At 43.8% G+C, this 142150-nt stretch overlaps 5 protein-coding genes and 1 non-coding gene across 11 annotated transcripts in view; 3 read left to right on the top strand and 3 right to left on the bottom strand.

Moving 5' to 3' along the window:
• Positions 1-2511: 2511 nt before the first annotated feature.
• SAMD7 (sterile alpha motif domain containing 7) lies at positions 2512-12113 on the bottom strand. Its single transcript, XM_064721193.1, has 8 exons — positions 12011-12113; positions 11180-11306; positions 10911-11047; positions 9791-9869; positions 6751-7430; positions 6020-6141; positions 5639-5749; positions 2512-5009 (listed from the first exon to the last, which is right to left on the bottom strand). Exons 1-8 carry the CDS (start codon positions 12111-12113, stop codon positions 4737-4739), a joined length of 1632 nt encoding a protein of 543 aa, XP_064577263.1. The 3' UTR covers positions 2512-4736.
• Positions 11224-40179, top strand: LRRC31 (leucine rich repeat containing 31). The gene is given in 11 exon segments (XM_064721198.1): positions 11224-11339; positions 24672-26462; positions 26831-27085; positions 27910-28059; positions 28438-28605; positions 31065-31232; positions 32089-32256; positions 33001-33168; positions 34264-34431; positions 35537-35722; positions 36664-40179. Coding segments are annotated over 10 exon segments (1764 nt in total). The 5' UTR covers positions 11224-11339; positions 24672-26449; the 3' UTR covers positions 36984-40179.
• Positions 11322-49574, top strand: LRRC34 (leucine rich repeat containing 34). 3 transcript variants are annotated; one of them, XM_064721194.1, is made up of 11 exons: positions 11322-11339; positions 42147-42268; positions 43133-43254; positions 43413-43477; positions 44192-44275; positions 45269-45397; positions 46564-46659; positions 47273-47427; positions 47514-47669; positions 48726-48852; positions 49095-49574. In XM_064721194.1, the coding sequence occupies exons 2-11, from the start codon at positions 42153-42155 to the stop codon at positions 49296-49298; spliced, it is 1254 nt and encodes a 417-aa protein (XP_064577264.1). In that variant the 5' UTR covers positions 11322-11339; positions 42147-42152; the 3' UTR covers positions 49299-49574. The 3 variants fall into 3 exon arrangements, with proteins under 3 accessions (XP_064577264.1, XP_064577265.1, XP_064577267.1); XM_064721195.1 differs by lacking the exon at positions 11322-11339 and adding an exon at positions 40773-40861 and having other exon boundaries at positions 42150-42268; XM_064721197.1 differs by lacking the exons at positions 11322-11339; positions 42147-42268 and adding an exon at positions 42760-42820.
• A 2231-nt stretch (positions 49575-51805) lies between these two features.
• Positions 51806-63766, bottom strand: MYNN (myoneurin). 2 transcript variants are annotated; one of them, XM_064721297.1, is made up of 8 exons: positions 63689-63766; positions 62824-63119; positions 60548-61353; positions 58807-58966; positions 57568-57746; positions 57157-57240; positions 56654-56740; positions 51806-55504 (listed from the first exon to the last, which is right to left on the bottom strand). In XM_064721297.1, exons 2-8 carry the CDS (start codon positions 63087-63089, stop codon positions 55236-55238), a joined length of 1851 nt encoding a protein of 616 aa, XP_064577367.1. In that variant the 5' UTR covers positions 63090-63119; positions 63689-63766; the 3' UTR covers positions 51806-55235. The 2 variants fall into 2 exon arrangements, with proteins under 2 accessions (XP_064577367.1, XP_064577368.1); XM_064721298.1 differs by lacking the exon at positions 63689-63766 and adding an exon at positions 63219-63334.
• Positions 63767-63933: 167 nt separating this feature from the next.
• TRNAV-AAC (transfer RNA valine (anticodon AAC)) lies at positions 63934-64006 on the bottom strand. Its single transcript has one exon. It is a non-coding gene; the product is annotated as a tRNA-Val (tRNA).
• A 23470-nt stretch (positions 64007-87476) lies between these two features.
• The window catches only part of MECOM (MDS1 and EVI1 complex locus), a 323830-nt gene continuing 269156 nt past the window's right edge, over positions 87477-142150 (top strand). For 2 of the 3 annotated variants that reach the window (XM_064721122.1, XM_064721123.1), the window contains exon 1: positions 87477-87643. In XM_064721122.1, the coding sequence (XP_064577192.1) occupies positions 87607-87643 (37 nt within the window). In that variant the 5' untranslated portion in view covers positions 87477-87606. Of the gene's footprint in view, positions 87644-101794; positions 101916-142150 lie in introns of those variants that run through there. The other variant, XM_064721124.1, reaches the window with a different exon arrangement.

Below are 142150 nucleotides of genomic sequence, written 5' to 3' on the forward strand. Positions count from 1 at the left end.
CTCTGGTTCTTCTGTAGTTTGCACATATTTCTAATATCAGCTTTGTTCACTGTAAGAATATAATTTCATTTAAGCAGTAACTGGTGAGTAACTGGATACGTCTCTCCTGATATGGGCTGGCACATCAGCTCTTTCTAAAGACCACTGTCCATCAGACCCTGCTGGAGTCAGTGAGGATGTACACGGACACATAAATGAAAAATACATCAATACATTTTCTGGAAGAACCAGCTGAGGTTTTGCTTGTATTGCTGTTTTTGCCAGTGGCAGGAGGAGGGGATAAAAGTTACAATATTTAAGGTGTAGCCTTAAAAAACCCCTACCTGTTATTGTCTTATAAAATCATACATTTGTTGTTATCATTACAAGTGCTTGAGTTAAAAATATTTTTTTTATGAAAGGACGCAAGTCTTGAGTTTACATCCCTCCATTTAACAGGTTGAACTGGAAGCCAGGGAGTGTTTTACAGACCACCTTCCACTGCAGAGTGCCCAGGGACTGCTGGAGTGCCAGGAATCCCAGCTGCACAGTGCTCCTCCAGCAGAGCTGTTGGAACCTTGGAGCAGAAAGATAATCAGCAAAGATTGGCTGATGAGCCAAGGCTGCAGCAAAGAACCAGGTTGGTTTGGTGCTTTCTTTTTTTTTCCATGGTCAGCAGTGCTTTTTCTGTTTTGCCATTTTGGTTGGTTGATCTGTATGTCACTAATTCACACGCACTGATGCTGTATGTGTCTTTAAATTTTGAGAAATCAAAATGTCTATTCAAGCCTTTGCTGTGCTAGAGGAAAAAATACTGCATGGTTTTCCGTATAACATAGACAACAGGTTCTTCTTTACTCTGGACTGAATTAAAGATTTGCATCCTTATCCACAGGGAAATTAGTGGTTCAGGAAGAGTCTGGGAATGGTAGCAGAACTAATGTCTGTCTGGAAAAAACCAGACTTGGGTAAACTTGGGAATGGACAAAGGAAAGAACAGCATAAGGGCCAAATCAACAGAGTCATTGTTGTGGCCTCAGTACAGGTGATAGGAGGAGCAAACCCTTCCCAAAGAAAGAGGAGCCTGGCAACTGCAATAACCCCCCAAAGCCTAAACAAATGAGAAAGGAGAGGTGAGCTTTCTCTCAATATAGCATTTATTATTATACTGAAATTGCCATAGCAATAAAGCTACAGCTATTTATTATAGCATGAAGAGCTAATCAAAACCAACCAGCAGAGGCAGCTGAACCCTGATGAACACTGGAGTTTGGAACTGGATGATCTTTAAGGTCCCTTTCAACTCAAACCATTCTGTAATTCTAAGAACACTCAGCCTCATAAAGTAGACTTGTTATTTTCCAGTGAATAATAAAGGGCTTAGGTAGAACATTACCATGGCAAGGTACCCAAACAAGAGCTGTATCTAGTTTTGGATGATTTCCTGTAAAATTTCTGATGTTGAAGGTGACCCAAAACACTGCACAACCAATCAACATTGTATGAGGGTAATTGGAAAGTTGAAAAGATGAGAAATTTCTAGAGAGTTTAAAAACTAGAGGTGATTTTAAAAAACAGAGTGGGTTATTTTTCTGTTTCACACTCAAAGGATAATTTAACATTCTGAAAACTTTTCTGTGGCAGAGTCACAATTGTATAAAGTCTTAGAATATAAAACTTTATAAAGTGGTTGGTGGCATGGGTATGGGTCAGTTTGAAATACCATCACCTTGTGAAACTATGTGCCTGTTCTTTTGTTTGTGTGCTGGATTAAAGTGACTGCCTGACTTGGACCTGGTGAGAATTCTGCACCACTTTTGTAATATTATAGAATTTTTTAGAGATTCTTCACCTGGGAAATTGATCAAAGAATTATCTTGTATTCCACATCATCACCATCGTCTGCAACATACATGAGACCAGAAACCCAGGTTGTTGTAGGAAAGACAATCCATTTCTTCCTCTTCAGGACTTTCCTAAATCTGTTATTTATGATACAGGTCCATTTTGCAATATGCTTGTTATACCTTTTTATTAATCTTGTCTTTACTTTGGCACTATTAAAAAACATAAACTTAAATGAAAGTCTCTATCCCTAGGAGCCCAGACATTTACTGTAGATACAGATAAAAGCAGGAACTTCTACAACACCTCTTAAAAACATCCTCTTTGTTAACTGCATCACTGCTATGGACTAATACAGCAATAGATGATAAATGAAACATTTCTAATGATGCAACATTAAAACACATCATCTGCATCCCATTGTGATTTTAGCTGGATTGCAGAAAAAAATAATGCAATGGTGGCACAGGCACCAGAAAGTTATTAGGAAGCAGAGTTCTGCTGGTTTTTTTAGGTACTTGTGTTTGCTACCTGAACCCTCTTGTAGCTGGAATAAACAATAATTGTCCAAAACCAACATGAGAATCAGTAAGGCCTCAATCTTTACATATAAACACAATTCCTGAAAACACATCAAGCTCTGGAAATATTGGTCTATCTACTGATTCTGTGTACTTTTAAATTAATTTTACCTTTTATTTTCATTTTCTCTGAAGTGTTTGTAGGGGACGAAACATTCCTTACCAGTGGTATTTCCTCCATTAGACATAGAATTATGTCTGTTTAGGTAAATCCCTTTCCTGCCTATTCACAGCTGTTTACCGTTCAGGGCTTGTTGCATCTTGGCTGCTGCAGCACTTGTCCCCCAGTACAGGAAGCTATGAAGCAATTCCTTTTGTCATTTTGGGCAGTATGTGCAAGGGATTGTATGTTTGGTGTTGTTTTTTGGGTTTTTTTAATTGCAGAAGTAATGCAAGACTGCCAACTTTGCATCCCAACTTGCTCAGCTTTTGACGTTGTTCATGTCTGACCCATTTACAAAAATAATCACACCCTTCAGAACCACATTTCAATCCTTCCTCCCTGGCATATGGGACTTGAAGTCAAATTTTTCTGCTGTTACTTTAGAAAAGCAAGTAAAGTTTCTTCATAATGTTGCCCTTAACAAGTCCTCGGTGTTTCAGGTGTGCTGCGTTTCCCCTCGGAGGGACAGCGGGTGACCGAGTGGCTTTGCAGCGACATCTCCTGGCCTGATTCCCCTGAGCAGTGTCAGAGATTCCTCTGCCAGGGTGGAGAAGGTCTCATGTGGATTGAGTCGAATATTTCACACAGAGAGAGGAGGTAGGAAAATCAAGTCATTACCTCTGTTTAATCAGGTAAGTGACATTGTCAACATGATTGTCAATTGTACAAAAGATAAGTTAGAAGTTGTTTTCATATCCTGAAAAGACTATAGATATTTGCCATTTCTCCAAAGGCTGCAAAGTTTGGACAGCATGGTAAGATGGACATCTAAGGTTGCTGTTGCAAACATCTAATCACACATTATCTACTGCACAAATATTACAAAGACATAAAACAAATTATCTCTGGCTAAAGTAAAAAAATAGAATATGGAAATAATTCCCCTCCTGGTGTTTAGTCACTCACCACCTAAACAGCTTCATTCATACCTCTTGGTGTTTCAGTATTTGAGGCCACACAAACTAAACTAAGGGGAGAGAATCTAAAGTAGCAACATACAGCAGGTCCACAATATACCAAGCTTCAATTTCAGAACTAGATTTTGTCTATATTTGTGTGTCCTCTGGAGTAAAGAAGAGTTCTTGAGGGAAGAGAGTGGAAGTGTACCAACTTCCAAAGTCTGCATGGAAAACCAGTGTAGGACCAAACCCCTAAAAAGGGAGCAAGGATAGTTCCCACAGGAATCACAATAAATGCTGGGGATTTGTCCTTAGCTAAAAGCTCTATTTCATGTCCTTGTTTGCTGTGAGATAATGACTCATCAGTAGCAGAAGTGAGGGGAAACCATATTCTTCCAGAGAACAGGGAGCTCTCAGGCTAAACTGATGGCCTTTTCCAAAGAGGAGAGCACTGAAGGTGCTGCAGAGGGAAGGGCTCTCCATGCTCACCCAGGGGAGCCCATGGGAAGGGTGCTCTGGCAGAGGCTGGCAGGAGCCTGGTGGCTCTGAGGCTGCTGCCAGCAGGCAGTGTCACTGTCCCAGTGACTGGCCTTGGTGGCTGAGCCTGGTGACTCATCTCAGCTTGCAGTCACGAAAAGCAAATTCCAGCCCTGGTGACAAGAGTGCTTTGGAATAATTAAAATTGCTGTCACACATGGTATTTTCATGTTCAATCTGTGTATATTTATAAGCTGTATACCCTTGCCAGGCACTTCAAAAGGCTTGGTTCTGGAGCAGCAATGGATTAACTCAAACTGCTGAGTCTGGGATATATTTGTCTGTATTCTGTAGGCAGTTCCATACTGTCCCAATGAATTCCATATGAATGTTCTGCATAAGTTTTGTTCAACAGAAGCAGAAGTCAGCTATGTTTGGAAGCTGTGACCTTTCTATACAGTTTCTCAGTTGCCCACTGGAACACACAGTACAACATACAGTGCACTCTGAGTCTCTGACAGCTCTCAGTGATAACCCCGGACTTCAATGAAAAATTCAATTTACCTGTTAACTCTACTGGTATTCTTTTCAATGAATTGCACTTGAAAGTAATTGCACTAACCTATAGCTGCACTTCTGAATGCCTTTCATATACAGCACTTGCATGCTGCATTGGCAACTTATTTCCTTCAGCCCCAGCCTTACAGAGGTTTCAGGCTGTAGCTTCTTCTCAAACACTTTGTAACTAGAGGTTCCTGGATTATTAAAAACACGTTATGTCCTGGATTTAGCTCAACTTTTCTGGAAAGCAATCATCTGGAAGTCAGCCTGGGATCCAGCTGTGTCACATGGATTTTCCCTGCTTTCTGAAACCATCTGTTCCACTGCTTGGGAGGTTTCTGGGTCCTGGGAGCAGGGGCTGTCCAGGGTGTCACCGCTGCTGTTGCAGTGCAGGGGGGAGGCCATGTCAGAGGGCTGCTCTGAGGGTTTCCCTGCAGCAGGAGGCAGGGGCATGGACAGAGGGACATTCATCATGTAGAACACATTGCCCAGACGTCGGGACACCTTTAAAGACAAAGGCACAATTGCAGCAATTACTTCTTGCTGTTAGAGCCATTAAACATCAGGCCTGACTCATCCCAGGCATCCCGAAGGGTTATTAAACTCTTGTGAAAACAAATCTTTTCCATTTTATATTTTTCTAGGCCCAGGTTGTGGAAGGAGCTTGTCAATACCCAGCTTAGGACCTCGGTATTGACAGCAGGATCCTCCTGCTCCCAAGGTGCTGCAGCACCCAGGGACAGAGGGGAGGCAAATGCCAGCCAGGAGTGGGGCAGGTGGTTGGAATGAGAGAAGAGTGAGAGAGTAGAAGGGGTTAAAGAAAAGGAAAAGAACCAGCAACAACAGAAACATAGAGAATTGATATTAGTGGATGAAATGAAGGGCAGAAAACTGCAAACTGAGAGGGAGAGTCTGTTACTGAAAAATGTCATGTTCCTTACTGTCTCTCTGTGTGCCATGGTAACATGCAGGGAAGCAAAAGAAAACTTTGCTGGAGTGATTTATTTTCTCCCAATATTGTGGCAGTTACCAGTGAAAAAAAAGTGCTTTAGTTTGGAAAAATTCCCTCCTGTCATCTTCTGGCACTTCCATGTCTCTGACTCACCATCTTGGCATACATTTAATGATCATACCTGAGAGCGGATTTTTAATGCTGGTCCGAGTTTTAATCCCATTGTATCCAGGAGATGCTCCTCTGTTAGCAGTGGAAGGGTTTCTCCATCAATAGCATGGTCTTTAAATATCTGATGAAAGGATAAAACACATCATAGTGTGCTAAAACAGACATTGGTTGTTATTTTTCATGCTTAACCCTGATGCATAAACAATAAAAAGAAGAAATAATAATTTTCCTGGCTTATCTTTGTATCTATCTTCTAACTGCACAAAGAAAATTACTATTATACTTGTAATTTTGGGACAATCAACTATCCTTCCACATTTACATTTGCTTGCTGACATTTAAATCTAGATGGTCCTAAAGACCTGAAAAAGTGGTGAATGTTTATAATCACCTGGGCATAGTCTGAGCAGCCTGGGAGGCTGCCAATGAAGTTGTGCACATCATCAACTGTCCACTTGCGAATGTCTTCGACAGAAGAAATGTCTTCTCCATTCAGGATCAGGCCATGGGCTCCTTTGAGGAGGAAACACAGAAGTTATCTTGGTAGAATTTTGCTGGCAAATCAGAGGAAATCATTGTTATCATGAGAATTTTTACACCTTTTCAGAACCTAATCTATTAACAGCAGGGTGTAGCCACTTGCAGATACAGGAGTCCTAGACATGAAATCACCAGGTCCAGAGCAGAATCTGGTTCTGAAGGGGTTTTTTATGTGGCTTCTTTTGTTTACTGCTGGCACTGTACCTACCAGTAATGAGTGCATTATCCAGTGCTTTTTCTTCTTTGGACTTTACTGTTACTTTAATTTGACTAATATTTCAGTAGAACAGATCCAAGTCTTTGCTAGTCCATGGTGCCTACTGTGAGTTAGGACATAGAGAATAGTTGTGGGCTGAAGAGACAGGCTAACTCACAACTTCATTCAGCAATTTTTTTTAAATTGAAATTCCTTTTAAAGACATGAACTGAATACAGATATTACTGTTTGCAGCATTAGTATTCTACTTTTAGTTGCAATGACTCTACCAAAACTTCACTTAAAACAGAGGGAAGAGTTGAGAGACCAAATCAATAAAACCAGATTGTATCAACATATCACTCTAATCTGGAGATCTGACAAACCTGAGGGTAGCAATGGGTTGTTGGGCACTGGAAATCCATATGGTAATGCTGAGAATGGGATTGCAGAAGGGTACAGGTACTTGTCATCAAAAGCAGCACAGGAGCTGTTGGCTTCCTTCTCATTTGTGTTGCTGCAGCTGGTGGTTTCAGTTGGAATTTCATGAGTAGCACAGTTTTTTCTCAAGCCTTGTTCAAACTCTTTGCAGTTCTTGGCAACCACAGCCGGCTCAGTCTGGTTTTTGCTCTGCTCGTGTTTGTTTGGTGTCTCCACCTCTACTTCCTTTTTATCCTCTTTCTCCTCATCCACTGCAGCTGAGGCAGAGTCGGTGGATTTGTCATCTGCCTGGTTCTTTGCGCCGTTGGCGCTGCCCTCGGCACTTTTGTGATTTGCAGCTCTCCTCCCTGGGCGGCGCCCCCTCTCCCTCTGCAGGCTGGTGACTGGCGGGTAGGGGCTGCCTGCCATGAGCATGCTGTTGCCATGGATCTCGTCCAGGGTGGTCCTGTGCACGTACAGGTCGTTGGCAAGGTGCCCTTCAGGGAGTCTGTGCCTGCCCCGGAAAGCGATGGGACTCGCTGGCATCCCGTGGTAAAGGAAAGGGGCTTCCAGGCCCAGGAGTCCTTTCCGATGGGCTTTCTCCATTTCCTTTTGCTGGAAAATAGCACTCATCTCCATTTCCATTCTAAAAGACACACAGAGCACGAGCAGTTAGGGCAGCTTGGTTCCTTCGTCACCTTTTTTTATTCAGCAGCAGAACAAAACTCAGATAAATGAATAGGCAAAGAGTAATGCTTGTTTTGTCTCTCCCCTATATTGCTGTGTGAGAGAGGGTACAAACTGCAGATGGAATGGCAAACCTGGCTGTATTTAATGTGCTGCCATTACAGATAGTAAGCTAAAAGAAAGGGAAAACACGTCTTACATGTCATGGTTCTGGAAAACATTTCAGACAAAAATTGTTATTTGCATATTGGCAATCCAGACATGAGGATTATATTCACATTTGGAAAATAGTCTCCAGAGTCTAGGGGTTGAAGACTAAAGAAAATAATTGATTTATATTGTCACTCAGAAATTTGTACCAAAACCTGCAGAATTCCAGTGATATTGTAAATTATAAAGAACAAGAATGACATTATCTATGGAACCTGTGCATGCATTCAGAGTAAGCTAATGCTAAGTCTCTTGAGTAACCCTCTACAGTGCCTGGCACCTGAGCATGGTCCTGAGAGTGTGAAAGGGTGAGATCCTGGTGGGAAGTGTTCAACTGATCTCCTTCCTTCTGGATGAATGCTCCAGAGTCTGTGCCAGCTTCCTGCTCCTGTCATAGTGGATGGGAGGGATTGCCAGTGGGATACAGAGAATACAAGTATTTGTATTGTATTTGTAATAGTAGTATTTGTCTCTGCTGTAGCAACCTTTGCTGGCAGCACCTTTCTCTGGAGGCAGGCCAGTGATCAAACAGAAAGGTGAAGCTCCTAGAGGAGCTTTGAGGAGCTTTCAGTGGGATTTCTGCATCTTTGGAAAAGAGCCTGTGAGGTAAAGCACTTTAAAGTGCATCAAAATAGGTTTCTTAACACTGCAATGAGTATAACAGGTCACAGAGAGTCTGATCTTCAGGAGAGTGTAAAATTGTCAGAAAACAGTTTGGGCAAAAGCTATCTATACAGATTTTTGGTATGAGGAGGAATTATTTGATCACACCATTCAGGGCTTTTTCTCTGCCTTCTTTTAATCTTTGAGACAACCTCCAACTTGTTGACTTTCTGCTTTCAGAGACACAAAGGAAGTGTTTTGTCTGTGTACTGTGTCCTTGTACGTTTTGCCTGATTGTCATTACTCCCACCCAGCTCTTGAGGTGACAATAAACAGCAGAAAGCATTACATTCCTGCCTCCTCCTCCAGCTGAGATAGTGTGTTCCTGTCAGGAGCAGCAAACAGAGCTTTGGGATGAGGCAGAGTCCCTTGGAGAACAAGGATTTGAACCCAGGTGCTCAGCAGCACAGTGCAGGAGATTGCAACCAAGTGCAGGAGGTTGTCAGCACCTGGTTTCTGGAACAGCTGAAAGGAGCAATTGCTACCCTAAAGGGGACCTGTGTGAACACAGTGGAAATTGTCAGGGTGGCAGAAAGCTGGGGTAAAAAGTTTCTAAGATGTTGGTGAGCTGTTTCATGTTGGATTTTTGCTGTTTGGGGGGCTGAGGGAAGAGCCTGAACAGGTAGGACCAGCTCTGATGTGGCTGTGGGTGTATGACATGGCCATCTTTGCTGCTTGTTGTTTCACTTGTTTTTCTCAGGGTTTTTGCCGTGTGGCAAGAGCTATAGGAAATGCATTGCTGGTACAAATCTTGTGCTTGGAGGAGTTCAGTAATCAAGCTTTGCTGACTTAAGAGCTCAAAACACTTCCGTCATAATTTTTTTCAGATGATTGTACAGAACTTGTCTGTTCTTTGCTCTTACTCTCACTGTGAGAGGGGCACTCCCACTGAGTAGTGTAGCTCAGAGCAGGAGTGGTTGGGGTTAGGATTCCTCTGTGGAAATGGTGTGGCCATGAGGGAGGGCACTGCTGGTCTTTTAACCAGCTACAGACTACATTGAAACTGATACAAATAACTGGATTTCCTACAGTCACTCTGCTATTCCAACTCTTAGGTCAAACTAGGAAATCTGCCCACCCTGCTAGGGTGGAGGCACAGCTGCCTGTCCCAAGGGCACAGCTACAGGCCTGAAGTGTTGTGTGTGATATCACACAGCTGCAAAGTTGGAATTTGTTTCTGAACCTTTGTAACTTCAGGGTGTTTGGATCTGCAGTTCAAGGGCTGTGGCTGTAGCTTGTTCTTTTCCTTAACCAAGCTAAGGGGTTTGTTTATTTTTGTTACATCATTTTAAGAATAAAAGCAAAATAATATGAGCAGAAAGTAGTAGCTTCAGGCCTTAATTGATAAGGGCCCTCTGCTTCTTTGTGTGACTTGAAAAACAATCTCCATCACTTTGCTGCTTTAATCCTGGCATGCACCTCAGAGCAAAGCTTGCTATTGATTACCTGGCAATATTTTGCTTTTGAACCAGTTCTTGTCTTCTGGCCACAGCTTCCATGGATTCTGGTTGCAGAAAGCTGTATCCTTAGAGGGAAGGAGAATAAAAAAAATCTTTAAAATTCTCTGGTTTTCTCATGCAAATGCACAACCCCCAAAGCAGTGCAGAGACACTTTTAAAAACTTTGTAAGTCTTCAACTGTGGGCTTCACTAGGAAAGTGAAGGGTTTCAAGCTAAATCCTATTTGTTGTCATTGTTTTGGTGGCAATATGTAGAAAGAACATGAAGTCCATGATCAGGTGTTTTCAGGATCAGATCTGTAGATAGGAATACCTGCCATTAACCACAAAGGGTGGTTTTATTTGGTGACATATGCCTTTGAAGCACATATCACTGCTCAGAAAATAATAGCCCTCAGCTGAGCAAAGCAAACCTGCTCCTTCACGACTGCTTTCAGCCTGCAGGCTGTGTAATTTTAAATTACATTTCCTCTTGAGATCCATGTTAAGGCAGGGAAAGAAGCCAAAATCAGAAATTTTTCTTGGTGTATTGATGTGACATTGAAAATACATTCACTCATCTCAAAAAAACCTCTTTGAGCTCATTTTGTATAAAGTAATATGTAAATTTTTGTGCAGCATGACATGAATTCCATAGTGGTGTCCAGCCTTCCCCTTGGAGCTGTGCCCTCTAATTTTCAGCTTTAATTTAAAAGGACTTGTATTTGCCTTACATGAATTCAGTGGCATGTAGTATTATCATTAGAGATTATGATATGTATAAAGCAGCCAACACTCATTTAAGAACAAGAGTAAATTGTTGTGTAAAAGTGTTGATGAGGAGCTATTTTTTAGCTGTAGCCTTTTGTTTGGATGTTAAAGGGCCTAGAAAATACAAAAAGAAAAGGAGGGGAAAAGACATGCAAAAGCCTGAGAACTGTATTTAACAAAGGATAAAATGGACTTGCTTAGATCTAAACTGGCACAGGCTGCCTCCTTTTAGTGAGACTGTTTTTCTAAATAAAATAAACTGTTATTGACACTACCTATAAACTTATGGAAAACTAGCAGGTGCAGCTGGCTTTCTGGTCCATCCCACTTTTGAGGATGCAGAGGGTGCTTTGTTACCTGGGCCTGGGTAGACACGGTTGGACAGCAGGTTGGGCATGTTGGGGTGCTGTGGGACTGCGGGTCCCAGGTGGGATGCTATGTGGATTTGCCTGGGGTCAGCTGAGGCCATCATTTCAGTTGAAGGCAGCAGATCTCTGAGAAGAAGAAAACCCATTCAGATATGCAGAGGATATTTATTAGTTAAGAATAACCAAAGGTCTTTATAACCTCGGGGACAGCACACAGTGATGAACTGCAGTGCTGGGACAGGAACTGGTGCCCGGTACCTCTCCACCAGTCGCGGCTCGAACTGGGCGGGGATCGCCTGCATCCTCTGCTGGCCCGGCCCCATCAGCTGCGGGTTTACTGCCATCAGCTGGTTCCTCATCAGCATCTCCTGCCGCTGCCGCAGCTCTGCAAGGCACACACAGTTCTGCTCTCAGAGGGGTAAGTTAGGAAGTGATTCTGGCTGCGGTATAACCTTAGCAGAAAAAAATGTTTTGTTTTGTTTCCTCTAGAGCAATTCACACCTTTTTTTTAATAGCAGCAACTGAAAACATGTTTTCACTGACACCTGAACTACTTCGTTTAAATAATGTAGATTTATTCAATCAAACTGCAGCAAAAATAAATAGGATGTGCTCAGTCAAGTGTATCAAAGGACAAATTACAATGAATAATAATTTACATAATACTGTGAAACAGAAGATAGCCATGGATGTTCAGTTCTCTGCTTGAGAGGGTTTTAATTTCTAATACAGATTCATTTTAAGAAAAATCTTACTAGGTGGAACCTGCATTGTCATGAGAAAGCAGCTCTAGAAAAAAAACCCCACAATGGTGAACCAGAACATCGTAATGTCCAGCTGTGGCTTTTGTTCTGAGTTCTTGTGTGCCATTTACTTGTCTTCCAGATGTTCAGCATCTCTTAATCAAATACTGAATTCCAAGAGCCCTCTGTGTTAATTTTTAATTACTTTAAGCAAAATACTTCTGCAGTTACTCCTAAGATAAATCTGAAATAACCTTTTAAAGACATCAAACCTGCTACTGGCTGTTCCTTGTAGGTGGTAGAAAAACCACAAAAGCACAGTGCAGGGGGGCTCCTTGCTGCTCACCTCCTGCTGCCATGCCGCCTGCCAGCCGGTACAGGTGCTTTTCCTCCAGGGCTCCCTGTTCCCCCAGGATGGACATCTTCCTCATGTGCTCCCGGGGAGTCATGCTGCAGGGGGACAGCAACAGCTCTGCTGCTCTAAAGAACCAAAGCAGCAGCGCCAAGGAGAGGAACGAGACATTCAACAATGAGAAACAGAGAAGGTTATGCAGGTTGTTTCCCAGCTAAGCAGGTCACAGCTGGACCCTTCCATGCCTGTGTGTTGTAGTGTTTTCAGGACAATGCAAATATTGCCCTTGCTTACACTGACTTCTTGGATCCTACAATGCAAGGAAAATCAAGGTGCTGGAAAATCACACCTGCTCAAAAAGAGGTAATTAAGCCCAAGCCTTTTCCTTCAGCCCCTGGTGTGTCTGAGAGCAGTGATGTATTCATACTTAGGAAGGCAGGTGTCTTTGGTTTAATTTCAGAATTGTAGCAGTTTGGAGCCCTGTCTACTGTAAACTAAGTGAAGCAGATGGAAATAAATTATAGAAATTATCTGTTCCAAATGACATCAGCCCCTTAAGGCTGCCAAATTGAAGTAAAAAAGGTAAAAGAACATGCTTTGTAGTGATGAAAACAGTGATAAAACTGGTAACATTCAGATCAATTATATATTTATATTAATTAATATATGCAATTAATATATACATAATTAATAATTTTAAAGGAAGCAAGTCCTATAACCCAGAGCCAAGATGTTAAAAAGCTATCCTGTATGGAATGCTTTGAGTTGAGGAGTTGGCAGAAGGAGCAGGCTGGCTCTGAAGGCAGCATCAGGAACATCTGTACATTCATCTCACACTAGACTTGCACAACAAATTATTAGATTTAAAATTTTTCTTTAAGTAAGGAGTTGAATTTCCATCCCCATTTAGCTCTGATGAAGTGGATTCTTTCTGTCTCCTGAAAGAAGGAAAATGTACTGCTGAAGTGTTCTCATCCTGCAGATAGAGAATTACAGCTCCAGGAGTTCAGCCAGCATTTGGTAGAGGTAACAGTGAGGGAAATGCAAAGACAGGAACAATGCTCCTTATCCAAAAATGAGATAAAAGTGAGGTCTTGTGTTTCACTACCCAAGCCATTCATAAATTAGATGTATAACTTTGTTTATTGCTTTTGATCTACTGATGAGTTTAAAATAATTTAAGTGATAGATATCAATCGAATTCATGTGCCTAAGAAATTTACCATTTCTGTGGTATGAGGGAGATGTTTGGTCTCAAAATGAGTTTACCAAAAGGCAAAAAGTGAGTAATTTCAGCCATTTACACTGAAAGTAGAGGCTGAACTTAGACCATACCTCTGGTGCTCCCTCTAAAGAAGTGCTTTACATTTGTAAGAGTAGATGTTGGATTCTGTGTTGGCCAAGACTCAGGTCTTCCTGGCAACAGACAAATCTGTCAAATCCCAGACCAGCACCACGGCCTTTGTTCTGGATATTTGTATCTGAACATGTTTCCATTGGCTTTTTTTTAGGATACTTTAGACTTAAAGCGATTTAGGCTGCTGGGTGCCTCGTGAAGAGCATTTGAGCTGCCAAAGTGCTTCTGAGCTGCTAAAGCATTTTAAAGCTCAGGACTAAAGCGATTTAGTGCTGGACTAAACTTTTCAACAGCTCAAAAAATAGGTAGTAACTGGGATGATGCTATTTGCCATACCATATTGTTCAGTGAGCCATTTAGGTGTTTTTCTTTTTTGGAGAGAGACTCTGTCTGGAATACTCTACAAAACAAACTGAAATGTTAAACTTCATGCTGCCCTTCTTAGAGCCTGGCCTTTGGCCTTTATCTGGCTCTTTTTTTCTGGAGAAACCTGGTCTACCCAAAGATGTCAGTGCTTATTGCAGGGGCATTGGACTGGATGGCCTTAAAGGTCCCTTCCATTCCAAACTGTTCTGAGATTCTGTGAAGGTGCATTAGAGGTTCAGATAGCATAATGGAAAAAAGACTCAGGAAATTTTAACCTCTTTATTCTAGTAAATCAGGGAAAAAATAAAATTAATAGTGAGTTTTAATACTGACACATTTTTGTCTCTCCGATGACTGACACGTTGCACCACTTTTGCATTTTAGGAACTGCTAGAATGTGTCAGTCTCCTGCTTAAATCAAAGTTGTAAATGTGATTCTGGAGAAATGTCCCTTTGTGGGAAAAAGACACACAAGTAAAAGACACTTTCTTTATCAGGCCTTCCTAGAACTTCTATGCTTGACTGAAATTGTATGATGCATCTTTAAATTGTAGAATCCTGGAAAACCTGGTGGGAAAAGAGCCATCTGTTCTGGCCCCAATCCCTCCTGTGGGATCCCAGATACCCTGCCTGTTCTGACAGACATCCATCCAAAAGCAAGCAGCAGTAAGTGGTTAGAAACCAGTAGCACCAGTATCACTGGGGTGTGCTCTGTGTAGTCTGTTGTTCCCAAAATAAGTCTGGATTTTGTGTTGGATATGAAGGATGATACAGTGGCTGTTGACAGGCAGTCTCACTGCCTCCTTTCAGGGATTAAGCAGAAACTATGTAAGAACTTTCTTTAAAACTTCTATTTAAATATGAGGTTTTCTTTTAAATGTTGGCATTTTCCCTACAATGTAAGGTACTGATTATAGCAGCATCCCCAGCAAAGTGATCCATATTTACTGATAATTATTGTCCACCAGATGATAAAGATTCACAGATCACCATTTCAGACAATGAGCATCAGATTAAAAAAACATCCTGCAAAGGCAGACAATGTGGTCTTTTGGTTTCACATGGAAAAGATCTAGTATTGAAAAATCATGGAATAATATGATTTAAAAGTTCTTTGGTATCTTCTTCCACTAAAGCTGTAGCTTACTGCTTCCACTGACCCACTTTTTGAATCATCATAAGCCAAAAGGAAGGTTTGATTCCTTTGTGAGGTTTTCACTGGAGTTGCATCATGAAATCATTCTGGTTTTTTCATTAGTGTGCAAACAGTCCTAGCTAACATATCCTGAATTTCTTCTCAGATACATAAAAATAACTGGTATTTGTGATATAAATTTGAGCTGTTATTTCTACCGTAATTCTAATCTCTTGCTGCAAGTTGAATGGCAAAATATCCATATGGTTCAAACTTAGTTTAAAGGACATGTTTTGTATGTGTGTGTGTGTTATCTGTATTAAATTACTTCTTTATTTCTCTGAATTTCCTGTTAGTGAAATATTGAAAAGATCAGGTGGGATAAATATCTTAATAACCTAATATAAAGATTTGTTTGCAACTCTGTGTCAGGAGGAAGTACTGAACCTGACTAATCCATGTTAGTCCATTTGGTAAAACATCTTTTTCAGTTACTTAGCTGGGGTTCTGACCTGCAGGTCAAATTTAGGGTAGTTTAGGTTCATACTATTTTCATAACAAGTCACATATTAGAAACCACAGCAGCTGAGGAGGATCTGTGAGGGAACAGGGAAAGTACACTTCTGATACATTTATTAGCTGGGATTTGAGAGGAGCTCAAAATCTGGCATCAGGGTTCATATAAATTCATACACACCAGCTGTCCAGCGTTAGATTCATATATGGCTCTGCTCTGATCCTATTGCACAAATCCTGGCTGTACAGCACATTACAGGGATGAAGACAAGTTAATCTCTGCCTTTAGAGTCTTACCCTTAGCAAACCCTTCTTGGCAGCAGGCAGAACCACTCACCCAGGACTAATTCTGTCTCAATTTATTAGATGAGAAGTGGCAAGACACGAACTTTATGAACCAGGAGCCTTTGCAAATCTAATAATGCAACAATTAAAAAATGTCTATAGCAGTCAATGTGTTAATGTTATCAATTGTATTGGCAAAATATTGTTTAGTCATATGTAATATAGAATTGTTGGAAGACTTGTTTTTTTAGTTAAATGCATTGAGATTTCATTTACAAATATGCATTTATATACATCAAACACATGGAATTAGCATTCTTGTAAGTCCATGTTTAGTGAACTACAACAAGTGTCTCCACAGACTGGAAGCTGAATATTGTTTAAAATGCTCAGGTAAATTTGTGTCAGCTGAATCAGTCAAATACATATTGTGTAAGAGGAAAATGTATTCATGCTTATGAGAGAAACCTCTGAATGAAGACATACACAATCCTATTTGCATTTCCATTGGCTTCCCTTTTAGAAAAAGCTGACCTGATTGCTTGAGAAATCAGGTACTTTTTAAAAAAATAGCTAAATATTCCAATATTATTAATAGTCTTAATGTTATTAGTTATTGGATCAAGGGTTCTTGATCTGAATCTATGCTGAGGGTCGTAAAACTAGAGTTGTAATTGTTCCAAAATCCACAGTCAGCAAAATAAATAACTTTTGGAAAGGAAAAAAGCAATTATGTTAGCATTACGTCATACAGGAGCATGAAATATGTCTTCTTAATTGGAGCAAGGTGCCACTGGGGAGGCTGTGGGGCTGAATTCTAATCCTAGATATGTGGGCACAGACTGCTCAGAGACTGAGATTAAAGTGTAATCCTAAAACTGGATTGAGAACGATACATTCCCTAAAGAAAGGAAAATAACTCTATTTATGCAGTGTGTGTCAGCCAGCAGAGTTTGTGTTGCATGCCTTCACACTGGCTGGGAGACACAGACCTGCCCGTTCTTGAGCCAGCTGATTGGGAAAATTGTGAGCAGCAAGTCACTCTTCTTTTTAAACATGCTGTTCTCAGGCAGTAGTCAAGGCTTAGTGCTGGCAAACTCAATCCTTCAGGAACTAAGCTGGGTTCATAACAAAAGCTCATCTTGTTCCCCTTGGAATGGCTGTGGGCAAGGGGAGGCTTATTCCTGTGTGCCACTAAGGCAGCGCTCAGGCTGGGCACGGGCTGAACCCAGAGGTGGAGATGCTTTGTGCTGAGCACAAACACACAGGGAGGGCCTGCAAAGCCTGTGAGGGGACAGAGACAGATGGTGGAGGAAAAGGGAGCTGAATTCCTGCTCTTTGATGGGGCACTGGAGGCACAGAGATCCAGGACAGTCCACAGCTGAGGTGGGAACTGTGCTGGATGCTTCTCCCTCTCAGCTCAGCGTTGTGACCACAGGGCTGGTCACTGCACAGCGCAGGGCTGAGATTTATTTGTGTTTGTGGCAGCACCCAAAGGCTCCTCTGGGATCACTCTGAGGGCTTTAACAACTCCTATTAAAAAACTAAGTAAAATAGCTAAGAAAGAGCTAATGAAAATAGTGGAGAAAGTGTGTGCATGCACTCAGAACGCTGTGCACGCACCCTGGGTCCTGGCAAACTGGCACAGGGAGATGTTTACAAGGGATGGGTCTTCCTATTACATCAGTTATATACACAGAGATAAAAGCATGATGTCATTTGTTTTCCTTGTGGATTTATTTCATAATTAGGGATGACACTTGAAACATTATCCTCTTTCTTAGACTCTTTCAGAAGCCTAGAGATTGCAAAATATGGCAAAAGAGGGGTCAGTTAAAAGGAAACTAAACTCTGTGGTTTTTACTTTTTGATAATTATTCCTTTTAAAGCATTAAAATTAAATGTGTTGCTTTTTAATTTTATTTTTGAATACTGGAAATGGAAACTGTGGGACAGAAAGCTTTCTGATTATTGGAGGGCCAGGCTGGTATTCCCGAATGAAACACAGTTGGATTTTAGTGGGATTTGTGTCTCACTTTTACATGAAATGTCAGTGCAAATGACAACTCTCTCAGTGCCAAAAGTAACCAGGTAGTGGGAAGAGGAACGAGTTTTAGTTAGACTATTTAAAACTATTTTAATTTAGCAATTCTTTAACTTAACTGGCTAACTAAGAGTTTGAATCTAGAAATTTTGTACTGAATTGTTGGTACCTGCCCTTTTCAGTTAGGATATTAAATACTGCAGCAGTATCCCTTGAATTTTCCAAAACTTTACATTTGATGAGTCTTCCCATTAAGGTAAATCAAGATGATGTGAGTTTCCATCATTAATCATTTCAGGTCAGGTTCCTTTATTAAAAAGCAAAATACAGCACATGCACATCTTAAAAAATATTTGCCGGTATGTTAGAATATACATATGTAACAGGTGTCAGATACTAAACCCACTGTTATTATCCAAATTCATGTATGAAGTCACAGGTTTTAATACAAACTTCTTCCCCTTGTGAGATTAGCATGTAAAATTGCACACCTGACCCTGTGAACAGGCTCAGAAATCAGCATCTCAATCAGACTGAGCATCTTCAGCTCCAGCCTGAAGTATCAGACCATGAGAGAATTATTTGAGTTGGCATTGCCTCCCTCTCTTACTCTTTCCATGTTCTGCTGCACTGTGGAGATCTGGCAATCCACATGTTCTCTAACTAAAGAACTTGAATTTTTTACTCCATACACATTGCAGTAGTGCCCAAGCTTTTCTCAGTCTACAGCTAATTCTGCCCACAAAGTCAGATAATTAAAAAATCTAAGGAGGCATTATAACCTTAAGATATTTTTAAAAATTTGACGTTGGTATTCCACAAAGCTGCCAGCACTGAAGTTTGTTATGATGTCCACACACATACAACCAAAATTTTCACTGGTTAAATCTAATATTGTTACATCAGACTAAAGCAGCCAAATATGTGATGATGGCCTTGATTACTTCTGATTGCATGCTAATTTGGAAAATCCACTGCACCAGGAAATATCTATAAAATATTGAGATTTTTCTGTTTCACTTTAAAAGATAAGTTAGCACAAAGATTAAGATAAATATATTAACAACCACTTAGCTTTTAAGTATATTTTGTTATGGACAGACAAGACAGGGAAATATTTGTACATATATAACAAGCAATGCAATCTGAATCCAGAGTCTTCTAGAAAAATACTGAGTATGCAGACAAGCCTTCCCAAAGTAAGATCCTGTTTGCAAAACAAATCTTAAAATATTTCTAAAATGATCAAGTTATGTTGTAAGAAATACGGTATTTGCACCTGAATATGCAGAATTATTTACCTATAAGAATACCTATAGCAGATTGCTGAGAAATAAGAATAGACTTAATCACATACTTTACTTCTTCTATACCACCCTGCCTATTCCTAACTTTACTCTGTGCACTCAAGTGCTGCTCTTAAATTAAGTAATCACAGACAAGTTTGCTTTGATCTGCTCCATTTCTGCTGCAAGAAATCTTTCCTATTTAATCTGAAAAATCATGCACCTTTTAGTATTACTTAACAGGTGTTCCATCACCATTTACATTAAAAACCCAGCACTTTTTATTTCATGTATACTCACGTCTATCGTGCAGATGTTAGTTTTGGGCACAGTGAAGCCACCATGAACATCCAAGGGTGTCCCCTCTCTATGAGCCTTCCTTCCAGCTGCCTCACTAATGTGTTTGGCAGCTTTTAAAACACATCAAGATTAACATGTCAAAAACTGCCTTAACTAACGCTGACTTTACTTTAAATACAAACTGAACTTGTCTTGATTAGCTCTCATCCCTGCTCCTAAGCCCTCCCCACTCTGACATCACAAGCTCTTCTCCAATACCATCCCCTAACCAGGCTGTAAAAACATAATTACACGAAGAGCACTACACTGAGCTGATAAACCTATTTCACATTTAACCTGCTAAGCCGTTGTTAGCTTTTAAGATGCTTGATGCATTCACTTAAAATCTCCCCGTTCCAACAAGAAATACAAGACAATGTTTGGAATTGCTTGGCTCTCCCCTGTTGTGTTACCTTTTTATGCTGATTTTTAGAAAGAGTGCACTTCTGACTTGGCAAGGAGTCATCCCAGAAGTGTGATACCCCAGAGCTGTGTGCCTGATGGGATTGGGGGGAGCTGCAAGGTGGAAATCCTGTTAAGCATATTGTGAGGCTAACACAGGGATCAGTTGGTTATACTGCTCAAGCCGGCAATTTACTCTTTAATTCTCACTGGCCACCAGTTGGCTCTCAGAACCAATGCCTGGAAATGGCAAGTTTGGAAATGTCAGGGAGTGCTTAGTTTCTTCCAATATCTGTGTCAATTGGTGGGGTGTTTGTTCATTCTTAATCACCTGTCTAAAATTCATCAGGTGCTCACTGCAACAACAAAATATTGCCCCTTGTTCTCTCTAAAACACTAACACAGTGCCTGAACCTGGGGCAAATGGGGCATTCCTATTGGAAATCACTCTCAGGGAGGTGTTAGCATTGGCAAAGAGGTGTAATTCTGCTCTACCTCTGCACAACCTCACAGAAAACAAATTCTTTTTTATAACACAAAATATATTGGTTTTAATGTGGGATTATTTAACTTTTTTAAAGTGACTGTAACTCTAAATATTTTTGTTTTAAGTCCCATTGTGGCTGTTTTGTTGCTGCCTGGACTTTCTTTATACAGAAAAAAATCACACCCAGAAATATTGCTTTAAAAATCCACTACTGGGTTTGAAAAAAAGAATTTTAGGTCTGCTTTTAAAAAAATAAATTATTAGAGACCAGTTAAAATTAACTGAGAATAGTTTTCATGTGATTATCCAAATCTTTGCATGTGGAGGCAGACAAGGAAGCAAAGGAGCATTCTAGGTTTAAAGACCATTTTCATCTTGTGTTCAGTCCACTCAATTCGTAGCTCCCTGTGACTTGAAATGTAATGAGCAGATAGTCTTGAAAAAAGTTTTTTTACTGGAATTTTTTCAAGATTGTCTGAGTGAGGCTGAAGCAAATTCTGTGTAAGATGTGGGGTTGGCCAAATAAATAAAAATAAAAACTTACATCAGCACCCATTTTTCATCAGATATTTTAGTCCACGTGAATCCCATTTCAGGAAAACCACAAAAAGTTCATTATCAGAAAAAATTACTTCCTGAGGTAGAACAAACTCAGCAATATAATAAGATTATATATTTATTTTTCCCGTTTTACCTAGTGAGGGAATTTGGAGAGAGAAACACTGCTTCACAAGAACTCTGGCATGTAGCCCTTGGGTTCTGGCACAGAAGCAGGATTGCTGCGTGCTGTAGTGAACTGGGACAAACACAGTTCATGAAGATGCTTCAGTGGTTCCTCTCCAGAGAAAAGCAAATTGTTCTTGCCTGGATGTTGCAGGCATCAGAGCATTTCTGTATCACACTGGTCTGTGTGTCCCTCAGCATTCCTGTTCCTGTCTTCACCTGAGGAAAAATGGCACAGCACCAAAGGAGGGGCAGAGAGACATGTAGGAAATTAGTTATGAACAGAAATTAATGAGTTTTGGGCAGTTTGGGTATTACTCTAAACCTGAATTAAGAACTAAGAGATTCTCTCAATTAATTTCCAAAGAAATGTCAACTGCTACCCATCTTTCTCAATTCCTGAAGTACCAGGATTGTGCCCTTTTGTTGCCTTTTGACAAAATCTCTGGCAGACATAGCTCAGCTGATGGGATTTATGGTCTTCAAAAATGGAAGGTAAAAATGTATTAGACAATTTTATTGTCAAATAATTAATAGTTCAAGAATTATGTTGGTTACCAAACTGCAGTGCTGAAATGGATTTGTAAAAGTAGAGAACCTGCTAAACTAGAGCCTAAGCAGGTTTTAATCCATTCTTTCTGAATGCTGTCTGTCCGAAGTGAGGAATCTGTGAAAGAGTGATAATCCCTGTTTCTCCTTATCAAATTTACTGGAGCAAGATAAAAATCTGCTTATCTCCACTTTAATGGAGATACACCATGAAATGGACAGAGACAGAACTTGATAAATGGCTTATTTATCACAGGTCAGCCTTTTTCCAACATAAAATCTGTGTTCAGACATATCAGATTCTTTAGCTAAACCTCACTTCCTCCCATGTTTTCCCCAGAAAGGTCTAATCTAGAAGAGCACAGTTGTCACAAGCAAAGTAAAGAGAGGGTGGTTAGTTTTTAAATTGGAGTAATAATTAGGGAAGCAAATCACAGTACACATAATACCTTTAATGAAAGATTTTTATGGTAGACATATGTTCGTATTTTCTTGTTTAGTGATTTTTTTCATTACCTTTTGTATGGATTTAGGGTATTTTTTGGCTGTGGAAAGGCAAGTTATGATAGCATTGGTGTCACATTCAAAAAGAAAAGTGTTGAACAAATACTTTTTTGGAAGTAACTTTTGAAACAGCAACCAGAATACAGGGATTGGATGCTGTCATTAAGGATGGCCCTAAAAATGCTTTATAACCAGCTCTTATATCTGTATAAATTTGCTCTCTCTGGCAACACACATTCAGGTTGAGTTCCACAGAATGGAATGGGGAGTTTTGCTGAACTATCCAGCTCCATTGTACCAGATGGTACCGTATGGAGGTAACACTGATCCTATGACTCTGTTGATTTGTAATTAGGTTTCTAGTAATTAATATAGTTTGCAGGCCTTGCATGAACTCTGCAGATTGTCCATTCATGTAAATGATTAACTGAAAGGGGATTAATCCTGGCAGAAGTTCAACCAAAAAAGAATTTTCCAGACTGAAAATCTTCTCTACCAGTCTAGTCTCTTGTAATAGAGACTGCAAGTTAAGTTTGCATTTGTGTAGCTCCATTTTAAAAGGAGTAACTTGATATCTGAGTGTTAAAAGTATCTGCACTGTGTGTATAAATGTACATTTTGTGCAATAGGTCTATAAGTCTTGCTTTTTATGGAATTCAAAATGCATATCCAATATGACTTAGTAGTTGGAAAAATCTACTTGTTGTCACTGCTATTTAATAGGAGGTAATGTAAATTCTGGCTTTGAAAAAAAGAATATGGTTTAGAATTCTACAGTTTGTGTTTAGCTGCTCATGCTGGAATATGCAAAGGTTGGAATTTTTACAGCTGCAATAAATCAGTGACAGGGGCTGTCACACAGCTCTGCACACAACCAGCTCATCCAGCACTAGCCCTTGCAAGACTATCACAGAATCCCAGAGTGATTATTGGGTTCAAAGGGACTTTAAAGCTCATCCAGTTCTAACCCCCTGCCATGGACAGGGACACCTTCCCCTCTCCCAGGCTGCTCCAAGCCCTGTCCAGCCTGGCCTTGAACCTGGCCTTGTCCTGCCAAGTGTGCAGCCCCTCCAGATCAGGCAGGCATTCCCTGAGGAATGGTCCTTCCAGCCCATTGTGTGTGCACTCTCTTCTGAAGGAATTTATCTGGCCCTAAAGCCAATCCCTGTGGCTCTGGGGATCACCTGGCTATAAGGAAAGTCAACATCAAATTAGTGGGTGACACAGATGTTTGGCACAGCATCAGTGCCAGCTGAGGCATTCCCAGCTGTGTGGGCAAGGCTGAATTCCCCTGCATCAGTTATGAGGTGTCAGAGTCAGAGGGTGGATGGAAGGGACAGAGCAGGAGAGAGAGGATGGAGAGAGCTGTGGAGAGCATGGTTTGATGCATGTGGCTGGGAAAGATGAGGGCAGCAAACCTGGTGCTGGACCAGGCCACTCTTCCCTTACCTTCCCTTGGCAGCAGCTCCTGGCCCATGTGTCCAAGAGTGTGATACCTGGCACTGCCAAAGTCAGCCATGGGTCAATGAACACTTTTCCAGCCCCACCAATTTCCTTGCTCCATGCAATTTCCCCCAACAAATCAGGCCAGGCAAGAGAATCCTGCAGAGAGGCAAAGCTGGGGAAGGGAACTGCCATGGAAGCAAACAAGGCTCACAGTGTTGTTATGTGCTGCTGCAGCACTCAGACTATCAATAATCTCTAACAGATAAATATCCCACGTCATTACATTCTATATAAATATTGGGCTGAGTGCCTCCCTGATGTAACTGTGATTGTATGACAGCAAGAATGGGTTTAGTTCAGTGTGTTTAGACTCTCCATTATTTTAACCAGATGCTTGGGGCTTTGTTTTCCTTTAGTGGATAATAAGGGCCATCCAAAACAGAGTTGCTGATTTGCTTGGGTTTCATTGAAAGAGACACTACTAAAGGGAGAGGAAATCCCCAAAATGATACTCAGTGATTAAGCACATAGAATATAGGATTTCAGTGTTTGCAAATCCTTTTTTTCAAATGAACTTGTGGCACTAATCCTCTAATGGCATTATTTCTTTGGAATATATGCCGGATTAAGGAGTCACAATGAGGCAAAGTACAAAAATCCACATTAATCTCTCCCCGATGGATGCTGTGTGGGATGCAACTTAAACTATTTTGTTCCAAAATTGGTTCTGTTCCTAACCTTGCCCCAGGTCTAGACAGAGGGAAGAGTAGATATAAACAAGTGTGACACTGAGCGCTTGGCAGATGGTCACAGGCCTTTTAACTGGATAGAAAGGGGAAGGCGTCTATTATTTTTAAACTCCAAAAGCTAAGCCTGCCCTGTGCTGTCCGTGACATGCTGCAGGAAGCAGACACAGGGCTCTGAGAGGAGCAGGACACCTGCTCAGAAGTGTGGCAGGGAGGAGAGGGGCAGAGCAGCAAATGGGGCATGGCTGGGCCTGGCTGTTGTGATGTTCACATGTTCACAGCACAGCCTGGGCTCATTGCAAAGTGCTGCTCATGTTTGCAGTCTAGTGCAGCCACCTCGCTCTCCTCAGCCTGCTTTTTGGGGGGATAATCCTGTTAGCACCTCTTCTGTCATAGCTGATGTAAAAAAAGATAAGGATTTGCTTTTTAGGAAGAGGAATCACTGTGTTTCCCTTCTGACTGAATTACAGGGATGCTGTCAGAGTGCCCTGGAGTATTGTCACTGTCACTCAACAGCCTCAATGGTGAAAGAACCTCTGAATTGGCAGCACATCACCTGAAATACTGATGTCAGAGCATGTGAGCTAGCCCGGCCTAACCACTGTAATCAGTGCTTAACATGCTTAAAGGTTTCCCCAGTTTCACAGGACAGAGATTATCAAATATTCCCATTCCTTGTTCTCATTGAACTGCAGGGGGCATTGAGAAGTCTTGGGCCAGGAGAACCCAGGACATGCTCACAAACACAGGTTGCTTGGTCTCTGCTTCATTCCCAGTCACTCTGCTGTTAAGCACAAGCAAAGAACTGTCAAATTAATTTCTTCACCAACAGAAATACTGGGATTTTCCATTGTCTGTATAGCTGAGATGCCTGGACACCTGAATTAGCACAAATTCCTGATGTGGATACAGCTCTGTAGTGAGATGCTGATTCCAGAAACAGAGACAGGACAGCCACTCCTGGTGTCAGAAAACCCTAAAGTCAACTTGGACATCCTTTCTGTTTGGGAATAGAAATGTGCCCTCCTTTTCTACAGAGAAAGATGGTTGATCACAATGGTTTTGTGCATTTCTAGCTGCTGTAAATGTTTCCCAGCACGGTACCTCCCATGGGCAAGAGGATTTTCCTGATATTCACTTTTTCTTCTCATCTTACCCTGTTGACTTCTTGCAGCACCCTGTGCCTCATTCCACTCTGCCTGAATCCTTTGTCTAGTTTCATTCTGAGTCAAGCTTTTCCTCAGGCTGGTGTCTGCTCAGCTGCTTGCAAAGGAATTGTTGGTTTTGTTTACCAGCTTTATCATTCCCCACCAAAATCACTCCAGTTTGCATCTGTCTTTAGTGTATACAGACAGTGGATGGTCCCTTGTGTTTAAGGAAGTAGAAATTATATTGCACCAGGTGAGCAGGAAATGATAAGGGAAACGGAGAGTTTGCCACAGGAGGGGAGAAGGGTTTGGCTGGTTTAGCCTGCAAAAGACAAGACCTCATAGACTGAAAAATATTATCAAAGCTAAAGAGATTCAGCATAAATGGCCATGAGTAGGGTAAAGACAGAAATTGTGATGTTCACCATTGAGGAAATCGGACTTTAGGACAGACAGACAAAAAAAAAAAAGGTGCAGTGGAGTTTGAAGTATGCATAAGGTGTGTCTAATGATTGCATTGTAATGTTGTACCATGGTGTTGTCCAGAAGATGATTGTGACTTCTCTTGTGTCTCCTAAAGTGATCGAGAGTGTCAGTCCTCCCTTTTCTGACTGAGCTGTGCCTCCAGCACTATTGCTGAGCAGTATGGACAAAAGGGGTGGGAAAACAAAGAGCTTTTCTCCAGGTACTCCTGTAATCTGATCTCTGCGGTGACTCAGCCTCTCCCAACAACAGCTGTCTCGGGGCATGCAGTGGTTTGTGAGCAGTAGCGAAGATTTTGCTGCCACTTCCTGATTTCTGCCTTCAGAGCCATCGAAGCTGGGACATGATCGGAGCATTTAAATGGACTTCTCAGCCCCAGGACCGGCAGACTTTGGGACACAGTACAGAGGAATAGAGGCATCAGGAAAGAGCCCACAAACCACTTGTGCAGAGCTGTCAAACGGATGAAGACAGAAACTTGTGAGAGAAAACTGCATGGAAAGTTCCTATTAAGGAAAGGAGTGAGGTTTTGTTTGCGTTCCATGGCTCACCTATCACACAAAGCCTGAAAGCACTGTAAAAACTGAAAAGTGTGAAAGGGAACCTCAGGTGCACCCATGGAAAAGACAGGTATGTTCTTTGTTTAAAATAATGCCTCTCTACAGCAGGAAATCACAGCCAGGGAAAGCAGCACTGCTCTAGAGCTCAGTAACTGTGCATGTACATCAAGGTACATTTGTTTGTACCATTTTTGTATTTCTAAGGAATACAACTGTGATAACGCATTAATGCCAGATTTTAAACATTGGCTCAGCTTTTTGTGATTGTAAATGCTCTGCTCTTGAGCACTTGTATCATGACTATCATACATGGTTGGATGGAGGCAACGGTGGCAAATTCTCAGTGTATCTGCCATTATGAAAACAGGTAAGCAAGAGTAAACATTACTAAATTCTAATTCTAATTCACACTTATTCTGTCTGCTGATGTCCTAAAAGATGACCAGAACTGCCAGGATAAACATGAAGAGGACAACGCAAAGAGTTCCCCATTTGACTTTGTTATAAAACAATTCCAAGGAAAGAAGTGTGCTCCTGAAAAAAGGAAAGAGCAGCCTTCAGCCATCAAACAATTCTTCAAAGGCTTTGACTTTGGGAAATCTGAAGGCAAGGACAGAAGGGAAATTGAAGAAATAGAAATAAGCAATGATGAAGCTGATGATCAGAGTGAAAAGCAAGATCTCTCTGTAGAAGGTAATGCTGGTACAATAATGAAACACGTGTATGTGTAAATATTTTAATTTCATAGAAATCCTGTATTTGCTGCCTACAGTTTATCCTCTAGCCAGGATTTACTTCTGATTGGAACATTATCAAGGATGTACCCTCTGATTTGATAGGTGCTAAGCAAGGAGTTAGATCCACATTGCTGAGGAAGAGTAAAGTTTTTGGGTGACCTCTCTTGATCTGCAATGTGAGAGTAAGTGCTAAAGTCAGCTCTGAGCAGTAGCTTGGCCTGTTGTGTTTAAGATGGGTCTCTGTCCTGCTAAAGCAGTCTGAAGACAGCAGGAGCAGATGTTTCCTATCACTTGGCACTGGGCAGGGAAAGGGAATGGGAATCCCTCACTGATGTTATTTTGCACACACAAGGATTCTCTTTACATACACTCCAGAGAAAATTGAACTATTTTTCAAAAGAAGATGGAAGGTGAAGCTTAGAACCCCATCCTTTGTCCTAAGGGGTCTGGGTCAGTTTGGGGAATGATAAGAGGGCAGCTACTGAGAGTGGATTGCTATTTTCTGGGTTTTTTTGTTTGTTTTTTTTTCTTTGCAAAGCTCAGAAAAGCAGGAACTACCTTACACAGATGTTGTATGAAAATGCGGGAGGACTTTTGTATTAATTTGATCTATAGTCATCCTATCAGTCAGGTTGTTGGTCCACATAGATGAAAAATAGAGCCTGCTTCATTGTCAGATTTAATTCATTTCCTAAAGTCTTCTCCTGGCAGCCTCAGGCAGGTTTTACACCTTGTGTTTATCAGCAGAGGTAACCAGGGCCCTATTTCTTTGTTGCTCAGATGGACTTTCACATCTCACTTCTGAAGCAGAGTCACCATCTGGTGAGCAGAGATTTAACCAGTTCATGGAGAAACTGGGAAAGGAACCCAGCAGCAAGAATCTGGATCTAAATAATTGTGCACTGAGTGCAGAAGATATAACAGAGTTGGGTAAATGCACATTTTGTTCAACTAATCACTTCATGTATTTCTTTAATTTTTATTTGCCTGTTCTATTATTGCCTGTCCTCTTTTGCCTTCCCTTTCTTTTATACAGGCCATTTTAACATTTCATCTAATGGTCCCAGGTCTCTGAGAAATATTAATTAATAAATGATGTCAATTATGTAATATATATAAATATAGAAATCACCCAGGTCTGTGAAGCAGATTATTGTCCTTACACTCGAGCTACAGATAAGAAAAGTGAGGTACAAATTGTCATTGGCTTTATAATTCTGTATTGGTTGTAGAAAACATCTCAATACTAAGACATAGTGTGTGCAGAAACATGAAGACAGAAAAGCTTTTTCTTTTCTTTCCTTACAGCTTCTTTACTGCCATTTCTCCCAGAGCTGGAAGAGCTCAGCCTGTCCTGGAATGGTTGTGTTGGAGGCTCTTTGAAAGCTCTCACTGTCCATCTTCACCACGTGAGCCTGTTAAAAGTCCTCCGACTTAACAACTGCCGGCTGACAGCTGAGGATGTCATCTCCTTAGGTACAGGATTGCATTTGCATTTACTTCCAGACAGCTTGGGGCTGATGTAATCCATCTCATCTCTTCCTACATCCTACTCCTGCTGCTTCCACACTGGGCAAAGTAAACTCCTGCTGTGAAACAGTAGAAACTTGGGCTTATGGGTGACCTTACACCTTTAGGTAGCTCTGCAGAGTTCATTCCTCAGGGAGTGAAGCTTTCATACTCAGAAGGGAAGAGAATCCAGTCCTATTTGCAAGAAAGAATATTTTTAATTTGGATTGCTTTTTTTTTTGCCTAGAAGCAGAGTAAATCACAATAGGGTCAGCTTAGGCCTTGGAGCTGCAGGACAGGTGAGTGCTCATCATGAAAACCCCAATGGTCTTTTGGGAGAAGGCTTGAAACCAGACGTGCTGCCTCAGAGCTTTATGATTTGGTGTTTTTTCAACTCTGGGAGAAATTTATTTCTCTGCTTACTTCTGTGATTGGAGTGCCTGCACCCTGCTTTCTGCAAAGTGAGAGAGGGAAAGGTTTTTCAGGTGGTGTTGCACACTCAGGTTCTGGCATGGAGTCACCTCTGGGCCTGGAGTTTACTCTGGAGTGGATCTGTGGTTTGTATTTAAAAGAAGGGCAAACACAATCAATTAGAAATTATAAAAGTCATTGCTTATTTTGAAAGTTCTAAAATGGGTCTGAGTTATAGAGCTGGGCTTTGTTTATGTCATTCATATCCAAGCCTTTTCCAGGAAAGGTTCAGAAATAAAATGACATATATGGTGGTAGATCAAAAGTGAGTCATGCAATCTCTTGGGGAGGAAATAAGCATCTCTACAAAAGCTGGTGAAAATAACTGCTCTGTTTCTGATGAGTGTGAAATCTGTATTTAATTTTCTATTATTTTTTCAAATTTATTTCATTTTTTTCCAAACCCTTCTCATAGATTTGGTTTTTGTTGTTGGTGTTCTTTTACTCCTTCTGAATTTTATTGGTTACTTTTGCAATTGATTCTTTCTGCCAGGTTCTTCAATGGCTGTTTCCTTCCCAGTTCAGTTTAGCTTCTGCTGGGACAGACAAAATTGATCACAGAACTTGAATTTCCAGACAAAATGTGATGCCCTTGACACGTGGGATAGCAACAGTCAGTTTGCATCGATTTTGCCTGTGATTTTGAAAACAACTTGTGTATTTAGGCCAATCCTGGCTGTGTGACCTTGTCCACATCTCTCTGCAGAAATGTGGCCTCTTGTGGACTCAGCACATCCTGCTTAGAAATCAATGTCTGAAATATAACCATAATATCAACCTATTCTATGTAGTTGCTCAGAGCTTGACTGTGAAAGGTGATTGGAAACCATTCCTGGAGTTATATTCCTTTATTTATCTTCTGGGAGGAAAATGTGCTTGGAAATCTATAGTCCTCATGTCAAACAGAAACAGGCTATGCTGCACTTCTCAACTGTAGCGCATTGCTCAGTATTCAACACCGAGGCAATAATTTAAAATAAGTGCAAAAATAAGAATTAAAACGTGGCCTTTGCTCTCAAACCTGGATATTCACTTATGGAAGTAATTATTTTTCTATTATAAATCTTTTGTGAAAAATTAATTATGAAAACCACACAGACATGAAAGGATGTTACTATTAAAATACAATTCTCAATTATTAGACTTTAGATCAAAAAAATGTGTATGACACTTTGAAATTGCGTTTGCATATGGTCTGATTAATTGATCTTTCTTGGGAATGAGTTTATGCAAATATGCTCTGCCTCTCTCCTCTACAAAGGAAATTAGGAAGCTGGATTTTATAGTGGGATGTTAGTATTTCACATAAGCACTAACACAGTTCACATTGACAGGTGTGTCAAGCCTTGAAAATGCTGATTTTTCTGAGTGTAGTAAAAGTCAGTTCTGTCTGCCTTGAAATCATGGGAAAGTTAGTCTGAGTCAAAACAGTGCTCATCTTGGTTTCTTATGAAGTGATTCAGAGATTCCTGTCAGAAATGAAACTTTCATGTTTCAGAAACAGTTGTGAGAGGAATTCTTTCATTCCCTCCAAAATGACCTGTAGATGCAGTACAGAGGATGCTGGAAATTTTCCAAATAAAACAGAGCAGAACTCTACAGGACAGTAAATTCAGACTTGTCACTTGTATTGATTTCCCTCTAGACTGGACTTTCTGGTCCCAGCACAGGCCTAACATCCTGATGGGAGCTTGGGAACCTGAATAAATTTCAGGTTTGTGTGCACTGTGACAATGACTTGTGATCTATGTTGCTCCTTCGACAATGTGAGATTTTATACAACATTGCTGCATAAGCAATAATTCATTTATTTAACAATTTTCCTGGCAAGACATTCATCATAAAGTAATTTGAGTATTAAGTAGCTAACCTTCCTCTTTAATATATTCCAAACCTGTATTTTGTTTGCACTGAAATTGATACATGGAATGACTCATTCTAGAATTCTGTTGCAGGAGAGGCATTTGAAATTGTTTCTCAGCTTGAAGAACTGGATTTATCATGGAACAGTAACATTGGTGGTAAACTATCACTGCTGACAAAAAAGCTTCAGGAAGGATGCAAATTAAAATGTCTGAAAATGACAGACTGTAACCTGACAGCAAAGGATGGAGAATCCCTTGGTATGTGTGTCCATGGAGCTGGGCTGAGGCTAGCTTCACAAAAATGAACTTATTTGACTTAGACAATGGCTGTATTGAGCTCAATATCAGTGAAAAGTTAATTGATTTCAAGCTCTGCATTATAACAGTATTTATGGTGTGGGGATTTAGTGCACTTGCTTCCAAAGAAGAAAGTTCTCTCTAATCATATGAGGGAGGGTTGAGAAGACCTAAACCACAGCCTCAGTGGTCTGGGGTTTCTGGATCTTTTGAGACCTTCAGCAAAAAATGTGTGCCAGAATTTCCAACACTAATTGCTCAAAATTAAGCAGCTGAATATGTAATTAGCCATGGGATTGGAAAGAAGGTCTGAGGATTGGGAATTTAGGCTGAGTTGGCAACCACTGACCATCCTTCCCTTCTGTCCTCTCACCATAGCAGCTTAATCCTGTGTGGTCTTTTTATCTCATTGTGTGTTTTAAAAGGTGTTTACTCAGTAAAGAGAAGCCCCATGGCTGTAATCTCCTCTGCAGGAGGAGCCCCACATGTAACAGACATTCCTTTGTATTTTCATTAGAAAATTTTATTTCTGTTTGTATTTCTGCTTTTTATTCCTCTGTATTTTTCTAACAGTCCTTGTATTTTTTCCACTTTTATTTTAAGAAATGTTTTTTACAGATTTTCATGATTCCTACCAAGTCTTTATTTACTTTGTTGTTTAGGTAGAACAGGAACTTAGCAAGTCTAAACCACAGACAGGCAAACCCTGGCCATGTCTTCCTGTTTATCATGGTGCTGTATTTTTTTTAGGGTTCATCTGTATGTATTCTAGACAATTACCAATTCTGGTTTTCTTTTCTCTTTTATTTTTCCCCAGCTGAATTTCTAAATGTGATCCCAGACCTCGAAGTATTAGATATCTCTATCAACAAAAACATTGGCTGCAGCATGAAGGTTATTGCTCAGGATCTGAAAAATGTGCCAGGCTTGAAAGAGTTAAACTTGCACATGTGTGGATTAAAGCAAGACAGCCTCCAGGGCTTAGGTTAGACTTTATGTTCAGAAAACTTTCATTCTGAATATATTGTACATCTGAAAACCATTTAAGAAAGGCAATGAGGTGGGATTTTGCTGATGGTTTGGCAGTATTAATGGGCAATCATGATTTGCTGTTTGAGGATTGGTAAAAGACTCCAAGGCCTTTCAGCGGGAGCTGAATTTATCTCCCCTCAGCTCAAGCTTGTGAAAGTCAGTGGGGAGAGTCACCCTCCACACCATTTATCTGAGACACATCTCAGGCTGTGGCTCCCTGGATGTGCTTCCTCTTTCCCCAGACAGGACATAGACAAGGACACACACAGGCCAGCTAACTTCTAACAAGGTAATGCTGCTTTCCAAAGGAAATCCAAATTCACCATTACCACTTAAAGTGTTCAGTGAAGCTGCATGAAATGGTCTTGCTATCTCTCTCCCTAGTGGATGTGGCAAAACACCTGGCATTAATGAGCACATCCAGCAGTAATTTCTGCAAAAGGCTGAGGATTGACAGGATGTGGGGGATGAGCTGGCCTCACCTTCACCTGCTCTGCCAGAGAAGAATGGAGCTGCATGGACAGGGAGGCTTTGCTGCATTACTGAGTGTCTGCTGTGATTATGCACTGCAGCTTAGCCCAGGAGCTTTGCCTGCAATACCTTGTGCAAAGTTTGACGTTGAAGTAAATAAATGGCAAAGCCCTGACCTGGGCTGTTGTGGCAGCCAGTGACCAGCCTGTTCCCTTTTGCATTTCAGACACTGCTTTACAGCACCTTGCAGAGCTAAGGAAATTAGACATCTCGTGTAACAGAGAGATTGGTGGTGGCTTTAAAGCCTCAACAGCTCATTTGGCCAGCTTGAAAAATCTGGAAGTCCTTGATCTTCACCAGTGCTGTGTCACAGAAGAGGACATGACTGTTTTGTGTAAGGACATGTTGAGGAAATTTATTAAGAATCTTGGTTTTGTCTTCTGAAAATATCTCAAAGACATAAAAGATTCTGCCTGGCAGAAGAGCTGAACTCAGTATTTTTTTTCATCAGGCAGCTCTGAAAATGCAGTGTGGGAGAGGGCTTTCTTGATCAATATGGAATGGGTTTTTGGTGAACAAAAGGAAATTTCAGAGTGTCTGATCCCATGTGGAACTAAAGAGCTGAATCTGCCATGATTCAGACCCACAATGTGGGTCTGCCACCAAATGTGGGAACTGCCACCAAACACTATTAATTTTTTGATAATCAGTAATTTAAGAAACATCCAGGGGCAGTTCCCCCAGGGGTATAAGTTGGATGGATCCATGGGGGTGATGTGCATGGAAATAAAACAGCCTAAATCCCCCTTGGTGAGCTGCACACCAAGAAGAGGGTGATTTTAGGAGATCTTGCATTGCTGCTGCTGCTGTGTGCTTTCTTCAGATTGAATTGATGCAACTATAAACACTACTATGAAGAAAAAGGCATTTCCCAATGAATTTGTGAAAGTTTATTTCTCTCTCCATCATCATAACTTTGTTTCTACTCTTAACAACAAAAAATCCCATGACTCAAAGCCTATATTGCCCACATCCTATTTTCTATGACAAAGAAGATAATTTGGAGATTTGATCATGATGATGAAGCTTTAGGAAATAATCAGAATTAGTAATATCAATCCTGATTTGTTTTTAATTTATTTTATAATAGAGAAAAATAACATTAAAACAAAGAAGTTTCACTTAGCAATGAAGACATTTGGAAATTCCCTACTTCACCCAGAAAATTTCCAGGAAGCCATGTTCTGACAACCTTCCATATAGTATGGAATACTTCTGAAACAGGGTTACTGAAAATGACAAGGCTATTTATGGTCTAAAATATTACTCACCAAGAACCTGGGTGTAAAAACTTGGCTGGCCTTGACTTTTGGATTGATTTATAAGGAAAAGGAATTATGTCAGGCTATACAACAATTATGTCAGGTTATGCAACTATACATTTGTTATGGATCAGTGACATTCTAATAAATATTTCATGTTTTTGTAGCCCAGGTGATACCTTTACTCTCCAATCTTCAAGAGCTGAATTTATCCTCGAATAAAAATGTAGGACTCTCATCAGATCCTCTTCTGGGCAGGCTCAGGTTTTTACCAAAGCTGAGATCTGTGACCATCAGCAATTGTGGCTTAGGTGAAGAGTCCCTTTCATCACTAGGTAGGAATTTTTCTTTAAAGTGTGCCCATTCTCTGTGTATCCCTGTAGGACAAAGCATTCCCTTCTCCTCTGGCTGAACTCCAAGGATCATGGTTACATTATACCTCAGGTCCTGAGTGAAAAGCCTGTGATGAAACCAGTGCTTTGTGGGACCAGGTTGCAAGGGAAGAGAATTGTGTGACTTCCTCTACTGTACCTGAGGGGATGAAGTTCTTTTAGTGCTTTGTCTGATAGAGAGCTTTTATATACCCCTTAATTTTGGGGGAAAAAAGAAAAACATTATTTTAATTAAGCTGAAATCATAGTCTGGATGTAACACTTCACTCAGTGGGGTAAAGCTTTGACTGAGGGTATTTAACCTCACTGTAGGTGAAAATTTCAGTAGAAACTTTCTGGGGCAGAGTTCAGCATGGGGCAGTGGAGGAAATGACTGCAGGGGTGGAAAAGACATTGCACAGCTGTGAAGAAAAGTCCAATCTAACACAGGATATGTAAATTCAGCCTCTTTTACCTACTTATTGCAAATCTCTGGATTAGTGGCCTTTGATAGGTGTTCCATATGGCACATGAAATCTTAGTACAGAGGGATCTCTCAGTTACTGTGTCTTGTGCACTTGTATTTCATACTGTGTACTCATGATATTAAACCTGGAGTAAGACTTGACTGCCTCCAGCAGAAGCAGTAGCAAGCTAAGCTGGTCAGAGGTCCTTGCAGAAAGAGTATTATGTTTATATCACTACAGTTATGTAAGAGTGACACCATGGAAATCAGAGCTGTCAAAACATACAAAGCATCTCACCTTAAATAGTGGGTTCACAGCAAAAAAAATGTCTTTAAATTGATATGAAATGGTTTAAAAGCAAGCTGTTAAATTAAATTAAGTCAGTGCAACAAGGCCAAGGCAATAATGTGAATAGAAAGACAAAAACCCCCTCTCTATAGAGTCCTGACAGATTCTGTAGGCAGAGCCTTCTTATTTTCTTTTGTCTGACTCTTTTGGGATGAAACAATTCATTTTAAGCACAATCAGGCTGTTAGGATCTTACTTACGGGTGAATTGCAGGTGAGGTGTCCGTTGAGGCCATGTTGTTTTCTCTTAGTAAGCAGAAGTTGCTGATCTTAATCTTTTCAGCTGAGGCTGCCCTTCACTGGAGATATTAGACCTTTCTTGGAATAAGTGCGTTGGTGGCAACCTAAAGCTGCTTTTGGGAGCACTAAAGCTTGCAACAGAGATTCAAGTGTTAAGACTGAGCAGCTGTAACCTGGTGGCTGAAGATTTGGCACTTCTAAGTAAGTATAACATGGTATTTACTAGCACTAAAGGAACTAGGGTGTTTAGACCACAATTCAGAAGGGGCTTGTTCCATGGGCTGAGCACGTTTTTGCATAAATCAAATGAAAACGTGGAAAATACAGGAGTATTTCTCCCACAAAGGGCTTTCATTTTTCTGTCTGTCCTGGACATGCCCAGTGGAAAAGCTGAAAAGGCTAAAATGCAAAGAATATTTAAGCACTTTTATCTATTAAAAAAAAAAAAAAAGGCAGCATAATTTAGAAAAGGTAGAGTACTGGAAAATGGGAACCTATAAAGGAAGAAATTCTAGGATCCTTTTAAACACTTGCTAATTTTTTACTCATCCTTCTGAGTCTGTGGGCCTGACTCAGGGGTTTGTGTCTGACATTGGCAATAGCTGTGTGACATCTGTAAGGCCCTGGAATGTAAAATCTGGTGAGGTGAAGCCCAAATACTTTTGACTTCAAAAACCATCACCCTTGATGGGTGTCTCCTTTGCCAATCATATGTTAAGGACCCCTTTAGGGAATATTTGGCCCTCCCACAGTGAGAGGTGGCTGTTGTAGTCAGTCATGCAGCCTCACCTAGTTTTGCTTTCCTCTTTCTAAATCTCCCTGAAAAGCCTGTCTGCCTCTTACAATTGGCACTTGATGTGACCTCCTTCCAACTGACTCCAAGGTTTTCAGGTTGCCACACACTTTTAACTCAGTACTTTGTTCCTTTTGAACTGCCTGTGCTTTAAATGTTGTAAACTCCTTCAGCTGTTATAAAACTGTCTTTCTGAGATCAGCAGCAAGTGATTTTATGTTGCTGAGGAGTTAAATCTTGCTGTTTGACTGCTGGAATGAGGTATTGAAATACCATTCCCTTTTCTGAGAAGCTTTGAAAGCAGTTACCAGGATTTATTAATTGTGTTTGTGTCTGTCATCTCTCACAGCATCCCTGAGGCAAGATGGCCACTTGGCCAGATTGCAGAAGCTGGATTTGAGTTACAACAACACCATCTCTGATGAAGGCTGGGCTGTTTTCTGCCAAGGTTTAGGAGCATTCAAGGAACTCTCAGAGCTGGATGTGAGCCTCAGTCCATCGTCCTGCCGGGACTGTGGGCCGTGGTTTGGGGAGCTGTTGGCAGCACTGACACAGCTGCCAGCCTTGGCAGAGCTGGCCATGCAAAGATGGGCCCTTTCAGAGTCCCAGAGGAAGAAAATGGAAGGCTTTAATCAAGACAACAAAAGAAACATTCGTTTTGACTGTTGATGAAGGTTGGAGGTGTGTGGAAGGCCTTTTGGGAGCAGCACATGAACCAAGCATTATGTGTCTCAGAAGATGCAGTTTTTAATAATCTCTTGAAATAGTTTCATAGTTATAGAAAACTGTTATTTGACATTCTGCAACATAGATCATTCAAATTCAGATTCTCTGGGCCATGCTTACACTATTCAATCTTCATGTTGTGAATATTTCCAAGGCCACAGAGCTGTGCTGGGTCAGAGGGACCTGCTGCAGGTTTGGCCATGGAGGGAAGGGCTGGGGTTTGTGTTGATGCAGGTGGGTGGGCAGTGTCAATGTGGCCTCAGAAAATACTTGAAACCTCCATGTTTTATATGTTAGTTTCTTCTCCCCTCAAACTTTTCCCTCTTTGTGAATTAATTAAATCGTAAGTGGGAGATTTGGCCTCCATTCCAACAACACAACATTATAGATTAGCTCAGGAAGGAGAATACAGAAGGAGCTGGTCTGCCTCTGCTCTGGCCCTTGATGCCATCTCATAGTGTAGATGAGTCCTGTGTAGAGAATCAGCATAAAATCAAGGTAAGAAACACTTATTTGGTGTCTGTGCAAGTCTCAGGGGCAAGGAAAAACCTATGGTACACTAAATCAGAGATATGTCCTGCTACTTTAACAAGAATTTTGGATACAGAGCAATCAATAAGTGCCAAATTCTGGCACAATCACTTGTGTCATGGAGCATGTTAACCCACACGTGAGCTCCAGGACTGCAGTGGGATTATTCATCGGTAAGGTATTTTAGGAAGTAAAGATATTAGATCTGCCCACTGAGTGAGGAGTCTTAGAGAAATCCTGAGGCAGCTTGAGGGATAAAGTACTGCTCAATTAGCTCTGAGCATCTCTACATGCTGCAGCAATCTCCTGGAGGAGAGGCACAACAGGATCATTCAGTGGCACCTTCCTAATTTGCTAAGGCCGCCCTCAGCAAGTTCTCCCCTGCAGATGCTGATCAATATTCAGCTTTCAGTCCATGCAACCCTTCCAACATCAACTTTTCCCTGTTCAGGGCTATAACCAGCAGCTGAATGCTGATACCCATTGATCATTTAATCCATAATTTCATGTCAGAGTCACCCTGGACTTCCTGGTTCCACTTTCAGTTCCACTTGAAAAGTGCACTTGGTTCCCCCAGCTTTGAGAAATGTGAGTTGAACTGGAGTCTCTTGGCCAGGGGCAGCAGGGAATTGCTGTGTGGGATCCCAAACCTCTGAAATAAAGCAAAGAGCCCCTGCTTCATTTAGGGCTAACAAGAGAGATTTTCAAGCAGTGAGTTAAGCAAGGACAGTTGTTGTAATGAAGAAAAACCATCATGTCTGTTTAACAGCATCTCATCAAGCTGTTCTATTTATCCCTTGCCTTCATGTGACTTTCCTCCTCAAATCCACCTTTGATCCAACTGGAAATTTTATCTTTTATCTGTTCTGTGAGAATTTCTCTGAATTAATCCTTTCCCTCTTGAACCTCTCTCTCCAGTTTACCTTTAATGTCCTCTTTCCGTTGAAATCTTCCTAACTGAACTCAAGTTTAGTGTTGGGGTTTCCTGTTCTTTCATAGCTGGATTCCTCACTCTCAGCTCCAGAGCCCAGGACAGACCCACTGCTGGCAAACTCTCCCCTGCCCCTGATCCCCCTGCTCAGTCTTTGCCCTCTAATTATTCTGTCATGCCAATTGTGCCACTAAAAAGCTTTTGTTGCTTTTATCACCACTACTAAAAATCTTCTAAATCTGCCCAGAAATCTCTCTTCCATTGATTTCCTCCTTGGCAGTTTCTGATTCATCCTTCTCTCTGTCCCTCTTTGCCTTCTCTTAGAGTGAAAAAATTTCACTAGACATTTCCAAACAATCAAAACAGCCTCAGTTACCCAGTGAAATGGAAAATCAGAGCAGAGCCGTCCCACTTTGCTGCAGTCCCAGCTCTCTCCTGCCAGTGAGCATATTAATGAGATTTCAGTATCAATCAAGAGCCAAACAGAGACGAGTGCCATGCCCTGGATGCAGATTCAGAGAGCACTACCTGCAGATGGAACTCTGGTTCTGATCAACTCCCTCAGGATGCACCACCTTCCCTGAGGCAAGGGGAGGGAGAGCAGCACTGCAACTCTGACCAGCCAGCTGAACTGAACAAAGGGTTCTGCTCCCACTCTGCATTTTGAACCTGCACAGTCTAGCTCGATGCTCTGTGTGCACTGCAGATGAAACTCAGGGGCTTAAAGGGTAGCTGAGCAGTACAGAATAAAAACTAGACAAGGACATCTCGTGTCTAGGACAAACAGCTGTCTGCCTGTCAAGTGCTGTGGAAAGACATGGTTGCACATAGATTTGGCATGCAAGAATTGTAGCAATATTATGTTTGTCATGGATCTTTTTAATAACAAAGGAGTTATGATGTGTCGGGACAAGAATCATGGCAGAAATTGCATCCTGCAGACCCACTGCTTTCAAATAAGCCTGCCATAGACAGACACATCCCAAATGTCACCAAGCCATGTCAGAGATGAGCAGTACCACTAAGGCAGTGACAGCTTGCAGTCATTCAAAGTGCTGTAACTGCAGATTGTCAAAACATCAGTGAACAGTTTTTGCCAAAGTGTGGAGATACTTTCAAACAGCTTTATACAGCTCTGTAAGACAGGATAGTAATGCAGGTCCTGGTGTGGCCTGTCTGGAATCCTGCTCCATATTTCCAAACATATTTCCAAGGTACTGGTCGTTTCTGGAGGTAAAGTGCATAAGTGAGGTTTATAAACTGTGATGTTGTTGGGATCATTACTAAACACAGAGACAACAGGAGTTTTAAATGCTGAGCTTTGATATTATTCCTGTTCTGACAGTTCTGGCCTGATGTTGCACCAGGTACCTAAAGAGATTAAGAGTGCCTTCAGTCCTGCATTTGGGAGCAGCTGAAGTCCATGGAATTTCCATGCAGCAGCTGAACAAGATCTTGCCCCTTCTATTGTTCCTCCCTGCAATTTGCTTATGTCTTCTGGCAGACATTTAATTCCTTTATCTTGTCCCAGCTATAATCTTTCTGATGACTCCAGGAGAAAGATCTCCTTTGGAAAGATACTGAATTTATTTTCAGAAAGGTTAAGGCATTTAAAATTTTCAGTTCCTTCACCTCCACAGGTATCTAGACACAGTCATTAAAAAGATATATTACGTCAATTAAATAGTAATCCTTGGAATTTTGTTTTTAGGGAAGAAATCTCCTAAGAAAATTCTGTGGAGCTGCATTACTGTTGATAGATGAACACAGAATATTCTGCTCATTAATGTCACATTATACTTCACAGTATGGTGGAAATTTTGGCAAAGACATCTATGTTGTTTCCTGTGCTGGAAAGATTTCTTATGGGTTTAATTTTATTTCTTAGCAGAAACATTAGTCTGCTTCTTCATTTCCTTTGTATGCACAGTGCAGCAGAGAGCAATTTAAATTAATGAAATCTGAAAGTGAGTCTTTTGCATAAATTGCTACTTCTGTAAATGTAACCTTCAAGGAGAAAACTGCATCAGTGAAAAAAAATCCTTGAGAAAAAAGCATTGCATTAAATAAAAAGGAAAGTGTATTCTGAGGCCAAAATAAGGATGTCTATGAATACTCTTACACTCACCATAGCCCAGGGGTGCATAATTGTTCATTATCAAATGAACAGCTAATGTTCATGGAGTTAAAGACATGAACAATATCATATCCATTTTTAAATTGCCCTGTGCTCACTCTGTGACATATTGATTCTGTGCAAATGCAGCTCTTATTTTCCCAGTGTACACAGAAAAAAAAGATGCAAAAAACTGCAGCAGTCCCTCCAGTCAGGATTCCATCTTTATGATTCAACACAAAGGTCAGTGTTTCCATGTTCTTGCTTTTTTCTGCCTGAATTCTGAGATGCCAGCAATAATGAGGAACCCAGGCTTGGGGTGTACCAGTGCAATGTCCCTTCTCATTGTGTTGGGGAAAAGCGACACTTGGTTGTAATGGAGAACTTGGATTGTGCAAAAGGGAGGTATCAATAAAATATAAAGTAAAACAAAGGAACAAATACATTTTTCATAGTGCACATTCCTTTAGGAATAGCAGCAAAGCGTTTTTCATTCAGATCTGGCATCCTGACACGGATTAACCTGGTGGAGGATGCAGGTACAATGTGTAAGGTGGTGCAATGTGTAACGTGGTGCTCCCCACACAAACACTGGAAAGGGAGGCCCAGCAGCAGGGCTGCTGTGGGATCTCCTCCAGGCTGTCCAGACAGTCTGAGTGCCCTATGTCAGGGAGATTCTTCAAACCTGGGGGAAGTTTGTGCAGGAGATTACGAGACAGACCCAGCACAGACAGCTCCTGGCGGTGCTGCAATGCAGGAAAATGGAGCCCACCCCCTCCTGCCAGGGAGGGCAGCGGTGAAATCACCAGAGGGATTTATTTGCTGGAAAGGGCCAGCACAGGAATCTTTGAAGGAGCAGCTGATCCGTGTAACCATGGACAGCTTTGCAAAGGCTCCTCAGAGATCAACTCCGTGCCCAGGGTCTGAGCTCAGCCCCGCACAGGGGAGGGACACTGGGGGCTCCTGGCAACCCCTGCCCGCTGCCTCCTGCTGCCGGCCCGGGACACCCGCCCTGGGAACGGGCTGGGGGCACCCTCCCTGGGAACGGGCTCCGGGAGACCCTCGCTGGGTACGGGCTCGGGACACCCGCCCTGAGAACGGGCTCCGTTACCGAGCTCAGCTCGGAGCAGCCCGGTTACCGAACTCACCGCGGGTGAGCTGGGGACAAGGGAGAGGTGGGCATAGCTCAGGTAAGGCCTGCGGGGCTCAGCTGCCACAGGGATGGCTTCTCTATCGTCTCAGATACTTTTATCTCTGAGTTTATTACAGAATATGCTGAGCTGGAAGGAGAACAATCAAGTTAAACTCTGAAGTGAATGGCCTGCCTTGGTGCTCTAGCACGGTGCTCTAACCAACTACAGCACATCGAAAACACACCCAGCGTTTTTCTCATGCTTTTCCTGTATCTGTTACTCCAAACCACAAGCTGTAACCCTTTCCAGACCGAGCCCACTTGTATTGCTATGCAGGTCTCTTCTGGTTGCTAGGCTGCCAAAACGATACAATAACACTTGGTTTTGTTTTCCAGCAGGTCATGGCGGTTGCTCCAGATCTTCACCTGCATTATATGGAGGCCTGTCAAAATTTGAGCCAGCCTGAAAACCCCTTCATTGCTCGTGTGCTTCAAGAGGCTGATAAAAATGATGAAATGTAAGAAAATAACAAACGGGGTGTTTCAGATGCTTCTGAAAGCCTTAAACGGGGTAGCAGGATGAGGAATTGAAATATGACAAAGTTCATGCAGTTTCAGGCTTAAACACAAATCAAATTTAACATTTACTGCTGAAGTTCTGGTTTGACTCATCTTGACATCATCTTGGCAGAAGTTTGTAGCTATATATCCTTTCTGGGCAGCTTTACAAGCAGTGAAATAAAAAAAAGTGAAAAATGTACAGGAAGGTGCCTTTCTGTCCCCTAAAGAAGCCAAACCCTGTGTTTAGTCATCCTAACTCCCTTCTTTGTGTCTCACTCCTGTTTTAAAAGCCTCAGCTGCATTCAGTTACCTTCCAGCTGGTCATGCTTCCCTGAGTTGTCTCTGAATCCTGCCAAGTTATTAACCACCTAAATTCTCTCTCTTTAAGGGTCTGGGTACTGCTTCTTCTCATGGATGGTGCTGGGATCAAAGTTAATTGTCCTTTTTGGGGAAAAAACTGAGAAAATGAAATTGTTTGTGTCATGTTTTGATCTTGAGGGCTGGATAAAGTAAGTAAAGGAAAGAGGGCAAGTAAAAAGAAGATGATGAGGTAACCTCTGAGATAATCTTTATTTCCATCTCCCTCCCCTCATCTTGGTTATTCCTGCTTTCAGTGCTGAGCAGTGCCTTCAGCAAGGGCAGTGCTGAGGCACTGCCTGGATCACATCACCTGGGGTGGTGTTACCACAGCAGAGGCAGCAGATAACCCTGTGCAAGAGCTCCAGGGAGGGCAGGCATGGGCACACCTCTGATCTGGAGAGGGAATTCATTTCTCTCTATAATTTTACTTCTCATATTCTTCCATTTTTATGTTATTGCAGAACTACAAAAGGAATCACATTAAAATTAGCTGGAAATAATCATCTGGTGCCTGTGCCAAGAGTTACAGATAATGATCTTGCAGTTCTTGTCTCTGTCTTAGGCCAAGCTCCCTTTGTCACAGGTAAGGTTTTTCCCTGTGTGTTTGGCATTGCTGTGCTAATACAAGAAAACAAGATCAGTCTTGATTTCAGCCTTAGTTCATCTTTGTTTCTTTTTGTTCAGAGATCAGTTCAATGCAGATATGCATCTGTGATGTTCCCTATTCTTCATCTTTTTCAGGTTTGGATCTTGCCTATAATTTATTGACTGATGTCGGAGCAGAGATCATGGCAGTATTCCTCCAGGTGCCAAGAGATGTTTACCTTTCAGCAACTTGTAATTTATTTGTCTATAGTAATATTTATATTGGGGACAAGAATTAGCTGGTTTGGCAAAATTCTAATAACTTTTACTATCACTAGAACCTCAGATTGTATTCTCTGTGGAGATTTTTAATTTCTGGTAGAAGGCCTTTGGATATTTGCCTGTGGTGTCCTGAGAAAAAAATGATGGAATAAACTATGAGGCTTTTAGGCTCACAGTTCAATTCAACAAAGGGGGTAATGGTTGTGTCAAGTGTGCCAGTGCCTTTGTTTCAGCTATTTTATAATCTTTGTTAGCTTTTTCATAGACCTAAACAGAGGGAATTTTAATGCCACTTTTTTATCACAGTAAGCACTGGGATACAGGTGGAAAACAGTGAGTTGTCACCCTCTACCTGTGTTCGTAGAATTTGAGGTTAGGTTAGGTTCACAAAATGCCTGAATTTGTGCATCTGAACTTGGCCACCTGCTTCCTGCACAGGGTTCCTGGGTGGTTCCTCAGGCCCCATGACAGGTTTTATGCCTTGCCCTCATCACCTGACATAATTTGGGATTCTTTAACTACTTCTCCAACTCATGAACAGCCTGAAATGCTGCAAAGGGCAGAGTTTTGTATGTGTATCTCCTTTTTGGAAAATACAGCTGTGTTTTGGGAAAAACACCCTCTCATTGCTTCCTGCTTTGTTTGCTCCCAAGGAAAACTCCACTCTGCAGTATCTGAACCTGATGTTCAATGACATTGGCACAAGTGGGGCAGAGCTGATAGCAGGAGCACTCCATGTGAGTATTTGCCTGGGAGATTTAGGCAATGGCATCTCCTTTAATCTTTTTGCTTTTGATGACCAGTACTGGCTGTGCTGCCAACATCAGAGCTGGCTGAAAGGAGCCTCTGTCTTTGCTCCATTCAGCATGTTGCTGTGTCACAGGGATTGCCTGGTTTCCCAAGGCACACTACAGAAATCAGATTTCACACAAGAGAAAGTTGCACTGTGCTGCCATTAACAATTCATTATCTAAAAAAGACATAATTGTCTATAAAAAGCACAACTATTGCAGCTGGGTTTTTCTGTGTGAAAAATGCTATGCTACAGGATGTATACTGCCATCATTTTTTCCTTTTTTTTCTCCAGAAATTAAATTAAATTAGCCTGTACTTTGACATCAATATTTGTCTGGATTCAAGATGTCTGAGACATGTTTTCAAAACTTTGCCTTACAGCAGCACCGCAAACCCAAGTTTGTTATTTTTAATGTGGTTTCCCAAGGAAATGAGGCTTGTGTGGAAGATTTGTTGTGTTTGTGAAAGAAGGCTCACATGAGCTCTTTCTTCCTCCTTCACAGTCTTTGAACCCTGAACTGATTTCAACTCAATTTGACAGGCTTCCAAAACACTAAGGCTGTGCAGTAGATGTACAATGTTGGGCTCATACAAGGCTTACCAGATTTAAATTAGTATTAAGGCAATTTGCATTTCAGATGCCAATTTAGGAAGAAATATTTGCCTGGATTATTTTCATGAGTGTGATGAAATTCATGAACTTGGGGGAAACGGAAGTTTTCAAAAAGAAGAGTTTGGCTTGCAGGCTCTCATATTTGGTGCCCCTGAGGGGAGCCTGAGCCAAGAGCTGAGCCAGTGTTATCACTTGGACACAATTCTTCTGAAAGTTTGTTTTGTCTCTGTGTGATAACCAGCAGAATTCACATTAAAAACAGGATAGAGTGGTTTTGCAGGCTATCTTAAAGGAATATATATATATTTTTAATTTTGTCTAGAACAATCAAAGTCTTGTGCACCTGAGAATGACTGGAAACAAAATAGGAAACCAAGGTGGCATGTTTTTTGCTTCAATGCTAGAAATTAACTCAACCTTAAAGAAGTTGGATCTTGGAGACTGTGATGTGGTGAGTAACACAGTAAAATTATCAGCAATAAGACATAAGTCTTTCAAGGTTATTACAAGGGTCCTGCAGTGCTTAATTAGGGGGAAATGCCATCTGTTGTCATTGATTTTGTGACAGCCAGAGGTAACAGAATGTACAATATTGCAATGTGTGCTGGGAAAGGCACATTGCATAAAGCACCTGTGAAGTCAGAACTGGGGATGTTTTAGAGCCACTGTGTCTCTCTAGGAATTCAAGTGCTTGGCTTGCACATTTTCTGAGGTTTTTTTCTGATGCTCCTTTCTGTTGAGCTAAGTCCTGTATAATTCATTTTGAAGAATGGACTTCTCATTCCCTGGAGAATCTTTTCCTTCTAAAGTGAGCAGTGCTGCAACCCCTGAAAGTCACTCATCCCATAGCTCTGCTGCTCCTCTCAGAGCTTGCCCATAAAGGACATAAGCAAAGCAGAGCTGAATTGAGTAGAAAAGCACCCAATTTACTCTTGGACAATGTGGTGCCTCTTGGAGCTGGGCACTGAGACTTCCTAGACTGTGCACAGTGAGACTCAGGAGGTTGTGGATTGCTTTTTTAAACATTTGTGTCCTGGAAATTCAGGATTTGCTTCTGAGCCAGAAGGGGGAATAGCCCTCAGAAAGTGTGAAAGTGTTATGAATACATGAATGAGGGAAGTGTAGGATTTATTCAAAAGCTTGGTAGGGAATTGATAGAGCTGGTTTAAAATGAGATGGCTTGAAAAGTAGCATAAACATAAAATTGAGGGCAAAGTAGAAGGACATTAAAAAAAAAAATCTTAATTTGCCCAATTCATACTAAATATGAATTTACCTGGTGGATAAATATTAGGGTAACACACATAAGCTGATTTTGCTTCATAAGTCAGGGAAATCAAAATATGGGATCAATTGAATGGACAAGTATTTTTCAGATCCATTATTCTTGGTTTTTATTCTCTGAGTTGCTGAGTCATTTGTACTGCTTAGTCTAATTTCAGTCTGCTATTCCATAGGCAGTTGGCATTGGTATTATCAGAAAATCTGTTATGTGTCTGTGAGCAGTTGCCTGCAGTAATCCCATCTCTCTACCTCCAGAGTAGATCAAGGCAGAAATAATAGTAATGGCAATTTGGTAGCTTGATCTATACACTGAACATTTATTTTCATTTCCAGGGCCTGCGGTGTCTGATAGCAACAGCCATAGCCCTGACTCAGAACAAATCACTCAAAGCCATAAACCTCAATCGTCCTTTGCTATCCACCCAACAGGTATGTGAGTGACTGTGGAGTCAGCTCAGACAGAGGAGCATAAGTCAAGTCAGTACTGATGTATTTATGGACATTTTTTCTGAACTAAACAGGACAATTTTGAACAAACTTCCTTTGTCTTAGAGTGGCAGGACATATTTTTTCCCATAGAAGTCCTGTTTCTTTTGCATGCAATTAACAGAACCTTTAAGGTTGGAAAAGATCTCCAAGATCAAGTAAAAACTGTGACCAATTCATTCTTGTATGAAATAATTACCATCATTACAAAATAATTTTAAATGTTAGCAAAGATTGACTCAGTCTTTTAAGAGGAATAGCAGGGAGGGAAACTGATTAGACATAATTAAATGTTGATGCTTCACTGATATTTGCAGGGATGTAGACAGTACTGTAAAACTGCAAATATCTCTATAGTATTTTTCTTTTTTTAATTTTATTTTTAGCTTTATAATAACATGTTGTTTTGTGGTTATTTTTATACAATATACAGAATAGAATGATCAACACTACTGATGACCAGATCTTGCAGTTAGTTGCATAACTCCCTTTTACTGAGGCACAACTGTATCTTACCCTAAAGTCCAGATTAATAAAATTGGGTGTATGTTTCTAGGAAGAGACCACAGTTCATATAGCTCTGATGCTGAGGAGTAATTCTTCTCTTGTGGAACTACATTTGGGCAAGCATGAAATGAAAAACTTTGGTGTAGAGCGACTGTGTGATGCCCTGTATGAAAACTCCACCCTGAGATACCTTGACCTTAGCTGGTGAGAGTGATTAAATGTGGCACATCAGAAACTCATTTTCTCAGCAACTTGGAAAAAAAAAATTAAAATGTGCATCTCTCTTTCAGTAATAACATCATCTGTGATGGTGCTAAATTTTTGGCAGAGCTACTAAAAAAGAACCATACCCTGGAGATCCTGGATCTTGATGCAAACCGAATAGAGGATGCTGGAATCATTTACCTGAGTGAGACCTTGGTCACGCGGAACAGGACTCTGAAGGCGTAAGTACTGGCACAGCTCCCCCAGAGACTGCAGGTGAGAAACCTGCACTCTGCACTGCCTGAAATGCACCACAGCTCTGTGTCTTCATCTTGATCAAAATAGGAAAGTCAGGGAGTTCCAAATGTTTTAGACAATTTTTCCTTCTTGGGGAAAAAAAAACTGTGAGTGACTGGGTGGGATTTCTTTACTAAGCATTGTCTCTGCTGCCGTGTGAGCTGCTCCAAGACCTGTGAGACAGCCTGGGGTGCTGGAGGTGAGCCCCAGGTGTGCTCAGAGCTCTCACAGCTTTCACAGTCACCCTGAGAGGGTGAGGCCATTGACCTGCTCATTCTTTCTGCGTCTTTGAAGCACAGGTCCCTGTGGTGCGCAAACGAAAACAAGAGCTGCAGGCCTCCAGAATTTTGAGATAATCAGATTCCACGCTGGGATAAGGCACTATATTTGTTAGTTCTGATCTTCCAACACTTAAGAAAATCCTCTGTTTAAGTTCGCTTCCGGGTGAACCCAGAAGAGCTGTAATCTCTCCATCAGGGTGTCTTTTGCAGCCGCGTTAAACCCCCGCCGGCAGGACATAAAAGCTGATCAAAGGTGTTACCTGAAGCCATTAGTTTTAAGTAGCAGACTGAGGAGGTGGCGGCTGCGAGGTGCCTCGGAAAGCCTCGCAGGTTCACTAATATAAAAATAACTGCCACTCCACAAAGATCAAAGCTTAGCCTGGATAAATGCCAAGGCTTGGGCTTCAAAGCAGACTAGAGATGAGACCTGGCCACCATGCAGCAAAGTCACTGACACTGAAGAACTCAGTAGTGAACAACCTGGCTGCAAGAGTCAGGAAAGTGCTTTGAGAAATAGAAGTCCAGAGGCCAGATGCCTTTGGCAACTTGGAAAGGATATTCGAGTAGGACTGGCTTTGATACAAATAAATTATTATATTATAAATAAAATTTTTCTCTATATATTTTATATAACAATAAGACTAATTCATGGTTAAATTCTTATTTTTAACCCAGACATGGGAATTCTATTGTTTGGCACACATTTTCTCTCTTTTCTAGGTTGTCTGTTGTAAGCAACAATATAACTGGCAGAGGACTTGTAGCTCTTGCACAGGCAATGCATTCCAACATGACACTTTCCCATATTTACATCTGGGGGAACAAAATTGACAGAAGCACCTGTGCAGTAAGTGTTTGGCTCTGAACTCACCTGAGAAGGCTGGGGTTCGATTGCTCTAATTTGTTCTTCTATTGTTGGGAAGAGTCCAGCAATTAGTGAACAAGACACTTGATTTATCTGGGCTTTTTAATGTGGTTACAATATGGTGGTGCTGGGATGAGCCTCCCTGGACGAAGTGCCATGTGAGAGCCTTCACTGCAATCCAAAGGGAGCACCGCTTGTTAAATCCCCGCTTTCCTTCACTGCAGGCATTCGCGGAGCTGATGGCGGTGGAGCGCCTGCAGCCGGACTGCACGGACGTGGCTCCCTACAAGGTGGACGGGGAGATTTTCCTGGCAGAGCTGTCCCACGGGCTGGCCAAGCACCGCTACTGGAGCCCGCGCTGCGCCGCCGTGGCCCCCGGCGCCGCCAACGCCAGCCTGGAAATCGTCCCTGTCTCGGAGTATTTGTGAGGATTCTGCACCCGGGCACCCCCGGAACCCGCCCCGAGCCTGAGCTTTCCCCACCCGGTTTCTAGTAAAATAGGTTGTTTTATCAGTATCACACTTGCTGCACATTATTTCTTTAGGGTTTGAGTCTAGGAGGATTCTACACCTGCTTGAAATGGCAACAGAGAGAAAGTATCAACAAAATGACCTCAAAATTTGTTACTAAGCCATGCTCAGTCTATTAAACGTCTGTAACTATGAAAAGGTTTGTACCCAGGCAGAGCAGACTGACAAAAGCAACACCCAGGACCCAGCAGATCAGGTATCCTGCAGAGTCAGATTCCTGCTGAAGCTGAGAGCTTTGGGTAAATCCATTTGTTAGCACTGTTCTCCATGAACTCTTTCCTTTTGCTTAGCAATTGCATCCTTTTGATCTTCCAGTAGTGAGATCTTCCATTTTCAAAACCAAGGTAAGTGAACTTAAGCACTAAGCCACAGCCATGCTAGAACTTGAGCTGGTGAACCCAGTTTGCTGGGATACACATGGAATTTTGATTAAATTGGAGCACGTACTTGTTTCTTATACAACAAATAGAAACCACCACCAAATCTGATGCCATAATTTCTTCTCATCTCATGAAAACTGCCTAAAAACATTTGTATCAATGTAGCTCTGTGGCAATTCCTACACGAGTAAGACAACACATGCATGTAATGGTAAACCTTGTGTAATGGTTTGGACAGACTTTGTGTAAGCTTGGGAATCACTCTGCTGGTTTCCTTTTTCCATTCACTCTGCTCATTCCTGTAGAAGTGACTTAATTTATATTCCTATACAGAAAAATTCACCAAACAGGACAGCAGAGGTTTGCTCCAAGCCTTTCATGAATGCAACTCTCTGCCCCTCTAACTGTGCCTGTTAAATATTGGCATAAAGTGCCAGAATGATCTGTGAGTGTAGGTACAAGAGCAAAGCATGAGGGAAAAAATTTAATAAAGTAATTTCAGTACAAATAGCTGGGAAACTGCTGCTGTTCTGACTCTGCATTATCACTGTGATAGTGTAGGAACAGGAAGACATTTGGACACCTCTTCCCCAGCTGAAATGACCAGGGCAGTTGTGAGAGCTGGTGTAGGTGGAGGTTTGTTGTTGTTGGGTTGGTTTGTTGTTTGGTTTTTTTTTTCACTGCCCCCACCCCCAAACACAAATTACTCAGGCTCTTGCTCCAAGAGCCCCTGGTATGGTCAGGGATAAGCCCAGAGCAGGAATGTTTGTTCTGCACACCTGCACAGGGCCCTCCCAGCCTGCAGCACAAAGTTCATACATCACCCTGTGAACAGCCAGCTCTAGAGAGGAGCTGCTATTTTAACTCTTGTTCAGCAGGAAGGATGCAACAAGAACTAAAGTTGGGGATACACCAAACATGGTGGTTTGAGAAGAAACTGCTATGAGAATTTTCCTAAATTCCTAAAATAATTCCAAATTCCTAAATTTTGAAATAATTAGATAAGCCTGTGTTGGTACTTTTCTGAGTGCTGCTGCTCTGGATCATTGCAGGTGACACTCTGACAGTGTCAGTACTGACACACTGGTGACAGAATTTCTTGCTCAAAACACCACTACAAGACTCAGACTGGTATTTTTTTCCATGTGTCTTTCTTTCCCTTGTCAGGTATATGAAGTTCAGTCTAATTTCACTGCTCAAATTAAGTCTGAATTTACTTGTATAAATGACATCTGTTAATCTGAGGTGGTAACAGGTACCCAACTCAATCAACAGCAGTATTTTGGTTTTAGTGATGTGGTAAGATGGCAACAATATCACAGTCAAAATATATCGGGTAAAATGGCATCTCAAAGTGCTGGTGTATGTGTTTGCAGTATTTGCACTCTATCTGAACCCTTGTTTAACAGCAGCTTGTTCAGCCCATAAAGCCCTCTTCATTACTGACAATATCCATAAAAACAGCTCATGTGTTACGGTTTTCTTTGATATTCTTTTGTAAGAAAGGGCTGCAGAGTAATTCCTACCAAATTCTGTATAAACAGCTTCCTGCATACTAAAACAATTATTTGTGCAAAACCCTGTATTGCTTAAAGAGGTCTGTGCCAGAGACTTTTATTTCTTCCTTCCTCTGACCTTGAAATTCCTAGAAGATATATCTTGTGTTCTTTGGAATGATTGAATTTACTTGGGCTAGATTCTTTTTGTCATGTTCTTCTGAGTTATTCAAAGGCTAAAGCAAGCATAATCCTGCTCTGAAAACCATTTTTTCAGCTTCTAGACCTCACTGTACCGTGCTGAAAGGCAGCATTTCCCCCCAGTTTTAGAGGAGACGCAAATGAAGGCAAGTGACTGATCCAGCAGGGCAGGGGTGCAGCAGAGGTCCCCCAAATTCTAATGTGGGCTCCAGGGTCCTCGTGCCAGGGTGGTGACAGGGATTGTGTCTGACTGGTTCCCTCCTGCTTTTGTTGCTGCCCTTTGCAGTTATAAACAGGAGACACAAGGTGAGGGAAAATTATAAAACAAGTTTATTAAAGTCTGACATAAAACACTTCAGGCTAAATATGTACAACTCCCTCCCTTCCCAGGGAATTATAAAATTGAGAGTTGAGGTATATACAAATAACAGAGGAAAAATTGTATATACATGGCAGATACTTTAAAAATAATTTAACCAAAAAAATCAGTTATTACTCCTTGTCTGAACTTAGCTCTGCAAGGCTTATTGAGCCTCTCTGGGATCACAGCCCTGAAATCCTTCATGTGGGACTTGTCTGTACTTGAAAATTGTTTTGTAGCACATGATTTCAAAAAGTTTGTTATTTGTGCCCACTTAGAGGCACTAATTTAGAAGTAGATGTCATATAAGGAGCTATTCTCACCTAAGTACTTCCAAACAGTCAATTTAGAGACTTAGAGATGCAGATAAGCTATTCAGGCAAAACTTGCACCAACTTCAGTGCAAAACTGACTGAAACAGCAGTGTGACAAAACATGTCATATTCTTTGTATTACTCTTCATAGAATTATTGAAGTTCCTTCTTTTCTTTTGCAAGGACACATGCCTAAAAAGATTCCATGCTCTCCCATATTAATCCCTTACAGAAATTATCAATACTGTTGTAAGCCTTGCACTTCAAAATGAACCCAGAACCCTTAAGCCTAGGACTTACATGTGCAGCTGATTTCCATGCATCTATTGGCAAAAGTACAGGTGTAGGTTCAGACCTACAGCCTGAACACACCTACAAATATATATATATATATATATATTTATATATATTTATTTATTTAAAATCTATATTCTAGTAAATGAATACAGTTGGTAGAGATCATACCTCAGCAGCTGAGATATCTTCATGAAAGATGAGGATAAAAATCAAGATTTTCAGATGGGGACTCAAGAGTGCAGGTCACTAAATTATTGCTCCAAGACAAAACTACAAGCCTGTGTATTCTATTAAGAAAGGTTAAAATTGTTGTCTTGTAAAAAATAATGAATATCTTCTTGTCTATAAAGAAAACTAAATGACTAATAAAGCAACTGTTACTGTTATAAGTATCTAAACAAATCCTGTATAAATCTAAGCACTGTATTTTTTAAAAAAGTCTGAAATCTAAGAATACAGTAATAAGCTATAATTTTAGAAATATAAAACCAGTCCAAACAAACACTGTTATGGAATGCATTTTCTATGTAGGAATGTAGTTATTGTTTAGGTTTCTCTCCAGAGCTGTTCTCTCTCCTGGTCATTTCTCCTGGATGTTTATCCTGAGCTGCTTTTCCTCAGGTACCAGCAGCATATCATTAATTTGTCTTCCAAAGCTGTTTAAATATGCAAGTTATCAGTTGTACAGCATTTACTTTCTCAGTTTTCATGACTAAACCTATATCTGTGCCAAGATTTCTGCTCTACTTTCAGAGAGAGACAGCAAGGAGGAAGCTTAGTACAAGCTACACACAGTCAAGATCCCAATTTTGTGGTTCTTCGGTCTTAAAAGGCTGAGGAATCCCCCAGGGGCTACACCAACAACAGAACTGAAAGAGACAAGAGGGCAGACAAAGGGAAATGCCAAAAATAAAACACCAGAGAACTTTCTCCTTTGTCTTTTGCCAGCATTATGAACTTCAGCTGTTCATAAGCTCTGTGGGACAGACAAGCAGGGAAATGAAAGGCCCTGCAATAACGATCTCCAATGGGGACAATGTGAGAGATTCCTGCATTAGGGGTGCTCCTGTTGAACATGGCTGTACTCCTGCTGCCCATGGTAGGCTTCATCAGCAAATCTACCATCTATTAAAGCATAAAATGTGACCAAGCAGCAGGTTATAGACATGCCCCATACTAAAATGATCAACACAAAGCAGCAAAAGGTCTATTAGTTTACAAATACAGACATGGAGGAAGAGAAAAAAAATTACAGTCACACTCAGGAGTCAAGGGGCAATTTTCAGACTCTTTAAATGAAATCCTTCAAGAAATTTTTCACAAGTCTGTTTAGTTAAGGTGCAGATTAATTATTACTCCACGTAGAATGGAATCAGTTAAGAGGTATCTTCTACGCTCTTCTATTTCTCAGCATCTGGACAAAGGCATCGGTGGAAATAAATGCTAGCACCAAGTAAAGAACCAACAAAGGACAGCTTTAAATGCATTGTTGGTACAGTATCATGACTGTTTCATTACTGTTTGATGATTACATAAATAATGCTTACAACTGTTAGTGGCACAAACTGGCAAAATGGAGTAGAAAAGTGCTTCTACTGTCACCTAGTCTTTTATGACCCTACCAAGACATTAAAATGTTGATTTTTAAATATGTCTGTTGCTAGTAATAAAGTCTTTAGCTGGGCCTTGCTAGGTACCAGTTTTGTGCAGTTACTGTGGGCAAGTGACATGAGAGAAAAGCAATACAAAAAACTTTAATTAAAACAAATCAGTCAAACTCTAACAAAATCTTTCCTGGAAGAATATCAATCTGCTCTGTTGTATTATTCTTCAATGCCTCCTCATGTAGTGTTCACTTATTATTTTCACAGTGAAGGGCGGGATTTATCTCCTCTTTTGTACCTCCTGTCTAGCACAAGAAGCAGCACTACAGCAAAAAAAAAAAGGATTATCAGCCTCTGATTCATGCCTCACTAATGAACTCACTGCATCTTTTCGCCTCATCTACAACATGCATGTCTCAGTTCTCCTTTTGTTGCTATTTGTGCCAAACCCACAGTGTTTTAAGGATGTGAAAAACAAATCTGGGACAAGATACAACAATGTTGGATTCACTTCAAACAAACAAAGGCAATTTGTTGGAAAGAAGACCCAGGAATATCTATGCCATCAGGACCCTCCCACTCGCCACACTTCAGACAAAAATTAACCCTCCTTTACTTTTCTTGTCAGGAAAATAACACCCAAACCTTTCCCTCTGGTCAGGCTCCACCTGAAGATGGCACTTCTGGCAGCCAGCAGCAAATCCATGCAAGCACTTCAGCAGAGCACTGACCTGCCTTCACCATGGGCCATTCTAGCACCTTGCAGTGCAGGCTTACTAATACATCCAAATTATGATTTCTCCCTACACCTCTGGGTTAATCTTCCTAAACTATCAACTATGGCTTAAAATATCTGTTCTCAAATGACACTGTGACACATCAAATCAGCAGGAACATGGGAAGAGAGCTCCAAAGTACATTAACATATGTAACAGAGAATTCTTAAGGCAGGTGTGTTGCCGGAATCATCTCCTGGAAATCAGTGTTAATCACAAATAGAAATGTGATTGTAGATTAGCACAATCCAGCACTGCACAATGGAAATGCCTTACAGGTGTCTTTACACAGAGGAAAACAAAAGAACATGTCCAATTCAGAAAGCATGACTGGTTGTTTGTGTTCATCTTACCAAACATTTCCAAGTTCACTACCAAACTACCTGGATGGCTCTGCACTGCTCTGTCAGTACAACTGCTGCAGGAAAATGAACTGAGGTTCTGAATATCCTGTCACAGCAGATCTCAGTAAAGTTTCTGATGAAGGGGACTGGCTCCCTGTCACAGGGAGCAGCATCTGATGGTCTTCAGTCCCAATGGGGAGAGGAAGTGCTAAAGACATCTCAGAGGGTTTCACATCTATGGACTCTGATAAAGGACTTTTCTGACTCTGAATGGATTCTTGTTCGTGGAAAGAATTATCAAGTGCAGCAGAATCAGGAGAAGTTTCAGGTCCTGTGGAAACAACAACAAAAAAAAAAGCCCAGAAAGAAATGTTCAAATGCTTGTGCAGAGATTCTGTGAATTCCCTTTCCAATGACTGTCAGAGCCAACACCTGGTGTGTCACAGGCTGCCTGGGCAGCTGGGACATTGGTGCTTCCATGTGCTGCCAAGCCAGGCCAGCTGTAAGTACAGTGTAAGCACTGGGAATCACATCTGCTGCTGCTTGTAGCGTGACAACTGAAGCATGATGCATTCCAACCTGATCTCTACTTGGCATGATACAGAAGATAACAAACCCTTAACACCACAGTGAACAAAGTATCTTTGGAAAAAATGTACTCGTGGAAGTTTCCTTGACATTTCCACCCCAGAAAGTCTCAGAACCAGAGCCACATCCAAGCATTCTCCTTTAACTGAAACAGCAGTGTAAAAAATATCATTTGTCTGTAGGCTTTTTTGGAACACAACATTTCTTAACTCCATGCCAGCTGGATACATTACAGATTTTATGCAGTCACTTAAAAAATTACCTTTTACTCCTAATTGAAACCCTTTTAGTGGGTTCCTTGCTGCCTTCCTGCTGGAATGCAGCCAGCCACTGCTCCTGGATGGCTCTGTGACTAAGCCACATCAGATATCTGACCCTTCCTCTGCCATAGCATGCTCCAAAGTCTGGTACTCCAGGGCTGAGGCACTCCTGGCTGCCTGCTGCCTCTCTACAGGAGCTGGCCTGCCTTGGCAGCTCTCCCAGATCACCCTCCAGCTCTGCCAGGCCCTCTCCACACTCAGCGCTCCCTGCCCTCAGCACTGGCTTCCTGCTGCACTGGGGCTTTCCTAAATTCCAAGCTGTCTCTGCACACGGATCATTTTCTCACTCTCCCCCTCCCAGTCCAGATGTACACAGACACCATTTATTCCCCCTTCCATATGCCACAGGCAAGGCATTTATGGTCAATCCACAAGGATGCACAGAGAACAAGGAGTGTGGAGCCAGGGCTGAACAAGGCTGGATATAGATGCTTTTGGCCCGAAAAACAACTACTAGCCAAAACTCCTCTGTTTTCCAATTTTAGCCCTGGATGAGCAAAAATATTTATTCAGCATGGAAGGAAAAAGAGCTGATGTGGTTTCTTAAATCTTTCTTTGCACAAGGAACTCACCTGTGTGAACTTTTGTTTTGTGCTTCTTAAGATTTTTAATGTCTGTGTAGGAATTTCCACACATTTCACAGATAAATGGTCTTTCACCTGGAAAAAATGGTTTGGCAGTGAGAACAATCTTGATGTCGGAAAAAAAATACAGTTAGAGACGTAGGGTGACAGATTTCAATGTTCTACTTTGAAATACAACTTTGTAACTCTTATTTTGTTTGTGTCTCTATTAAAATAAAATTATTTCCAGAATAATAGTTTAAAACAAAGCAAGAGGACACAAACATTTCAAGTAAAGCCTCGACCATACTTCAACACCTACGCTGTAGCACAGATACTACTCTGAAGGCAATTAAAAAAATGAATAAATATTTTTTTTACATTATGTTAACACAGAGATACATAAATTAAGAAACTGTTCAAGTACAGACCAATACAGTGTATTTTAAAGGCAAAAGTGTAAAAGTGGATTATAATTTATGGTGCAGGAAGCAGCTTGTCTGAAAACTGACCTGTATGGGACCGAAAATGTTTATTGAGCTCTCCAGAGGAAATAAAACTCTTTTCACAAATGCCACAGATATATGGCTTCTCTCCTAAAGGAAACACAAGCACATTGTTATTTCAATACTGTCATGGTTTGACCACCTGTGTTCTCAGAGGCGTATCCATGTCTTCAGTGGCCATATTTAAATCTGAGCACTGATTAGTTTGACCACAACCTCCCAAAAAACTCTCTTCCTTATCAACCTAGCACAAATACATAAACCAGAATACACATCAAGAACAGAATGAAACGAAACAGAGATAACGTCCAATGGGACAAAAACTGGAATCGGAGGAAAAACAACATGAGGAAGGAGCTGGGTGACAACGCCAAGGTGGATTTGTGGCTCGTGCCCCTCCCCAGCAGCCCGTGGTACCTGTGTGCTTGCGGGAGTGGGTGATGAGCGAGCTGGACACGGCGAAGGCTTTGCCACAGCTGTCACACACGTAGGGCTTCTCGCCGGTGTGGCGCCGCACGTGGTACGTCAGCGTGCTGGCCTGCGCAAAGCGCTGCCCGCAGCGGTCACACACGTACGGCTTCTCCCCGCTGTGCTTCCTGCAACAACACGGCCCCGAGTCAAAATGTGCGAGTGACAGTGGTGGGGGCTGCTGCCTGTCCCCAGCAAGCCTCTGCTGTCAAACCTCCACTCAACACTCACTGCAGCTGGCTCAGCCATAGAGGCAAGAAAGGCTCTTGTGCAAGGTTTAATTCCAGCAGGGTAACACTGTCACTGAAGGACAAACCCAGAGAAAGGAAAATCACGTGGAGCAGGTGGCTTATAAAGGGGGAACAGGGTTAAGGGCTGGGCAGAGGGGCCTGGTCTCCAGGGGTACGGGGTGGCAACCAGGGGAAGCAAGCAGTGACAGGGGAAGGAGAAACCCGAGGAAATTGCAACACAAAGTCCATGGAGAGACTGCTTTTCCCTTTGGGAGGGATGACTCTGTGGTGAGGAGTTAATGTTTCCAGGGCTCAGGGCTTGTGGATTGATCAAGGGGGAAGAGTTCATGGGATGCTACACATGAGCAGCACCCAGCCTGAGGGACAGTCACAGGGAGGGCTCTGTCCCCTGCTCCTCCTGCCACCACTCTGAGGTACAGCAAACAGGTGACAACTGAGCGTGGTGTGAGAGCGCCAGGTCCTGGGAGCAGAACTCACGGCACATCCATGGTTCCCATGGCAGCTGGACTGAACCAAGGCCCTGCTCAGGTGACATGCACCACGGGAACTCAGCATGCTCTGCACTTAAGGCTACTGAAGTACAAGATGATTCCTAACATGGGAATATCATTCCTGCTCCTGCCAAAACTGCCAAAAGCCCCACGCAGACGGCAGTGAGAACTTCTCTCACTTCCCACCACAGAACTCTCTCCTCTCTGGTGCTACAAGTAGTTTAAAAGAAGGATACCAGACCCAGGCTGTACATTCATCCAGCACAAATCTCCTCCTTAATGAGCAAGTACACCCATATAATTATTCTGTTTGGCATTGTGAGAGAAGTCCCACGAGAAAAGAAGCAGAAATCACATTCATTTGTAATTCTTACTCACATTGGAGTAAATGCTTCTGTTTAAATAAACCCAAGGATAAGCACTTGCAGGATCTCACTTGTGCCTACCTGGCATGGATCTTCAGGTTGCTCGAGGTTGCAAACTGCAGGTTGCAGACATCACATTTGTAAGGCTTCTCCTCTCCATGGTGCATCCGGCTGTGGAACACCAGCTGGCACTTCTGGGCAAAGCCTTTGTCACACAGTTCACACTTGTATGGCTTCTCCCCTGGTGAAAAACAACACCCTCGTGCTCTCTGTATTTACATAAGAAAGCTTTGCAATCCATGACCTGACCAAAGCTCAGGTGTCTGTTCTAATACTTCTTACAAATAACATCTTGGAAAATCCTGTAATCACTCCACTGAAGTGGAACGTGCTAGAACACACAGGATAACAGGACTATTTTTTAACACATTATGTTGGGAGAAAAAGTAATAATGTTTTTAATAGTGCCAGCTTCTCCACATTATTTTAAGAATGCTGCCCACTTCAGTTTCAGAGGTTTTGCTGGTTATGTCTGTTCAACATTCTGAATATTTAAAATGAACAAATCATCTGCTTTTTCTTGCTTGACCAACAGCAACAGGTCTTCAACATACAGTCTAGTGCTCCCTAATTTCTCATTAGTGTCTGGTGCAGAATGTTACTTCTTAATTTATGTCCTCTTAGTGGTGAATTGTCTCCTGTAAGGGCTTATGCAACTCTGCAGTCCTGGAAAGTATAAAAATGCCTTTCTCTGCCACTCTGTGCAGTGCCCAACCAAATCTCATTGAATAAATAGGGTACATAAAAACTTCAAAAGTAAAATTGAAAGACATCTAGCATGCCATTGAGCAACTAACAGCATGGAATTCTCTCCCCACTCTTGCAAAAGTTCCTAGGACAATACCCTCAGAGGTACAAAGTACAGCCAGCATTCCTACCAGCCCTGTGCCTGAATCCTGCAGTCAAGCTCCACTTAGTGTGTGAATCTTCACTTAGACCCTGGCTGACAGAATTTGAAACTCTCCCTAGGTGAACAGGAAGAGCAGGATGTTCTCCTGCAGCTGTCCCTCAACATCTCCTACATTTTCACAACTTCCTGGAAAAACTGTGACCTCTGCTCACAGCTTTCCAACATACAGAACATATGAAAGACAAGCACAGGACTTCGCCCCTGCATCTTCCCAATTAGTTGTTCATCACCTTTTTATGTCAGGCATGCTGGATTAAAATGTTTAAGTGCTCCTAAGTGACTTCTCTTGGATGCTTGATATGACACAAGCTCCTGGTAATGCTACTGAATGCAGGGATTATAACACCATCACACATTTCAGCTGCACATCTATGAAATAAAATCCCAAATGTTGTAGTAATTCAGCCAACCTCCCACCTTTTCTGAAGACCCTATGGGACAAGGTATAAGACTGGATTTTTTCCCCACTCTTGTTCTCAAACATATATTAAGTTTTCAAGTTAAAAAAAAAGCAACAGAAATTCTTGTATCAAGTACAGCTCGCTTTTCATGCTCTACTGAAGTGGTTTTTGGCAACGCCACCACTCTACAGAGCTAAAGGCCAGCCAACTCTCCTAAGTCTTTCCAGAAATCAAGATGTTCAGACTAATAAAGTCCTCTCTAGCTATTGAAACTATGATTTAGTACTGAAAAATGCTGAAACATTTCATGTTATTTGGATCTACCCCTACATGCACAGCCATAGCAGACAAGATTTCAGGAGGAAGACGTCAGAATCTTTCTAGTCCTGCATTCTCAGGCTGTGTGTGATCCCAGGCCTCCACAACCCATGAGACACAGCCAGTGGCTTACCTGTGTGAGTTCTTACATGTGTTTTCAACTGGTTGCACTGGGTGAAGGCCTTCCCACAGAGCTGGCACACGTAGGGCTTCACCCCTTTGTGTATCCTCATGTGCCGCCGGAGGCTGCTGGCTTCGGAGAACACCTTCCCACACGTGTTGCACACCGGCTTGGCCTTGGAGAACTTCTGCTCCAGCTCCTCCCCCGAGCTCTCCAGCTGGTAAGTGCCCTTGTCAGTGGCTATGTTGGACATGCAGTGCTCCTTCAGGGCACAGCTCTGCTGAGGCTTGCCCCGTTTCTGTTTGGCTGCCATGCTCTGGGCCAGGATATCCTGCGCCGCCAGCGTTTCGCTCTCCACCACCGCTGCCAGCTGCAGCTCCGAGTTATCGCTGCCCTGGGCAGCCTGCTCTGTTATGTGGGTGGCCAGCTTATTTGCATCTAAAAACATCTCAAAGGATGTGTTCTCAGCCACCTCGTTCTGATAGTGCAGGGATTTATTCTCCGTGCTTTTGGGGGGGCTGAAATTCTTCTTTCGCTTTTTGGCTTGAGGAGATTTCTTTTCTAAAGCTGCTTTCTGTGCCTGGGGTGGAACCAGCTCTGCAGCAGCAGCATCCTCCTTCTCCTCCCGATTGTTGTAGTCTCGGAGAGTCAGGAGGCAGGTCTGCTGGTTCATTTCAACATTGCCAGTGATGCTGGATGTCTCTGTGGAAGAGGGATTAGCAATAAAAGCAAAGTCCTCCATCTTGATCTTGCATTTAGTGACCACTTCTTCTACTTTGAGATAGTCGGCAGCCTGGTGAATCTCTTTCACATTCCAGCTGCAAGGAAACAAGACCAGGGTGAAACATTCTGGACAAAGTAAACATTTGTTCTGCACCAACTGTACCACAAACAGACACAGAGCTGCAGAAGAGTTGTACTGTCAAAAAATGTAACTTTGAGAACACGCAGCAACACTTAATTTCTCAGTGCTGTAGTGCCACAAGGCTCTAAAATGCCACTTATTCCTGAACTGCAGGTCCATGTCTAGCAGGGTCTGCAGACCCTCAGACTGGGGACTTTATTTTAGTTACAGGTCTCTTGTAGAATTTTAAGTTAAAAGTCAACTTGTAAGGTGCTGAGGCCAGACATGGGCTTGTTGGTCCAAACAGCTCTGAAATAACAGCACAAAGGGATAAAGCACTGGAAAATAAGATACATAAAACACCATTTCATAAACTTCCTGGCCAAGGGCTCAGGTAATTCACTGGCAGTGCATTCACCTCAGCACTTCCATGGCAGGTATTTATCTTGTTTTATAAAATGATTTGCAAACAGCCTTAATTCTGTATCAGCTGCACACAGAAACCAGTAATACCAAGGAAATCCTCATTTAAACCACCACACTCTATTTTTCAGTTCCTGCCACACATGCCTTGATGGTTTAGGAAAAAATGATCTGGAAAAGGTGGCGACATGTACCATGAGTGCATTTATGGATTTACAGCACTTAAAAAGAGACATTTGTGGTAAACAACCTCATTCTAACAATAAACAACTTGCCACAATTACTCCCCATATGAGTACAACTGTTTCAGTATCTTGTACTATATGAGCACAAGATGGACAGATGGACATCAAGTACCCTGCATTAGGTCTGCATTTGACATCAGACATTGAGAAAGAAGTAAAAATCCTGGACTACGTACTTCTAAATATTCACACCTCCCTCATGAGAGATAAATCTCTTGCTAAGAAAAAGACACTGCAAAGAAAAAAGCATCCTCACTCTACGTGAAGCAGCAGAACAGGCACAAAGTCAATGCAGTCATGAGGGCAAACACTTTTTGTGTGAGTCTTCTTGGGCAATGTAATATAAAATTTTAAGTAACAGATCATGCAAATTTTAACAAATGTGACTCTTAAAACTGTGCCTATCCTCATCCATCCCTCAGACTTAGGTCTCTAACACTTTTACAGTTCCTGTGTGTTTTAGGAAAAAAAGGACTACTGTAATTCACCCTCAGATACATACCTCTCCTAGTAATCATGCAGGATGTTTAATCCCCCCCAAAGCAGACAGAAACAGCAGGAGACTGAAACTATCAGTCGGTGAAATATCAAACAACACACCTTTATTTTGGCACTCACATGTCATGGGGTATTTTAAAGCATACAAACAGATGAAATTCAAGTTGTCAATATTCATCACATCCACTGCTATTTCTTTCTCCAGACCTCATTACAAAAAATCCAGTTCTGCCTTATCACAAAGTTTATTTCCCTATTCCCCTTTAAGAGCATGTTACCTGTCAAGGTTTAAGTTTCCTGTGTAAATAAATTCCAGGAGCTTTTGGAATCCATCAGCTTTCACTTGAGTCTGATCCAAGACAACGTTGTTGTCAGATGCGTCTCTGTAAAAGGCCCCGAAATACTCGCTGAAGGAGGCAAGCACATTCCTGTGAGCTTTGAACTGGAATTCCCCGATGACCACGGTGCAGTCGCAGAGGAATCCGGCCTCTCGCTGCTTGTTCAGCCTCTCCAGCAGGTGCTCACAGTGATGGGAATACTGCATCTTGACAACGCGCTGCAGACACTTCCTAGCCTGCGAAAGCAAAAGATTTAAAAAAAAATCAATTTATATGCAAGATTTCACCTTTTTTACCCCGTAACAGAGTCAGTGTCCGGACGTGCCGGTGCTCACTCAGGACAGCCGGGCAGCAGCAGGGACAGCGCGATGGTGGCTGCTGCTCGAGCCGGGGCGCTGCAGTTCCAGCGGGGAGCGCGGGGGCGCGGGCAGGGCCCGTGTGCTCCCGGCCCCCCGGGATTAGCCCGGCTCAGCCCGGTTCTTGTCACACTGTGTCACACCCGGCCCCGGGGAGCGGCCCGCGGCTCGGACGGGCCAGCGCTCAGCGCACGGGGCGGCCGCTCCCGGGCAGAGGCGCCGGGGCTGCGGAGCGCTGCCCGCTCGGTGCCGGCGCGGCCCCGGGCCGGGGTTTGGCCGCCTCGGCAGCGGACGGGGAGCGGGACCCGCAACCCCGCGGCGCCCCCGGCCCGGCCCCGCTGCCGGACGGGATGGAGCCCGCGGCGCCCTCCCCGGCTCGCCCAGCCCGGCCCCGCTGTCGCCCCGCGCCCCCCGACCCGGCCGGGCCCGAGGCCGCGGCCCCCGCGCACCTGCGGAGCGGAGAGAGGCTGAGCGCTGCGCTCAGGCCGCCATGTCCCGCTGACGCCGCCTCCGCTTCCGGGACGCGAGTTCCGGCCTGCGTGCCGGGGGCGGCTGGCGAAATTGCGGAATGAAACGGGTTTAATATTCCTGCCAGGCCACAGCAGGAATAAAACAACTCTGGCACTGAGGTTGGGAAACCGAGAGCAGTGCTGCGGTCCGGTAGGAAGGGAAAAAAAGGAGCCACCCCGGCTGGTGTTTCCGCCCGGTTTCGAACCGGGGACCTTTCGCGTGTTAGGCGAACGTGATAACCACTACACTACGGAAACGCCGCTGGTTAAGTGCTTTCCGGTTACACCTCTAATACTACTGTACCCCGCCCGTCCCTGCTGTCCCCTTCTGTCTGTCCCTGCTGTCCTGTCCTGTCCCGCTGTCCCGTCCCGTCTGTCCCCGCTGTCCCCTCCCCTCCTGCCCCGCGCTCAGCCGGGCTCCGCACCCCACGGACCCCGCCACACGTCCCCGGACCCGCAGCCTCCCCCTGCCTCCTGTCCGTTCCCAGCGCCGGCAGCTCACCCCAGTGCGGGGCTCTCCAGTTGTGCAGGCACTCCCCACGCACACCAGGAGTGACAGCAGCGGTGGGAACCAGACATTTCAAGGAGAAGGGAATGTTTGGCATTGCTGGGGGGCAGGGCGGTGATGAACCAGCGGACGGGAGAGCTGGGAGCTGGGCATGGGGTGTGTGACATCTGGCAGCATCTGCACTCGCCACAGCTGGATCTGGAGAATGGGGAAGTGACTAATCCTCCTGGATTTTCTACTGCACCAGGAACTGAAATAACAGCAGAAGCTACAGAAGGGAATGTGGTTTTGCCACTTTTTGCAGAGGTTAACATAAGTCAAACTCTGACTGGTGGAAAGATGCATCCTATAACCTTCTCTGAGGAGCTGAAGTAGTGGACTAGATTGTGAACTGGTCAAATGCATTCCCAGCATTTTTTTCAAAACAAAACATATAATTGAAGTGTACACATTCCCAAAGTCATTTACTTGGGACATCCCCAATATGGCTTAACCAAAGATGTTGGTGAGAGGCCAGAGATGCTGGTGTTGCCATGGAGACTGGGCTGGAACAGTGCTTGCCCAATACCACTGCATTTTGTTTGATTCCTGTACTTATCCAGAAAAGCATGGGATTGTCACATCCTGGGGAAATGGGAGGCTGTGGGGAAGAAATGGCAAAGCTGTCCCCTGAGCAGGCTGCCGTGCCAGCTCTGTGTCAGCCCAGCTGTGCCCCCACTCTGCCTCCAGTCTCAGCACAGGCTGTGTGACAGACTCCAGCCACGGCGTCACTCACTGTGACAATCAGTGACACAAATCCCTCTGGTATTTTCCAGTTTTTGGACTGGAGCTGTGAGCTCTCAGATCGTGTAACATGGATTGTGAAAGTGGCACTTCACAAGTCACAGGAACTGGGGAGCTGCTTGTACAAGGCAGTAAAGAAAAATTATGTTATGTGTGCCTCAGGCTTAAAGAAAGGATGACTAAGAATCCCAGCAATGTGGAAAAAAATTTCCACCTTCCATGACATTATGGCCCAGAATCAAAGGTTTAATTGTCCTGAAAGCCTCTTCCACCCTCCTGATTTTGGCACAGAGTTGCCAGGGGTTGGCAAGTTCTGCTCCAAATCTATCATGAATGAATCATCATCATGTTGGCATAAAGACTTCCACTCCTGTCCTTTCTTGTATTTTCTGGTGGCCTCTCCCCTGGAATTTAGCTGAATACATGGCCCCAGGTGTTGAGGTGAAAGTAAGAGTTCCTCCTAGGAAGATTTCAGTTTGGACTTCAGAAGGATTGGATTTCAGTTTGGATTTCAGAAGGCTCCTTGCTGAGTCTAACACGGTGCACAGAAAAGGTTTCTAAAATAGATGTACTTTTATAACAGATTTTCCTTAACACTCCCTGGAAAAGAATCCAAGATTACAGCTACCTGGGAGCAAGCAGGGAGAACCAGTAAAAATCATAGCATCTAGCACAATTTATTCATTCTTAGTCAGTGAATACGTCTTTCTGAATAAATATAAAATACTTTTTTTAAGAGGCTCTTTACCAGACCAATCCTGCACAGCATATGTACGAGAGCTCTACACTATTATTTCACGCTCCTTTGCACTTGCAAAACTCTTTGCTTTTCCATGGAAATCTCAGGGTGGAAAAGTAAACACACAAAAGCCTCTCAGAGGAACAGGAGGCAGCAGAGGGGTCCGAGGCGAATGCTCCAGGGAGCACCGCAGGGAGCATCCGCCCTGCACAAAGAGAGGTCAGGCGGGGATGAATAAAGATGAATAAAGATGAGTAAAACCCATCATCCAACACAGCATGGGACGGGGAGGAGGGGGGTGCTGGGGCTGGCACAGCCCTGCTTTGGGGAACGGTGAGAGAGGACTGGCCTGGCTCCTCATTCAGGGATGCTCGTGTGGGATGGCATGAACCCGAACGCAGGCTCAGGTCCCTAAATTCAGCTCACAAGCACCAGGCACCAGTCTCCAAATCCTGGTACCAGCCCCCAAATAATGATACCAGCCCCCAAATCCCGACATCCGCCCCCAAATCCTGCTGCAAGCTCCGGGCCCGGGTCGCCGGTCCTGTCCCATCCCAGCCCGCGTCTCCCGGGTCCCGACCCGCGGCAGGGAATGCGCGCTCCCTCCCAGGCGCGCTCCCGCGAGCACGCGGCGCGTTCCAAACTCCCGCCACCCGCCGCGCCCCGCCCCTTAATCCCATCATAGCCAATGGCAGCGGAGGAGGGCACCCCTCTAACCAATGGGAGCGCGGAAGGCGTGGCCGCGGGGTATAAGAATGCTAGCGCGGCCCTTTACGGCCTGTGCCGGGGTGGGCAGGCCCTATGGCCGACTAACCCTAATGGCGGCCGCGCCCCTCACGCTCGCCCGCTGTTTTACTCGCTGACTTTCAGCGGGCCAAGGAAGCGGCTCAGGGGAAAGGGGGTGGGGGAAAAGAGTTCCGGCCTCAAAAAAAGCCAGCGAGGGGGTTCCACACCCCGGCCCACCCTGGGGTCCCTGTCCCTTCTCCGAAACCGGGGATGCTCCCGCCCTCGCCCCTCGTGGAGGCCGCGGTCGGCGGGCTCAGCGCCGCTGCCGCCGCGAAGAGTTCGGCTCTGTCAGCCTCGGCGGCGGCCAGGAGCCGAGGGCCGGCGCGCCCACCCTGGGCAGCCGGGGGACCCCAGCAGAACAAAACGGGCGCGGCGCCGCTGGGCGCTGAGCAGCCGCCGCCCCCCGAGACGTGGGGTGCGCGGCCGGCGCCGCCCCGACACCCCCAAACCCCTCCGGCCCCCGGTCGGGGCATCCGGGCGGCTCCCGGCTCTGCTGGGCCGGCCGGGGATCCAAAGGGAGCCCCCGAAGCGTCGGTGCCGCCGAGATTTGCCGTGCGCTGCCCTCGGAGTGAGGGCGGCGGGAGGGATGCGCTCACCGCAGCCCAGATCTTATCTAGGAGAGCCCTGCGGTGATGGAAGCTCAGGAATGCTGAATTTCATTCAACGAGTTCAAGAAATGTTGGGTTTTACTCGTCGATTTCGGTGTCGTGGAGCTGAATTTGTGAAAACTGAAAGACAGCGTGGAGAGCTAGGGACAAATACTTCGCTGCAGTGAGGAGCAAGGATTGTGAGGGGAAGGTGCTGTGGCTTGTCCTGCCTTAGCAATTCCTCTCCCTGCGCTCAGGCTTTGGCACTGCCGTGAGGAAACACTGCAATGTGTGCCAGGGGCACAGCACCGAACCTGCCTCTTTAGTGCCAGGGGCACAGCACCGATCTTGCCTTTTTAATGCCAGGGGCACAGCACCGAACCTGCCTGCTTTGTGTCAGGGGCACAGCACCAAACTTGCCTTTTTAGTGCCAGGGGCACAGCACCAAACTTGCCTTTTTAGTGCCGGGGGCACGGCACGAGACCTGCCTGCAGAGTGCTGAGCCCCAGCACTGCCTGCCTGCTGGAGTAATGCCCAGAGCCCATCCTGTGCCATCACCATCACAGGAACTGGCTGCTCAGTTACCTCTGCTGTTAGTTTTGACCACAGCTAAACATGTTCGGTAATTTCTGGCTTCAAGCACTTACAGAAGGTTCACCAGACATGCGGGCACACGTGTGGGATGCAGACACAGCCCTACGAACTGGGCTTGGGCATCATCAGTGCTCATTTACCACTGCTCCGTTAATATCCTGAGCGTTTGACCAGTGCCATCTTGTGGCCTTCTGTTTTTTTTTCTTTGCACAGAGGATGGAAGTGAACTTGGGTACTTTTTTTTTTTTTTTTTAAATTCTGTTTGAAAGAAACCTTCTGCGGCCAGAATAAACAGAAACAGGAGAGGCCGACCCCACACACTTGAAGATATGTAGGGCCTTTCTAGTACTGGAATCTGAATTTGCTTAATAAATCTGATCCAGGGAAAACTAGTGTTGGCTCTGCTGATGGTAATGTTCTTTCTTAGTTCAAACAATTGTGTTTTCACTGTTTTATCTTGTTTCCAAGCAACAGCTTTCACTTAGCATCAAATACTTCATTTCAGACTCTCAACTAAACATGCAGAGCCAAAATATTTAGTGTGCTTAGGACACGGTTTTTCAAATGAAACTCCACTTACAATTGTCTCTCTGAAAAAAAAAGTCTTGTCTTCTAAATATACCTAGTTTAGTGGTATTTTTAAATGATTTTTTTTAGCTGCCCTTTCTGAAGGGGGTGGTAAGCTGAAACTCCAAATTTCTGTAGTCACAATAAACTATGTGCTCTGCAGATCCACATGTCGGAGAGGAAATGCTAATGAACTCAGAACACGGCATACTTTTGTTTCCATTTATTTAAGGTAGCAAGGAAAACTGCAACATGACATTGTTGCAAAGAGGAGCTCTAGGCACAGCTTGCTACTGCTTCTGAACAGCCTTACCTACCGGCCCCAGTGAAACAGGCAAAAAAAGCCAAAAAACAACGTGCTAATGTGGCATTTTAGGAATGCAAACAGAAGCTCTCAGCTCTTTCACTCCTGAAGTATTTCAAACCATTTGCAAGTGTGTCAAAGGAATTGTATTCAATGTCTCTCCTCGGAGCAGATAGGAACAAAAGTCGCTTGGCAGCTAGCAGGAATTACCTCCCCCAGCAGAGGACAGGATTACCTGTCCTCCATCATCCGGCATTGAGTCAATTTTCTTCCCTCGGGATGCAAGTGCTCATCTTAATATCTCCGGCTTTGTTAAATTTCAAAATATATTTTTAAATCCTGTTTATGTTTGGTAGAAGAGGCTCTCTCATGCTCAGTAGAGTTCTGAAAGGGCATTACTGAGGTTCACATGCCGTCAGTTTGGGGTTTAGGGTCACACATCCTGACTTGTGGAGTGCCAGATGCTCAGGAATCAGCACCGAGAGTTCAGGAGGTTCCGTAGCAGATGTTCAGGCTGAACTTTGAAGCACAGCTGGCTCAGGTGTGTTTAAGGTGGCATTGCTGCCGTTCGAGGTCAGTCACACGACATTTGCTCTGTCAGTCTGGTACAGGGACCGTGCTCCGGCCAAATGTGACCAGCCCTGAGTGTCCTCCCAGCAGGATGAAGTGGCTGCACTCCTGTGTGCCTGGGGCTGCCTTCCTTTTGCATGGTCATCCTCTGCCGTGCTGTTTCTGAACACCCCAGAGCTTGCTGTCCCTGTGGGAAAGCTGATCCTCTTCTGTGGAGAGCCTAGGAAAAAACTCAGCCGAGCACGGATGCAATCCTTTAGGGGATCCCTAGGACTGGTGGGAGAGCAGGAGGGGCAGCATCACAGTGCTGTGCAAGCAGCTCTGGGGGCGTCTGGGGAGCTGACAGACCCGGGGCCCCCGAGGGGACGGCACAGCTTCCCCATGAGCGCATTTCCAGCATTTCCAAGGCTCATTTCCCAGATGAGCTCTCAGCCCGGCTGATTCCAGTGTGGGGCTGTGGCAGGCGCGGTCCTGAGCTGTGCTCTGCTCCTGCCTCCATCCTGACCTCTGCTTTCAGCCACTCTCAATGCCTTGCCCTTTTTCACTCTCTGTACATTAAAGCAGCAGGATTTTATCTTACACCGCTTTCATTCATCTGTTCCCAGTGCAGGTTTTAGCTGTTCTGCATCAGTTTAAAACCAATCATGGTTGTTTGGGCTGGATGCGATGTGTCAGTGCACAACAAACAAAGCAAGGAAGATTTAAATCGGTGCAAGAGGATTGTAAAGATGGACAAGTATAGATTCACAAATTGTTGTGGCTTTGTGTGCAAATTTAAACCAGACTTTGAAATGACATACAGAAAAGCAGGAGTTTTTTCACTTACTGAGAATTCTGCTAAACACTTCCCAAAGTTGTTGGCAGAGTTGACAGCACACACAGTCTGTAAGAACAGCACGAGCAGAGTTAACATGGTACTGAGATATTGAGTATAACAAAACAGTTCAAGTTGACCTTGCTTATGAGGCAACAAAACGTGTCTTAAGGAAAAATAATAATAATTATCAAAGAGTAAAGAATGGTTTAATTCAAAGGCTGTTTAACCTCCGACAGGTCTGGCAAACATTAATAGAACCCTACCCTAATTCTGTTTTTAGATTGCCTCAACAAGGGGTATCTTTAAAATGTGTTGGATGTAGTATCTAAGGATATTTGTCAGGAAAAGGAATGGAAGAAGCGTATGTCTCAATAAAATCTTTGTAAATACTAAAAACCATGGACTAAATATTGTGTAAGAATGTAATAAATTTTTGTGTCTTTCTTTGCCCAGCTCTCTGCATTCAGCACAACTCACCCAAGCTGGGAAGTTGTTTTATCCAGCAGAAATTTGGAAAAACCAACCCCAGGAAGAGCCAAACCTCTGGCAGGAGAGCCTGGAGAGCCACTCTGGCTGCTGGTGCTGTGCTGGGTGACTCTGCTCTGCCGAGGGTCGGGTCAGGTCCATTTTCCAGGCACAGCTCTGCATTACATGGCTGTGCTCAGGCACCTGGGGCATGGCTTTTCCCTCCTGAATTTACAGTTTTCAGACTGCAGAGGCATGATCATAACTTGGGCCAAGGGTATTTTAAAATTAAGCTTTTTTAGTTAATTTTTTCAAATTTGTGTGTACTCAGCTCTAGCTGCAGTATTGGGTGAAGCCTCCCAAACCCTCAGATCCGTGCTCAATAAAATTGCCAAAGTTTGGGTTCGTGTTTACTTCCCAGCTGGATCAGACTTGAAAATGACATGGGCTTAGGAGCAAAAAGGACTTTTTTTACCTCTCTTCGGTCACTTGAGTTTTGTATTTCAAAGATTTCAGTCGGAAGAGCTGATCCTCTGTGGCTGCTGAAGCCTTTGTCCCGCACGTCTTATCTGCGCTGTTATCTCTTGCTGCTGATCCCATTTTTCCAACGGTAGATGGCAACAGCCATTCGTTTGTAAAACACTGGAGTGGAACTCGGCGCGTTACACAGCTTAATGTGCAAAGAGGGGAATTTAAGTGAAACTATGTGCAAATAGTTAGTTGTTTTGGGGTTTTTATGGTGGTTTTCCCCCCCTTTTTAAAAGTACAGACAAACTGCTATTAAATGGAAACGTTTGCAAATTAAATAAATTCTGATTATGGACTACAATTCAAAGGAAAAATTTGAAAAATGTTGCTTAAGATTCACAGGAAGGCACTAAAATGAATTATCATTCCCATGTAAAAAGTATTTAAAAATGCATTTTTCAATGTAAATTCTATAAACTGAAGTGATTAAGAAATAGTGTTGCTTAACACTAGATTTTTATTCCCTTTCAAGTTTGCTCAAAGCACCACTAATTTGCAGTTTACGTTTGGTTGAGAAAATAATTAAAACATATCTTCGCACAAATTAAATAATTTTATTTCCTGCCTATCCTGTTTAGGATTCACCTTGGCAAAGTATTTTGACAATTTGACCCCATTGAAAACAATGCCAGAGATCAGCGTTTGCAGATATCAAATTTTACTTTTGCCTCTAAAAATGCATTGTATGATTTGAAACTAGATGTGCAAACGTCAGGCTTTCCAGTGCACAGCAATGTGTTGAAGGATAAATTGCTTTCCACGTTCCTTATTTATTTAAATAAATTTACTGCTTGCTTTTGTGGAATATACACTTTGTTTCCCAGAAACGAACGTGGGAGCTGTGTGAGTGAGGAAGGTAATCATCTAAAACAAAGTTATAACCAAGTCACAGGACTTTTGGGAATTTTACAGCTGCAAACCGAAGTTCTCGTGCATTATCACAGCGTTCTGCTTTGCCACGATAACGAGTTTAAAGGCTGGAATTTCTCTGTTTTTATTGAAAAGATAATCAGACTTTTTGTACATTAATGATGGGCTATTGGCAGCTCTGATAATTTCATAGGAAACATTTTAGCGTGGCAATTAGTATTTTAATAAGGTTTTTCCCTATTCCTGTATTTGGCATTATCTGAATTGTACAGTTGGGCTCTTCACTGCGCTCCGTGGGGGACAAAACAAGGGGGGAAGGATGAAAAGGGGCTGAAATGAAGTGCTGAGAGGGGTTTGGTCCCAGGACTGCTACTGGCTCCAGATGTGCCCTTGTGAGCAGGGCGGTGGGAAGGCTCTGAGGATGGAAATGCTGAGCTTTTCTCCTGCTCTCCCTGCCCGGCCCATCGAGCCCTATTGTTTCCGGCCATAAAACTGTCCTCCAACTCGCAAACTTCCAGCATCAGCAACATTTACCAAATCACCCTGCTTCAACTTTTTCCTCGCTGATTCTGAGCCTCCTAAAGAGCAGAATTCCATCACTTCTTTCATCACTCTAATATTCCTTTAAACAACTGTATCATGGGATCTATTGTACTTAGCTGTAGCATGTCTACCGTACAGCCCATGTTTTTCATCACAGGAAGCAGCTTGAACTGCTTATAACACATGGAGTAGATATTTGTCTTGTTTTAGAACAGCTTTATATCGTTCAGCTGCCTTCACAGCCTCTTCTGTGTCTGGAGATAAGTACGTTTAAGGATAATCCTGAAGTTTTTATCTCCTGCATCGCCAGCCCACACTTTCGTTGCCTCTCCATATTGCTCTGCTGCAGGCAGCTTTGAACAGCCCTGGCTTGACAATTAAGGGAGGGAACAGGCAAAACTGCTAATTTCTCCCCCTTTCCTTTCACTCTTATCTCGTATTCTCTAAGGTACACGTCTTTATCTACGTGTTTCCAAGAAGGTGTTCAATTAATAACTCAGACAAGTCAGAGCTGATAGGATCTTTTCATGTATTAATTTAACTCTTCCTTTCAAACGGAGTGCCAGAAAAAAAATCACTGTTTTCATGTTTTCTCTATTTATTCTGGCTGGATTTTTTAATTGAAGTTGCGTGCTGTAGTGCTTTGATTCTGCTCCCAAGAAATTATCAGGGATTACAGGAGTGGCCTTGCAGGTAACGGGGGTTCTCACTGATGTCTTGAATAGTGGCTTTCTTCTCTATTAATGTTGATTTAAAATTGTTTTTATTTACAGCAAAAAGATAAACCTACAGATGTAGCCAGGCAGGATACAGAAGTATTAGGTGGTTTGTTACTCAGTTTGTTGTGTTTGGGGTTTTCTCTGATAATAAAAATGCAACTTAGTTGATGGGTAAAACAAAAATAATTTTCAGTGGACAATCACAAGTCTTGTCCAAAGGCAGAGGTTTGTTGGTGTGTATATGTGAATGATTTAGCAGTTTAGACAATGGTGTTTAAAATTCCCTGTTATTTCATTGGACATGAAGGAATGTATGTTTAGTTTCCACCTGTGCTGGTCTTGCAGCAGGTTTAAACTTGCAATAAAAGCTAAGCTGATTTGATATTATCAAAAGAAATCCTCTTGACTCTTATCTACAGTTTAAATTGATCTTGTCTTGAGAAGAAACTCCTGTCCTTTGGGCTGTGAGATGCAGAAAAACCACAGTCCCTGTTGGCTAGAACTGGAGATGAGGATGCCCCACTTCACAGAGCTGCAGGTTGTTCAGTGAACATGGAAGGAATAAATTTCGCTGAGAAAACAGGCAACTAACTCACTAAAACATGGTGTTCTATATTGAAAAAAATCTTTAAAATGTATCTCAGGGAACCTTTTTTTCCTTTTTTTTCTTCTTTTTCTTTTTTTCTCTTGGAATTGAAGCTAATGATTCTTTATTGGTGCTTTAATACCAAAATATTATTTACAAAGTATTTTATAGCCTTCTATTCCTATGACTTTCAAGTCAATTTTTTAATTGCTTTCAGAGAAAGAAGTCACCGTGAATTTGAAACTAAAGAGATGGCAAATTCTGAAAAATGACAGTAGACTCTCCTGATTTTCCTTGTGAAATCACAGGAACATTTCAGTGAATAATTTTCCAGAAATAAATATATAGAATCTATAAGTAGTGTTAGGCAGTACAAAAATTGTTATGTAATACAGAAAAAAGAATTATACATTAATAAGATTTTTGTCATAATTAATTTTTCTACCAAGTTGATTTTTCATTCTCCAATCAGGAGGACTTTCCATAAGGATTTTTTCTCCCTCAGAAATGCCGTTTTTAATGTAGCAAACTTACAGCACCAGGACAAAAAGGTGGTTTACATCCAGTGAGGATCATAAACACAAATTGCTGACTCTGTGATTCATACAGTTGTTTAGTTGTCAATCTATTGCAAGGAAATATTGTGAGTAGAAAGTTCAAACTGAAAAGGCTCAGGGCTACAGCAGTTCTGGAATATTTCCAGCATTTTGCTTCTGTTTCCAGGTTTATCTTGGTAGTACCACCAAAGCAGGTGACACATGAAGCCACAGGTGACTTGGCAAAGTTACACTCCAAAATTCAGCTCAGTCTTGTAATAAAGCCTGTTCACACCATATTTTAGGTGTGTTTCTCAACTGCAAGTTCTGGCCAACTGTTTCAGATAGTTCAGGATTTTTCAGCTTAAAGTAAAAAAAAATAGGCAAGAAGAAACCATATTTAAAAAGGTGGAAATCTACTTTGTCAAAGCCAAGCCTTGCAACATTTTATTTCCCCTTAAAAAAAAAAAGTCTAGTGAGGGCTTTGAGCGTTTTCCGTCTTAAAGTTTGTGCAAGGTGAATTGAGCATTTTAAATGAGCCCAAATTAAAAGATTTGTACATCATTGGTTGAAGATTTGGGAACCAAATGTGAAATCCAAAGGAGATTTCACAGAGAGCTCATTGGTGTAAAAGCAGATCATGGGCTGTCCCCAGGCTGCTGCTGACAAGGAGGGATGTGTACTGACAGAATTCCCTAAAGGAATGCTTCAAGGACAGAATGAAAACATTTCCATGGGGTGCAGCCATCAATCAGCAGAGGGATGCTCTTGTACACCAAAGTACAATCCAACAGATCTCACCACTGACCTTAAAGCACTGGCCAGCATAGGAGCTGCTCCAGTAATTACAGATTACATTAAGCAGCCAGTAAAAGCCAACAGCCAACTACCAGGCAAACCTTTTACACATTATTAAAATCATATCCTTCCCAGAAGATTCAAGCTAATAAAATTGAACTTGATAATGCAATCAGTAAAAAGCAGGTTAAAAAAATTCTCCTTTGTTGATAATGTCCCAAGAAATCCTATGTTTTATATAGTGCCTAATATACATAAGTGAGGAAATAATCCCTCAGGTATATTAACAGTTTCAGTTGCACATGCCCTGAGACTGCCTTGAATTTTTTGTAATTACATTTTATTAAGATATAATTGTTATATATCGAGTGTGGCTTGCACTTAGATTAAAGATTAAAGGCTGTGGTTACATAATATTTCAGCAATTAAAATATAGAAAATTTAAAAGTATGAAATTGGAAGGATTTTTCTTATGTATCAAGAAGCTAGTTTGCCTTCCTGAGCAACTGCCTGGGACAGGCCCTAAAAAAATCAGAAATATTAGAGTTTTGATATCAAAAAAGGAAGAGGGAAGAAACACTTTGTAGGTAAGAGCACCAATATTTCCTGCTAACATTTTTAATAAATCACTTATGAGTGGGTATATTCTATGGACTCCTTAAAGGAGTCCAGGTGTGCCTGATTCTCAGATCAAAAGTTTTTGAAAACTTGACATTTTTTGACTGAATAAGAAATTTTCTTTTAGTTGGCCAAGACAGTATATTTCATTATATTTCATTATATAATAGAACCAGGGTCACCTGGGTTTGTGAATTTACACAGCAGCAGCAGCAGCTTTTGTGAGGTTATTGGTCAGGCTTTGATTTCATATGACTCTTAAAATGGTAAAACAAGCTATATACTATTCCCTTATATCTTATACAAAGTTTAAGAAAAAGGTTAATATTGAAGGATATTCTATGGCTGGATTAGTTTTCTGTTCCTGTGAGCCTAAAGGGTCTGAGACCCAGCTGTAAAACTCAGCAAATGAGTTGAGTGTGCACTGAACATCTAGAACACAGCTGAAATGTGGGCAGATTTTCTCTGTGATTGAAAATAAATATGGCCAGGATAAATCAGTTTCTTTATATATTTTACACACAGAACACTGTAGCTGCAAAAATCTCCCTTCAGTCATTAGCTGGCATGGTAGAACAAGATCCAGCCATGCCAAGTGAGAACCTACATGTTTACTGTTTCTTCAGGTCTCCCAAAGTGATTAGAAATGTTTCAAATTTGTGAATTAGACCGCAGCTATTACCTAAAGCAAGAAGTATTGCCCAGTCTGTTCCTGGGGAAGGAAATACTGTTTCCAGCAGGAGTTAACTGTGAGTTTGGCATCCTTAATTTAGGCTGTTTGTTACTCCAGGTCTGGATATAGTCTTAGCTGTGGCTTTTGAACAACAATTGCCCCAATTTATAGTCAAAGTCTCTTTTTGCTTTTTAAAATCAGTTTGCTTATTTCAAAATCAAAGTGCAGTTTCCTATTTTTGCAAAAAACCCCAAATCAAACCCTCCACTCAAAAAGTCTCAGAAAACTTGTCTTAAGCAGAAAGCAGATCAAGGAGCAGCAGCACAGCAGACCCAAGTGCAGGTCCAGTGCAGCCCTTGGAGCAGTGCCTGCTCAACCAGGGGCTGAATTTCTTCTCTATCTTCACCATGTGAGTAGAGATTCTGTTTCAGCTCTTCAGAGGTGCCCAAGAAAACTTTGTAATTGATGTTTTCCACTCACTTTCTTTCTCTGCCGGTTCTGTATTTTGGTGGAGTCGTGTTTCCCCAGCTTTCAGATGTGTGCTAGGACGCTGGAAAAACTCACTCTCATGCATAATGAAAGAGGAAAAGTTACAGAGGAGAAATTTCTTGGCTGGAGTCTCCATTCCTGCTCTGTATCTTGCTCTACAAGCTCCCACAGCAAGTGAGTGGTAGAGCCAAGAATAGAACTCCACTTCTCTGACACCCAGCCCAGGCCTTAACCCCTGCCTCCCGTGAGAAATTCTGTTTCGCTTCTCTGTGCACTGCACAGATAAGATCATATTTTATTTTGGTGCCTAAATTGATCTCTGGGGTGAGGGAATAAAGTTGGGAAACAGCCAGAGAATAACACAATGTAAATAGTGAAACGTAAGGAGGTTATATATATACTGCAGCTCCTCAGACTGCTGCGTGTCTAGATAGAATTAATTAAAAACTGGATGAAGCATTTGAGCTCTTTCAGGGTTGTTTTGAGCACATGAGGACTTCTTCAGTGAGAAAACAGGATTTATTTTGCTCAGCTGGATTTTGTTTGAGAGCAGCCAGTGGAGAAGTTCTTTGCTCTGTAACACAAAGTGCTTTTCCTCCCTGGTAGCCCTTGCTTTGTTGGGATAACAGCAGGTGTTGTGTTGCCTGTTTGGGGGTAGCAAAGGAAATTTGGGAAAAAGATGGAGTTAGTGTGGACTGATTGGTTTGTCCTCCAGAAGGAGTTTGAGTTCTGACAGATCAGGGAGGTGTCATCTTGCACTCAATATCAGGCAAAGTTACAGCTTCTCCTTCCCAGCCTTTCCCAACATGTGAGCAAGAGGCAAGTGCTAAGTGCCAGACCTGAAACCTGGATCCCACCTCTCTTTTAAAACCATGTAGGTTTGAAGAGCAAATATTTTGGAAAGATTTATTTCCAAAATCTCTTCATACATCATGAAAGGGTGCTTATGTGTAGAAGAGAGATTGCTGTAGAACGATAGAAAAGAGCTGTAGCTTTCTGCCTGTGTTCTTTGGCCATGTTTGTTGTTTTTATACAGGCATTAGCAACACAAACTGCTGAAATGCACTAGGAAATAGCCCTGCATGATTCCAGGTACTGGAATTGTGGGTGCACACACAAATTGCTGGGGACAAGATGAAGCGTGACCTTACAGCACCACTGGGACAGGGGCTTCCTTCTCCACTGATGGCAAAATAACACATTTCCTTGCTCACTGGCTAGAAATGATTGGGAATTCTTTGGCAGAGCTTTACACTTGGGAACTCTTTACTTCTCACCACTGAAACATTTTGTGGGAACACGCCAGTTTCAGTGAAACTTCTGCAATAAAATGTTTCTTTTCAGGGTAGGATTTAGAGGGGGTGGGCTCTAACCCTCATCTGCTTCTCTGAGAAGAAGGATTTAACCCCCAAAGTCTTCACATTCCAAGAGAGCCCAAATTCTCAGTTATGATGATGTTGGAGTGCTTTTTTTTCGTCAGCTTCTGTAAAAACAAACAAAATCCCCAAACAACAAGCAAATCCCACTTCTAAGGTCATCTCGTGATTGAGAGTGCTTCTGAAATTCAGAAAGGATTTCTGGGATGGGAAAAATTGTTTTCCTTCTCTTTCAACTTTGCACCTCACCACTCTGTCATGAACTTTGCATGTGAGATTTTGCTCTTGATGAATGAGCTCTCAGCCATAAAGGCTGCTGTGATCTCGGCTTAAGGACTTCCCTGAAAAATGAAAACCAAAAGGCAAACCACATTTACCTTAGGAAACATGAAGGAGAAAAATGAAATCCTTGCTCTCCTGCCTCTTCTGTAGGGTTTTGTTGCTTGTTCTTCACAGATTCTGCTGTGCAGGTCTGGCTGCTCCTGCTCAAACATGAGATGTGGATGGAGCATTGCTGTGTGAGCAGGGAGGGTCTGCTGGGATCTCAGGGGACTGGCAGGTGATGAGATGGCTCTGCTGGGGCTGATCCCCTCTTCAACACCAGCCCTGATGCTCCATCTGAAGGAAATCACAAATTGGCTCTTCACCTTCATGGGCTTTTTAGTTTCCTGCAGTTAGAATGCCAGCTGCAGTGTGAAATAAATGTAAATTCATCATTGTTCTTGCTGGAATCTGACACCTATTGTTATTTACTGCTTGCTGTGGTTGTGGCTATATTGTTTTTTGTCATTATCTGTGTGACAGTTGAAAGAAAAGAGCTGAATTTTGGTCTCAGATAAGTGTGGATGACCAGTGCTTATACTCTGCCTTCTTCCATAATTAATTAAATAAATTACAATTTTTCTAAGTGATTCTTGGGAGTACCTCAAATTTGCTTCTGACAAACAATTTTATTCACTATTATGTGAATAAAATTTTTATTCACATAATAGTGAATAAAATTCAATTTTATTCACTATTAATTTTAATAAATTGAAAGCATTTTTCATTTCTAGGTAGTTTCTGCTCAGTGTTTGAACCTTGAGCTGATTGTTTTAATTCCACTGGGTCTGGAGGATGGGGTTCTTTGTTTTGGTACAATCACCACACTATAACCAGCCATGGTTTTCTGTTCCTTGCTCTCTTAACTTTCATCCTTTATGTGACACTATTTGCATTTTAGCTCCAGCAGGCATCAAATGAGATGTTTAATTAAAAATGTTATTGGAGGTCCAATTTAAGATCAAAGATCACAAGCTATCAGAGATCCAGTTCTTTGATACCACAATAATAGGTACCTTAGAAGTCGTCAGATGGGTTAGATTAGATAGTAATTTATTTTAGCTTGTTTCCTTTTCCTTAGTACTCATTCCAGATACCATAACCTGCTAGAAGTTTTAAGAAGCAGTAATTTTTAAAGTGAAAAGTAAAAGGCTTCCAGTTTAAACAAAACTGATCAAAAAATTATGGAAGTAGGAAATTGAGACCTTTAGAATATATAGGACCAAAAGCATAATAAACATTGACTGGCAGCATAATCCTGAATGCTAACAGAAGTCTGTTTGTTGTAACAAACATTTTGTCTAATTTAATCTTCAAATGTGTTGCTGCCAGAAAGAATAGAAATTTCAGGCTTTAATGTGTTGGTTACTCTTGAACTTCAGCTTCAACTGCTGGTGCTGGTAGTGTCTCCCACTGAAAAAAACCATTTTAATTATCCTTGCCATCCATCTCAGTGAAATCCGTGCATGTGTGTTATTTACAGACCATTCTTTAACTGCTAAATAAGTTGTGTACCCAGATGGGAGCAAGAGATAAAACCAGGCTCTGCTGCCATCAGAGCACAACACCAGTGTGTGGATTTGAGCTCCTTGCTGACCAAAACTGAGCTCCTGACCAAAACTCCAAAGAAAGCAGAGGCCAGGTCAGTTCACTCCCTGGCTGTGCATCTGCACAGGTCTCACAGGACATTAATGCAAGAACCCACTTCTAACACAGCCCAGGCGGTTAATGGAGCTGGCAATGTGCTTTTACCTTTTGTTCTACCTCTGGATTACTTTGATTCGAGATTAAGTAATCTAAATGTCTGTTTGGTGGAGAACAGCACTTTTTTGTTTTGTTTTGTTTTATTCTTTCACATTTACAAATTATTCTAACAGCTCTTCCGGCTAATAAATCATAACCAGGTTGTTTCTAATGCATTTGAACTGTCAGCCAGTATGTGCAGAATGTTATCAGTTTTCACGTGTTGCAGATAGCAGAGGTGGAAAAGTGCTTTTCGAATGGTGTTGAGCTACCACAAAGATTTTCCATTTGCTCCTGAGCCATTGCCTTTGTGCCGTCCCGGGGCTGGGTTGGAAGGAGGGGCTGCAATCTGCCAGGAGGACTCTCCACAAAGCTTCCTTTGGCACCAATGAATCCAAAATTCCCCGAAACAGACAAAATTCTGCGATTCCCCCAGACCTAGAGCGGAGCAGAACTCTGGCTCCTGCTTCCCAACCCCAAAAGACTTTAAACCACTTTCCTCCTTTTTTTTTGCCTTACCCCGAAGTGGCTTTGGAAACACGGCAGGAATGCAAATAAACGTGTAAAAGAGTCAGTCTAATCGGGCATACAGTTCTCAGAACTTCATTACTCTTCGTTATCTAAAACTGCAAATAACAAGGGAACGCCAGCAGGGCAGAGATGCATTGTCACATTGCAGACTCGGTGTTAGGAGGGATAGCTGTGAACGCTAACAGAAAGCCTAACAACCAAAATTCAATGAATGGACACTGTTTTTAGAAATTAATTCAATTGAAAAAATCCTTATTCTCCATGTAAATGGACAACTTGTTCAAATTCAGAAGCAAAAAAACCTGGGGTTAAGTGTAAGCCCCACAATTCGATTTGCATGTTGAGTAATTCAGACTGTAATAGAAGCTTTGTCATGTTAAGGTTAGGTCTTTCCTGTGGCTGTTCAAGTGGGCTCTAAAGACTTTTTTAACGTGTTGCAGGATATTAAGGGGGGAAGGTTTGACCTCCATCCATTTTTTTCAGCCCCACTTCTGCAGGTTTCATCACACTCCCTGTGTCTCGCACGTGGGACATTGCTGAGGGCAGGATAGGTGCCCAATTGCCTACACACAATTTCATCAGCAAAGGTATATGATTTATTGCCCTGTAAAGGGTTTTGACATGAAGCCTGTGAAAAGCACTATATAAATGCCAATACAATATAAAACGTCACACAAATACTTTGCTCATTAATTCTGACCCTGTGCTTTTGTACTGGAGAGAAATGAGAGTGAAATATGAATGTGTTCCTTATGCTTTGAGGGGAAAAATGGGGCTGTGGATTTTATAAAGGCTGATGTGTTAACCTGCCTTTGTGGTTCCTTTACAGACAAGCAGCAAGAAGCCTGGGAGCTACACCATGAGTAAAAGCAGATAAAGCCTTAAAAAAGGGGAGCCCACGTTTGTGATGACAGCCCTTGGTCATGACACAGCTTTCACCACACAAAGAGAGGATTTCATTTTTTCATTTCAAAATTCCATTTATTTCAGCTCTGAAAGCCTGTCTGCCATCATTCCACTACAATTTTACTCCTTATATTTTGTCATATTTTTAAACAGCTTTAAATATTTTTAACATATCTTTAAACAGCTTAATATCCAAATCTTCCCAAGCCTTCATGGCCTGTTCCAGAACGTGTCTTCAGCCAAGGAAATTGTGCTTCACCAGAGTGTTTTAGTGACTGGCTAGAGCTGAGCAGCCCCTGCTGTTCATCTTTGCTCTGGCCAAAGGGGACAACAGCCCCTCAAAGCCCAGATGTCGCCAGTCCCCAGCTCCTTCCTTCTGGAAAATCACTGGGGAGCCCAGGGAGGAAGGGGAAGGTTATGGGACATACTGGAAAATCCCCTTTCATCCTCTGCAGGGACTTTCCAGCCTTGCCCAGTTCACTTTGCAGAATGGGAGCCAGCCTGGCCCAATGGGAATCAATCACTGAACTCTTGTGTCTGACCAGCTGAGGTTTTCTCTCACCTGCTGTCACACCTTCATGGTGAGACTTCAGTTTTCTACAATATTCATGCATCAGGTTTCACTATCACTGTATTGAGTAAAATGTGTCCCATTCCTTTATTTTGATTTCAGGTTACTTTTCAAATTCCTCCTCCCTTCTGTGTTTCACTGTGATTTCGATTGTTTCTATTTTTGCTTTAAATAGGATGTTCACTTTCTGTTGATCTTTCCTGACATTTTTCCCTTTTGATTTGTAGTACTATTAATTCCCCTCTGTTCAATGTTTTGTCTACATTCAGAACATGTTTGTTTGTCTCTAGTGGCCTGTAATTACTTTCCCCCTCCTACTCTTTAATTTTTCCAGTTACGTTCTCCGCTGACGCTCCTTTAAGAAGTGCTGGGGGTAACCTCCTGAGGATATGAGGATATGACATTTTTGGCCAAAAAATGCTTTTACTCTTGGAAAAGAGCTTGAGTTTGGAATATTGATTGCACCTCTCTTTGGGGCAAATGACTGTTTTGAGATTTAGATAATATATGAGTCCTGTTGCCTGATCAGGGATGATCCTGCATCGCCATCTTCTAGTGGGACTGAGGACAGAGGCAAACAACCCTGCTGTGCACCTTAAAACAGAGACCTCCAGCTTTTGGGTTTGGGGATGCCTCTGTCCATTCCAGGTGAGGGGTGGGGGAATGCAGCCAAACACCAAAATAACACAGGAAATCTGCCAGGCAGCAGAAAATCAGGCTCAGTTCTCCAGTGTCCCCATTTACCACAGTGGCCTCCATGCCGCGCTTTCGATCTTGCCTCTGGCCTGTTCATTTTCCTCTGTTTTTCTTTCAGTCTCAATGTTGTGGAAATCCAGGTCCTTCCCACAGGCAGAAACAAGACCTTGCTCACAGCGGGCACCCTGCTCCATTTTCACAGGGCAGCGTTTCTCGGGGAGAGCCGTGCGCGTCTCCCCGTTCATTCCTGGCTGCCGCTTGTTTCCAGAGCCGCTTCCACAGGGACAGCCTCTCCCCGGGCCTGCTGCAAGCCCCGGGCAGCCGCCGGTACCGGGCCCTGAGCTCGGTTGCACCCAAACCCGGTTTTTGGGAGGTTTTTTTGGGATGTTTTTTGGGATGTTTTTCTCTCCTTTCCCCAGCGCAGGGAGCGCACCCGCCCGTGCCCTGCAGTGCGGGGCTGCGGCCGCGAGGGGGCGCCGCAGACCGCGGTGCGGCGCGCAGGGGCGCGCAAGGGGCGGGCAGGAGCGCGCAGGGCCGCGCGGAGCCGCGCAAGGAGCGCGCAAGGACCGGGAGAGCCCCCGGGGCCGTGGCAGCTGCTCGGCGCTCATCTCTCCGCAGCTCCGCGCTCATCTCCCCGCGGATCTCTCCGCAAGCGCAGCTCCAGCAGCGCTCCCGAGGGGCGGCGGGGGCTCCGCGGGCGCTCCCGCGCCTCTAAAGTCGTTTGGAGGCGGCAGCAGCGCAGGGCGCAGACAGCGAGGCTTTTGTGCGTGGAGCACAGCGCAAAGCAGGGAAAAAATAAAGAAAAGGGGGAGAGAAAAGAAAAAAAAGGAAAAAAAGAAAAAAAAAAAAAGTGGTCAGAGTAGGTTTGTTAAGGAATCCGGTAAGTTATAGGAAGCAAAATTAAATGTCTGGTGCTTACACGACGGCATGTTTTACAAGGGAGAAGGAAACTGTGCAGAAAATGCATGGGCTTTTATTGTTGGATTTCATTGCCTGTATTGTGGTGGATGCTTTATGCTACGGAGAGCAAGTTTAATTGAACCAGATCGCTGATTTCATATAGTAGGGGGCATGGGGTGGGTGTTTTTTTTTTTTGTTTTGTTTTCGGCGTTAACCCTTTCGGGGACTGGAGGCAGGCAGGGCTGAGCTCCGAGTTTCAAGCCAGCAAATAAAAACACATTACATAAAAACAAACACCGAGACCAGTTATCAAAGCCTCAATCTCTAGCTATTATTTTCCCTTGTATTTGGAGCCTTTTTTTTTTTTTTTTTTTTTTTAAATCACATCTGTCGTTCCCAGCCTTTCCCAGGACTGCAAAGCAAAGTGGACAGCTTCCATGTGACCACCTAGTACAGGAGGCGTTTTCTGCTGGGAAACTTTGCAGTGGTTTTTCTCCTTCCCTTTCCTTCTGAGAGCTCGGAAAAGAAAATGTGCAATCTTCCCAGTGATTAAAGTCTCCGAATTTGTCTTCAGACTTATCGGGTTTATCCAAACTTTTGTGTGTGTGTGTGTATCCCCCCGCCCCCCCTCCCGTGCATTTGTAAAGTAGCCCCATCTAGCAATGATAAATATCCCTGTTGATCACTTGATTGATTACCTCTCGGAAAGGTCACGCGGGCTTGCAGTAATTTCCTTTTGCCTAAGGCTCCCTTTTCACTTTTACTCCCGCACGACAGCTCCAAGTATACAGGATCTTTATTTTTGATTTTTAACCCCTAAATAGCTCCCCGAAAACAATGCGCTGGTGAAAAGAAGGAGGGAAATCAGCCGGCGGCTCCGCGCTGCCCCAGCCCCGCCGCGCTCTCCCGGGGCGGCTTTGGGGAGGGAGAGCCTCCCTCCCCTGCTCTCCTGTGGACTGAGAATTCGGATTTAAACAACCAGACAAGCTATTAATTTACCCATGCTACCCAGGGTCCTGAACCCAATTAATTTCTAATAATTACAGCCCAAGGGGGCTGGAGAGATCCCTCTGCCTCTTTCTAGCCTTGCCACTCCGCGGCACCGAGGTCAGCATATAATAATAAAGTGTATATTTTGAAAGTGATCAGCAGAACAGTGAGTTATTGCAATGAATGAAAATTGTTTCCATTTTGGCTAATTGAGCCCGTGGCTGAAAGCTGGAGTTCTGAGACTAAATAAAGAGGACTGTTTTATTTCGACGTGGGCTGGAAATCCCTGCATAGCTTTTCGGTCACCCAGCAAGAAGCTTAATTTCTTACCAGCAAACCTGAAATCAAGCGTTGGGTAAACAGTATTAATAATTGCATTACAATGATTAAATTAATCTTACTGGTAGCTAGGAGAATATAGATTGAGATTGAATAACACGATGTAAAGTTCACTGCACAAAGACAATAGCACAACAAATACCTCGATAAAGAATTCCAACTTTTCTCCAAGTAGACTGCGGGGCTTGCTCAATTATAATGTGAGGAAGAGAAAATTTCCTGTTACGGGGAATGCCCTGAAACCTCTGTTTGAGGGGGTGCCTTTGGTCGCCCAGCCCACATTAGAAATAGATTTGATTTGGGGAAAAATATTTCCCCAAATTTTAATCCCTGTTTCTGCGCTGAAAGCGACCCCGCATCCCCACGGCCGGGGAGGGAGCAGAGGCTGCGGAGCTTCCCCGCACGAACGAAACGGAATTCCCGGGGGGCTGCCCGGCACTTTCCGGGGATGGGCGCGAACCCGGCGGGGCCGGGCTGGCAGTGCCGGTACCGGAGCCCCGGGCGGGCAGCGGGGACGGCGAGGACGGGGGCTGGAGCTCCGGGCGGGCGGCGCGGCACCTGCCGGGCTCCGGGGCCCTGGGACGGCGGGCAGGTGGCGGTGACAGCCGGGCACGGCCGGGGGCAGCGCTGCCCGCCCGGGAAAGCCGCATGTGTGCCCCCGGCCGGGTGGAGCGGCTCCCCGGGCACAGGGAAGGACACGCATCTCTGCCCGGGCTTTGCGGGGTCTGCGCTTGAACCGGGGCGCGGTTTGACTTTGCAAGTTCACGGGCGTTCGCGTTTTACCCGAGTGACCCGGCGCCGCAGGTCTGGGGTGTGTGAGGGGTGATCTGGGGACAGCTCGGTGCTGTCCCGCGTGTAAAGGCGCTGTTTGCGAGAAATCTCGGGGGTCGGGCAGTGCCGGGACCCCGAGAGCAGCCCCGGCCCCGCGCATCCCCCGTGCAGCCCGTGGCCGCTCCCGGCTGTCCCGGGACAGAGCGGCCCAGCTCCTCCCGGGACAGCCCGGACAGGGCACCCGATGGCTGCAGGGGCTCGGGGGGCCCTGCCCTCCTTTCCCTCCTGCTCCGGGGCGTTAGGTGCTCCCCTCCCGGCTGCGGGGGGATGTGGAGTGGGCAGACAGCAGCTGCGTGTCCTTAAAAAAAAATTAAAAAACCTCCAAGTTACAAATTAAAAAGAACGATTGGCATCAAAGACGGCTCCGCAGTGCGGGTTCAAGCGCTTGCGCCGGGCGTGCGGGGCAGCAGCGCGGGAGCCGCGGGGCCCCCGCCCCAGAGCGGCGCTGGCACCGCTGGGTGCGGAGCGAGGGGGGCTCCGAGGGAGGCAGCACCGGCAGCCGGGGGTGGGAGGTGGGATGGAAGGGGGAAGGGGCGATGCTGAGGATTTTATTAAAACAAAAAGTTGAGCAGCGTGTATGTACTGGCGCAGCCCCGAGTCTGAAAGATTGTAATTTTCTTTTATGGTGTCTGGCAGGATTTGCAACAGATATTAATGGGAACATAAATAGCGCATGGAAGGTATTGAACAAAACTGTTTAATGCAAGGAGGTTGTACCGGGGGAAAATCTATACGTAGTTTGGATTGATTCATACCTCGGACACAGCCATCCCCTAAAGGAGTTCCCAATTTCTGCGTGCTCCCTCTTTGATTGGCAAACGCTGTAATTAAAACAGATTAGAGCGGTCGGCGTTACTGTTTTTAAAACGCTTTTTTTCTGCCCAAGCGGCGGTGGCTGAGCCGAGTTCAAGGTGGCGAAAAAGTGTGCGCGCCGGGAAAGTGTACGATTTCATGGTCCGCATACATAATAAAACATGTAATCAAATTATATCTCTCTGCCTCTATATGCGGAAAGATCTACGGTAATTGCTGCCGGGTGAGAATAAACTATTTAAACCTCGCAAAGACTCCAGAACAGCATTAACATCCCATTAAAAAAAGGGAAAAAAAGGCAGAAAAAAAGGTGTCACCTCTCCCCCCAGCCCTATCCCCGCGGGAGCCGGGTCTGCCCCGCTGGAGCCCCTCCCGGTGCGCGGGCGGCGGAGCCGCTGCCCCGCGGCCGCTGTGGCGCAGCCCGGCGGCGGCTGCGCGCCTCGTCCCGGCCCGTCCCGGCCCCGGTGCCGGCTGTCAGGGTCCCCACCGGCCGTGATGGATCGCTGCAAACTTTTTTTTGGCGGCGCTGAAATGTTGAAGAGCGGGGGGGAGCCGCCCGTGCGCATGTGCGAAGGTGTCCAAACTGACAATGCTGGAGAGATAGCGAGCCGGGATTGAGAGAAAGGGAGAGTGTGTGTGCGGGAGAGGGAGAGGAGAGAGGGAGAGGGGGAGCGAAAAAGGAGGAAAAGCTCCGGGAGGAAAAAAAAAAAAGCCCCCCCCTACCCCAAGCCCACGCCAGCATCGGCCGCGGGACTGGCAGCATGCGATCCAAGGGCAGGGCGAGGAAGCTGGCCGCAAGTAGGTGCAATACCCCTTTCTCTTGGCTTTTCACCCTCCCTCTCTGCCATGTTGCATAGACATGTCTGGTGCGGCGCGGAGCTCGCAGGCAACCTGCAGCATCCCCTCCCAGCCTGCCGGCTCGGCTCGGCCCGGCCCGGCTCGGCTCGGCCCGGCTCGGCGGGCGGCGGCGGGACCGGGGCGGGGGGAGCGGCGGCCGGAGCCGGGCCGGGGGCTGCGGGCGGCCGGCGGGAGGTGGGGAAGGAGTTGAGGAAAAGTTCAGTGGCGAGCCCTGAAGTTGCTGCCGCCGCCGCCGGGGGCTGGAGTGGGGGGGGTCGGGGAGGGGGTGCGGGAGGCTGCGGGCCCTATAGTGGGCGCTGTGCGCTGCCGCAGGCCCGGGGGCGCGGGGGGAGCGCGGAGGGGCAGCGGCGGCTCCGCGGGGGAGGGCGGCGGCGAGCGGCGGGCGCAGGTACCGGAGCGGAGCTGCCCGGGCTGCCCCGGCCCAAAGGCGGCTCCCGGCGGGCGCGGAGCCCCGAGCGGAGCGCGCTGGGGCCGCTCCGCGGGGCCGGGATGCCCCGCGCGGTTCCGCGGGGACAGCGCCGAGCGCCTCCCAGCCCGCCGGAGTCACCCGCGAAAAGTTGATGTAAATGTTGTAATTTCAGGCGCTTTTCCAGCACTTTTTTATACAGTTTGGCCGCCCGAAGGTCTGTGTTCCGCGAGGCGAGGGCTCGGCCGTCCACACGCAAAGCCCGACTTACTTAATTATTTGTCTTACGCTCACCCCATCTGTTTCTCCTTTATGATAGGGATCTCTGCTTTTAACTGCTGCAGTGTTGGGGCTCCTTTTTTCTTTTTTTTTTTTTCTCTTTTTAAAATTTTTTTTTTCTTCTTTAAAAACTGAGGGATTCAACAACAAAACTTCGCCAGCTTTCGCGTCCTGTTTTAAAAGCAACTGATGTCTTTATTTTCTCTGACACATCTGGGCAAGTTTCATTTGATATCCATGGCGGTGGCAACTCACACTCCCGAGTAAAAAAAAAATGGGCAGGAGGAAAAAATGTCAGATGAAATGTTGCATAAGTTGTGTGACGTAAAAAGCAGATGCTTATTTACACTTTATTTGTGAAGGGGGAAAAATAGAGAAGCGTGGAAAAGGGGAAGTGAAAGATGTCTCTGGATCATCATCAGCTTTTCTCTGAACCTGAACAACAGCAGCAACCTGCGTTTGATTAGGTGATCTCAAAGTGGATAGTCCAGCGCCCTCAATTTGAAAACAAATACATTTTTAAATCTCAAGGTTGCCATCCATGCTTTGGAGCTAATTATGGGGGGGAAAATCTCCCATCCCCGACAGAATCCGTCAGGTTTCCTCGCCTCTCCCTTGCTTTGCTGGCCGCGCAGCGATGCAGGGCTCCTGCTGCTGCTCCTGCTCCGGCTCCAGCTCCGCGGGCGAGATCCGATCGACTGCAAACTTTGCGCGTCTTGCAGCAGCAGCAGCAGCAGCACTTTCCCCTCCTAGACAGATGTGTTGCATTAAATAATCCTTCGGTTACAATCGACTCATAAAGGAAATCATATTTAAAAAGCCGGGATTTATTTCTTTTTTTGTGTTCCGAAAAGCTGCTTCTTTCCCCCCCGAAGAGCGTCTCAGTTTCATGGCAAGTGGAAGGAGGGCTGGAGGCGACCTCTTCAATTTAGTCGTTCGAGAGAAAAAGGTTTTAGCTTTTCAGTTCTTTCTGTCTGAGTTAGGAATAGGAAAATACTTTGCAGCCTTCGCTCTTTTGCGTGGAAAAAGATACAGATCGGGATAAAGCGCATTTCTTGTACTATTTCACTTTTATTGCTTTATGCGTGAAACAAAAAAATCGCCCCGATTGCGTGACTGTCGCCAATACCCAGGCAAGCTTTTCCCTCCTAATTAAGGGAGAATACCTGAGGGGTATTTTCTTGACCTTAGTGTAAAATTGCTAAAAAATAATTTCGAGGCTTTACCCAACTCTTAAAAAAAAAAAAAAAAAGCAAATAGAAAAATAATTCACAAGAAACAAAAAGAGCCACGCGGGGAACAGCCAGTGAATTTTTTAAATGTCCAGCTGTAAAAATAAGGCGAAGCACACGCCGCAGTCGCTGTGCCCGCCGCGCTCTCGGGGTGCGGGCCCTGCCGGCCGCGGCCGCGCTGCACCTGCGCGGGGATCCGCGCCCCGGGACAGGCCCGGGACAGCCGCCTTTCCACCCGGGCGGGTTCGTGCCCGCCCGGTGCGAGCGTATCCCCGAATAACCCCCGCCCCAGCGCCGGCCCGGGGCAGCCCAGCCACCCAGTAGCCTCATAAAGAGACAGAAGGTGATCAGATTAGGGGAACACACGTGAATAAGGAGGCACTTGTTACTTTTACACTTTATCACCACTTTTTTACAGGCAATTTAGTGCAGCCAAGGTAGATCCAGATCCCTCTAACCATCTGAGATAGTAAAATAGCACTTTCCTAAGTTTCAGCAGGTTTTCCTGCGCCTGTAATTTGCCTCAGTCTAGTACTTAAAAGGCTTGATTGAAAAACAGAGCCGGCAAGTTTATTTGCCTGTTTAAGACTGTCCGGGAATTTGTTTTCGAGCAGGGAGACGTTTGCCGTGTGCCGGCCGCCGGCCCTCTCGGCAGGGCTGTTTATTTGCCATGGCTTTACCATCGCCTCCGCCTCCGGGCGCCGGCACCGCCGCGGGCACCGGCCAACGATGCTCCGGGCCTGGGGGCGGCCGGCGGTCCTTCTGTCCCTCTGTCCGTCTGTCCCTCTGTCCCTCGCACCCCGCCCCGCCCGGCCCGGCCCCTCCGCCGCCGATGCCGCGGGTCAGCACCGCCCCGGCACCGGGCCCGGCCCGGCTCGGAACCGCCCGGCTCGGCACAGCCCGGCCCGGCCCGGCCCGCGGCATCCCCGGAGCGGCGCTGTCCCCGGGCGGCTCCTGCGCGGGCACGGGGGCTGCGGGGACGGGCCAGACAATCCCATTATATGCCGGGCATATTTTCACCAGGCGCTTCATTAACCCTTTTCAGGGCGGAGAGCGGCGTGTGGCTTTTCGCTCCCTTTCTGCCCTTCCTTCACTCCTTCTCTTCTCTCCTCCTCTGCTCTCTTTTACTTTCTTTTTCTTTTTCTTTTCTTTTCTTTTCTTTTCTTTTCTTTTCTTTTCTTTTCTTTTCTTTTCTTTTCTTTTCTTTTCTTTTCTTTTCTTTTCTTTTCTTTTCTTTTCTTTTCTTTTCTTTTCTTTTCTTTTCTTTTCTTTTCTTTTCTTTTCTTTTCTTTTCCTTTTTCTTTTCTTTTCTTTTCTTTTCCTTTTTCTTTTCTTTTCTTTTCTTTTCCTTTTTCTTTTCTTTTTCTTTTCTTTCTTTTCTTTTTTCCTTTTCTCCTCCTCCATTTTTTTTACCTTCTTCTCCATTTTTCCCCCTCCTTCCCTTTTTTTCCCTCTCCCCCCTTTCTATCCTTCTCTCTTGCTCAGGGCCATCAGCCATCCCTGAATTTGGTTCCAGCTTTTCCGGCGGGGCTGAGCCCTGCGGTGCCTCCCGGCTGCTCCCGGGCCGGCCGCGGGGCTGGGCAGGGAAAGGACACAAAGGAAAAGGACTGTCCGAAAAGGCTAGCCCGCTATTATTAATACAGCCCCGCTTGTAAATGAAAAATGTAACCCTTGTTAATTAACGCTGTTTACATGGGGTACAAGAAACTTAAGAAATGTTTCTACAAAGGGGAAGGAACTGTTTACAAAACTCTTTCAAAAGTGTGACATATTGCTGCAGTTCCAGCACTAAAAAGCCAAACACACTTACACGCCTTTGAAGTTGGCTGGCTGAGGCAACATTATTTGACTGGGATTCAGATATTGCTTGTGGGTATAACTAATGGCTTTTACCTAGTTAGTGGGCTGGGAGGGGCGAGGGCCTGGGCGCCGTGGCCATTGGGTCCCTCTGGAGAGCCGGGGCTGGCTCCCCGCCAGCTCTGTACAATGTCAACATTGAATATTTGAATTCCCAGACTCTATTTAACAACTTTCTAAATAAATAAACTCATTGTGTGTCTGTGTTTAAAATTATTTCACCTCCTTCATGAAAGCTACAGCATCTTATTACACCGGCCTCTCGGGCTGCTTTTCCCCCTTTTCTTTCCAAACAAACACAAACGGAGCTGAGCACTTTTGGTGGTGTTTTTTGTTTTTCACTGTCTCCTATCTCTCCCCTTCTCACTTTCTGTCTGTCTCCTCACAAAGCACGACTGGCAGCTGCTCGGGCATCCCACCACGTCCTCAGAGGGACAGCTCTGTGCACCCTGTTATCTAATCATAGCTAAAACCAAAGCCAGGTTCACCAAGCCAGTTAAATATTAATCATTTCTAAAAGGAGGCCCAAGTGAGTGCCATTGCTGCAGCAGTGCCCTGTACATACTCAATCATTTTGGCTGCCCTACCCTAGGCGGGCTCCAGGGACAGCTTTCATTGTTGTTTGCCATAAATGGCTATTAGTGTTCATATTCACCTATTCACCTACTTATTTCAGTAAGTGTGGATGTGGCTGTGCTTATGGAGAGGTGTGCACACACGTGTGTTCAGAACATGCTTTTCTGCTTATGCCATGGAGATATATTTATTTATGTGCATAACAGCTGTGTCTGTGTGTGCACATACAGAGAAAAGCAGGTAAATCCATTTGATATTTGTAATTGCAATTAATATATGTACAGTGTATAATTTAGGGAGAGATTGTGGTATGCACAGGCTGCAAGGGTGCTTGTAGTCCTGACACCAATATTTGTACATCCACAAATGCTCTGAAATTCTCTGTAGGGAACACAGAACTGATATGCAGGAGCCTGGGTGTTGTTCCCTGGGATGCTTCCCAAATACACACTAATTGTGCGCTTCCGTGGCAGGAATATCCATTGTAAAATATTTATTGTCTTCCCATGGAAGTAAAGGTGGCTGGACAGAGAAGGCATTTCTGCCTGTCCTGGGGAGCACAGCTCCCTGATAAAGCTGTCTGAGTTGGTGAAGAAGAAATAGGAATGAATTTTCTGCCAGGACAGGTATGTGGTGGAAGACAGAAAATGTTGGTGGTTGCTCCCGCCCCAGGTGGATGAGGAAAGGGCAGTGGGGAAGCAGATGGAGTTTTGTAAATCTCAGCTAATGAAACCTTGTCCACAGAAATTGCCTTGCTTTGCAGTAAACCACTTTTTAAACAAATGTACTTTAGCTTTGGAAGGGCTTGTTCAGACACTTAGGTTTCCAACCAAGAATTCATAATATTTGTTTATTTAAAATTTAACTAGGTTTGCTGTCATTTTTGGAGCAAGTCGGTGTTCTTTTGCTGTAATTTAATACAATCAGTTTTACATCATTTCAGTTTAGTTAGGCAAGAAGTGGCTTATGAAGAGCAGAAAAAGGTTTAATCCCACATGGTTTTCAAACTAGCAGATGCAAGTGTCATTTTATTCAGTAGACAGAGCTAGAACTGGACAAATGCAGATTAGAAATGAGGTTTATATTTTAAAGTAGTGAAGGTATTTAACCAGTAAAACTATTTACTGAGAGCTGGGTGGGTTTCAACCTCAGTGGAATTCCTTTGTCTTAATTAAGGTTGGCTGTTTTTCTAAAAAGATATGAGCTAATCCAAACAGGAATTAATTTAGGGAATTCCTGTAGCCTGTGTTGTACAGGGGTAGCAGACCAGACCACTCTTCCTGGTTTTATAATCTATGCACCCAGTTAAAGCAGTGCAGTTTCATATGGAGACATAAGCTCAGGGCTGGGATCACAGGAATGCACTTAAAAACGAAATGGTCATTAAAAAACCCAGGTTCAGCTCTGACAACGCAGAGCCAACATCTGGCACAAAGTGTTTTCCATCCTCAGCACTGCTTACCTGCATCACAGGCACCCTCACGAGTGCCCAGCTCTGAGGGCAATGCAATGATGGGTTTGTCAAAGATGGGAAGGAGGAGCAGGGTGTGGGAGCCGAGGTTTGGGTGCGGAGAGCAGGGTCCGGGCTCGGTGGTTTGATCGCTGCTCTGTGATGGATTTCCAGTGGGTTCCTGCCCTGTTCCTGTGCAACAGGTTACTGCTGCTGCTGTTCTAAACAGCCAGCCAAGAGCAGCAGAGACCATGATATAGATCAGTAAGCATCAGGAAGCACCTCCAGGACCCCTTTGCTGCAGGATCTGCTGGAGGGAGGTGTTTGCTGGCAGAGGAGCAGCAAGGTGGGGAAGGGGATGGAGGAGCTAAGGAGAAGTGGGTGCTGTTGTCCCCAGGACTCTGTCTCTTTGCACTGCCATTTTAAATAAAAAAATCAAAATTCTCAGGGTATAAAGAAACCCTGTCTGATCACTGATTGACTTTCTGTTCCCTCCCTTTTGTTTGCATTTCCAGGCTGTGCCGAGGCATTGCCTTCTCCAGGGCTGCTGGAAGAAAGGGCAGCCACGGATACGTGTGGGAGGAGGGAAGCTAGCCTGCAATGAATATTGTATTTGGTGCTAAATATGTAACAAAGAGAAAGAAATGTGAGTTAATCCAGCAATAAGAGTTGGGAAGTGAAATGCAATTCGTTTTATTTCAGGGTTTAATGCTGTGGTCTGTTTCAGTGAAGCATTATCTTTTAAACTGGGATATACACAACGACATAACCCCCACTACCTTGAGGGAATGTCAGAGTTTGATCTCCGAATAAAGGAAATTCAGAGTTAAGGCTGAAATGTACCACATGGCCTCCAAGTCCCAGGAACAACAGGAGGCAAGGAAGTAGCTAAAGCTATGGGCTGCACTTTAAAATGAGTCCAGCAACTACCAAGCCGCCAGCGCTCGTTGCAGATCCACAGCACGGCTTGAGCTGGGATTTGTATTGGCTGGAGAGAGATCTGGGATGATCTTGAGTCTTTTTGGAAATCTTGCTGCTCTGTGATGAGCATGAGAGTTTTATGGTGGAAGGATTACAGTTCTGAGCTTAATTTATGTCACAGAAGCACTCCTGTCTCCTTTGACACCGATAGCTTTTGTTTAGAAAATCTTATATTGGAGCGAAATTTTGGTTCAGCAAAGAAATATACCCAAGTTACAGTTTTGTTTCTCTTCTGAAGAATTGCTTTTATGTCTGAATGGGTGCACTACATTTTAGCCCTGTTTAAACTCCAAACTAAATTTAAATTGCCTGTAAAATAATCCACAGAATGGAAACTGCCACACAATCGTAGCCCTTGCTCCCTGACCCAAACCCATATTCCATTGCAGAGCAGTTCACTGCTCTGTTCCGTGATTACAGTAAGTTAGAAACCAGAAGAGCAAGACTTCTATGAATAGGTTATTTTTGGCAATTGCATCACCAATTATGTATAAAATTTCAAAAAATATGGGTTCTGCCAGTTTGATCTCTGAGAAGGATACAGAAAATGAAAGCTTTGAGACTGCTGTAACATCATACTATTTTGTCTATTAGATATCATTAGATTACCAGAGTACTGAGACCTTCATATCAACCAGGCTAACAAAAATTTCCCAGGTGGTTTAAATTAAAAAATTAGCCATAAATATATTTTGTATAATGTAATTTATTATGGATGTTTATTGTGTGCAGTGGGAAAATGTTTGGTTTCGGATGATCTTACCGTATAACATGTGCCTTACTGAAACTGTTTATACTGAGGCAGCCTGGAAAAGCCCCAGTTTAATTCTGAGACCGGCTGGGCTACATGCTCTGAAAGCCACAGGAAGGCAGAGCCCTTCCCCTGAAAGCCAAAGGGGCAACAGCATCTTGTGTGGGACATGTGCAACATAAAACTCGGCAGTGGGGAAAGTGCTGAGCGGCAGAGAAAGCTGAAGGGTGGCTCAGGGCAGGGTTGTTTTATGGGGAAAATGGGATAAAAATGATACTAGATTGCAGCAGGTCCTGTTATATTGGGATGGGAGGTTCACTGGTGTCCAAGGGATACTTTTCTCCCACATCCCACATTTATCAGCCCTCCTTTTGTTTCAGCTGGGTGTGGTGAGCAGGGCTCTGTGCTGATGCCCACCCATGACTCCTGATTTGCTCTTCTGCAGCACAGAGAGGGGGATTAAGTTGGCCTTAGGGACTCAGAGGTTCCTGTGATGGACACATCCACCCTCTGCTGGGATGCTGCAGCAGGGAGCTGATGGCTTCAGGGAAAAGATCTCCTGCCTCCTCTCCCGCTTTTTTGCACAAAGTCCACATGCTGGCAAGGGTGAAATCATTCCTCAGTTAAAGAAAAAACAAACCCTCAAAAACTTCCTCCCCTGCCCCAAGCTCCTTCACACATGTATTAACACCAAACTGGCAAAGCCAATGGAAAAGGATTTTGCGTTTTGGCAGCAGAGCTGGCCCAGAGCTCATTGCGGGCCTTCTCCCAAACCCACTGGAGCTGAAGGAGCTTGTACCGACTTCAGTGGGCCTTGGACTGGCTCTGGCTGGGAGGAATCTGCTTCCCTTCCTCCTTGGGAGAGGGGGGTTATCAGCAGCTTTTGCTCTGCGGTGAGCCCCAACATGTGATGCTGTAACAGATACCTGGATTTACATCAGCCTAAGTGAATTAGGTTGGCCCTATAATCTGGCCTCATTTAAGAGTCATTTTAGCCATTAGGATGAAATATGAACGCTGCTGATGGGGGCACTGTGGTGGCTCTGGATCCTTGTTTCCCACCGTGCTCCATCTCTCCCATGGGGTGAGGATCTCTGAGGGCTGAGGAGGTCACTTGGGGGGTGTGGGAGGGTCCAGCACCCCTGGCTTGCACTGCAGGGCTCTCCATTCCAAGGGCTGTGGTTCTCCAAACAGCCTGAATTTGTATCTTCTGAACAAATGGCTCTGCTGCTGAAGGTACCTGGTTCCTCCAGTAACTGCTCCATTTATTGCCTCCTGATTTCATCTCAGACCAACAGAAGGTGTGCGAGAGACAAGCACCGACTGCTGGAAAAAAATCACCCCAAACATGTCCAAAGCACAGCTTGAGTCACTGGTGGTGCCCATATTTTTGATTTAAAAACCATTTAACATTTCCAGCGTTTGACAGAAATGATTCACCTTCCCCTCTTGAAAACTCTTTGCCATTTGAACTTACCGTGGCACGTTTTATTTACTTGCACCTTGGTGAGGAATTAAGCAATGCTTTTGGTGAGTTTTAATCTTTCCCATTCTCTTTGTGGCTCTGTAAAAAGGAAAAAAAAAGGAAAAATGTTGTTTGAAATAATTTTGAAGTGATGTTTCTATTTTACTTTTTTTAGGCTCTTGATGTATTTTTGGCTACAGGGACTGGCATGGAGCATTGGTCTAAGAATATACAACACTGAAAAGCAAAGTGATATCAGCTGTATCTGAGCTAACTGCACTGCTTTTTAGTTTTGCTGTTTCATTGTTACTGTGCCATGATAATGATGATTTACAGCAATAATGAGGACTTCTTAATTGTAAAATATAAACAGCATGAGATATTCATCCTGATTCTTTCAGTTCATATGGAAAGCAATATTTCAGTAGTCACTGGCTGCCTGTGAAAATGCTATTAAGCAGCTATGCTCTGTCTGAATAATTACTGTCCAGGAGTTGGTGCTTTCTGGTAAAGCCAAGGTAACTGAGAAATGAAGAAATGATGCACTAGGTCACTCCAGATGATGCAGATCAGAGAGATCTGAGTGAACAAACCTGTGCAGTGTCTTTAATATCAGTGACCAGCCTCAGAATGAGAGAAAAGGTGAAATTATCTGTACTGTAGCAATGCCCTGAGTGAGAACTGAGCTGAGACAGAGCCAGAGGGGTGGTACAGAGTCAGACCCAGGATGGGATGCAGCAAACCTTCCCAGCTGGGGCTTCTACCATGCACCAAGCTGAAGGATCAGTCATGGACCAAACACAGAAGATTTATTTCCAACCTGACATTATTATTTATTATAACTTGAATTAAAACAGCAACCAGAGAATGCAGCCAGCCTGTTGTGCTGAGCTCTGTGCAAACACGGGCAGCCCGCACGGAGCTCAGGCCCTGAGAAATGCAGATTAAACTTGGGGCCTGCTGCCCTACACGTGCAATTACAGCATCACTGGAGGCAGTAATAAATTCCTGAGGAGAAATGGATGCTTTAAGGAAAATCCACGGAGTCAGGGCTCCATGGCTCGCACACGGGTGGACGTGCTCCAGCTTTAATCACATCAGCCCTTTCCCCCTACCAGCAAACCGCCCCTCTGGCTCTGTTTTAACTGACCCTATTATTTTTGGCCTTGTCCATAATCTTGGGTGATCAAGCTGCATTAAGCTATGAGTATCCTTGCAGCATCACCTGCTTGCTTTCAAAGCAAACAGCTCTGAGATTCTCAGGGAAGGAAGAAGGCAACGCCGGCAGGTAATCCAGGCCTATAAAAGCCCCGGGCTGTGGTTCCAGCCCGCCTTCCACGCGGGCTCTGCCAGAGGGACCTGAGCTGGCAAGAGCCAGCAACCAAAGAGTCCCTCAAGCCTATAAGGTTTATTAAGGCTCTTTTCAAGTCCCTGCCAATGAAAAGGGTCCGCACAACCTCTGAGTGAGGCTCCATAAGCTCAGTTTTATGTTTGGATAATTTGGAGCCAAACTGTCACGGAGTTCACATAGCGAAATACCCCACGGAGCATCGCAAACTGCGAAGAAAATATATCGGGGAAAGGGAGGACTGATAATTTTATGGTTTTCCTTGAAGTTAAGCAGTAAAATGGGCTTTATTTAGCAATTTCCGGACTTCTGATTGCAATTCTGTTACCAGAGTTACGGTTTTCGATACAACGTTTTGTAAATAGGGAGAAATGTTGGAAGCCAAGGTGCTCCAGTGCTTGGATCTGCTGTGGGAAGCAGCGCCACACACTCCAGGGTCCCAAAATGGATCAGACCTGGATTGACTTTTGGATCAGACCACTGGGTAGCCCTTGGAAGGGATAGTCCTTTAAAAAAACAGGAACAGCTTGGCCCAGGTCCAGGGATGAGCAACACACATTTATTTTTGGAGGGTGAAGCATTTCTAATTTGAATTACATTTAAGATCTATTTCAAATTAGAAATACACCTGGTTACAAATTAATAATACATCTGGTTTTTACAGGTGAGGTGATCATCACAATCTCCAGGCTCATTTTCTAAACCAGGCTATTAAAATCACTTGTCCCTCAGCCTTTTGGCTGTGTGTAAACCTAGGTGCAGAATCCACAAGATAAACCTCCACTATGTTTGCTCCTCACACAATAACTATTTTACGCTTGGCATGGCTCATCTTTTAAAAATCTATTTTACAATGTAATAATTCACACCCACTTCTCTTTGGGAAGTCATTTATAGAAGGGAAATTAAACATGGCTGGGCTCTGGAGGGAGTACTGCTGATACATGCAACAGCTCAAAATGTTGAGGGAAGTGGTTCTGGATAAGGGAGAAGATGCCATCTTGACCTTGGTGGTTTGTTTATTAGACACTAAATCACAGACATTTCTTCTTCCAGTTCTCACTGGTCTGAGGACGCAGATATAACCTTAAAAGCCCTTTCTGGGGTTTTAAACAGAATTTAGACCTCATCATTGCTCAGTGCTATTTATGCAGCTTGAATGAGACAAGGGAATGCAGAGACCACTGTGGGAAAGAAAAAAGGTGAAGAAACTAGAGGAAAAAAAAGGAATATCCATTCCAAAGACTGGATTTCCTTTTCATAGGTTGCACTTCCTGGTACCACAGAGTAGAGAGAATAAGAAAATATTTGATGTCTTTTACCCACTTTGTTTATGCACCTTGTACATACCACAGCCAGTAACCATCAAGCTCAGCCTGCCAGTGCTCCTAGAAAGAAGGGCCAGCAGCAAAGGAAGCACTGGGAATGAGGTGGAGGTGACCAGAGAGTGGGCAGGGATGGAGGGGGGAAGAGGACTGGGAAATGGGACGTGTCTGATGGATTGCTGTCAGACCCCTGAGCAGGAGGAGCCAAACAAATCAGCTCTGCTGGCACTTTCTGCACAGGAATAATTTGGGACATCTGTTTTAAGAGATGATTGGTGCTTTTCTTATACGAAATAGGCCCTGAATATGCTGTTCTCCTGCTTTCCTCTGCTTCCCCAGTGCTATATCATTTATATACAAATATATAAATATATATTTATACAGGATCTCAGCAAGCTAACATGGCTAAACCTCTGTGCATCTTGACCTCCTGCTCAGCCTCCTGTTTCAGAGGCTCGGTGTAAATGAAGGTGCTGGGCTTACTTTTCAGGTCCACATCTTCCCTCTGTGCTCCTGCTGCAGAAATAGCTGTGCTCCAGGGGTTGGTGAGGATCCAGCTGAAGCCTGCGAGGGCTGGAGGGAGCAGTGTTGCTTTAGGCTCCCTGCCTGAGGAGTGACATATCAGAAGTAATAAGTCTGAGCCTGAGCTGATGTCTCACAGCATCGGGGAGCGGGCTGGAAGGCTGAACTCCTGCAAAAATGAAAAGCAAGGAATTTAACAGCAGTAAAAAAGAGGTTAAGGAAAGAACAAAAAAGGAAAGGAAATAAAAGTGATATGAATGGCTAGAAAAACAGCTACGTCCGAATATTAACCTCTACTGCTGTATTTTGACACTGGGCTGAGTTAATAGAAGTACATGGCTAATACACATTAAGCTGGAAGAAGGCACTTAATTTCAGAAAGTATCTGGATCAACTTAACGTGAAAATGTATTAACAGAAGATATTTTATGTACGTCCAAATCTGCCAATAGCTTGAAGACATATTCTGCAGGAGGCTAGCAAGAGAAAGTGTGTTTCACTGGTGGGGTTTTCAGCCAAACTCTCATTCTTGAGGCTTCTTTTCCCTTTCTTCTCCATGATACCTTTTCCTCAACCATCAGAGGAGCAGGAGCAGACAGACCTTTTCCCCAGTCTGTGCCTTGTGTCAGCTGCAGGAGCCTCACAGACAGCACTGGCTCAAAGGGTTTTTTTTTCTCTCAGAATGCTAAAGAAGCAGCCCCAGAGTACAGGAGCTAAACTGGCGTAAAACTGGTGTAAAACTGGTGTGAGAGCAGAGCCCACTTTGGCAGGGGATGGGCTCAGTGCTGGCTGCTCCTCCTGGGATCCATACAGAGGTGGAGAAAGCAGATACAGGGCAATCTTCACTCTGTCAAGGCCCTCAGTGTATAATGCTTAGAAGTGGAAAATAGTTTCAATTCTTTAAAATAAGGATTTTTCTCTTTCTCTTCTCTTCAGTTCTCTTCTAAAGAATTGAAAATAGTTTCAATTCTTTAAAATAAGGATTTTTCTCTTAGATTCTTTAAAATAAGGGTTTTTTTCCTTCTTTTGTATTTCGGTGTGTCCTTGGGGTTTGCATTCTTCCATAGGTATCATTTATTTCACAGCAAACAATCGTGGTGAGACAGCCTGGACTTTAATTTCTGGGAATATCTTTATAGGCTTGTTTTTGTGGCTATATAACAACATTATGTTATCTATCCATCTCTCATTCCACTTCCTGATATACAGAATTATCAGGGCTACCCATCAGTCACTCTTGTGTTTTCTAGCCCTCGGTGCTCCATCAGTTCTTAGGAGATTTTTCCAGTACTACAGCTACACTGATCTTGGTGATTATTAAAAAATTATATAACATCTTTAAAAACTCTGTTGAGATGTGGAACACCATCTGAGGAAAAGTAAATTTTAGACTGGAGTTATATAATTTCTGGTTTCCTGAATGTTCGAGTGAAGAAAGGCAGTTAACTAAGGTACAATTTTTTTCAAGGGGAAAAAAAAAGCAAAAAGCAATGTAGAAGAGCAGGAGATCTGCTTTTGCAATTATGTACTAACGAACTGGGACTGAGCCCCACCTGATGTTGTCCTCCCCAGCCTTTCATGTGCCCAGGCTGTCCAGCTGATTTCTTTCCATGATTGCAACAGGATTTCTCAGGTTTTCAGAATCTCACACAGTGTTTTTGTGCACTTGATGTGTCAGGTGTCCTGAGAGGGGAAGGGACATAGGGGTGGTGGGAGATACAGGGGTGAAGATCACTCAGTACAAAGAGAAAAGAAAGATTTGAAGGGTGATTGTGCATCTCCTGAGCTTCATCTCCATACAGCTGTGCAGGGACCTGCTCAGCTGAGCCAAATCAAGGTGAAATTGGCTCCTCTATTTTACACTTGTTTGCAAGGTAGTTAAGGCACAGAAAGGTCAGCTCTGTGCTGGGCAGAAGATGGGGCTCTCTCTTCCAAGTGCTTTGCTGTTTGTCCTGTAGGACACCGTGGAATGCTTTACACCCTGCTCTGGAGGAAGCTCTGTGTGGAGCCATGATCTCAGGTACTGCTCGTGTAGTGGTGGGTTTGGGCCAGGGGTTTTTGGGCTTTGGCAAAGTGTTGGGGTGATTCTGGGCTTTTGTCAAGTTTGCTGCTGCTTTTTGCTGCCTGCAGCCAAAATTGGGAGTGTTTCCATCTCCTGGCTGTAAGCACATGCTATAACAGGAGTCTTAAGGTGTCATCCCAGACCTGGTGACAAAATGTTATTTCTCCTGTAATACGGGTAGAGGCTACAAAAATGGTTTGATGTTTCCTTGAGGCCTAACTACTTTTCTTCTTTTTTTTTTTTTTCTGCAAAGTTTTCGCTTGTTTAGTGTTGTTTCTACTGGTGCTGCTTTTCTTTTCAGTGTTGGTTACAAAATCCCAAAGCAATGGGAGGAAGAGGTTTTTTTCCTCCCGTGTGTGCTTTTTCAGATTATGCTGGAGATTAGCTCAGGGGAATGACAAACCACTCTGTTCCCAGCACAGTCCCCATCCATAGCTAAAACATTATGGGAGTTGGTGTTGGATGCCATGTGTAGTTTTGCTTTGTGTTGCAGCCTTTAATGCCAGCCCTTCTGCTGCTTCTTCTTCCAGCACCATGATTCTGCTTATTGTCTGTACTTTCCTTGATGTATAGAAGCACTTAAAGAAAAAAATCAATTAATTTCTGGCTGCAGGTTTGGGTGACCATCAGGCAGCAGCAGAATCCAGAGTGTTTCTCAGTTTCTTGCTGCCCTGGTAAGCTGTGTGTGAGAAGGGAGATGTTTTTAAGGGTGCTCAGGGCCTGCCTTTCTCTTGAGCACTCACAGTGTGCTGTGAGAGCTTTGCCTCTTGCATTTGCAGTGGTGGAGGTGATTGAACAGCACCACCTTGCTCTGGTTTTGGTTAATAAGCAGGAAAAGGTGTGCTAATCCTAAAAGAGTGTCTGATAAAACCAGCAGAGCTGTCCCACAGGGGCTTTGCTGACCACAGCAAGGGTGAGGGGTGTGTTGGAGGCTGTTGCTGATAAGGAGCGTCCTCTAGAGAGGGCAGGAATTGCTGAAAGGGCTCTCCAGTTTCTTGTGCTGGGCTGGGGTGATTTCCCATGTTGGTGCTGGTGTTTCCCACATTTATGGCAACCACAGGCTTCCCAAAGCCAGCAGCACCTCTGCTCCGAGCAACACCAGCAGCAGGAACCTGCTGATCCGTGCAGAGAGTGCACAGCAGCAGAATGGTGGGTGAAAACTTCTGTTTCTTGTGTTTTGAAGATTTATTTTTTTTTTTGCCATGTGAAAAAGGACTTGCATGTCTGATGCCCCAAGTGAAAAATCCAGCCATGTTAGAGGCTGGTGCGTGCAGATGGGTGAAAATGTGCCAGTGTGTGCTCTAGCACTTCTTAGCTGGTTTACTCATGGATTGGGGTTCAGTGTGTGGGGGTTCAGTGGCACCCACGTTGTGGCTGGACCTGTGGAGTCTGTGAGAAACCTGTAAATTAATTTCTGACCAGACTGAGGCATCATTCGCCATTTAAAGATTGTAAACCTGTGTTTATCCAATGTTAACAGATGTAGCATAAATGAGTTCCTGTGCTGTCTGCTGGTCCACTAATGGCGCTTGTTTGTAAGTGCTTTATGTTAACAGCTATTTGATGGTGCCCATTAGTTTTTCCTAGGTTAATGTTATATAATAAAGTGAGTGCTGGCCAAAAGCAATAGTAATACGATAAACAAAAAATCCAAATGCTGGGTGAGAAATGTAATGGAGCAAGGGCTGAACTCTGGTGGGAGTTTGGTTTAATCGAAAGGTTAAAAAATGTTATAATTTGGGTTTAAGTAAATTGGCTCTTTAGTCCCAGAGGTCTTGCTCTTGTACTTCTTGTGCCTCCAAAGCTCCCACTAATGCCGATGGGAGTCCTGGGCGCACGAGAAAAGCGGGTTCAGGTACTAAAGTTACAGATTGGCTTGGACCAAAACCCCTAATCCAAATACCTCCGGCTTTTGAAAGCATTTGCCAATTGGATTTGAATCTGGACACAAACATTGTGGCTTGAGCTCATCTGAGCTCACTTACATCTGTGTAAATCTGTAGTATGGCCCTGATCCAGCAAAGCACGTAAATATGTGCTTAATTTGACTTCAAGGGGACTATTGTGCGCTTAAAGCTGAGCATGTGTTTAAGTGCTTTGCTGGACTCAAGTCCAAGTACATGGGAGTCAATGAAATGACACCAAATAGTGCAGTGTAAGTGAGATCTGAAATGAACCAAAATGTTTGCGTTTCTACCTGGAAATGAACACCCTGCTCACATCCTACGTATCCTGCGTGCACTTTGTGTTTTCATCCATCTGCACAGAATGCATTCTTTACAGTAACCTGTCCATTCAGTACAGTAAAAAAAAGAAATATACTTTGAATTTTCCTGCTCTATTACTCATATTTCATGAAATGTGTTCTTATGCCAAGTGTCTGTTTATATATATTTATACATGTTGTTTCTTTATTGATATTGGCAAGATACAAGAAGAAAAGAAATATTTTACAGTTAAAAACTTGTAAACAGTTTTATCCCTCATTTAAAACCTTTTTTTAAAGAGTTTACCTGATGTGGTTAAATTACTTGAACTTGTTTTTGGTTTTGCCAGTCTGACCAATATGAAAAGCATTTGTTAAAAGTGCAGGTTTGTTTTAAGCTCAAAATACACATTTTAAACATGTTTGCAATTAACTGACACATGAACATGCCCTTACACTCAACTACTAAATGCCACTTTTGTGCTTTAAATCCCACTTTTAGTGATTGCCACGCTACATAAAGCTGTCAATGAATATTTTCACATGAATACATTAAGGCTGTTAAAAGATCATGGATTGCTTGTCAGCTGCTGCAGCTCACTCCAAAGAGAACACAAAAGGGTTAATTGAGCTCAGCCCTGTAAAGGTGGCAGAGGCATAGACTAGAACTGGGAATTAAACCCAAAACAAATACAACAAGATATAGCCCTTGTGCCTCGGTATGACAACCACAATGCAGACATAAAGAAGTGTAAGCTGCAAATGTCTGTAGGTTATTAATGAGGTAATAGAAGCAAAATTAGGTATCAGCAGGGTTTGGCTCTGTTTGAATAAAACTGAGATCTTTTATCTCAGAATATGCTAGGAAAGACTCATAAGCTGTGATTTGGCGGTCTAGGCTGTGCCCTTCTTGGTTGTGGGAGTTGACTCATGCCATTTAAACTCACCAGTGTTTTCCACTCAGGGCAAACAGATGTGGGATCAGATACAGAGAAGGGCTGGCAGGGAAAAGGTTTGCATGGCAGTTTATGAGGAAAAATGCTTTTGTGTGCTGACTTCTGAATCAAAAGGATATTTTGCACTTCAGCTTTGTGTGCCTGGAGAGAGGATTCTTGCAAAGCCAATGTGGGGGAAGCACAGAATGGCAGTGCTAAAACACCTCTGTGTCCAGCTGAGCTCTGCCCAGGCTGAGCCTGGTTCTCTGCTGATTTCAGCAGCTTCCCTTGGGATTTACTTCAGCCTGGACGAGAGCAAAGTATGGTCACAGACTCCTGGTCAGGTCTTGGTGTCTGTGCCCTATAAGAGTAAACTTTTCTAAGAAATAATGGCAAAACACTCCTTTCCTGTGTCTCGGGGAAGCTGACAGGCAGAGCTGCAGCTGATGCATTGTGTGGAGTGATCTGCTCTGCCCCATCCCTTCTCAGCCCCACTGTCTGTGAAGTAAGTGACAAAACTCCCATTAACTTTAATGATGCAGAATCGACCTAAATGGATAAGGTTTGTCTTTAAGAAAAATCCCTGGGGGTTTCAATTACATCATAAATGTATTCAGTGGTTGTGAAGTGATTCTGGTGTACGTACAGCCAAACCCTGAATTCCTTCTCAAGTAAGTGTCTGGGTGAGGATTGATTACAAATCCTGCTCTGAGTTACACCCGTGCAGCTCCCCCGGAGCTGATGGCATTCCTCCCTCTTTCCCTTGCATGGACAGTGCAGAGGCTGAACAGAGCCTAGCACATCCTGCTCCCCTTGGACAGGGGCTAGGAGGGATGGAGTCTGTCCCTATGGATCTGCAACACTCCTCATGACCTGGAGCGGCACCTGCGGGGTGGTGGAGGCTGCACCAAGGGCGGTTTTGGCCCCTCAGCCTTTGAAGAGCTCTGGCATGATGTAATCCCAACCCTGTAAGCTGCTGCGGGACCCTGGGGTTGAGAGATGCCCTATAAATCTCTGTGGCTGGGTTTTGTTACCTGCCCGCTCTGTTACATGACTAATGACTGCAGGTAAAGAATGGGCAGTGGAGGAACAGGTAATTAACAAAAACATCCTTCTGTGTTTTCTGCTCAGCTTCCGTGACTGGTGTTTTCAGGAGCTGGGCAGATATGATTTGTAGCCTCCCTCTTTCACCAGAGCAGAGGCAGGGCTGGTTTGAAACCTGGCAATCCCTGAATGCTTCCCCAGATTCCTGCCCTTGCATTTGATGCAGCCAGAGCTGGTTTGCCAGAGAGTCACTGGTATCCACCTTGATGTGATGTTTTTGTGCTGCAGTTAAGTTGTTGGGGGTTTTTTATTTTATTTTTTTTTTCTGGAGCGTGGGTTGCTTTGAGAGTGGCCTGGTGCAAGTGCATTAGCAAAGTGAGCCTGCTGTAAAATATTGCTGCATCCAGCTGCCCTGTCAAGAGGTCAAGCTATTTGTCCCATCCAGACAGGGCGTCTAGTTCTCCTGGCAGCATCCCTTGCTTTGGCATGGGAAAACCTGTTTTGTTTAGCACTAGGGAAACAATACATATAAATAGTAATGCTTGAACCTAAACACTCCTGTTGTCTTTATGCAGGGGCTGCTGTGTTACTGGTTATTTTATGATAGATTTCTTTCCCCCCCCCGCCCTTCCGAAGGACTTGAGTCCCAGCCTGCAGAATAGCTGCCGTTGAGTGGAAGCATTCCTGCTATTTTCCCCTCAATTCAGAGGAAGCAATGCACTTGTGTTACCTTGGTGAATCGAAAGTGGTTTTCACTTCCCTTAATTAAGCCTGCTTTGGTGCTGGCCCCTCCAAGATGGAGAGCGCAGCGCACTCAGGAGCGCTGCCGCTGATTTGAATTCCTAAATTCCTCTCCTTGCAAACTTCAAAGGCAAGTATATTGCTCTAAGAGGCACCAATTATGTAAACCCTGGGCTATTCAGTATGTTCCATAATTATTTATTTTCAGCGAAAGAGGTTTTAACCCAAACTAGACAGAAAACTGGCATTTCTCCAGTTATTAGATTCTATTGAAAAAGGTATTAAACAATGGGCAGGGTAACATGGTAGATTAGTGTCCCTTCATCTTCCTGACCTGGGCATGTGTCAGAGCTGTACTGAGCTGACCAAAATTACTTTGATTTGATGGCCATTAAAGGTCAGGAGCAGAATGGGATCAGACGCCTTGGTTGAGGCTGAAGTACACAACATTATATATTGATAGTAATTAAGTTGTTTCGTTTAATAAGCACCATCAGATTTAAAGGCATTGTTACAGTATAGGGGCACTGAGAAGGAGAGAGGCAGCCAGGATATGGGCTGAGGGAGAGAGAAAGGGTTCTGGAATGAGTGAAATGTGTCCCTGGAGTAATTTTTTATTTTATAAACTGAATGCAAACCTGATGGAGAACTATGGAAATGAGCAGTCATGCTGGATACATACACACACTCTCTCAATATTCCTATACTGTGGGTAATGAAAAGTGCCTTCAGGGATGGGGTGGCCTTACCATTCATCAGTGCCATAGCCTTAAGTGGGTAATAACTAAGAGCTCCCATATCTAGTGTGTATATAAATTCTAGCTCCTCAGTATATTTGCTTCAGACTGTGTTTAATTTATACAATTCCTTAGCTTTAAAGCTGTCAATTGATAACATTCAATCTGTGAGCCTGACTGATAAAAGGGAAGGGAAGAAGTATTCTCTAGTGACTAGAGCAGGGGAAGGGTGTGGGGGCCAAAGATGGAAGTGGTGCTTCTTCCAGGCTTTGCTCCAAGGCCAAATGACACCCCCTGCCCTCCCTCTCTCCCCAGTTATTTTTTTCTTTATCCTCTTGGGACACAAATTGGCCCCTCTTCTTGGCAGGTGTTGGTTGTATCTACAGCAGCCACCTGCCATGAGGATGAAGGTATCTCTCTCACCTCCAACAATGATGAGGATCTGCCTCTGGCCCTTGTGAGTTTGGCAGATGCTGTTAGTGGTGGCTCCTCTGCCACCCATATTCCAGAGATGCCTGCAGGGTTAATCACTGTTTTTGGGAGGGTTGGTGGTAGAGCCAGCTGGCTTTTGGAAGGAGCAAGGTAGTAGAGAAGACTGCAGCACAGGAAAATAAAAGGAGAATGATTAATTGAGGGCTCAGCAGGAATTAACTGCCCTGTGGATGCTGAACCTGTGCTCATGCAAGAGTTGGCTCTGCCCTGGGACACAGAGGGGATGGGGGATGTGAGTCTCCATGACCAAGTGCTGTGTCAGTCACTGAAACACTGTAAAGAGGGCCAAGCTCTCACACTACAATAAATTTGGAAAGTTGAAGGGAAAATGGCCAGGCAGTTTGGAATTCAGCTTGTGAACCAAATATTGCACGTTTTTCACTGCACGAGACAAACTGATTAACAGGACGCTTTGTTCTTGACCCATATTTCAAGTGCCCCTGTGTCAGGAAGGGACTGGTCCAGAGCTTGGCTCAGTTTCCCTTCATTGTAAGATGTACTGGTTCCTCCTGACCCCAAGCTGCTGCTGGGCTGCAAAGGCTTCTCAGCACCTGTCTGTCCCACAGGTGGCCTTTCCTGTGGCACAGTGACAGCTCCTGCACGGGTGGCTGCAGACACTGTGGGACTCACAGAGCTGAAACTCTGCAGACCCTGGTGATTCCCACTGGCCATCTTGGTGCTGGTCCTGGGTGAGGCACACAGGGTTCTGCATCCCACTTTGGGCTCTCTGGTCTGGAGGCAGTGAAATCAAATGGTGCTGCTGGGGGGTTTGGCCAAGACACACCCATTGGGATCCATCACAGGGTGCAGCAGAGCAGGTCCTGGTCAGGGCAGATCTTGAGGAGAGCTGGAGTCTGTTTCCCTGCTATAGGGTTACACATCTTGCTGATAGAGGGACCAGGAGGTTAACCTGGCTTTCAGGGTAATTTCTTCCACTTCCAATGTCATGTCTTGCATGTGCAAGGTTTTTAAAATTAATTTAATATATTGATTGGAAAGGAACAATAATGAGAGTGGACTGGTTGGGCACTTTGTAGATGAGACCTGCAGAGATTTCTGGTTATGAAAGGGTTGTGCTGGTGTGGACTTGTGTGTTTGTTGGTTTGTGTGAGAGGAAATCCCAGTTCCCATGGTGGTCAGCCAGTTCCCTGGAGACTATCTATGCAACCTGGCCTTCAGGATTCACCTGAAACTCCGTGTAGTACCTTGAAGCATAGTTTGATAAAATTCTCTTTAATTCTGAGCTGCTCCACTAGAAGCCACTCGATGCTTAGTCTGTAGTGCTGTAATTTGAATAAAAGGAAGAGGAGTAACCTACTAGTAGCGCCTGCAGGAGCAGGACAAATATTCTTACGATTGTGTAGGATGGTCTAAACCCAGAGGGCGTTTTATAAGTTCAGCTGTAGTTTTAAAAGGCTGGAACTTTGATGTTACTGTTGATGGGGGCCGTGGAGCACAGATCCCACAAAGTTTGCTGGTTTCAGGCAGCCGAGAGTGGAAATGATTGCGTGAACTGGGAGGTGCTGGATCCGGCCGAGAGCAGTGTGGGATGAGCAGGAAGCGTGGCGTGGGGCAGGCAGCCAGGAAGGGGATGTGAGGAAGAGTGGGTACCACGTTCCTGGAAAGCTGAGGTTGTGAGGAAGTGCTCCTGGCCGTGGGTGGACACGGGTGTGGAGGCAGGGTGCTTGTTTTGAGATGCACATCTAAGCAGGAATGCACTGGCCGGGCTGGATTTGGGTTTGCTTTGGGCTCAGATTCAGGAGTTAAATTGGTTTTTGGCTTAGCAATGCCCCATCCATGCTCCTCACTGGAGACACTGTGTTTCTTTGTGAAATGGAGAAGTTGGCTCTTGTGTCTGCTGCCTACTTCTACAAAACTCTTATTACTCCCTGCATCCGTGACCCAGCCTCTCCAACAGCCCATTTTTCAGTCACCACTGAGCACATTATTTAGCAAAATAACTGCACTAGACGAGGGTTCCAGCACAATCAATAAAAAATCATTGAGTAGAGATAAATAAACTTGAAACAGGCATCATAATTAACCTGCTGTGGAGGAGATCAAAACAATTTAGCGACGTTTGAATGTTTGGCAAAGGGGTTTACAGCTGGCACCTGCTTGGCCCAAACTCTTTGGATGGGAGAAAAATCTGCTAAAAAATTACTTGAAATGGCCCAAATTGCACTTCAGAGCTTGTGATTGCCTAAGATAGGAAACCAAAAGAGGCAACATTTGCCAAAGAAGGGTTGCATGGTCTTGGAGAGCCACGATGGAAATAAACCTGTTGAAAGCTAAACAAGACCACGCATCCCCAGTACAAAAGAAGGAAGGAAGGTGATCACGGCTAAGCTGGTGCTCTCTGTGAAACCCCTCTCCCCTTCTAAGAATACCCTTTCAGTATATGGGTCAGGAAGCTTCAGCCTGGCTGCCTGGCGAAAAACAAAGCGATTGTTCGGTGGTATGTTAATGTAGCAGGTGCAGTTTTATTTAAACAAGAGGTGGCTATTGTTTTCTGGAAGTGTGGTGATTTACAGGCTCATAGCTTATCCTGGAGGATCAGGGTGTTAAGTCATGTGCGTGTATGTGTGTTTTAGCCCAGGGTGGCCCTTCTCCCGTGTCTGCATCCCGGAGCCAGGAGGAACTTAAAGGGAACGGTGCTGGTAAAGTCAGGGATGCAAAGCCAGGAGAGATTGGGGTCAAATAGGTAAACTACTGAATGTGGGGGCCTGGATTTGGAATGAGGGGTGTGGTCTCCAGTATATGCAATATGTAGTACCCTAGCTGATATCAGTGGGATTTGTGTGAGGATTTGTGAAAGGATCCTGGCCTTATAAACACTGCTTTGCCTAGCAAGCCGTGGGAGAGAACAGGAATTAACAAATATCTTCATTCCTGGCAATTATTTTAATGTTTTACCTCTGTCACTGAGGACAGAATAGTTAAAAATGCAGTGTGTGATCTGGCATCTCCCCTCTTCATGTCCTCATTGATTTTGCTTTTCTTGAGCTTCATCCAGAGCAGACAGAACAGGAGATGCCTCTTGTCCCATAGCAGAGACACAGACCTAGGTGGGCTGGAGAATGGTCCACCTGCAGCTGGAAAGCCCAGCTGGTTTCCCTTCCATGGGGCTTTAACACCATGGCAAGAGGCTCTTGCTGATCCTTGCTGTTGGCATGGTTCTATATGGTCTGGGCTTAATTTTTAAATTTTACTCCACATAACTTCATTGGCTACACACAGTTGTACCGAAGTGTAAGTATTTTAGAGAAACAAATAAAGCCAAAAATTGTGGTTCATCCAGTTACCCTGATTATCTTTGTGGATATTGATATTCTGGAGAAAAAAAAATCTTGTTTGCCCTTCCTTTCAGCATTGGGGTTGAGCATGATGCAAGTGTGATGCTGATGATAACACCAGACTTGCCCAGCAGCAGGATCTGCCATGGCCAAACCCCTGGGAATATCCTGGCCAGGTTATCACGGGGCTATTTTGGGATGCTTTGGAGGTCAGGTGGGATCTCAGCTCCGTGTCCTGTGCCTGCTGGGCTGAGCCCCTGCGCCTCCCTCCCTGCCCTATTCCTCACTTGGCTCGGACCCAGAGACTTTGGAACGGCAGCTGGGTGCTGCACTTTCACTCGTGGTGATTAATATTGCTCTAATATTTGTCTGATGTAGCTCCCACTGCCGGGCAGGGCAGTGCCCTGTTGAGCTGCTCATTGTACGAGCTGTAGTAAATGACTGTCCCTTCCTCCCTGAGATCATAGGCTAAAATTAATTGTAATTTTGACATGCAGGGTATTTTCTGGCTAAGGACTGTTATTATTTTTAATTTATTTTTCCCATAGAAACAGAACATTTTATTACTTTTGCTGAAGAAATCCACGTTATCAGTTTCCTTTCACGCAACAAAACGCCCTCCCAGTCTTTAATAAACATTAAATGCTTGAAGCTCGTTCTGTGCTTTGCATGTAGAAAACACTGCAGAAATGCCAAGTATCCTTATTATTTTTCCTCATGGAGCTTCCAATTCACTGAATTCACCAAGCCAAGATAACACCATCTCGCAGGGCCGGTGCTGCGACAAATTTACAGTCTGGGAGCTTATATCTTTCCAGGCAATTGTCTTCAAACAGACAGTGAATTTCTGCATGTTGGAGTCTCAGAGCTGGAGTTTCTTCTGAGAAATGGCCGAGTCTGCCACCACTGAACCCCTGAGTGACAGCAAGTGCTTTTCGGCTTCTGTTGTGAATTTTTTTTTATTTTTTTTTAAGGAGTGTTGGCAGCCTGAGCTATTCTCAAGGATTTGGAAAAGAGCCACAAACAGGAATTATTGAACAATTGCTCTGTGAAACTTAAGATAACAGTTTGTTCCACCACAGTGGAATTGCTTTGTGGTAGAAGGAAATTATCTTTTTAGCTCTTGATTAACATTATGTGAGAAAAATAAAATTAAAGCCTGATTGTATCTGTGGTTGAATGGAATGCGTGTTCGTGCGAGGGGAAGAGGGGACAGATGTTTGTGGGTGACACATACGGAGATGAATGTTTGTGACACCTCAGATTGTAGGTGATTCATGGATTAGGAATGTTTTTAATGTTTGGAAAATTCCTTATTGCTTCTTTATTGTCAGACCAAGGCTCACCCTGTGCTCAATGTGAGTGTAAATACTAGATCATTAATGACAGTAAGCACATACTATGATTTGGAAGTTGGAAAGTGTGTTTTCTTTTGGTGCAAATTAATACTCTTGCTGTTACGAGTTTTGGTGCTTTTGGTTGGTTCACAGAAGCAAACAATAACTTGCATCTCCATAGTTACTCCATAAAATAGTACACTTGGCCATGAGTTTATCACGCATGCTTATTAAAAGTAAATAATATTACTGGGAGCCCAAGTACATTTTTAACATACCAGCTCAATCTGGCTGCCTTGGAAGTCACTGGGAGATTTTTCTCCTGCTGGAGAAGCAGATGCTGAGGAGAAGGTGTGGGGCATTGATGGCAGAGGCTGCACCTGTAGAGCAACCTCATCATGTGAGCGCAGGATTTTGGTTCAGCAGGCTGTGTTGGACCTCTCATACTTTCAACTGGGAGAAATGCATTGAGAGGTGCCCCAAAATGGCCATACTCAGGTGTTATTCATTAAAACCCCATGGCCATAGGTAGGAGTTGCCCTTTTAAATTGGGGGAGTGTCTGCCTGGAATGGGAGCCCTGAAGGAGGGAAGCCCAGGGACGTGCAGGAAGGTGATTTGTGCAGTGCTGTGGGGTTTTGAGGGAGCTGTGGCTCCCCAAGCCCCAGAGCTGGGCTCTGCAGCCCCAGTTTCCTGCCCACCCCAGGAGCTCCCCGCTCCCCACTGCGGCAGCTCTGACACCCTGCCACTCAGGGGGAAGCTCTGAGGATGCCGAGTTCCAAACATGAACTTTCTGAGCAGGCCAAATTTCTGCTGTGATCTCCCAGCTCAGCGCCTGTGCTTATCTGTGTTTGCAAGACACGCTGGGAGATCAAAATATGCCCCTTTTTGAGGCGATAGGAAAGAGACAAGATGCTTCTTTAATCATGTCTGATAAATTCTCACTTGTAATGAGAGCCCTAATTAAGGGAAATTACCTATTGGAAAAGAGTTAAAAGGGGCCCCGTACTCCTTCCAGCAAACTTAAAGACAAAAGGAAGTTTCTAACAATGGGTCACTGGAGATGCATTTCCGCCCAGCTTTAAAAAACAAGGTACTGTCTAGCTGATGAGCGGTGAAGGCGAGCAACGAGGCTTTGATGAGCCTTCTCCTGCTTCCTGATATTGTGACCCTCTTAACAAACACTGCAGACGAAAATCAGCATGCCTTCGGTATGCTGTAAGTGCAGGCAGGCTATCTGAAGAGATGCCTCACTCTCAGGATATGGTTTAAATCCTGTTTTGAATAAGGTTTACATCCTTGTCACTGAAATAATATTTTTGTACCGTAAAAATCAATGTGAAGGGACGAGCAGACAGGTCCCCCAATATGTAAACAACTTATCTTTGATGTCACTTCTTACTTTTTTCTTGTCCCAAGGAATACCCAAGGGTTTAGCAGTTTAATTTTACTTTCATGTGTCTGTTTATGATGCCAGAAGGTGTGCACTGTTCTTGATTCCAAAACCCCAGGATGGGAGATGCATGATCTGGGTTTGTTTTGCCCTTATTGCTCTGAAATCAGCACTTTTGCTTCCACTTGGGTGGTTGGGGAAAGCTCTGGTTTTCCAGTCTGTGATTAGAATAAAAACAAGAGGGATTCTCTCTGGGTGCAGGGGGAAAAAAGAAATAAGAGTCTGTAAGTCCAAGAGTTTTGGTCACTGTGATCATCTGGAATGAGCTTTCCACGTATCATTAATTTCTCCTCGATGGCGCATGCTGGAGTGAGCTGAATGTGGTGCTCCAGACATACTTTACATACTGATCTCTCCTTGGGCTGCTCTGCAGACTGGTCTCAGTGTCTTGCAGGGAGCATCGGTGAGAGGCAATGTATCTACTGTCCTTTTAGTGCACAAACTTCAAATCCTGTTTGCAGTAAAGCAAGAGAAAACTGAATGTGCAATAAAAATATGAGGGTTTGCTTGCAAATACAGTGAGTCTCAGTTCCAGTATCAGATGCTGGCACATGAACATGAGCTGTTTGCAATCCTCCTGTCAGGACTGTTGCATTCAGCATGCAGAGCTCTACCTTCCATCTCCAAGACCTGGAAACATTTGAACTGACATTGAAATTTTTCAGCCTGCATTGGTTATTAATATAAAGAGCATCACTGATCAAACTGTAACTTTGTTCCATGTTATACTGTACTTGTTTATTTTTTCTTTCTGTGAAGCAAATCATCGGCAATTTTCCCCATCAGTAAGATTTTTTTGTTTCACAAAACCACAACCACAACCAGCAGTGGCTTGAGTCATGTTATTTCTTTATTGTTAGGCATTTGTAATGTATTTTTATTACTTGTGATATGAATGTGGCTTAGGCATGTTTAACCACCTCATTCAATTCCCAACACCTCTGTGGGATGGGTGTTGCTGTTAGCTCTTGTAAAATAAGAGTAAATTGGGTAGCACATAAATGGAACTATTTTCCTAGAGATCATGGAGGAACACAGGGGGCTGAAATGGGGATACAGAATGTGGTTTGGCCAGTCCTTGTCTAAACCACGAGCTCCTCTGAGCTCTCTGGAGTGAAACACGTGGAGGGGTTGGAGCAGTGGGGAGGGATGGGGCATGGGCACTGCTCCAGCTTGGAGCTCCTCAAGTGGTTTGCATTGGCATGCCAGGAGCTTTGGAAGGACACTGGCCTTTCAAATTAATAGCACACTTGAGGATTTTCCAGGTACTGCTAGAAAATTACGTGAGCACACTCCCAAACATAAAACCAGATGTGCCGGGTCAGACCGCAGGTCCCTCCGGCCCAGCAGCTCGTCTCCTGCAGTGGGTGGCCAGAGCAGGGCAGAAGGTCAGGAGATGTGAGTCATGGGATGTCCCAGAAAACTCTCCTGTGTTTGGCACTGACACCTCCCTGGTGGGGAGGTGATAACCGCACACACTGACTCGTCACCAGGAAACTGCTCTGCAGCCTTGGATGGTTATGCAGCTCCAGGAGCAGCTCAGCTGAGTTCCAGATACCTTCTGAAAACATTTGCCTGTTTCATGATTTGTTGGCACTGGGGTCCAGGTTTCAGCTGAAGCGTGGAGGAGCTGGGTGGAGTGCTGGCTGTGTTTGTGGGCTGGGAGATGGTGAGCTTTGCTGACACAGAGCCCTGCCTCTGGTGTGTGGTGGGCATATGTGACACCTCACCTGCTGAGCTGTATCTGAATTATCCCTGGAGCTTGCCCAGATCAAGCAAAATCCCCTTAAATGTGCTATTGAAATAATTCTCCTGAAATGTAGTTGTTGGTGACACTGGCAAAGACTATGGACACAAGTTGGTGGTGTCACAATGTTCTAATTTCATGTGATGTAATCCAACCAGGGGCTCTTTGGAGTGCAGTCCTGCTGGCATCCTGTGCAGGCTTATTTCTAACGCTCTGGAAATACACTGCCTCCCAGCAGGCAGAGCTGAGGGGCAGCAGAGGCTGCTGCCACCCTGGTGGCACCTACAGCTTTGCTGCCTTTTGGAGATCACCTGGTCCCTGCCTTCTGGCACCTGGATGCCTGTGCTGTCTCTGATGGGATCCTGTGAAGGATCCCTGCCTTCTGGTTCCTGTGATGGTCCCATTTCACTGATTGATAAAATGGGAGAAGCATCACAGATAGCTATGAGTCCTTGGTCTGCTTTTATTTAATAACAATAATAACAAAAATTAAAAACCTTAAATCCTTTGCTCTTTCAGAGCTTCTGTCTGAGCAGTGGAGGAGTCTGCTGCGTACATGGAAATGTGGGAGGTGTGAGTGTGTGAGCAATGTGTATTTAGATGGACTTTCAGTCTAATTTGAAAATTAGTTTGTTTTATGCTGGCTTCAGTTGTAAAAAGGAATGATTAACCCAAACAGGAGCACCCGCGTTACTCACCTTTAATTATGTTTGCAATACATCATGGAGATACGGGGGAGCAGAAAGCCTTTCTGCATCCAGCACATTTGCCTCGTAGCATATGGTCCTATGGAAACAGTTTTGATTCAGAACCCGCAGTAGCATATGGTGAAAAATCTGCCCCTGAAGTCAAATTGAAAGTAGAGGCTGGTCCCAGGCCCCAGAGGACCCCGTGTCTCCTGCCAGCCGGCAGGACCAGAGCTGGAGTATGTGTCACTGTTTCACTCATCATGGAGATTTTATATTTGGTTTGGGATGCTGGTGCATGAGGTTCTGGATGTAAAAGTCAGAAGAGATATAGTCCCTGTAATGTCTGCAGAGATCCTTGTGTCGATAAGGTCAGCAGCAAGTTAATAGATTTTTATCTTCTCATCACATGAACTTAATATAGTGCAACTGTTGGAGGGGAGGGGAGAAACCTTCCTGCCGTTATTTTCTGATGTGTTTCAGGGGGTTTTAAAAGACAGTGTGTGCCTTAAAAGCCCCTCTTTGCTTAAAATAAAAACCAACAGCGCAAAATTGAGTAAAAATATTTAAATATGAATCGAAGGCAAAACATTGTGTAGTAACACAGCTAAAACTAATTAGATCTCAGTGAAGAGAGATGTGTTTCTCCATGGCAGTGATGGAATGGATGAGAAGAGGGATGGAGATTTCCTACTCCGTGCTCCCAACAGCATCAGACTGAGTTTACTTAAATGTTGCCAAAGCAACACTCAGCTCTGTGCTGCTGCCATGCAGTGACACAAAAGCAGAACCAGGGGCTTTACACTATAAAAATAACCATAAATTCCATTCCATGTTGTTCTTAAATCAATGCACTGATGGGAATGAAGACCCTGATTGAGCCCTGGGCTCCTCACAAAAGCTTTCATAAAGGGGGTGAACAGTGCTGATAAATGTGGGTGCTCCTGCCAAGCTGCAGTGAAGAAGAATCAGAAGCAGGAACAACAAGGTGGGCAGGTAGAAAGATGCTCCATGGCCATAAATACCTGTCATCACCAAAATATGGTGTTGCTCACATTCCAGCCCCTGTGGTGGAGGAGAGATTCTGTGGTGGCAGGGGAGGGAGCTGCTCCTGCCCCAGCAGTGGAAACCCAGGGCTGAAATACGGCATCTCTGTCAGGGGCAGAATCCATGGAGGGACACCGCCGGGTCACGCTGACTAGTAGGGCTCAGCGATCAAACGTGTCACACCTGTCTTGGCCACGGGTGCAGGTGTTCTAGGTCAGCTCTCGCTGTGGTTATCAATCGCTGACAGTTGACAGTTTAATTTTACACCACAAGTACCTCATTACTTGTGTAGGCACTTGAAGAACATGTGGGCACTGGGTTGGATCAGTGATCAATGACAAAGGTTGCGCAGGGTGCAAGTGGTAGCAGTAAAAGTGAAGGTCTCCGTGCATGAGTTGGCAGTGGTGGGGATACATGACAAGGGGAGTTTAGCTGACAAACAGTCTGTCAGGGCTGGAAGAATGGAGGCTCGCCGGAGAGCTGGCGCTCCATTATAAAATACAGCTCGCCATTTAAAAGAGGAGGGGGGGGTGTGGAAAAAAGAAAGATAAAAAAATGCTCTTGCTTTGAAAAACTGTTTAAACAAATTTAATGCATGTGAGAGACTGTAAATTTTTATTCTACGAGCATTTATTTCACGACATGGGAGCATCCAAGTGTTCAGGAATTTTGTATTAAAGCAAAGTGGAGGTGCTGCTTTCATAGATGTATGCACATGTGGTGCTGCTGGTTCAGGTTGCCCAATGGGTGCAGATTTGAGATGCTCAATGCATTAACCAAACCTCTCCCCATGAGATTCCTCCTCTCTGTGTATTGATGGGACAATTTACTAAATCTGTTGTGACGGATTTCTTCTGCCACAGTAGGGAAAAATTTGTTTCAACACACTTAAAAGTGTTGCTTTAATCAATCCCATCCAACTTTCTCTTTTGCTGCTTGTTTTCCTTCTCGGAGTTTCCGACATTCTTCTCCATGTCGAATCTACCCGGCGGATTTTGTCACTGGGGCGATGACGGAAGGAAAGAGACATATGGCACTGGTTTGGTAGAGCCGTGGATCTTGCACGAGGATGTAAATCTTGTTTGCTTGAGAGACCGCACTGAAAGACACTTTGCTCGAGGTATAACGTAGCTGCGTTATTGAGTGCACCTTATAATAATTGATATGGCTGGAATGGTATTAATGGAAATAATGGGAATTTCACCCAAACCGTAGTAAATAAGGAAAAGACTAATAGTCTTTGCCCTCTGCTGAATTGAACACGTCTTAAAAAAAGATTCTTGATTATGTCTCACGTGCTGATTAGGTGCAGGCTAACTTTGATCATATCACCTACGGTTCCCACCGAAAGGACACGTGCAGCGCGGGTCGCGGTTTTAGAAATTGTTAAAATGATGGAATAAGCAGCTCAGAAAACACACGGCTCTAAAAAATGAGATGCATACTCTGTGTTGGTGTTTTGTATTGATTTAGTAACAGTGCTGGGATGCCCCTGTGGTGCTTGGTGTGCAGGCAAAGAGGTCCCTCTCCCACCACTCCCCTGCCAAGCCAAGGCACCATCATCTTTGCTTGCTTTTAGCCTCAAGGTATGTCCAGTCTTTAGTAAATGACAGTGGAAATGAATCAACCTCATGTTGAAGATAGAATAAACTTATTTATAAATATCATAACAAAGGATCCAAAGGTCAAAACTGGGGTTCAGATACCTCATAAATATTAACTTTCAAACCAAATCTGGGTTTCTGCAAAGTCTGGTAGTATTATGCTCTTTTTTTTTTTCTTCTTATTCTGTGTCCTCTAATATTTATTTTAAATTTACCCTAGTTGATAGAAAGAGAAGTTTTGGAGATATGTTGTTAATCTATCTAGTGATGAAATGAACTTTATAAAGTACTAGTAGTATATAACATCACAGCCATCAGAATGGTAATCCTGACTTCAGCTCCGAATAAGTCAGTGTTCAAATAGGCAACTAAGATTATTTTAATTATTTTTTTCTATTACTGTGCACAAGTTTAATATTAGAAATTTCCTCTCCACATCCATTTTCTTTTTAGTGAAAATAATCTGTAAAATTTGGAGTAGGGCCATCCATGATAAAGCATCACCATCACATCTGATGGATAAATATAGTACATTTTTGGCCTGGTAGGTGTTGTAATTATCACTAATCAGATGTCTTGTTGGGACTAGACTGACTGTAAATTTGATTACTTGAAAAGGAATTTTCAAGTTTCTGGCTTATGAACCAAAAATGCTGTGTTGGGTCCTTATGTTGACTTGAAAAATCCCATCAACTCTAATGGGATGAAGAATTGCCCACAGGGCTGTCTTCATATGGTAACTTGCCAAACACACTTTAAATTGTCTTGAAATCAATAGATCCATGAACCCTCTTGCTGTGTATAGATCTATATTATCTAACCAGCCACATGCTGGAGGAATTGTGGGTGTGTTGAACCATTTAAATGCTGTGGCACCACAGATGTGAGAGTGAGAAGGAAACGTGGACAATAGCAGGAGAACAAGGGCAACTGGGAGAGAAAGGAGGTGGGAGAGATGAGTGGCCTTCTCTGTCCCTGCTGAAAGGATAACATTTCAAGGATCTGATGGTACACAAAGGCCTGGAAGAGTTGTGATTGGCAAATGAAAGAAAAAAATACCTTGAGAGAGGGAGGAAGTTCTGGGCTGCGAGGAGGAGTATTTTGGGTCACCTTTAGGCCAAGTTAGTGAAAATGAACTCTGGAGCAGTAGTGGAGAGGAGCACACACTCCAGCAGAGAGGGAAGAACCAAAGAAAGGAGAACCAACGGAATTAAAGTAGTTCTGATAGCACAAAGGTCTTTTCTTACAAGACTTTGGAAAACCAAGAGTTTTCTGACTTGTGGGTCCTGCTTGCACCAGATAGGTGCCAAGGGAGCATCCACCAAAATTGCTGTTGTGTAAAGGAAAGGCAAACTTTGCAGAAATATCCAGTATCAGAAAAGAAATTGCCAGAACCTGTGGTGTTCTCCAGTCTGTGCAATGCCATTGCCTTCACTGAAGTTTGAGTCAGTGGAGTCAGGGAAACAACCACCTTGCATTTTTAAGGAGTTGTTGGGCCATGTGTTTCCCCTGGCGACACTGGTGCAAATCCAGGGCAATCCCACCAAAGCTGGAGATTGCTCTGGCTTTCTGCCAGGTACAGAGGCTTGGGTTTGGCCAACAGAGGTCACTTACACAAGTGTGACCTCACTGCAGTTGGTGCTGCTCCACACTTGAGGTGATTGAGTGAAGAAGTTGGCGCAGTTGCTGCTGAGGAAACAGTGTTCATGTTTCTAAATGTTACTTTAAATATCAGGGATTTTCTTTTCACATTTGTTATTCAGAGCTAAAAAGGGGCTGGTCTTTTCTAGCTAAATCAAAATGTTAGTTTAGGTTTTGTTTTTATTTTTTTTTTTGTACCTCCTTTCTCCTTTACCACAACCCATCTACTTTTACATTTCCTAAAAACTTTTTGGATTTAACAGGGATAAATTCTGTGCTCTCCTGCAAGTAGGTTTAGCTTTGCTGCCCATTAATCAGCAGTTCACATTGTCACCAGTCAAGAAATGAGTCCAGTGCATTCAAATTTCATATAATACATGGTCATGACAGGGAGGGACAGATGGGCCCCCTTCATCCTCCCACCTGCTTGGTGGCTTATTCTTTTTTGGTTTCTTTTCTGCTGGTTCTCACTCTCTCACTGCTGGATGAGGCGTATCCCTGTGTCACACTGCTCTTAAGGGGGAGTGATTTAAAATTTTTGAACCACTAATTTTTTTAAGAAAAGGTTTTGAAATGAATTTTCAGCAGCATTGATGGGACAAAACTCATCCCCTTTGTCCATGAGCTTCCTTTGCTGAAGGAGCACTGGGCAGAGTGCTTGGGTTATTTAAAAGAAGATTTTCCCAATGTTTTTAGGGTAAAATTCATTCATCTCTGCATAGCACTAAATAACTGGGGATGAGTGGCTGTTGCTGTGCTGCATGCAACATGGTGGGATGGTGGGAATGTCTGCCCCTGCTCAGGGCTCATCCTTCTTGCTGGGTCCTGGAACCAGAGGCTGGGGAAGCTGAGGAGCATGGGCTGTCAAAGGCAGAGATGGGACACAAATCAAGGCACATGTAAAGCTTTCCTCTGCTCTCATTTGGATTATTTTCAGCTTTTTTTGCTGGTTTGCTTGAAAGGAGAATTGTGACTTCATTTAGCATTGCTATAATGACTTCAGAACAGCTCAGGAACATCATCTGGTGTCCTCTCCTCTGTGTAGGGCCCTGTAGGGAGAGGGTGGCAGTGTAAGAATGACAAATGGGATCAGGATGCTTTTCATATGGGTGGATAGTACAGACAGGATGCTCTGGGGGACAGGCAGGAATATCTGGGATAAGGTGCCATGCAAAGCAAGCCCAGCCTGATTTGGAAGGTGTAGAGGATGTGCTGTCATTTTACCAGTGGGAAAGGATGAGCAGGTGGGAGAAGAATGATAAACACCTCCACATTGATTCTGGGATGCTGTGGTGATTGGGCATGGGGAGTTTGCTGTTTGTTCTTGCCTTGCTGGTCAGATCACAAGCCACATGCTTAGTGTGAGGGGGAGCTGCAAGGATTGCCCCTTGCTAAAGTCCTGTGAGTCCTCCAAAGACAAGAATAAATACACTGTCTATTCCAAAATACAAAGAAGGAATGATGCTGGAAAGCCAGGCAGGATTGGGCATGGGGCAGGTGAGGAGGTGACAGCTCAGCCCCATGTCAGGATGTTGCAATGGGAGCTGCACACCGTCACCCTCTCCGCTAGCATGTTAACACTGCTAACATACAGCCAGACTGCAGAAAAAGGTTTTAAAAAATGCATTTTGTTTTCTTTAGTGGGCAAATGAGCCACAAGTCCCCGTGGGAGAGGCAGAGTGCACTGCCCCGGGATGCTGGGCTCTCTGCAGGGGATGGGATGGGGTGGAAGGAAGCACCGGGCGATGCCCTGGCCCACACCAGGAGCGCGTCCGCCCGGTGCTGCCCCGGTGCTCCCCATATTTGGTGGTCTTTAATTTGGCATTACATACTCAGGGCTTGTCTGCAGCTCGTATGATTCAAAGTTCTCCATGGGGTCTAATGTACAAGGCCTGGCCTGTTTTCATTAGGTTTCCTGAGCTCTCCTCCCTTCTCCCCAGTGTTGCCGCACAAAGACACTTTTGTCAGGCTATGTTGGACTCTCCTCAAAATCCAAGCACTTTCAGGAAAGGACTTGGAAGTCTATCTTCTCAGTTTCCATATCCCTTTGCCCTCTGCTCTGGCATTTGGTTTGATTGGTTGTAGAGTTGTCCTTTTTTCCCCCCCCTACTTCTTTTTGTTGATCTGTCTGTGCTGGAGTCTATCTTGCAAAGCAAAAAGTGTATTGCAAATCGTGCAAGCCAGCTCTCTGAATTATTGCACATTGTAAAGTATTAACTCCTTCAGTCCTCGGCTGGCTTAGGTGTTAGGACCGAAATCATGATAGGAATGTTAAAGGAGTATTATTATATTTTATGTTCACTGCCACAAGTTTAGTAAGAAATTTAATCCCCCCCTCTCTTGCTCACGCTCTCTCTCTTTCTCTGCCTCTTTAGGAAAAAAAAAAAAGAAAAAAAAGAAGGAAAACTGGCACCAAACTTCCATTTGACTTGGCAACTTTTTCACTAATGTGATTTGATATGCTTTACTAGAAAGGGTAACATGCTAATGTTTCAGAAGAAGCCGATTTTCTATTAGTGAAAGTATGGTATATAAAAGATCAGGCATTGCTATTAAACTTTTCAATCAATGAATTTATAGCCTATTCTAAGTGGTAATGATATAATGGAATGCAATAATTTAATATTGAAAAATATGTTTGGTTTGACGTTTTGGGGATTCCAGGAAATGCTGCTATTTATATAGCTGCATCTGTGCAAAAATTAAAAACAGGGAAAAAAGATTATAAAAGGAAACACAGCCAAATAGTTTGAAATCAATCTATCCAAGATGCTTTCACAACATATTATATAAAGATCATGTTTGCTCTTTTCATGTATCTGTTTCCTCAGACTATGATTTTATCATGATTTATGCACCCAAGTACTGATAATGTGAATAGAGTGGTGGATACTACTTTGTTTCACACATTGTATATTACTTTTTCAGGGGCAGAGGTGGAAATAGTATTTCTGCCTATGGGATATAATTATATTACAGTTCCTACAGAAGAGGGCTAAGTACAGCCCCAATGTTTCAATTAATAATGCACTGTCAGCTCTGAGGGATGATATGAAACTGTATTGGATCAAAGATTACCAGCATCAGAGAGGGTTGCTGCTCTCTTTGCTTTTCTTTTTCCTTTTCTTTTTTTTTTATTTGCCTGATTGACTCTCTACAGCTTTTGAAGAATAATATTTTGCTTAAAAGTAAAATATTACATTCTTGCAAGCCTGATTAGGTTACTTTTAGGGGTGGGTGTTGGTTCCTTGCTGTATATAAGCAGATGTTAAGCTCCTTCCATTATATTTGAACGTCCAACATCTTGCATATACCTTTTAATTGTTAATGTGGTCAGGCAATAAATTCACTGTCTATGGGGAACTAAGAATAATTTTCCAAATTTCATTCTCTCTAGCCAGTTGCTAGGAAATGAAGTGCTTTGGTTAATAATGCATTTAAGATATTTGCAAGATCTCTGTTTAATATTTGTTCTGTATTTACATGAAATTATGACCAAAAGAGAAAGGGTAATTAAAATACATTTAGGTTTTGGTAGCATTTAGCACCGGCTTGAAACATACTACTAATAATTATGAAATAATTTTGCAGATGAATAGGAAAATATTCTTTGAAATCTGACAAGGTTTATTTGAAATAATGCTTACTTTAAAAAAAAACCCCTCCTTTTAGGTCTTACAATTCTACATCTCTTACTGAAAAATGGTTTCCCAGTAGCATACATATCCTATATCAATGTAACTAAATTTATATTGTTATAAATTTTTGAGGTTGGATTCTTGAGTTTTGAAATTAAATAACCACAGTTAACTGTATTAAATGTAGACTTGAATTTGATCGAAAATAAGTAAAGCACTTATGACAACCTCTGTAAATGCTTAAATACTTTAGTTGTGTTTGTGAGCATTAAATTGTATTATAAGGAGCCAACACTGAGTATACAAGCTCCTGTGGGACACCTTGGACTTTTGGGAGATTAAAAAATCGTGCATTAATGAAATTTTGCAAGTTTTTTATTTAATAGATAGTGCTTTTCAGGGTATGCAAAATAATTGGTAGCGGAACGCTATATGCATCTTTACACTCACGCCACATAACGTATATAATTACTTGGAGAAACTGCTTAACTTTAATGGGGCGTTTCTTGATCATATAATAGGAAAACTAACAGCTTTAATTAAGATTTATGAAGCAGAGAGGTAATATATTCTGCTAAATTAGGTAACTATTGGTGGGTAGTGTATTTTTTAGCAATTAAAGGCCCGATCCTGCAGCTCTTTTGCTGTGTAAGCCGTCGCCAGCTCATGCAAGGAGTCCTGCTGCCGCGTGAGGGAGGGCTGCAGGAATGGGGCTGCATCTTGTTTTACAGTCCCTAAGGCATGGCAGAAAAGAGCTGTGGGTATAGGCTGGGTTTATCCCTGGTTTTAGGCCTGGCTTTGGGTAGATTTTCCTACTACAAGTGTAGCAATCACCAGAAGAAGCAGCTGGCATTGCCCTTGGTGGCTCATGTGAGTGGTGGAACAACTCCAAGAGTTCTCATTGCAGGAGGGAAGTGCAAGCAAGGCTGTTTGGGGATAAACTAGAGTGAGGAGCAAGCAGGGGATTGTTTCCATCTGGAAAACGATCCATCAGAACAGAGGTGCAAGGGGCTGTGATGTGTGGGTTGCCACAGGCTGGAAAACCCCACAGATAACGTGCAGAACATGGGATTGGACCAGAATCTTCTGAATTTTCATGGTGCAGACTTCCATTCTGTTTTGTTTCATATGTTCTATGATAAATTTGATTTTTTTTCCTCTCATTGAATCACAGGTGAATGTGCCTCAGGTCTGATCATGGCCAATTCTATGCTTCTGCTACACCCTTGCATGTCTGTGAAACTGGAGGAAGAATGACAACTAAGCGTAGTCCTTTATTTCAAAAAATGATCCCAATTTTAAACCACACCTGTACACGACCAGTGCTCTCCAGATGGTTAATTTCCACCCAAGCACACCTGAACAGAAATCACTGCTTCTCTGAAGTACAAACACCTGATTGAGAGAGATCCTGTGAACTAAGTATGAGAAATATTGGAATTAGATGAGGATTGATTTATTCTTTAATAGTGGGCTTTAATAGTAGACACTTTAATGCAGTTTAATGCCTGGTAGAAATTAAAAGTTCCACTCCACAGATTTCTTTGGAGATCTTCTTTATAATTGCAAAATGGGGAAACTTGTCTAAGACCATTGGTTGGCCACTTTTTCTGCAGGGCTGTGAACTCACTCATTTTTGGTTTTTCTTATGCAAGTTCCCTTTGACTCCAATGGCAGCCATGTTACCTGGAAATTACTTGGACTACCAAGAATTAATTTGTTTTATGGTTGGGTTTAGTTTGTTTTGTTTTCCCTGTGCTCAGGCTAGTTCCCCATTTAAACTGGAGGAACTTGCACTATCTGAATCAAGTAGAAGCAGAACTGCTAAGGAAATAAGTGGTCCTTGAGCTCTAGGATGTGGTAGGAATTGAATACATTTGGTATCCCTCAAATATATTCAGTTCCTCCGTGTTGCTGCCCTGCATTTTGCCCCAGTTCCTCAGCTCAAGTCTTGTTGTTTCCCTGGTGCTCATTGTGCCTCTCTGATGAAAAGAAGAAACTTCCCAAATTTTCATGTAGGCTGCAAGCATCAGCTGATGACACCTCCCAGTTCAAACCTTTATAGGGAAAGCAACTGGGGCAATTTTCATTTAAAATACAGTGAGTTTCCAGCACCACCTGTGGAAAAGCAGCACTTGAAAACATCGCCTGGAGTAGCAATCCTCATTAAACAAAATGGAGTGCCAATCTCATTAAACAAAAACTATCTCAGGATTTTCAGGTCCCCCTTCTCCTAATTCATGACTTTTGTATCCTGCACATTGGCAGAGTGCAGTTTTGGGGTCAGTCAGAGACACTGGCCCCAAACTTGGCCCATTGGTGCCCGTGCTTGCTCTGCATGCCACGTTTGAAAGCTCACATATCATCCAGGCCATATTTCTAATGAATCTGGCTTGGGAAAAATATGAGCCCTGAACAGGAGAGTAGGGCCGTGGGAAGTACATTTTTAAAAGTATGCCCAACCAGATAAATAGACTTTTTAAACCCAAAATAAACAGATAGAGAAAACTCACTTAGGCAAAGGATGCATAAATTATCTTTACCCTGAGGATGCAGTAAGTTATTCCCTCTTTACATTCAAAACCTCTGTTTTCCAAGTCTGTATTTCATGTCTAATCACTAAGAATGCCCTCTTTGACTTCACCCGTGCCTGCAATCGTGCCCTTTCCTGAGAAGGGCCCATTTGTCATGTGGGGAAAGAGGGTTTAATTAAGTAGGGAAAATGTACCTAGGGTGGAAACTGTGCTCTGGCCATGTTTCCATAGAAAACATGAAAAAGCATGTGTAGATGAGTCTAACCTTTTTTTTTTTTTTTTCTTCATGCAAAGACATTTTTTTGGTTCCCCAGTTTACTCTTCAAAACCTGAAGAGTTTCTGGGTAAGACAGATGAGAGTCCTATATAAAAGAACAAGGGTGGAATGTGCATTTATCCCCCCCAAAAAATACATTTTTCAAATTCACTTTTTTTTTTCTCCATTTCCCTTTTCCCTCTGGGAATCCAGTAAATGTCTCTGTTGTGCACTCCTAAGTGAGTCAAGGTTTTAACAGGGAGGGGTCAAAGAAAAAAGGCAACTTGCAGATCTCATGCTAAAATTCCAAGTATTCCTTTAAAACAGAAATATTGAGAGCAACAAAGGGGAAAACTATCAAGGGAAGCATTTCAATTACTGGAAGGCAAGGGAAATCTTAATTTTCATGCCAGCAAAAAGGTTATATGGGTTTTATATCTGAGCTTTACTTACTGTTGTGCTTAGTTGCATGTGATCACTTGCTATGAAAAATGCAGCAACCTGCAGAACCTGTACCTTGTCCTTGAGCTGCAATACATGCAAAAAGGATCTGCCTGTAGTTTTTCCTAGTTTATCAGGACAAACAGGGTGTTTTTTAAGCAAATCCATGGCCACAGTTCAGCTCCAGTCTGTAACTCTGGGTCCTCAGCAGCCCAGTGGGTCTCTCTGTTCCCACATGTTTGTTTTCCGTGTGACTCTTTGCACCCTTAGGCCATTGTGACAATCTTTTTGATTTCTTTAAGGTGGTATTCAGTTAAAGTTTTAACAGGCAAGGACAAACAGTTGCTCTGATGGAGCAGTACAGCTGGGCACTGGAAGACAGGCTGGTACCTGGCCAGTCCTTGAATTTCCATGCTGTCACCTTGTTCCCACTGACAAAACATGCCCCAAAGTGACTTTTCATGTGCTGGTGCACTGAAATAGTGCTTTGGAAGAGACATATTGTAAAGGACTGATTCTGCTTCTCTCAAAGTTGTGGCACAACTCAAAAACTGGTGAAAAAAGAGAACAGAGCTCATGTTATCCCAGGCAGGGTTACTGTCCAGGCTTTTCTTATGGAACTATTTCCTAGGAAATCTGGGTTTATCTTCTGAAGCCATGAATTATTCTTCTCCAAGCTGAAATAAGATGCTGTGGGGACAAAAGGACAAGGGGTAGCAGAGTGACAGAAATGGCAGGTCCTCTCACAGAGCTATGGAAATGTGTCGACACTTTTGCAGAAGGGATGAGAGAAGCCTTCTTTCTCTTTACATGAAAAGCATGGGGAGGAAAGGAAAAGGGCTGCTGCATTTCTATCATCTATAATCCTCCACTTAACCTATGAATTAGCCCTTGTGTGAGCAAAAAGGAAAGTTGGTGGCTAAACCATAACCCGCCCCCCCAAGTGCGTACAAGTCTTCCTTTTCCCATCCTGAGCACTATATATAATGGGCCCCTTGAATTAAGGAGATAGATTAAAAAGAATCCTGGCTGGCTTGCCCCATTTTCTTCCTGGCTGTGCATATATTTATGTAATGTCCAATACCCCAGGACCAACCTCTTCAGAGCTGGTGTCAAGGTGTAAGGTGCAATTTTAACCTAGTAATTCCATACCCGCTTTAAACTGCTGGCACGAATGTTGGCAGGAGTAGATGCCTAATTACTCGTTTATACCCAAACTGCAAATTAGGTTTAGCTTCAGTGTGCACTGTGGTTCACAGGGAGGGTGAAAATATGTGCAGAGTTACCTATAAGGGAGCCTGAGCCAGCAAAAACAAAGACAGAGTTCAGAAAGTAGAAAATCCCACAGTGAGCTGTACAGTTTGGCCAAGGACCCTCGCTCTGCCATAGCTGATACCATGCACTTTAATGGAAAATATGAGCGCTTTTGAAACAGAAAAGATGAGAGGACTTCTCTGTAGGTTGCCAAAGAGGGGGAGCTTCAGTTGAGTTAGCCTCAGCTGTCTGAGTGTTTGATGTGGCACTCAAAGCCCTCTCATGGGTGAGAGTGAGAAGACCTTAGCCAGTCCATCTCCCTGGGGTGTACCTCCAATCTTCCTCCATTGACTGCTACAAGAGCCTGGGTGATCAATGCTCCAAATGCCTTCCCTAAAACTAGGTGAGATGCTTCCTGATCACAGAGGAAGTTGTAGACACTAAAATGCTGGAACTTATGGTTATACTTTAATTTTTGTGAAGCTGGCACTCAGAGGAACCCTCACCATCAGCCAGGTCTTCTTCCTACCCAGAGATGAGGTGGGATCCTGAGTACTTGTGTGTTGGAATGCTCTTGTTCTAAGGCTGGGTTGCATCCTCACAGGCTGTGGAAGGGTAGGAGCAAAGCAGCTGAGTCTGGCTGAAGGGGATTTATCAGTGAATCCATGAATGAAGACAGAGAAATGTGGACTCTGTGATTTCTGGTCTCTTGCTATTCCTGCCAAGCAGTCTCATGTGTGAACCATTGATGGCAGCTGCTTGGGGCTGGAGGCAAGGAAATGTCAGTGGCAGTAGATGTGTTTGTTTATGCAGGCAAGAAGATGATGAAATGGGATGTGCGGCTCTTCCAAGGGAAGCTGTGTGTCCACTGAACAGAGTGGATCTGTGTTGTGAGCGAGCTCCCCACCAAGAGACTGCTCTATCTCTGGGCAGCACCACCAACAAACCATTGTACCATCCTTGCTGAATATCCTCTTTGCCTGAGTCCAGGAAAGGTTTGTCCTGAAGGAGCAGCAGGCATTTAGCAGCGAGTAGCCTCTGTGTCTGATTGCTGCCTGCCCGCAGCCCGACTGGCCGCGGCGAGCGACGTGCCATTTTTTATTATGTAGAAGGAAATTTTGCAAATATGCCCAAGGGTGAGGCAACATCAATAAGCAGGGAATGAACGCTCTATTACATTCATTTGGTTTCGTAACTTCTGTTGGGTCACAGGGGAGCTGCTAAAGAAAACAAAACAAAATCTCTTGTATGCCTGCTATATTTAGTCGTACGGAGCTTTGCGTTTGTTCTGGGGCTGAAGAACAGCATGTCCAAACCTGGAGCTTGAGCTTGAGTGTGTACTTAAGCCCTGGTCCTGCAAAGGCTTATGCATGTTCCTAACTTTGCACGTTTTGAGTACAAATGAGCTTTGGTCTAATGAGCCTGCTCATGGGATGTAATGGGAAATGTCTGTGACCCGCGTGGATTATTCCTTCCACACATCCATAACGCTCCCAAATGTACATCAGTACGTGTGTTTGTGCCTGTGTGAAGTACCTGGGCGTCCTTGAACTGAAAGGCAAAGGCTTGCATTTTTTTCCTTTCAATAACCTATCCAAATGTGGCTAAAACAGTATCTTATATAAAATAATTTGATGACGTGTTTCAGCATCAAACAAAACTCCCAGTGGTGGCCCCTTCTAGGCCACATGTGCTCTAAAACCAAACAATATGAACCCTTTTGCACCAGAGCATGTGAATACAGCCTCATCATACCTCTATTTTCCCCTTTATTTTAGGCAACAGATTGTGGGGTGGTTTTGGAGGGGGGAATCAAAATAATTTATGTATATATAAATATCTATATATATCTATCTATTAGAGAAAGTTGGGATCTGCATAGACCTGCTGTCAACAAACAGTGATGAATTACAATCAGAGTACTTTATGACAGGAATTTTCACAGTAATTGTAACAAGTTTTCCAGTTCTTGACAATCAAAAATCATGAATTAGGTGACTTGGAAGCATGGAAGTTAGAGCATGTGGATTTCTTGAGTTTTTTTATCAAGGTTTTGAGTTTCCTAAGATAGCCTGAAATTCCCACTCAAGCTATCTTCTGTCATGGTGTAAGTTGATGCTTCTAATAGTTAAAATCCTCATATATTTGCATGACTCCAAGAGCTGAGGCTTAAAGAAAATCTCAAATGTTCAGTACTGGTGCTAAAATTGGAAGAGCCAGTGGTACACGCAGTTGTGCTGTGACTATAGCATGGTTCATGAGCTTTCAGGGGTTTCTGTTGTCATTGCAGTGTGTTATGTATTCTAAGCTGACTACCCAGGTGGTCAGATTCACCATGTGCCTATTCGATTGAAAGGAGAATTCAAACTTTGATGGTGAAGGATGACCCATGGAGATTTGCCTCCAAAATGCCCTTCTGTGGTGAATCTGGGAGGTTCCTGGTTGCTTCATTCCCCCAGCCCACAGAGTCCCACAGCAGGGACTAAAGGCAAGGCACAGCCTTGCAACAGGCATCACTCTCCTTTGTAGCTGATAACAAAAAAAAGTGAAAACAATACATAAGTTTTTTTTGATTATTTAAAAGTTGCAGCAGAAACTCATGCTTCTGCTTGCCTCCCCATTACTTTACATAAAATTGTTATGCATTCTAAGTAGTAGCAGCCTGGGCCTCTTGACCTCACAAGAAGAGCTGTTACTATACATTTAACAAAAACAAGGTATTATGTATTAGCCTACACATTTTGCAATAGCTCCAGCAATCTAGTAACTACAGTCCAATTTAAACCGTGCCTGGAGGCAACAAAAATTGCACAAAATGGCAGCTAATTTATAGAAGGGAGAGAGGAAATATTTGGGGGTCTATTCCTTCAAGCCATCTGATTCGTATTATTGACTCATTTAGAAAACAGAAAGTGAGCAGAGACAAGTTTTTAAGGAGTTTGGTTTCACACAAATGACTTGCAATTGCAGCCCATTATTTTTATACCAAGACTTCATTAGTCATATCCCCGTCAAACCTGTGAGCAGTGTCAAATGTTTTCAGAAAACACACCAGGACAGGTATGGAACTCATCAGCCCGTGGCAAAGGTCGCTCTCATTAAGGAGTCAAAAATGAAAACTTTCAGTGTCTCTAACACATTGCACAGACGTTCCTGCCCCCACTTCTGAAACGTGGGGCTGAGCGAGCACCTCCTGCTCCCCAGACATTCAAATAAGATCAAGATGACAGGGCAAGAAAATGAATAGGATTCTTAACTGGCTGTACTTTATAATACGGTACTGATTGGAAACAACCAGAAAGTTGTTTGCCATGTCTATAGTACCATTTCCTGAGGTTAAACATAACATCTGAAATGAAGCAATTAAGTCTCCTTAAAGCAAAAAAGGAAAGAAAAAAAAAAAAAAGGGAAAAAGATGGGGTGGGGGAAAGAAGGAGAAAAGGGGAGGACGTGGGTCTGACTCGGCACGCCAGCCATGCTCCGATGAGCAAAAGAAATGTCTGTGCAAACTTCTTCCCACCTGGGAGGTTGGAGGGGAGACAGGAGAGCTGTGACACCGGAGTTGTTCGGGGCTGGCTCTCAAGCTGTGCCGTGACAGATGTGTTTTGAGGAATTTTGAGGCGCGGAGATAAGAATAACAAAAAGCCATTCACTGGAGCACAGTTACACAGGCTTAGCACAAAGGGGTGAAGAGAAAATGTGTCAATACGCTCCTTATTTGTGGAAGGTTGGCCGTGTTTCTGCAGCACGCTGCAGTCGGGTCTGGGGGCTGTTGCTAACAGCAGCAAGGGTTGCTGTCTTGCCCCTTAAAAGTTATTCAGAGTTGTCCTGGCAATGAAAGAGGATTCCCTTTAGCTGCTTCGTTCTGGGACACAACAAAGTCCTTCTGATGTAGAAAATGTTTGTCTTACAGAGGCTTTGCTTATTTAAAAATAGTGTCCATGGGGCTTTACGTAAGATGGCAGAAATACTTTTAGTAAACTTGTTGTTTTTTAACTGCTCAGCTTATGTAGACTTGAATTTGCTTGTTATGCTCTGAACACATACTTGGGCAGTCAGGGATGGGATCTCCAAAATGCCTTGGTCTTGGCTTTCTCAGTCTTTCCCAGTGGATTGCAAGCCTTTGGTTATGGGTGTAATCTTGGCTGGGTTCCCCGTCAAGTGGGGGCAAGAAACCTGGTTTCTGTGGGCTAGTCAGTATTTGCAACATTAGTCTGTGAAGATTTAAGTTCTATAGTAGTTACTTGAAGGAAACAGTTGAAGTTGCAGGTTATTTTTCATGCAAGAAAATGCATGTAGGGGTAGCTTAATCACTATTCGGAAATCTCAGTATCTTGTCCCATGCACCAGCTTTTGTACAGTGTATGCATTCATACTTGCCTCTCCTGCTTCCTTGCCTGTTCAAGCCATGTGTGCTTGAAATGTTGAAGTGCTTAAACTCTCTCCAGCCTGATGAATGGGGTCACAGATCTTGGAAAAGCAGGGAAAATGCCAGTGCTGTTGGGCTCGTTGTGGCTGCCCTGCTCTCATGTGCCCTCCTGGTAGCTCATTTCTGCCAGTGGAGAGATGGCTGAAACTGCAGGTTATTTCTTGGACATGGAAAATGGAGGTGATGTGATACACAAATAGGTTATAATTGTCTTTGACCATCATTACTGGAGTGTGCATGGGGTGAGTGGGCTCCCTGAGCTGGCTCCCAGCTCCTTTGGTTGTGTGTAGTTCACTGGGAGGTCACACAGAAGAGAAGGAAGGCCAAAATTTCTGGGCTCAATCATTCTACTGCTGTGGTCTCAGGCAAATCTGATTCTTGGTTTCTTGGCTCCCCTCTCTGCAAAGCAAGATGAGTTTGACTCTCTTTGTGAGTGTTGGGAACTCTCTTGGGTGGAGCTGCTGGTGAGCAGAGTGGCTGTCAGGGGTGAGCTGAGAAATGCCAATGCTTATCACTGATAAGCAGCACTTTGGCTAGACCCACTTAATAAAAAGACATTTCTGACACACATTACCTACCCTGGGCTCACACCATGGAGTTTTCCCCCTTTCCCAAACGCAAGACACATGGGGTTATGAACCTCCCTCTGCTGATCAAGCCTGTTTATCTGCAGAGATCAGGGCTGGGCTTCGCTGGGGTGTCCGTGCCCTCACCTGCCAGCCCCCGGTCAGCCCCTGACCAGAGGCACATCCTGATGCCAGCCCTGTGATTGATGCACTTGGCCGAGAACTTCCCTCCTGCCCGCTCAGGAAACAGGAGGGCTGGGGAGATAGTGCTCGCCTTTCTTTCACAGCCCCTGCTTCCGAACTCTAATCACCTTCTGCTGTGGGAAAAGAGATGAGATGCTGCCTAAAAAACAGATCATTGTCCGCCTCCTAGATTAATGCAGAGAAAGCAGTATTGTCTGCTGAATGGATAAACCTTCCTCCTGTCACTCAAAACCTAAATTCAACGCTACTTCATTTCTAAGAGGCTTATCTTCCTTGAATAGACCCTTGCAGCTCAAGTAAGAGGCGATGTAATGAAGCGTGTTTTTTTCTTAAGTGAGAAACCTGCTGCAAAGAAGGGGTGAAGCCTGTGCAGCTGTTCTAAAGGGCCTTTGCAGACTCTCGAAATACTTGTCATTTATCTGGTCTTGCCTGACAGCAAATGAGAGAAGATCAAGTTCAAAATCTGCTGGTGCGGCTTTCAGGGCTTCTTCATCTGTTAATTAAATAATGGTCATTAGCGCACAATGCGCCCCAATGAGGGCGGATATGATGCTGAGGTGGAAATATGGCTTTGGGGGGTTAGGAATAAGCAGATGGTGCCCAGGAATTTTGCTGCTTTGACCCCCCCAGCGATGCCTTGGTATGTGGCTGGAGGGGCTGGCAGTGAAACAGGTGGCATCAGGCGGAAAAATAAATTCGTAGAAGCATGCTGAAATCATTGTAGGATCCACTCCTTTCATGTGGGGCAGCGATTAATTCAGTGATTTCCCACAAACCAGCCTGTTTTTGGAAAAGCACCCGCACCACCATTGCCACAAATAATGTCCTGTTTGCTTTCCTGGAGCCTGCTGTACTAAAGACTTGCACTTTTAATGTATTTTGGGAAATGTACTCTCTAAATTAAGATTGGGTTGCTTAAGATCAGAGGGCCAAATCCTGAGGTGTTTACTCAACTTGTGCTTGGTCAAAACTTACTCTGATATCAAAGAACAGCTCTGAGGGTTGCTGAGATGAGATGTAAGATCAGTCTCTGAATAACTACAGGTGATACAGGAATTTATTGTAGATGTGAGAGGTTAGTTCTTCTTTTTATGGTCAACATATGTTTAATTTTCACATGTCTGAATTCATATTTTACCTAAAAGCACTGATCTTGTGAATACTTCTTTCTTTCATCACCAGTAGCGTGACTTTTCTAGTCCCACCATCACCATGTGGACTGTGGGCATCCAGCTTGTGCCTCTGCAGTTGCAGGCCATGTCCTGAACAATCCTTGGCCTTTTCAGACCACATCCACTGAGGTGGATGTGGTTTTATTTCAGCCGTGACCATCTGGGAATTGTGTGACACTGAGTTACCAAGGATTATATCTGATTTTTCCTGTGAGTTGCTGGTTTTCTTCCTGGGGTTATTGGGTGGGACAAGAGAGGAGACCCAGCATAGTGCACACGAGGAGGGCAATGCATGTGCCAGAGCTAAATGTGCCTGAATGTCCAGTCTGGCTTGGACAGGAAAATAAAAAGCTTTAAGAACATACTTGAGTAGATTGGCCATTGGAAGGGTGCTGGTCAGCTTGGGGGGCTTTGGCAAGCTCCTGTGCTAAGCATAAAGCAGTTGGATGGTGATTTAAAGGGGATTTTGAGCAGTGTGGATGAAAACTCAAAGCTTGGAATGCAGATCCCTGTCATGGGATGGAGCATTTCTAACACTGAATTGGGTGCTCAAAATCCCATGGGGAAGTTGGTGTTACTAGGATGGGTCCCTGGATGTCATGGCATGGCCTGGACCAGTGTGGAGACCAAAAAAAAGTCAAGGAAAAGTGAGGATTGGCTGGGAAAAACCTGAAGTGCACAATAAATATGTTCATGCAACAAATCTGTGTTACAGCAAACATTACGCTTGTGACAGAAAACAATAAAAGTAAGGAAATTTGCAGTTAATGTTAAAACATACCATATGTCCACAAATGCCTAGGCACACCAGGGCACCCCTGCAACTGCTTGCTTGATGTCAAGGTGTTGAAGGCCAGATGGCAGGTTTCACCCCAAATTACAGATTCTCAGACTGCTGCTATGTATTTTTGTCCTTGGTTGCCTTTTTCATCTTGTCTGACCTATTCCCACCATATGCTGAGGTGAATGTTTGTGAAATGGGCATGACCTGCAGTTCTGCTTGGCAAATGTTGTTTTTCAGGTACTTTGGAGTGGGAAAACCTTGCTGATAGTGCCCTGAGTAGATCAGTCAACACTGTTGCTAAATGTGCTGTAACACTAAAATATGGCACCTGGCCTGGTGGAGAAAATGTCGACATCACAAATCACAGGTTATCCCTCCAGCCCTACATCTGGAGATGCTCTTGGCAAATATAACACTATATTTCTTGGATTAATAGGCATCAATAGCCAAATTCCCTGGACTACGGAAAATTAACAAATGCTTTCATCTCTACTTTCATTACAGGGATAATTTATGGGGATGTTTTGTTAGTAGGTGCTGTTTAACTGTTTAGGGAGCTGGCTGGAGGCTCGGTGTGTGCAGATACTGACCTTTTGCAGATTTTTTTTGCCTTAGCTGGTGTCTTCGTCAGTAAGGAGACACCTGCATCCGTGCAAGCCCAGCGAGCAGAGCAACACAGCACTTCAGTATTTCCCCTCCTTCGCCAGCTGGATGGGACCCCTGATACAAAACCTGAGAAATGTGCCAAAAGCCTTCAAAGTTCAGGCCAGAGGTGTTTGTGCAAGATAAAAATGGGACAATATAGCATCCCTGGACAACTCATCCGTTTACACATGACACTCACTGTGCTCTCTGATTAGCTTGTTAGTGAGGAGGCAGGAAGAAGTGCAATCAAGTTTTTATGATTCATCATTTCTGTTCCCTGTTTGGGAGACAATGTCAGTGCTCTTTGCCAATCATAGAAGGTGGCTTTCGAGTGCCTTAGGGAGAAGCTTTTTTTAAAGATGCTCTGTCTGTTTCTGAAGGCTGAGCCACATTTCTAAATAATAGGGAAGTCCTGGAGTTTGTTTTGTGTTGTGCCTTTTTTTTTTTCTAATTGTATCTACTAACAATGCTTTTATGTTTGCTGCACGTAAGCTAAAAGAAAACATGCTGCCAGTTTGTCTGTAATCCTGTTTTCACTCAGAAGTATTTGTGCAGAAATAAATTAGAAATGGTACCTGGAATATTTTCCACAATACAAAAGGCAAATGTAAGTTTTATTAAGTTGAAAAGGATACATTCTCTTCTCCTGACCTTGATTTTTTAGCTATATTCTCTATACCCTTGCTTTAGAAGTATTATTCTTCATCCCATCCAATTACCATTTCTATCAGCTCTTCTGAAAGATTATGCTTTTTGGGTGTTCTTCTGTAGATGTCTTTCCAGTGGCTTCACTTGATGAATGTGACAAGTTTTGTGTTTTCTCCCTCCCCTCATTGAATTGAAAAGTTTTTTGATAAATACAGGCCAATAAGTGCCCAAAGGCAGTGTTTCAATGGCTGCTAAATCTTTCAAGGTTAGGACTTAACCTCCGTTCTCCCTAATTCAACTGCAACCTTCAGTCTGGAGCCAATCAAGAATATCAGATGATACTTAAACAATGAAGGATTTCTGATATTCAGGTACAGCCTCTGTTCAATAGGATTGCAAATTCTTTGTGTGAAGAAAGTCGGTTTTGCTCTAAAGTACTGTCACAAAAAGTGAAATTACCATTTGCTTGGAATGATGCCATTCATCATTGTCAGAATACTAAGCATTGTAAGTAGCTAGGCCTCTCCAAATTAATGCCTTGTTTTGCATCGGCTAAATTTCCCAAATCCTCGAGGATGGGTCATAGAAAACTCATCTCACCGTTTTAATTTATCAATCCAATATGAGTGCGGTGAAAGGGAGCTTCATTCGGTCTTAGCTCTTTTATTTACAGTCTAATTCTAAAAGAAAAGGAAATAAGATATGAAAATAAGTTGGAAAATAAGATAAATCTCTCAGTGAAATCACAAGATCTACTCAGTCCTGTAGCAAACCCTCTATAATTCATTTGTAGGTCAGCTCAAGGGATTAGCCATGACGTATTTGGAAATTCATTTATTTTTATTTTATTTTGCTGTTTCTTATGCATAAGGGTAATGCTGTCCCCAAGGCTTTTCAGGTAGCCCTCAAATCTTGACAACATTTGCTGTCTCTAAGGCCTAAGCCAAAATTAATTTTCAAATAAACAGCATAAAAATGTATGGAGTTGTATAAATTTGAATACAAAATGCATTTGTTTTGCTTGCTCCCATCCACCCATACATACTGTTGGCTCAGCCAAAAATCATAACATGACATGGAAATTAACGGCCATATGTACATCATGAAAGTCAAAAAAGTTTCTTAGTTTATTAGAAACACTGTGGTGTGGGTTTTTTTTTTTCAACCACTTTCTCCCTGATCTGCTCTGCTGGGGAAGCACTGCACGTTAATTGTGCTTCTCTCTCTGGGTGCCTCTGAGCCTGTGGCTCTGTCCCTGGACCACTGGTTGCCTCCTGCATCCCACTTGGGATTTTGAGGTTGTGACACCTCTAGAAGTATCAAGATGTTTTCAGTGAATGTGAAATTAAAAAGGAGTTTGTATCTCTTGCAATTTGTTTTATCAGGGAAACAGTGGAAGTGAGAGAGCTGCTTGGACAGCCTGAGGCAGCAGCACAGGATTGGAAATGCTTCTGGTCCTGCAGCAAGCAGAGAATTGGACTGGAGGGCTGGAAACAAGGCTTGAGGCAAAATCCCCAATTTTGGATTGTACCCAAATGAAAAACCCAACCCGAAGCCCATGCTGAGGGATTGTAGAGAAACCATACAAACATTTTGCTGCTGTTTAAATATGGCATGGGAATTGAGTCTTCCATCAGGCTCCAGTGCATCCTGAGGAGTGCAGGAGTTGCTCCTGCCCCAGGAGCCTGTGGCACCTGCAGGATCAGCGCCACAGCAGCTGAAAATAACTCCGTGCTCTCAAATTAAAACAATGCCTCTGTTCGGTCTCATTCCACAAGGGGGCTGCAGGCACGCTGGAAATTCAGCAGCTGGCAGGCTGGGGAGTACCTGGGAGAAGGGATGCCCGATGCCATGAGGAGGTGCCCAAGCTTGGGCCAAATCCAGAGGGAGATGGTCCCTGAGCAGGGCAGAGCCTGTGCGTGGCTTTTTCTGAAGGTGTGACCCCTCTGATAAGGAATGGTGGAAAGCAGGATAAAAAGCCTGCAGGGGTGAGCTGGGATGCAGAGCTGCATTGTTGCACTCCTGCTGCTCCTACCCCAAGGTTCTCCAAATTAATTGGGTTAACCAAAAAATCCTTCCAGTTGTGCTTAATTAAGAGAAGTACATCTGTGTGAGATCTCACTGGTGCCTTGCCTGGAACTTCCATATCTGAGGCAGCATCAGCTGACCAATAAAGAGTTGGTTAATTATTAATTTGCTAAAGATTGTTTGGAAGGGTAGATCACCTTGAAATGTTGCTTTCCATTATCTTTCCCAGCCAGGCAATGAAAGATTTCAATTTAATGTGACGTGACAAACTACAAACAAGTGTGTTTTAGGCTTTGGCAGGAGAGGACACTGGGGTCTGAAGGGGTGCTGCTGGTTTTCCACACCATGCCTACCCAGGATCAGGTGTCAGCTTCCTGCCTGGCATGTTTGGGTTGTGTACAGATCCTCTGTTTAGCAAATAATTTATGTCCTGGGTCATCATGCAGTAACTTCAGTACTGAGTGATCATGCACATTTCAGTATTTTGAAGCTTTTCTTTTCAGCTATAGTAGCTCACCCTGCTGTGCACAGCACAGAGCCTTCTGTCCCAAAAGACATCAAAGTGTGCTTTATGGATTATTTTCCATCTTTATTTAACCCTCCACTGAAATGCTGTTATGCTGGACTTTGGGGTAAAACACATGTGGGCAAGTTCTCACCCTTCCTCCTCCAGGCGTGCTGCCCTTTCCCAGCCCGGAGCGTGTCCTTGGTGTGGATGGGGCAGCTCAGACCTTCCCACCTGCCTCTTCCCAGCTGCTGTTTGCTGGCCTGGATTTTCCCTCCAGGCTGAGTGAGAAAGCTGAGGCCAGTTGTTAAATGGCTGTTGTTCTTCCCATCCAGCGTGCAAGAGCTGCCCAGTGGCCCTGGCTGGGGAGCAGCTGTGGGCTCTGAGCCAAGCTTGGCCTTGGCTGGAGATGGAGCAGCTACTTGAGGTTCTGGTCCCCTTCCAGAATCTCCTGGGCTTTGCTCGCCCTCTGTCACCTGGCAGATTTTGCCCACCAGGCTGCAAGAAATGCAGGTGGAGAATTGTTCACCTGAGCTCAGCCCTGGGTTAACTGGGAATGGGGAGGGGAGCATGGACAGCAGTGGGGAGCTGTTGCCATCACTGGGTCCTGCTCTTACCAGCCCAAATCTGCTGTCGTGGCTGCAGGTCAGAAAGAAAGAAGAACTGATGGAGAAAGACATCTTTACTTGCAAGTAAAAGATAACTTTAAAAACTGTGTTGGTCAGCATGAATGCTGCCATACAGCGTATCTTAAGACTGGAAGGGGGATTTAAAAATGGAATAATCCCCTCAAATATCAAAACCAAGAAGTTTGGTTTGTATGTGTTTCCAAAAGTGAAAAACACAGATAAGATCATTGAACTGCATGATATCACTTATCTTCTCTGTTTAGTGTATCTTTTTTGGACAAAAAATCACAGACTTTTTTTGTTTGTTTTACATACTTGGAATATCCTCAAGCCAAAATCCCAGAGGAACACAATGCCTTACTCTTAATATACACCGAATACAAATTGCTTTTTAATTCATAACACTTCCTAATGGCTATTTTAGGCAGTGTTTGTAGCCCAGCATAAAGTAATGTGCTTCTGGTTGAAAACATGTTTGAGACATGTGAACTGTGTGTCTTGCTGTCCTGAAACTCTGTCAAACCTGACACATCAATAATATGTTTAGCCCTGTAAATGTCTTTCCATTGTGCTCATCGCCCTGTTATGGCAATTGCTGCTTAGGTGACTTTCATTCCTTGCCAAAGCGTAAAACACCCCATGATGCATGAAATGTGGGATTTGCATTCCCATTTGAAGCCTCAGATTCAGAAGTATGTTGGTGACTGGTTCCTTGAGGGTCTGTGTGCGTCAGTGCAGGGTTCTGCAAGCTTGGCAGAGTGCTGTGGGGGGAAGTGGCAATGTTGGTTGTGTGGAAAAGTGGAGAAGCAGTGGATTTTAGTTGCTCTTAGGAGAAGGTGGCAATTGTTTTCCCTGGATGTGCGTGGCTGAGTGCTTGCAGCAGCGGCAGCTCTTTGCTTTAGCTAAGCAGGACACATGGTTAAATGAGTTCTTCTCTTCTGGCTCCATCCCTTTTGCACTCCTGGAGAGAAAAACCCTTTGCTTTGTCTCCCTGCTGATGTGCCACTGAGGGGATGTGGCTTTGGCCCTATTCCTGTGTCCCTGTGCTGAGGCTGGTACCTCCCTGTGCTGCTGTTCTCCCCAGGCTAAGGCAGAAAATCTCCTCTGTTGGTTTCAGCAAGGTGCAGGATTTTCCCTCCTTTTTTCCAACTCCTCTCTTTTACCCTGTGGTATTTACACTTCATAGAGATAAAGGAAAAGGGCAGTGTAGTCCTATACCTGTATCTTAAGTAACTGCATGCATTTCATGATATTGTTTGGAAGTGACAAAAGTTTCAGGGCTTTAGCTAAATCCATTATTTGGACTCCTACACAAAGTTTTCTGTAAACTCTTCCTGTTTATACCAGGTGAGGATCTGGCTCCTTTCTTTGCTTTCAGTTTGGCATGGCTATTAACTCTAAACTCCATTTGCTGTTTCTGCTGGGAAGAGCACAGGGGGGAAAGAAACTTAGAGCAAAAACTCCAAACTTCTACATTTATGAGAGTGATTTTAATA

This window comes from Zonotrichia leucophrys, chromosome 9 (assembly GCF_028769735.1).
Source record: "Zonotrichia leucophrys gambelii isolate GWCS_2022_RI chromosome 9, RI_Zleu_2.0, whole genome shotgun sequence".
Taxonomy (NCBI): Eukaryota; Metazoa; Chordata; class Aves; order Passeriformes; family Passerellidae; genus Zonotrichia; species Zonotrichia leucophrys.

Excerpts from the sequence above, each read along its gene's own strand:
- SAMD7 (XM_064721193.1), bottom strand. The coding sequence starts at position 12,113 with ATGACTCCCCGGGAGCACATGAGGAAGATGTCCATCCTGGGGGAACAG. Across the intron at positions 7,431-9,790 it reads CAAAAGCAAAATATTGCCAG|AATGGAAATGGAGATGAGTG; the intron begins GTAATCAATAGC and ends TGTGTCTTTTAG. Across the intron at positions 5,010-5,638 it reads CATTAAAAATCCGCTCTCAG|GTGTCCCGACGTCTGGGCAA; the intron begins GTATGATCATTA and ends TTGTCTTTAAAG.
- LRRC34 (XM_064721194.1), top strand. The coding sequence starts at position 42,153 with ATGGCGGTTGCTCCAGATCTTCACCTGCATTATATGGAGGCCTGTCAA. Across the intron at positions 46,660-47,272 it reads CTTTGCTATCCACCCAACAG|GAAGAGACCACAGTTCATAT; the intron begins GTATGTGAGTGA and ends GTATGTTTCTAG. Across the intron at positions 48,853-49,094 it reads TTGACAGAAGCACCTGTGCA|GCATTCGCGGAGCTGATGGC; the intron begins GTAAGTGTTTGG and ends CCTTCACTGCAG.
- MYNN (XM_064721297.1), bottom strand. The coding sequence starts at position 63,089 with ATGCAGTATTCCCATCACTGTGAGCACCTGCTGGAGAGGCTGAACAAG. Across the intron at positions 57,747-58,806 it reads AACCTGAAGATCCATGCCAG|GAAGCACAGCGGGGAGAAGC; the intron begins GTAGGCACAAGT and ends GTGTTGTTGCAG. Across the intron at positions 57,241-57,567 it reads CCACTCCCGCAAGCACACAG|GAGAGAAGCCATATATCTGT; the intron begins GTACCACGGGCT and ends TGTTTCCTTTAG.